This window comes from Eptatretus burgeri, chromosome 6 (assembly GCF_056783735.1).
Source record: "Eptatretus burgeri isolate ZD-2024b chromosome 6, Ebu_testis_v1, whole genome shotgun sequence".
Taxonomy (NCBI): domain Eukaryota; kingdom Metazoa; phylum Chordata; class Myxini; order Myxiniformes; family Myxinidae; genus Eptatretus; species Eptatretus burgeri.
The window spans coordinates 115,156,614-115,281,296 of NC_140966.1; the positions used below are offsets into that span (position 1 = coordinate 115,156,614).

Below are 124,683 nucleotides of genomic sequence, written 5' to 3' on the forward strand. Positions count from 1 at the left end.
GAACTCGGTAGAGCGTGTAGTTTACGTACCTCCACGAGGCTGTACATAACTCGGTAGAGTGTGAAGTTTACGTACCTCCACTAGGGTGTACATAACTCGGTAGAGCGTGTAGTATACGTACCTCCACCAGGCTGTACATAACTCGGTAGAGCGTGTAGTATACGTACCTCCCCTAGGCTGTACATATCTCGGTAGAGCGTGTAGTATACGTACCTCCACTAGGGTGTACATAACTCGGTAGAGCGTGTAGTTTACGTTCCTCCACGAGGCTGTACATGACTCGGTAGAGCGTGTAGTATACGTACCTCCACTAGGCTGTACATAACTCCGTAGAGCGTGTAGTTTACGTACCTCCACTAGGGTGTGCATAACTCGGTAGAGCGTGTAGTATACGTACCTCCACTAGGCTGTACATAACTCGGTAGAGCGTGTAGTTTACGTACCTCCACTAGGCTGTACATAACTTGGTAGAGTGTGTAGTTTACGTACCTCCACTAGGCTGCACATAACTCGGTGGAGCGTGTAGTTTACGTATCTCCACTAGGGTGTACATAACTCGGTAGAGCGTGTAGTATACGTACCTCCACTAGGCTGTACATAACTCGGTAGAGCGTGTAGTTTACGTATCTCCACTAGGGTGTACATAACTCGGTAGAGCGTGTAGTATACGTACCTCCACTAGGCTGTACATAACTCGGTAGAGCGTGTAGTTTACGTATCTCCACCTGTGTGAATAATTTACGTTTTGTCCCCACTGAATTCGGACCTGAACCCAAATCGAATCGCCTTGTCCTTGTCATGTTCCCAACACGTTCACCAATTTTGTCCGAGTCCGTCCATCACCTTTTGAGAAATCCTCCTCACAGACAAACACATTGACACAGACAAACAGGGTTGAAAACACAACCTGCGTTCACCTTCAGTGTCGTGGCTCGCAGGTAACATTGACAACACAGCAACACACCTGTAAGTTCGAAACAACGTCGGGGGAGGGGGGATGCGGAGAGACGAGGATTTTTTCTCGGGGGGGTGGGGGGGAATGCACATGTTGTTATTTAAGGGGCGACGAGGACGGGGTTGAGGACACGAGGTGGGTGTTTGACGGACGCGGATCACTCATGTGGGTTTCACAAAGTTCCAGCAATGACGTCAGGCCCCGCCCTCTTTGTTGGCGTGGTCACACGGTGCTGGTGGTCCACGACTCCCCAGAGGAGGTTTGAAGCGCGCGACACTTCATGGCTGCTCCTGAGTTCCCGCGCTCACGGATTCGGGTCCAGCGAGTGAGTCGTTGGGTCCACGTTCCATTGGGTCCACGTTCCATTGGGTCCACGTTCCATTGGGTCCACGTTCCACTGAGTCCACGTTCCACTGGGTCCACGTTCCACTGGGTCCACGTTCGATCATTATTTTATTGACTTCATGGTCGTGTTCACCTTGATCGGAGTTGATCGGAGTTGAAGGTGAGTTACATTTGGTGATGTGATTTACCTGTAATTCACCGATTTTATAAAACACCCATTTTATATCATCATCGATGTTTGAACCACAACGGGTCCTCGTTCTCCTCTCTGTCCCCAATGAATTCCTCCCTTCTTGGGTTCGACTGATGAAGGTTTGTTTCTTCTTTTTGGCCCAAGGCTTTCACAAACAGGCTGAACAGGCCTGATGTTTTTTTGAACTGTTCTCGTTTTGCCAGAAATTTGTGCTTTGTTCAGGGCGTGGAGTTTGTGCGTGACAATTCGCTTAATCTTCTGTGTGTGTGTATGTATATATATATATATATATATATATATATATATATATATATATATATATATATATATATATATATATATATATATATATATATATATATATATATATATATATATATGTATATATATATATAATCTCGTGGAATATTTATTAAACGTGCACCAACTTATGATAGCACATGGGACACCCGGCTTAACATCCATCCGAGGGACAACACCTGGTGGAACAACCAACGGAGGAAACACCAATAGCACAGTTTGTCGGTCCAATTCGTTGTTGTATTTCCCTGCTCTTTTGTCGTTCTCCAAGTTGTTGCTGTATATTTGTTGATATTTATTTTGTCTTTTTTTTGTAATCGTTGTGGCTGTATTTGTTTCCGTTTCATGTACCTGTGCGGTATCTTCTATTCACACCTGGTTTTGGAAATTCCTTACAAGGTGAGTAAGGGATACTTTTTCAGGTTTGTTGTGTTCATGTTTGTTTAGAAATTGAATCCCATAGTCTGTTGAGCATGCACAACTCGTCCTACACTCGTCATTCTCTGTACACCTGGTTGAGTTCCATCGGGCCGCTCACTCCATCTTGTCTCGGCAGGTACATTCTCAGGATTCACTGGTTTTTGGAGAACATTTTGTGAATGGTGAGGAGTTTTCTTGTTTTGATGTCTGACTCATTGATTTCTGATTGGGGCCTGTTCAGTATTTCACAGCTGTATTGGAACACTGGAACTGCGAGTTGTTTTTTATTTATTTATTTATTTGTACACATTGTCGAGGCTCATACAAGAGTGAAGTCTATGGCTAACAGCTCGGTTTCAGGGGGAGAGGTACGTTTTCATGGCTGGAGTGGTGGGCTTTGGATCCTAGGGTCCTGGGTTCAAATCCCGCTCACCTGTTGAATCAATACCAGTTGGGTTAACTCGACCTGTCATCCTTCCGAGGTCGGCAAAATGAGTACCAGCATTCTGGTATACTGTGTTGGAGTGGCAACCCGTCCAGGATTGCTCCCAATAGCCAAGGAGACTGCTTCAGCAGCACCAACGCTCTGCACAGAGTATGGTCCCTATGGATGGACTGGTGGAAGGTATTTGTAATTTCACACTTGACAATGATACCCAAGGTATTTATGATTACACTCTTGATCCACGAGGATGTAATTCAACCACAGTGGTTCACTTCCTGTTAAAGTACAGTGTGTTTCACTCCTCTGTTTACCTGAAGAGAGTGCGGGATTCGTACAATCACCCATCCCCTAAAGTGTGATGTGTTTTGTCTTTGACTCAAAACGACAAGGAACTATCATGGACTGAAATAGTCTTGATAACCCAACAGAGGTATTTATTATTGTGAGATTCTGAGGTCCATCTCTGCTCTCACTAAAACGGCCCAACCCTTCGTGAGTTGTTCCGAGAAACGGATCAGGGTAGAGAGTGGGAGTAGGAGTGGCCTGTAGCTGCAACTCCACCCCACCTGAGGTACGTAATCAGATGAAGGGTCATAGAAGTGGTTCACCCCACCCGTCAACCGGGCCATGGACCAATGGTTAGAGGGATTGGAGGGGTATCAATTTTCAGCAGAGACATTCGTGGGCAAGGTTATAAAAGGTGAGGACAGTCAGGAATCTGGGGTAGAACCTGTCTGACACAACGCCGGGAGGCTGCTCGAAATTGGAAGCTCGCAAGCAGATGCCAGAGACCAAGGTTGCTGAGCCTGATTACATCAGTCAAGTGGCCGCCTATCGGTGCAGGGCTTGGGTGGCTCCATGGTTCCATTGGAAACAGGAGCAGAGCTAAAAGGATGTGATCCAACTTGGAGCTGTGGACTCACCTGATCTCTGCGGTCATTTGACATGAATTGCTGGATTTGTACTGTGAAAATGGAATGGCCCAGCAACTGTAACAATATATTAATTATTCCTCAAATTATTTAAATCATTGTTTATGTATGAACAGTACATCTCTAATAATAAATGTCAGTGTCCGTCCGCCCATCTCCTCCATAACTCTAAAACCATGAAACCGAGCGGCCCCAAACCTCTCTCTCTCTTTCTTTTTTTCTCTCTTTTTTTTTCTCTCTCTCTCTCTCTCTCTCTATTCCTGTCAGCGAAGCAACGGGTTGTATTTACTCGTATACAAATAAAACACTCAATGATATTTTTATGATTAGATGAGCAAATACCACCAATCACTTCAGAGAGAGAGAGAGAGAGAGAGAGAGAGAGAGAGAGAGAGAGAGAGAGAGAGAGAGAGAGAGAGAGAGAGAGAGAGAGAGAGAGAGAGAGAGAGAGAGAGAGAGAGAGAGAGAGAGAGAGAGAGAGAGAGAGAGAGAGAGAGAGAGAGAGAGAGAGAGAGAGGAGACACACACAGTGAGAGGCAGGGATGGTCAACGTGCGGTGAAGCGTTAATTACGATGCATAGTGTCTCATCAAAATGATTCTGCAGAGAATAACAGTGAAAAGGGAAACAAAATAATGTCTGAAATCCATTTTCGACCGGTCATACTATAAACACGTCCGGAGACGAACACCCGCCCCGACACGTCCTGAGACGAACGCTTGAGCCCAAAGGTACTTTGCGCGAGTAAGCAGTTCAATACCGGCATTAAAACCCAAATTCCTCGCTGGATGCGCCTCCACTGCATGTTCCCAAACTCGGCAGTCGATGTTGGCACAGATCGCAACACATGTTTTTTCTGCTCTTGCCAGTGTTCTGGATGAGCGTTCTGCTTGTGCAACGGTGACCGGTAAGGTGCAGACAATCCAACACACGATGGGGGTATTTTGGAGACCTTCGTCGAAATCAAACAGTTTCTTTTCTGACACCCTCCTGGTTTTCTGGCTGGCATGTGTTAACTGACTGGCACCACTTTTACAGATGTCGATTATCAGGTACATATAGCACCTGGAGTAGATGTAGATTTACTATCTTTCCTGTTTTCCACATATAACTCTCTTTTTCTCTGGTACAGACAACAACAGTTTCAAGTTAGACGGCATTTTACAAGCAGCACGCAGTTCGAATCAAAACAACACCATCATCACAGGGTCACCGCAATGTTCATATCATGCAGTGACTTGCCTCACCCACCCACTACCCCACACTAGAAGTATCACCTGGGAGTAGCTGGCGGCACATGCTGCAATGCATGGAGTGTATCACGCAACGATGAAGAAGTGAGGACGAGGGTTTTGCTTTAATATTAAAAGCAAGAGTGGGATTTGAAAAAAAGAGGAGCTCGGGCCTGGGCCCCTCGACGGACCCCTGCGCAGTGACCCTCTCCCCTCTCATCGGTCATGGTCCACGTTCAAGGAACACCTTTAAATCTGCACTTCTGAGACATTGATAATTATTCTAATTACTTTCTGGTATTTTTCACCTTCATTGTTGATCCTCGGAGGCGGACTTCAAGGTGAGTTACCTTCTGTGCTGTGTACATACAGTGACATCATTACCTGTAATTTAAAATTCAATTTTCACCGATTTTTAGCAAACGTCGCTTTCATATAATCATCGATATTCAAACCAGAATATGTTCTCGTTATCCTCTCCGTTCTCGTCTTCAACCACCACAAATAATTCCTCCCTTTTTGTGTTCAACTGGTGAAGGGTTTTCTCTTTTTCACCCAAGGGTTTCACAAACCGATTGAACAGGTGTCCCCAAGGTGATTTGAACATGAATTTGTACTTTGTTCAAGGTGTTGAGTTTGTGGATGATAACTCGTTTAATATGAATGTGTGTATATATATATATATATATACTGTATATATATATATATATATATATATATATATATATATATATATATATATATATATATATATATATATATATATATATATATATATATATATATATATATATATATATATATATATATATATATATATATATATATATATATATATATATATATATATATATATATATATATATATATATATATATATATATATATATCGGGCGTAGTGGCGTGCGCCTGTAATCCGGCTACTCGGAGGCTTGGGTTGGAGGATCGCTTGAGGACGAGGGCTCTGCACTGGGCAGGGTGTAGAGCAGCCCGGAATCATGGCGAAACCCAAATCCTGATCCCTGTGTCGTAAGAGGCGACCAGGGTTGCGTCAGGAAGGGCATCCGGCGTAAAACCTGTGCCAAATCAGTATGCGGATCATAACGGATGATCCGCTGTGGCGACCCCGAACGGGAGCAGCCGAAAGACGAACAACACAACATATATATATATCTCTGGAAAAAATTAAGAGACCACTGCAAAATCATCAGTTTTTCTATTTATAGGTTTGTGTTTGAGTAAAATGAACATTTTTGTTTTATTCTATAAACTACTGACACCATTTCTCCCAAATTCCGAATAAACATATTGTCATTTAGATTTTATAGGATTTATTTGCAGAAAATGACAACTGGTCAAAATAACAACAAAGATTCAGTGTTTTCAGACCTCAAATAATACAAACAAAACAAGTTCATATTCATTTTTAAACAACACAATACTAATGTTTTAACTTAGGAAGAGTTCAGAAATCAATATTTTGTGGAATAACCCTGATTTTCAATCACAGCTTTCATGCGTCTTGGCATGCTCTCCACCAGTCTTTCACGTTGCTGTTGGGTGACTTTATGCCACTCCTGGCGCAAAAATTCAAACAGCTCGGCTTTGTTGAATGGCTTGTGACCATCCATCTTCCTCTTGATCACATTCCAGAGGTTTTCAATGGGGTTCAGGTCTGGAGATTGGGCTGGCCATGACAGGGTCTTGATCTGATGGTCCTCCATCCACACCTTGATTGACCTGGCTGTGTGACATGCAGCATTGTCCTGCTCGAAAAAAACCAATCCTCAGAGTTGGGGAACATTGTCAGAGCAGAAGGAAGCAAGTGTTCTTCCAGGACAACCTTGTACGTGGCTTGACTCATGAGTCCTTCACAAAGACAAATCTGCCCGATTCCAGCCTTGCTGAAGCACCTCCAGATCATCACCGATCCTCCACCAAATTTCACAGTGGGTGCGAGACACTGTGGCTTGTAGGCCTCTCCAGGTCTCCGTCTTACGATTAGACGACCAGGTGTTGGGCAAAGATGAAAATTTGACTCATCAGAGAAGATGACCTTACTCCAGTCCTCTACGGTCCAATCCTTATGGTCTTTTGCAAACCTCAGCCTGGCTCTTCTTTGCTTCTCACTGATGAAGGGCTTTTTTCAAGCTTTGCACGACTTCAGCCCTGCCCCTCGGAGCCTGTTTCGAACTGTCCTCGCCGTACACTTCACCCCAGCTGCCGTTTGCCATTCTTTTTGTTCGCCACTTGATGTCATCCTACGGTTGTTGAGTGACATTCGAATGAGTTGGTGGTCATCCCGGTCAGTGGAAAGTCCTTTTCGCCCTCTGCGAGTCTGTAGCTTTGTTGTCCCCAATGTCTGCTGCTTGACCTTGTTCTTATGAATCGCCATCTTTGAAATTTTAAGGATGGAAGCAACGTGACGCTCACTGTATCCCTCTGCCAGTAAAGCCAGAATTGAACCCTCCTTTTTTTCCTCACTCAAAACTTTTCCTTTCAACTCTTTTGGCATGGTCAATAGTTATTTTTTTGATTCCAATTACTTTTGAGGTTCTACTAGCACTGTTTTTGCCATCCAGCTGGTCCTATTGCAAGAGGATAGTGATGACCACAGCAGTGGTGTTCATACTTTTCCTTGTTAAATAAGATTCGGTTCAGGTGATCACCTAATCAGTACCTCACTAAGTATAATGAGGTGTACCTGTGTTGGAATTCAACAGACACTGGAATGGAATGGCTGCCAGACATGTAGAGATGCTGATTTAAATTTTTTTTGGAGTGGTCTCTTATTTTTTTCCAGAGCTGTATATGTATATGTATATGTATATATATATATATATATATATATATATATATATATATATATATATATATATATATATATATATATATATATATATATATATATATATATATATCACGGGATATTTAACGTGTGCAAACAAATGATGGCAGATGGGACACTTGGCTTAACATCCATCCGAGGAAACGCCAATCAGACAGTTTATAGTCGGGTTGGGAATCAAACCCCAAACGACACAGTTCAAGGCGAAGCATGCTCTGTTCTCTTATTTATCTTAATAGTATTTCTCTCTTTTTTTAAAACAGTGAAGATAAACCCATTATATCCTTTATATTAACATTTGAGGGGTGGGGTGGTGGGGGGGGGGATAGGTACCATGGGGTGGGTGGGGGGGGAGGGGAGTTTGGAGATATTTCAAGGGGGAGGGAATGTGTATTCACATATATGCATAATATACAGTATATACAGAAAAGGGTATTATAGATAGTGTGGGCAGGGGGATGGGGGATAAGAGATATGGGGAGGGGCTAATATGTAGTGTGAACATGGGGTGGGGTGGTGGTAATATATATGGTGAGGAAGGTAAAAAATATGGGTGGATCAGTGTGGGGGGGGGGGTAAGAGATAAGTGGGGAGGGCTTAATAGTGTGGGTGGGGGGGGGGAGTGTAAGAGATATGGGGAGAGGGGTAAAAAGTGAGAAAATATGAGAAAATAAAAGTGGGATTGTTTATAATTATGGGATTTCATGAATGAAGAATATTTGAGGTTGGTTTTGATGTTCCCAGATGAACTGTTGGCTCATGAAGTGAGGAACCAGGGTTGGAGTTTCATAAACCATGTGTGTTTGTCCATTGTGTGTCATTGTCATTATAATTCATGTATTGTTTGTATTGTGGTGTCTCATCATACGTTTGTATATATACAAGCTCCTCTATACATTGGTGGAATATTTAATGTACCATGCACGATGGAGAACATCAGTTTCTTTGCCTTGGGTTACAATCCTGGATGAGTCAGATATGAAACATCACCATGACGTCATATAAATATTTATGACGTCATTCCAATTTTTTGACATTTTTTGTTTCACAACCCAGAGTTTTCATCGGATCTTCATGAAACTTGCCATGTACAGTATATGCAGAAAGCCCACGCGCAGGCAGTACCCATCTCCGATTTTGGAAATTCTTCCTAGAAAAAACGTTGACGTCATAATATCACTGCTAATGGAAATCGCCTATACCATTATCTCCGAAACTCGGCAAGCTGTTTGAATTTTGTTTGCGGGAATCAAGCCGGGCATTAGAAAAGATAATTTATCGCAAACCTGATACATCACAATGACGTCATATTCGTTTTTATGACGTCATCATGAAGAAGACTAGGATCTTAGCTCATTTGAGCTTGTTTTTTTTACCCGAACGGGTGAAACTCTTCAAACGGATCCACATGGCAATGTCATCAGTGAACAGAAATATCTTGCTGTGGAGCTTGGAATGGGAAGCCACGTCATGAATCATCATAGTATGAAAGGGAGTTGGGTTGAGGTTGCTACCCTGGGGAATGCCCTTATCTGAATGAAAAATGGAGAAGAGGTTCTGACCGACCCTCAAGTGAAAAGATCGATCAGATAAAAAGTCCCTAATCCACTCAAACATTCTTCCATTAATCCCAAGGTTGATTATCCGAGATTGGAGGCCATCTTTCCAAACTGAATCATCGGCCTTATGGATATCAAGGAACACTCCCAGGAGATTTGTAATTTATTTATTTATTTATTTTCCCCTAAAACACTCCACGACACTCACTGATGAACCTCTGAAAGTTTGACAAAGATCCGTTCAGCCATCTCTGAGAAAAAATGGTGACATACACACAGACAGACAGACGGCACTCTTCGAGTATCGATAAACAAATGCTGCTGATTTGCGGTTTGTTTGAATGTGCAGATTTTCTTTGAGTGACTTCTGTTGTTTTTTGGTGCGGAGAGGGGGTGGAAGAGTTACCATTGTGGTTCCTCTCCCTCTTGGCATGTGCTGCGCCGTTGTGGTGCTCGTTTAGCTAACTGGGGTGGAGAGGCTCTTGCACTGTTGTTTTGTACGGCTCTGCACAGAGAAAGAATGACTGTCCTTGGAAGAAACCCATCTCCTGGTCCTCTGTTACCGCGGGCACGAAGCGGAAAGCGGAGTTGAGCAAGTGGTTCACTCGGTCGTCAGTTTATGTTTACAGTTCATGATCAAGGAACAACTTAATTATCCTCGCTGAAGAAGAAGGTATTGTGTTTTGTCCGTCTGTCTGTCTGTCTGTCTGTTTGTTTGTCCGTTACAGAACTTTCATGTTTTTCTCCGCAAACACTTATCGGATTGAGATGAAATTTTCACCATCGGTGATAATACTCATGTAGAATGTTTTACTGATAAGTGTGACGTCATAGGTCACGTGGTGTGGCATCAATGTTGGTAAAACGGGAAAACTTTGGACCTCTGTGTCTCTGAAACCGCACCAAGGGAAAAAATTAAACTTGGAACATGGCAAGGACTCCTCATGGGGAATAATTGTGGGTTTTTTTGATGACATCACAGGTGCCTTCGTTATGACAGCATAATTGTATCTGTAGAACACGACATCCAATCAGAATGAAAATTGAGGGTCAGCGAGGGATAAAATGCTCCACAGAAAAAAGTTTGATGACATCATCGGTCACGTGATTTGGCAGCCGTATTGTTTTTTTTATAAATTTAAAAACCTTCAAAAAGCTTCTTCTCTGAAGTGGCTGAACAGATCGAGGCGAAACTTTACAAGTATGACCGCATATCCACGAGGAACAAAAGATTCACATATATGATGTCGTAGGTCACATGGTTTGGCAGCCATATTGGATCTACCCTAAAACATCTGTACCATCTGTTATCCCTCAGACCAGCAAGCAGCAGCTTCTTCGCTCGCTGCAGGTCTGGATAAAATCACAAACTGGTCCAACACATGGAACATGTCTTTCAATCTTGACAAATCTCACACTCTCACTATGTCTCTCTGAAAGGACTGTCTGGAACCCCCCCACTCCCCCATATACTTGCTCAACAATCCTCTTGAAGAAGTCCTTTCATTCAAACTTTTGGGCCTCACTATCTGACATGATCTTTCCAGGGAAAGCCACATTTCCAAGCTGCCCTTCAAAGCCAGTTGCTGATTGGGCATCCTCCATCATGTAAAGTCCTTCCTTAGCACCCCTGAGCTCTTGACCACATACAAAGCTTTCATCTGCAGTCTGATGGAGTACGGCTGTCCACTCGAGGCTGGTGCTCCCACCTCTCACCTTTCTTGGCTCCACGCAGTGAAACCCAAGGTATTTAGGATCATTGGTATCTCCCACGAAGAGGCTGAGACTTTGGGTCTCTCACTCTCTCACTGCAGGCAAGTTGGTGGTCTTTGTTTCTTCTACCGTCTCCTCTCCAACCTTGCCCCCCCCCGCTCTGTCCCCCCCCCCATATTCCCGCAGAGTGCTCAAGGTCCGACAGCAACCCCCTTCTGGTAAAAATACCAAAATCAAGAATCACTACTCAGCTTCATTCTTTCATTCCTCTTTTTTTCCTGCCTTTGGAACAAACTCCCAGAAACTCTTCAATGTCACTCTTCCCTCCTGATCTTCAAAACAGCTGTTCACCACCACCTCTTATCTTCCCCCATCCAAAACCATGATCTTTTCTACCCCTGTAAATCCACCCCAAACCTTGTTTACCCCATGTACCTCGCCCCATCCCGCTCCCTTCCACATATCTCCTCATGTGTCCATTCCCCAGAGTTTTGTGCTTCCCTCTCCCATCCCTCTTGTCTCCTGCTCCACTTGTTATATGTTCTTTGTGTTAGCTCTTATATGAGCCTTGACATTGTGTATATATATTCAAAAAAAATCTTCAAAAATCCTTCTCCAGAGCAGCTACAGATTGAAGGGAAACTTCACACAAATGTTCCCCAAGCCTTGGGTGTACACTGTACAAGTTTGTAAAGGAATAATTGATAGGTCACATGGTGTGGCAGCCATATTGGATTAAAGAAAATTATTAAAGAATGTTTTCTCTGGAACTGCTTAATCAATTGATGTGAAACTTCACAATTATCATCCAATAGTGATGGGGAATACATGTTTTAAATTTCAACTTGATCGGACGCATGGTCTGGCAGCCAGAATTATTTAAGTTTTTTGATGTGGGTTCTTTTTATTTTATGTTTTTTTTAAAATATGGCTCACAGATGTGGGTTTGAGGGTAGAGGAGCAGCAGCTGAAATGTGAATCCTATCCAGGTTCCTCCTGATGAATTCATCTTTACTTTTTATTGTTCGGGTTGATTACTCCAATGCAGGACCGTACCAATTTGGTCTTCGATTTGATTTGAATTTCGTTAATTTTAATCCCATTCTAAATTCAGTTGAATGAATAATGATAAAACAAGCTGGTAGGCGACGAGGGATCTGCTAGGATCGAAGCGCTGGATACGATGCTTTTCATTCTGACCGATCCACCGACGAAGATTCATTGCCAAGACGTATTGGTTCACATACAATTGTTCCTCTGCCTGGCAAGATTTTTCCTATTGCGTATTTTGCCAACTGGCACTCCTCATGAAAAATGACGGTAAATAGACACCCTATTTTTGAAGGACTACCATTTGAAAAATAAAACCTAAATCAAAAATTGGCTCGAGTAAATTCGGGACGAATTAAGTAAAAAATAAAATGTGTCATTATTTTTGTTGACATTACTTCAGATGACGGCAAACAGAGTGGACGTCAGAAGAACATGAAACAAAACGTAACGTGAAGTGAGAGAGAGAGAAAGAAAAAATAACCTTAAACAGAACAACAGATGTTCAGGGAAATACGAACCAGACCATGGGTAGCGCGAGAAGACTTCCAGGTCGGTTGTTTTTGATGAACCTGGCGGTGTAGCGGACGATAACATAACGGGGCGTGTATAAATTTTTTTTAAAGATGTTTTTCAAATTCCACATAACTTGATTTATACCATATTATTAGAAATCCACAAAGACAGAAATGCCAGTGATTCCATTTATTTTGGATCCTGTTCACTTTTGTCAATAACGTTTGGATCGAGGAGAGATCTAAGGTGGAACGACGGTGTAGTTCCTTACAAACACTCCATACACACCTTAAATGACGTTAAATATACACCTGATTTTTAAAGGACGACCATTTGAAAAATAAAACCTAAATCAAAAATCGGCTTGAGTAAAATTTTCTCAATATCTCGAAGTGTTTAATTCCGAAGTCTCGTTTCTCCACATTCAAAACTGTAGGACAAGTATTGAAAATAGTGAACGTGCGGTTTTACGGCCGCTGCATAGCAACGGGTGGTTGCTAAGCAAACAAAACTCAAACGCGCACATTCCCAGCTCATATGGCACCTGTTCGCCAAGTTTAATCGAAATCGGTTTGCTGGTTTGTGCTGTGGAGCCTCGCGTCATCCACGTGTTTGCGGGGCTGTACTTCCGGTTACAGCGCACGCGCTCCGCTCGGCGTTTGAAGGTCGAGGCCGCCATGCCATCCGCATGCAGGCACCACAGATCGGACAATACATATCATGTAAGTTAATGAACCGCTCCGTGTCACATGAACGGCGAGCGACGCGAGTCGGTGTCCGCCATGTCCTGACATCTGACCTCTCACATGTGTTCTTGGTTGGGATTTGTTGCATGTTGTAAAAGGGCCTTGTGAGACCGAGGGGCCCGTTTGGGTGTATCGGGGTCTTTGTGACCCTTTTTCGATACCTGTGGCAACATCACCTGGACTTGGGGACTGTTCGACTCCGTCAGTGTCACTGCGCACAAACGAGTACGTAGTAAGTAAATGGTGTCGCACACAAAACCGATGAGGCAGGTAAATCCCAGGTAGTTCCTCGAACGACGCACTCACTCCCTGCATTCCTTGAGGGACGTCGATGGAAGAAATCTACTCCCCGGCTTGTTCTCGCAAATTGAGCACAGAATGGTTCAATAATAATAATGATAATAATAATAATATTGTTGCGGATTCGCGCCCGCCGGCGTGCTGGCGGCCACGTAACTCGAATCGCGGCACGTCGCCCACCGGACGGACAATCCAGTCGTGACCCTCTCGGACTAACGCCGGGAACTAGTCACGGGTGGGCCTTTCGGCCTCACCACGATCGTGCCAATCGGCCCCCCGCGTGGGATAGGGTTGTTCGCCAAATTCGACCTACCTAAGTACCCACACGGAGGGTAGACCGGGCGATCGCACCTCGCCGCAGGTCGACTTCGGACACAGGCCACTTTAAGCGACCCGTTCCGTACTATCGGGATGATCGAGCGGTGTTATCGTCAACCTCAACGGTTCCGATTAATTATCGGGCGTATTTAGCCCATGACCAACCCTTTACATGAAGTAAGATGGAGATTCAATTAGAGAAAAGACGAAGCGAAACGGGAGAAACAGTTCAACATAAAGCACATTTATTCCGCGGCAAACGGAAAGCACACATATACAATTACCACAATTATGCACCAAAAGCAAATGTAACAAAAGAAGAAACAACGATTACGCACCAAAAGCAATTGCAACAAAAGAAACACAATGCAGATCTACTACCGACTCGCGAGCACACGGCAACACTTACACAGTTTTACTTCACAGACGGCGCCGACAACACATATACTCAAAGCAAAAGAAAAAGGGGCCACCCTCAATGACAAGGGGGCAGACGGGCCTGGGGCCGAGACCGCGTCGAGCCTACCCGTCTGGTGATGAGCCGCAAAATGGCGGCGGCGCCCCGACTCCGCGGGCCTCGCTGGCACTGCCTGGAATGGGGTGGGAACGGGGCCTCCTTCTCACACTATCTCAGCGCGGGGGGGGGGGGAAATAGGGGGGGGGTTGTTGATGCTCGGGGGAAAGAGGATATCTGGCTGGCCTGGGTCCCGCGACGAGCGACTCCACCGCGACCTCGACCGCGTTCCCGGCCTCCCCTCTCCGCAGCTCCCCGACTCTGACACGAGCGCAGACCTCCACAAAACTCCTTGGCTTCTCCAGACTCTCCGGACCCCGACAGACACTCTCTCGACCGATTTCGCCACCGCCACAACTCTCCAACTCTTCCCTCGACTGATTTCGCCGCCGCCACAACTCTCCAACTCTTCTTCACTTCTCAACTCCTTCCTACTGCTCTGATTCGCTCCGCGCTCGGCGCTTTATAGTGCGACAGGAGAAATCATATGCAGATTTTTGGATCAGGAACGGCTCGGGTGCGGAGCCACGCTCCCCATTGGACAGAGGAAAAGTGGGCGCGAATCATTCTTGATCCGCGAATCTGCATATAGCGATTATACTCCGACGCGCCTGGAGGCGGGGCCAAATCGCCCCACGCTCGCTGATAGGACGGAACAGAAGTGGGCGTGAATCATTCTTGATCCGATTTCTCGGAAAGGCTGGTGTTTTTGCACCCGCTGCTCGGTGCGCCCCTGTACGAGTCCAGTATCGGTGCCCACAAGCGGCGCGGGAATGGCGGTGATGCGATGGTTGCGAGAGCGAGTTGTGACGGTAAAGGTCGTGGCTGTTGGCGTTGCTGTTGTTGTGAAGCGGCGTTACGGTTGGTGGTTGGTGGGTGAAAGCGGTTGTGGAGAAGGTGGATGTTGTGAAGGCGGTTCTGGAGAAGGTGGCTGTGGTTGTCGAGATGCGGTTGGTGGTGGTTGTGGTGATAGTAATGGCGGTTGGTCCAAAATAAAGATAGTAAAAGAAAAACGGCTATCTAAAAGGGTCGCAGCCCGAATGAATGACATTTATTCCCTCTAAACAACGGGTTTGGGCTAACTACACAAATACTTACAGAGATATCTCACCTACGGGACCTGAATGGTGGTTTGCGAATTTCGTCAACCACAACAATATGTTTAATTGTGGTCCTTGAGCAGGCAAGATGTTTCACTTCATTCACTCTGATCATGTTCTCACCAGGATTTAATATTTACAGCACTCTATTGGAGTATGATCGTCATGGGGAGACCAAGTTTGTCGCACAGGATGTAATTGCTCACCAATGATGGCTTCTCATCGTCAGCAGTTACTCCGCCGTGTGCTGTAGTAATGAGGTGTAAATATTCACATGGGATTGTTCCCAAATCATTACAGAGCCTAGATTGCATGCGTTACTGCTGCAAGAAGGTCGTCAGCGTCATGGGCGTCCTTCACCCGTTTCCAAGGTATACCCTACCATCCGTTGGAAGTCAGGTGAAGGACGATTCATCCGCCCATATTGCATGCCTGTGCGTTCCGTGTACCCCGTTTGTTGGGATAATGTTTGCGAGCGATGACTGTGTTTGTCTGCTACGGTGTTTTGCAGTTCCAGACTTTCTCCGAGCGCCTCGCTCTCATCAACATTGATGTCCTCCACAGGACAGACCGGGTTGGAATTCAGCCGGAGGTATGCCATGGCATTCCACAGACTCGCCGGCTCCTCGCCGTCCTCAATGGCGGAGACGTGAACTTAAGAGGGCTTTATCCTCACCACCGTACACACGAGTCAGATCAGGATCCCAGTGATGCATTTATCTTACCTCCGCCTTTCACATCATCCTCTGCTTCGTCTTCTACTTCTTCCTCTTCCTCTTTCTCCTCTCTTTCCTCTTCATGATGAAACGGAAATGGTTGCTACAAAAGCTAGTAAGCTTCTCAGAAATGAAGTCAAAGACATGCACATTGACAGAGATTATTATTACATTACTGTTAGTAAAGACCTTGTCAAAGAGTCTGTCAGCAATTTTTTGCTGCTGTTATTAGGCAAACTCTCCCCTAAACTAGACAGCACTCTGCCTGCATTGCTCATTGGGTCTATAGTCACAAGTGTTGGCAAAGGTCACCCTACAAGTTTACAGGTAGATCTCGCAGTGAAAATGGGTGAATCGAAAAAGCTAGTGAATAGCATGCATGCGTATGGTATCACATGTTCTTATACTGAACTCCGACATTTCAAAAGGTCGGCAGCACGAGCAGCTGTTTCAGATGCCAAACTGACTGGTATCTCAAGTTCTGAAAATGGTCTAGTCCAAGTCATTGTCAACAATTTTGATGCTGACGTAGCATCACAGAATGGAAAGCAATCTACCCATTATTTGGCTGTCCTTCTCACACAGTCTGAGGCTGCAGATGAGCCGCATACCACTGATAAAATCAAGAGAATCAGCAGGGAAGACATGTCAGAAGAAATTCCTAACGAAATCAACATACACCGGTACCATGGGCCCAAGAATCCGAATATGCCACCTGAGGGAGCTTGCAAGGCTGTGCTATCCCTGCGATCTCTGGCTCATCAAGCACTGGCGAAAAAGAGGGCATTGGAAACAGTCTTTGGGTTCTTGCAGAATGTTGTGATGCATAAGGACATCCCAGAATTCCATGGCTACAACACCAAACTGACTAGACAACAAGGCCATGCAGAACAACCAAAGACAAAGGCAGTGTACCAGCCACTTATTGACATGAAGCCCTCTGATCCAGACACAATGTAAACAGCCATGGTTCGGGCACAGGAACTTGCGCTTGAGACTGGTCAGAAGTTCACAGTGCTGACGTGCGATCAGCAGCTCTGTAGAGTTGCTGTGCAAGTGCTTTGGGCGCACCAAGAGAAATTCTCGGAGATGTACCGAAGACTTGGAGGGATGCATGCACTGATGAGCTTTGTGGGAGCAATAGGTTCACTGATGGCTGAAAGTGGACTATCAGATATCTTGGCAGATGTCTTCGGAGGTGTACCTAAGATGCTAAGTGGAAAAAAAGTTCCCGCAGAACGTACGCGCTCTACGGATGCTTGCCAAGGAGATTATCCGTGGTCTAGATGTCGGTCATTTTGATTCTTCTGATAGTCTAATGAAGACCTTGGAGGAGAGAGCAAACCAGAGCAAGACCGTGAGGTTATGGGTTGATGTCCTTGTTAAGCCAGTCCTGCTGATTATGGCGTACATCAGGGCTGAGCGTGAGGGTGATTGGCTCCTACACCTGGCGACATTCAGGAAGATGCTGCCATACTACTTTGCTGCCGGTCATGTCAATTACGTGAGATATGGCCTCAGAAGGGTGAATATACTGGTTCTGGCACACTTTTCCCCATGTAAATGAATGGGGGATTTTCAGCGATTCATATTTTTTTCCCTAAAAATAAACCCCCTTTTTACCCCAAGGTATATTTATTTGTCTCCCCTTTTAACCTGGGGACACTTTTTTTTTTCAAATAACCCATGTAATAAGATAAAGATTTGTTAAAGGTGATTCGAAAGAAATATCTGAAACGTCAAAGCCTCGGGACACTCTTTATCAAATAACCGATGCATATTGTTTAGCTCACTCATTGAACCTATAAAGATTTGTTCATTCTCAAATTCCTTCAATAGTTTAATTTTCTTTGCACAATAATCCCCATCTAAAATATTGAAAAACAAAACATTTGAATCTTTATATTTTTTAAGATACCCCTTTTGTGCCATTACGAAATGATAAACTTCTCTTAAGATCTCATCTGGCCACCGCCCGAGTTGCAAATCATTTTTGTGCATAAACCACGCCATAAAAAAAGTTTTGTTTCAAATGTTTTCAGTTCGTGCCATGAAAATGAGGAAGTGTTTTTTTTGACACGGTCGTGCTGTGAAAATGAGGAAGTGTTTTTAGACAGTCATGCTGTGAAAAAATAGGAACTATTCTGTGAGACAAGGCCTCGTGTTTCTATTTTATCTCAGAACACGAACAGGCTTTTAAACATGTTTAATCAAAACCATTTTAGGGTATTTTAAGTATGTTTTAAAAATGATTCATACAATTTGAGAATATATCGCCCAGTTATTTTCCAAGCTGTCTCGCCCGAAGCGTCATTTCCTGTGGCCACACCCAATGATTAAGCAATCTCCTCATCGTTGCCTTATAAGTGATTCGCCAGACAAAGTTTCTGCCAGACGGGATTTTCATTTTTACAACTGAGACATGAGCGATCTTTCTTCCGTGAACAAAACAGCTCAACACAAAGTTGGTAAGCCTGTGTATTGGTTCCTCTTTGAACGATGAAGCAATTGATTATAAATTAAATCGTGATAATTCTGATATATTTTTTTTTCTTGGCAGGTCCTTGGAAGAAGAGCAGTTTACATATCACGACGAGGTGCATGAAATTAATGCTCTTATTGAAGAGGTCAATCATCTTAGAAGAGAATTGAAAAACATTTTTAATGACTGACACGACGTCTTATCACGGCCTCTGATCTTTTTACCATCTTGTACCAATGGTAAAAAAAAAACTGAGACATGGACTCTCTTCCGATGAAGATAACAGCTCACTACAAAGTTGGTAAGTTTGTGTATGGTTTCCTCGTTGAACAATGAAGCAATTGATTATAAATTAAATCGTGATAATGCGAAAATATATATTTTTTCCTGGCAGGGCCTTGGAAGAAGTGGAGTTTACATATCACGATGAGGTGCATCAAATGAATGCTCTTATTGAAGAGGTCAATGATTTTAGAAGAGAATTGAAAAACATTTATAATGACTGGTACGAAGTCTTATCACGGCCTCTGATCTCGAATGAATCAAACCAATGGTGAGGCGTGTGTGTGTGTGTGTGTGTGTGTGTGTGTGTGTGTGTGTGTGTGTGTGTGTGTGTGTGTGTGTGTGTGTGTGTGTGTGTGTGTGTGTGTGTGTGTGTGTGTGTGTGTGTGTGTCTTTCTCTATCTCTCCCTGTCTGTCTCTTTGTATCCCTCTCTCTGTCTGTCTTTCTACCTACCTCTCTCTGTCTCTCTTTCCATCTATACCCTTGACTAATTTTTTTTTTTTTTCAGCTCGATCACACAACATCAGCTGTTGAAGCAATCTGGTACAACACATGATTTTCTGGAGGTAAATGTTTCTGAATTATTATTTAGTTATTTGTTTATTTATTCTTTTATTAATATCACTCTCTCTTTGGAATGTCGCCTTATGTTGGCTGCATCATTAGTTTGGACGCGGTTTTACCAGTACACTGGAATTCATTTTATTGGCCTTGGAAGGATGACAGGCTGAGTCGGCCTCCTGGTGTGTTAATTCAGTGGTCAACGAGGATTGAACTTAGAACCAACACCAGGCTTACTCATATGACCATGTAATTATCTTTATAAAACCTAATTATTATCCACTTTTTGTTTCAAAACAGAATATGGTGTCTGGGTTTCGAAATCACAAGACATCTGAAGAAGATTGCTGGGAAAGATTATACATTCTCGCAAATGAATATTTAATATTTTCAATTTTGATTAATTATATTTGTTTTGTTTACAAATACTTGATTTTGAATTTCAAAAAAAGGATCAAGACATGAAGGAGAGGGAGGGAGGGGGTGGGGGGGGGTAGGTGCGCTCCCCCAACGACCCATCACCCCCTCATCCCACCCCTCCCCTCCCCATGTGTGTGTGGGGAAGGGTGAGGGTGGGATGAGGGAGGTGGTGGGTCAAAGGTGGGGGCGCACAGGGGGGATGAGGGGGTGGGGCTTGTGTGGGCGGGGCTTGTGTGGGCGGGGCTTATGGGAGGGCGTTTATGTGGGTGGGGCTTCGGTGGGGTTTATGTGGGTGGGCTTCGGTGGGAGGGCGTTTATGTGGGTGGGGCTTGTGTGGGCGGGGCTTCGGTGGGGTTTATGTGGGTGAGCTTCGGTGGGGTTTGTGTGGGCAGGGTTTATGTGGGTGGAGCTTGTGTGGGAGGGGTTTATGTGTGCAGGGTTTATGTGGGCAGGGTTTATGTGGGCTGGACTTCGGTGGGGCTTATGTGGGAGGGGTGAATGTGGATGAGGCTTCTGTGGATGAGGTTTGTGTGGATAAATGGATGGGTGGATGGGTGGATGAGTGGAGCTTGTGTGGATGGGTGGATAATTTTTTAATTAAATAAACATGTTGTGTGTGGGGAACTAATTAACTAATCACTAATTATGTGAATATGATGAATATGGGTGGAGCTTGTGTGGGGGTTTGTGTGTGTGGAGCTTGTGGGGGGGTTTGTGTGTGGTGGGGTTTGTGTGGGGTGGGGTTTGTGTGGAGCTTGTGTGGGGTGGGGTTTATGTGGGTGGGTTTTGTGTGGGCGGAGTCAAAAAGGGGCGGAGTCAAAAATTTCAATTTATCTTTGTCTTTTGTAATTCCTGTGAATAAAATGAACCTAAAATCTCTTCCCCTTCCAAATCATATATCTTATAAGTCCAAGGAACCGTATCTATTACATCAACAATTTTAAAAAGTTCGTTCATCCATCGTTTAATATAACCCTTTTCAACATGAGATTTCCACCTATATATTCTTACGATATCACCAACTTTGAACTTAGGTTTTCTGACATTAATCTCTTTTTCATATTTTAATTTTGTAAATGTTTCTGATGGTTTCATATTTGTTGACGTGTGAACCGTGTCATTATACTTATCCACAATATCCTGAATAAAAGATGACCATTGTTGTGAACCGAGTTGTGTGAATTTTTTATATAGTCTCTCTTTTAAGGTACGATTAAAACGTTCAACAACAACTGCCTTCCCTTCATTAAAGGTACTGTATAATGTAATACTGTTATTTTTTAGAAAATTAATAAATGTCTTGTTATAAAACTCTCTACCCTCATCAGTCCACAATTTTTTAGGTTTTCTCTTACTTTTATTAAATATCTGTTGAAAGGCTAACATAAGAGTATTACCTGTTTTGTTTTTTAATGGCACAACCCATGCGTATCTACTCCTCAAATCAATAACGGTTAAAGCATACTTGTACCCCTTATCATTATTGAGTTCAATCAAATCAGCAGACCAGATATAATTTACTTCCTTGGAATAAACTTTCCTTCTCTGAAACTTTGTGAATATTGGTTTATGTAATTCATCAGCTAATTGCTCTTCAGTCTTAATGACATCATTAGAGCCAATAAGTTTTTTTAATTTCCAAGTCCAAGTTTCAATTTAGCACTGATCATCTTCTTCACAATGAACCGATCAACTTTTTCTCTCAAGGTTGGATTTTGTATCAGAGACAAATTATACAACATTTCTCTATCGGCTTCATGCTTTTCTTCCAACGTTGTGGTGTTCCCATAATCAATATCGTGTCTCATGCACACTTCATCAACTCTATTGATGGGTTTACTCCATGATTTAGGATTGTCTGCCTCATCTAATCTTTTATCCAAGTTTGTGCCTGGACCACAGAAAGAATACCCTGGAAGATGTAATTCCCCTGGTATTCCAGTAGTTGTAAATTTACTTCCTGATAAAAAACTTTTGTATATCTCCTCCTCGTTTGTGTTTGGAGATAAATTGATTTTTTTTTGAACCACATACCGAACATATACCTTTTTGTATAACCCTGTTATTTTTACTTTTAATATATGAAATATTTTTAGTATTAGTTTTCTTTTTACATTTGAGACAATAACTCATTTATTTATGTGAAAAATTCCTGCAGAGTGCAAAAACCTTTTTAGTTTCCAACATGCACATTTGAATCTTCATTTTTAAAACATAAAGAATCCTTAGAAATGCCTTCACTCTCTCCTCCATTTATTTAAGAAAAAAAAAAATGAAAAACTTGAATTAAAATGAATATCTTGTCGATGTCAATATTCTTGTCGAAAGTATTGCAAATAGACTTGTCAATTCTTTGTTTTCCTCCTTGGTGGGTTGAGTTATTTTCTGTAATACCACCAATCTTTTTTTAATCTCACTGGTTTCCATATTTTGATATTTATTTTGTCTCGCTCTTTCTTTCCTCTCCTTCTCTCTCTCCTCCCTCTCCTTCTCTCTCTTCTCCCTCTCCTCCTTCTCTCTTCTCTTTTTCCTCCTTCTCTTTTTTCTCCCTCTCCTCCTTCTCTCTCTTCTCCTTTTCCTCCTCTTTCTTCTCCCTCTGCTCCTTCTCTCTCTTCTCCTTTTCCTCCTCTTCCCTCTCTTCTTCAACTCCTTCCTCATCCCTTATTATCCTTGAATCGCTTACACCCCATAGAATATCATACATATATTCATCAGGATTTCTTGTTATTCCTGCATCCAAAATAATTTTTTTTACAACAGGAAACCAATAAAATTTCTTTTGAATTTCTAAAAGAGCCTTACCTTTTCTTAACTTTATAATTTTTTCATTATTTAACATTCTAATTAAATCTAAAGTTGTCGGTTTATCAACATCAGCATAATGCCAATCTTTTATTGAAAATACCTCATTCTTATGTTGTAGAACATATTTATTAAAATACCGAATACCCTTTTCTTGAAAGTATGCTTGGACACAGAAATGATAATTTTCTTGAAGCCTTCTTGCTGTCATTTATGTATTAGAAATATATTGTTGTGGTTACCAAATTCGCAAACCACCATTCAGGTCCCTTAGGTGAGATATCTCGGTAAGTACATGTGTAGTTAGGCCCAAACCCATTGTCTAGTGGGAATACATGTCATTTATGCGTGCTGCGACTCTTCAGGATAGCCGTTTTTCTTTTGCTATCTTTATTTTGGACCAACCGCCATGATTACCACCACAACCACAACATCAACCACCCACCGCGGCGCCGCTTCACGTCACACCTCGCAACCGTCGCATCGCCACCGTTCTTGCGCCGCTTGTGGGTACCGGTGTTGGACTCGTGCAGGGCGCGCGCCGAACAGCGTGTACAAAACCACGGATTTTCCACTTCAAAAACGGATCAAAAACGACACACGCCCACTTTTGTTCCGTCCAATCGGTGAGCGAGGGGCGATTTGGCACCGCCCCCAGGGCGTTGGAGGGCGATCGATATATGCAAATTTATGGATCAAAAAGCATTCACGCCCACTTTTTCTCGGGCCAATGGGGAGCGAGGTGAAAGGTCGAAGGGAGGGGGTCAAAGATGAGAGAGCGAAGCCACGGGGCTGATATAAGCGACCGCGTTCGTCGAGAGTAACAAGGAGTTAAGACTTCGCGGGCGGTGGAGTTGGGAAGAAGAAGCAAGAAGGAGTTGGTCGTCGTCGTGTGCGTTGGAGTCGGAGCGGAGGGGACGGAGCTGTGGAGAGGCGGCGAGGGCAGACGAGGGGGTGCTCGCGTCGTGCAGGGAGCTGCACACCAGGGAGGCCGACGGCGCGACCTGGCCGAGGTGGAGACGCTCGTCGCGGGACTCGAGGCAGAGTAGGAATCCTCTATACCCCGAGCATCAGCAACCCCCCTCCTGTTTCCCCCCGCGCTGAGATAGTGCGACCAAGGGGGCCCCTTTCCCACCCCCTACCAGACACTGCCCGCGAGGCCCGCGGAGTTGAGGCACCATCGCCGCTCCGCGTCTCATCACCAGACGGGTAGGCCCGACCCGGTCTCGGCCTCAGGCCCGCCTCATCCTTGAGGGTATTCTTTTCCTTGGTTTTGGGTATGTGTTGTCGGCGCCGTCTGTGAAGTAAAATTGTATAAGTGTTGCCGTGTGCTCGCGTAATCGGTATAAGATCTGCATTGTCGCATTTGCTTTTTGTCTTTTCCTTCTATGTGCTTTTGGTGGAATTGCATTGTGTTTCTCTTCTTTTCTATGTGCTTTTGGTGGAATTGAATATGTGTGCTTTCCGTTCATCGCGAATAAATGTGCTTTGTGTTGAACTGTTTCCCGCTTCGCTTCGTCATTTCTTTCATTGAATCCTCATCTTGCTTCACGTAAAGGGTTGGTAGTGGGCTGAATACGCCCGATAATTAATCGAACCGTCGAGGCCGACGATAACACCGCTCGGTTATCCCGATAGTACGGAACGGGTCGCTTAAGTGGCCCGTGTCCGAAGTCGACCTGCGGCGAGGTGCGATCGCCCGGTCTACCCTCCGCGTGGGTACTTAGGTAGGTCGAATTTGGCGAGCAACCCTATCCCACGCGGGGGCTGATTGGCTCGATCGCGGTGAGACCGAAAGGTCCACCCGTGACTGGTTCCCGGCGTTAGTCCGAGAGGGTCACGACTGGATTGTCCGTCCGGTGGGCGACGTGCCGCGATTCGAGTTACGTGGCCGTCAGCACGCCGGCGGGCGCGAATCCGTAACAATATGTTAGAATATTATGGCACGAAACACCTCCCCATCTTCCCATAGTTAAATTATTTTGTATTTCCTTACTTATTCTATATAATCCTGTTTTTTCTGTTTTCATGATATATAAACAAGGGCAAAACCATTATTATATTTACCCTTATTAAATTATTTTATTTGTTGTTTACTAATCGTGGCCCCACAAAACTCATTCTCGATACCAAGTGGATAATATTCTTCCTTACGAGACTGATTTAATTGTTCCAGGTCTTCGAGGTTAATTTTAAATGACTAATTATACCCTAAATCATTCATATCATACCCCCATTGTTCCATTCTCATACAAACGATACGCCCTTCTTCACAAAAATTTATTTTAATTCGAACTGTGAATTCTGTATGACCTGGAGATAATATCAACACTTCTGTATCTTTGGAATACACGGCTGTTTTATTTAAGGATATATATATTGTGATAAATCGCTTAATCTCACCAAGTCATTCGCGTCAGTCGGGCTTGGATAATTTTTTAATTTATAAGCATTTTTCATGTTAATATTTTTGGTTATATTATATTTATGTCGTTCAGCCTGTGCCTTTGTGTAATAATTTGATAAATCAATATCCAGTTCTTGGGATACACCAAAGATAGAACCATCTTTACCAACATAAGTCATTTATATGAGATTAAAAATAATATCATAAAATTTTTTATTTTTGTTGAGTTGAAATAACACATATAGACATAATTGACCACAACACTTGGAATTTAATTCTTGGACTTGAAATGTTTGATAAACACCATTCTGTAAGAATTTTATGACTTCAACAGGTGGTGGAAGACCAAAACTATCAAAATAATATTTGTCTTGACTATTAAAAATACAAACCCAATGAGAACCGTTCCCATTATTATCTTCTAAGTTCGTAATAATATTCTTTGTATGTTTCGGCACATTTGTTAATTCATCTCTCATACAAATAACCACATTATGAATTTTTAATTTCTTAAAATATTTGACAAGTTGTAAATTTGATGTTGTATTCTTTCCAAATTCTTTAAACCACTCATCAATGCTCATTTATTTATTAGAAAGATATAATCCATTACCTCTTTTCGTTAATTTTACACCTGCTTGTGCAATAGAAGAAAGCATATCTCCAACTAACAATCTTGCTTTATCAGGCAGACCTTCAAGTTTTGCAGCAAAATCTACAATTACACCACTTCCACTAATTTGTTTCTCCAACTCTTTGTTATGTCTTTCCAATTCTTTTTGAGCCTGGAGTTGAGCCTTCCTTTCGTTGGCAGTTTTCACCGCTGTTGAAATACCACCCGTCAATGCTCCAACCGCACTGAAACCAGCAAATAAAGGAATTAGAAATGGGAGAAATCCTCCACTCGTCTCTCTTATTGAATATTTTTTCAACATTGGTTTTGTCATTTTAATTTTAAGTGAGCCAGTGTCATTCAAGATTTTAACCTGTTCTCTTGTGAGCAAAGCTTCAATTCTTACTGCTCCTTTTCTCTGAATTGTATTTACGTTAATCGTACAAGGCTTTTGATTTTGAGCACAAGATGATAGTTTATGAAGATTGATTTGATTAACATATACCCCAGTTGGTACTTTGCCACTCATTTATTTAACAAAAAATTATGTGAGACTAATCATCACACCATTATCTGTATTAATCTGCAATTCTTTGTATATTTTTTATTATCATTAATTAGAAGATAATCACAGAATATACATTGTTTATAGGCTTTTGACTCTGTGTTTAATCCCCGTCTTTCACATGCAGGATAATTCTCAAATTTGTCATATGGAGAATCAGGAAAGTCTAGCATATTTATAAAGTAAAACTTTACTTAAACTGAAATTCATCTATACTTTCAGTTGTATATTGACTCATATTTAATAATATTACCATCGATATCGATATACTTTTTTTCATTACCAGATTCAACGACAACATTTTTTATATTAAAGGTAATTGTAAAATGATCGTGAAATACTATTGAACGAAATGTCATTTCACCTGATATATTAACATCCTTTATTTCATCAGGATTTACATCTTTAGGGTTGTTGAAAAAAATACAAATTTCTCCTTGCATATTACAGATGGTCTTATCTTTTCTTTCTCAAGCTTCATCCATAAGGTTTTTGTTTTTTGATACTTTTTCTTGTTTCATTGCTTTTTCTAGTTTTGAATATATTACCAGAAGGAGAGGAGAAACTTTTGTTAGAGATACTTTAATTGATGTTCCACCAGGTAAACTAAAAGCCCTTCCACTGAAGGAAATTGAAGAACTCATATTATTTACCATAATTGTTTTTATCCAATAGTTGTTATATTTATCTTTGTTCAATTTTACATCCTTGACATATTTCTCAGTATCTTTAACAAATGAAGTGATTGATTGAAACTTGTCTTTTGTGCCTTGAAACATTGTATTTATTAAGTGAAAAAGTTGGAGGATAAAATGGTTTTAAGCACAGATTCACCTGTAAAATAAACGAAATTTTCATCATGAAAATTTTAGTTTAAGCAAAGATTTATTATATAAATATGGTGAATACAACATACTGTGATGTTTGTACTCACAAATACAAACATTATAGAAAACACCTCCGAACCAACAAACACACATTTAATCTATTTCATAAAATATCTCCTCTTGAGTTGGAAAGAAAACATTGTGATATCTGTTCAAAGGATGTTTTGAAGAGAAGTTATAATAAACATCTTCAATCACAAAAACACAAGAAAAATGAGTTTAAAGTAAAGGGAGACTATTATATTGAAAACACTGATGGGGCATTTAAAGGGCATATAAAAATAAGGATTTTTCAATTTGGAGAACCCGGTCCATCATCAGAAGCTGAATCAATTGAAATAGTGAAACCTGATGTTGAAAAAGTTATTAAAAAGACATTAAAAGAAATGAAAACTTTAAAGTTTTATATGGGAGTGAAAATGAATTTGAAAAGACAAGATGAAGAACAAACTCCTTATATGAGAACAGATCTTCATTTTATAACATCATTTCAAGATTTTTTGAATAGTGGGGTTTATGAAGAACTATCAAAACAAGAGGAGGATGTTGATAATACAGTGGTAGGAAGTGGATTCAATATTAAAAAAAAATCATCTTTTTAGATATACACATTCTAAAATCAAACCCTCTTAAAGCTTCTTCTTATATTGAATTACCAAAAGAAATAAAACGAAAGAAGGCAGTTGTTAATATTAAGAACAATGATAATAAATGTTTTCTCTGGTCTGTTCTTGCTCACTTTCATCCACCAAAATGTAATTCAGAAAGAGTAAAACAATATATGAAATATGAGAATACCTTGGACATTAAAGATTTTAAATTCCCAATGCCACTCACAGATATTCCTAAATTTGAGAAAAAGAATAATCTTTCTATTAATGTATATGGATTAACGGATACAAACAAAGTTCAAATATTAAAAATTTCAAACAACTATAAAAATGAAGAAACACACATTGATCTTTTATATTTTAGTGTTGGAAATAATTCACATTACACATACATCAATAATTTATCAAGATTAATCTCTTCTCAGGTATTCAGAACAGCAAACAAAATATATCCTTGTAAGCGATGTCTTAATTCATTTCATACAAAAGAACGATGAGAACAACATTCAAAATATTGTCGTAATCATAAATCAGCTGTAATTACAATGCCTAAACCTGGTGAAAAGATTTCTTTTGAAGATTATAATAAATCTATCATGCACCCATTTGTGATGTACGCTGATTTTGAGTGTATCCTTAAAAATATAAATACTGCTTCTCCTAATCCAAAAGAATCATATACAAATAAATATCAAAAACATATTCCTTGTGGTTTCTATTATTATATCAAATCATCTGTTGGAGAAAAGTATAACAAACTTGAACATTATAATGGAAAAAAAGCTTCACAAGAGTTTGTAAAACGATTAGAAAAGGATTGTATAAGACTCACTAAATTAATGAAGGAAACAAATGAACCGATGAAATTAACCAAAGAAGAAAAATTAGAATTTAGAAAGAACAATATCTGTCATATTTGTGAGGGGGAAATTGAGGAGTCTAAAGTTAGGGATCATTGTCATCTTACTGGTAAATATAGAGGTCCGGCTCATTCCTGTTGTAATCTTAATTATAAATGACCTTCTTTTATTCCAGTCTTTCTTCACAACAGCGCCAACTATGATAAACATCTATTTATAAATGAACTTTCAAAAACACCAGGGAATATTTCTGCCATAACAAACACAAGTCAAAAGTATATTTCATTTACAAAAATGATATTCACAAAACCTTTAACTCGTATTAGGTTTCTGGATTCTTACAAGTTTATGGGAACACCACTAGCCTACCTCGCATCAAATCTAAGCTCCACGGACTCTTTTCCAAATCTTAATTCATTCTTTCCAAAAGAGGAAATTCTCACTAAAGAGGAAATTCAGATTAAAGAGAGAATTCAAAGTAAAGAGGAAATTCTAATTAATGAGGAAATTAATGAAGAAATTCTAACTGAAGATGAAATTCTAATTATAAAGAAAATTTGAACAATGAATGAAATTCTAACTAAAGAGGAAATTCAGATTAAAGTTGAAATTCTGATTAAAGAAGGAATTCTCACGAGAGAGGAAATTCAAACAAGGAATGAAATTCAAAGTAAAGAGAAAATTCTTACAAGTAAGGGAATTTATCCTTATGATTATATGGATTCATTTATGAGATTTAAAGAAACACAACTTCCTTCAAAAGAAAGTTTCTATAATAACCTTTATGAAGAAGAGATAAGTGATAAGGAATATAAACACGCACAAGAAATATGGAAAATATTTAAGATAAAGAGCCTTGGAGAATATCATGATTTATATCTAAAAACAGATGTTTTATTGTTAGCTGATGTGTTTGAAGCTTTTAGATCACTCTGTCATAATAAAAATTGTTATGGATTAGATCCTGCCCACTATTTCACAGCTCCTGGTTTCGCTTGGAGTGCAATGTTGAAAATGACAAAACAAGATATAGATTTAATCATCAATGTTGATATGCTTTTGATGATTGAGAAGTCCAAGAGAGGTGGAATATCACAAGTATGTTCAAAAAGATATGCCAAAGCAAATAATAAATATCTTCCAAATTATGATAGTGAAAAAGATAGTAATTATTTGATGTATTTTGATGCTAATAATTTGTATGGATGGGCAATGTCTCAATCTCTGCCTTATGGTAAATTAGAGTGGGTGGAAGAAAAGGATTATGAAAAGGCTTTGATGAATATTGTTGTTTCTTCTCAAGAGGAATTGAATGACGAAGAAGGTTATTATTTTGAAGTTGATTTGAGGTACCCGAGTGATCTTCATAATAAGCATAAAGACCTTCCTTTTGCATGTGAGAAAGAAACCCCAAAGAAAGAATGGTTCAGTGATTATCATAAAAGTTTTAATATTAAAGGCAAATCAACAGAAAAGTTATTAACAACATTCTATGATAAAGAGGGATATGTTTTGCATCAGAGAAGCTTAAAACAGTTTTTGAGAGAAGGATTGAGAGTCGCTAAAATTCATAGAGTTTCAAAATTTAAACAAAGTTCTTGGGTGAAAAAGTATATTCAATTCAATACAGATATGAGAGCAAATACAAAAGTAAAATTTGAAGGGGACTTTTATAAATAAATGAATAATGCTGTATTTGGAAAGACTATGGAAAATGTTGGAAACAGGCAAAACATTAGATTCGCAACATCTTGGAAAGAAGCTTCGAGATTGATAAATAAACCAAGTTTTGAGAGGGAGGAGGTTTTTTCAGAGAACTTTTCTGCAATTCATATGAAAAAGGAAAGTATTGTAATGGATAAAGCAATTTATATTGGAACAGCAGTTCTTGATTTATCAAAGATATTGATGTATGATTATTTGTATAATGACTTAAAGAAAGAGTATGGTGAAAATGTTTCATTGTTGTATATGGACACTGATAGTTTTATCCTAGATATAAAAACTGATGATGTTTATAAAGATATGAAGAAAAATATTGGAGTATATGATACAAGTAATTTCAGCAAGAAGAGTGAGTTATTTTCCAAAAAGAATGAAAAGGTTATTGGTAAGTTTAAGGATGAGTTGGGTGGAAAAGTAATGAGTGAGTTTATTGGATTGAGAGCAAAGGCATATGCTTATAAGTATGGTGATCAGATTGATAAGAGGTTAAAGGGAATAAAGAAATATGTAACAAAGAAATCAATAACTTTTGGAAATTATTATAATTGTTTGATGAATAAGAAAGAAGAATAAAGGAAAAAGAATACAAAAAGAAGTTATAAACTAACATATATAGTGAAGAAGTAAATAAAAAGGCATTAGGAGCCTTTGATGATAAGAGATTTATTTTAGATAATGGAATAGATTGTGTTCCATATGGATATTGTATGATAGAGTGTATAAAATAGATTGTGTTTTAATGATGTGAAGATGGGTTAGGGTTTTTTAATGGCTACCGCCATGTTTTTTCGCAATATATAAATGGTCAAACCAAGTATTAATCAAACTAAAGAGTGGAGAAAATCTCAGTCTTGGTATATAAATGGAAAACATAATGAATGTGAAAAATATCAAAGAAGTCTTATTGAAAAAATAACTAAAACAAATAAGCGAATCAATTTAAAAAGTAGTAAGTTAGAGGATGTAAAGAAAAAAATGAATATCCTTGAATGGACTGAAAACTTTGATGGTTATCAATTGAACAATGAAAAAACAATTTACTATAATCTCAAAATGATATGTGGCTTCGGAGGTGGTCAAACAAGAGCATTAAGAGAAGTTTATAATTTCGTAATGGCACAAAAGCGGTATCTTAAAAAATATAAAGATTCAAATGTTTTGTTTTTCAATATTTTAGATGGGGATTATTGTGCAAAGAAAATTAAACTATTGAAGGAATTTGAGAATGAACAAATGTTTATAGGTTCAATGAGTGAGCTAAACAATATGCATCCGTTATTTGATAAAGTGTCCCGAGGCTTAGACGTTTCAGATATTTCTTTCGAATTACCTTTAACAAATCACATTACCACTTTCGTACTTGAACAAATCTTTATCTTATTGCATGGGTTATTTGAAAAAAAGTATCCTCAGGTTAAAAGGGGAGACAAATAAATATACCTTGGGATAAAAAGGGGGTTTATTTTTAGGGAAAAAAATATGAATCGCTGAAAATCCCCCATTCATTTACATGGGGAAAAGTGAGCCAGAATCGGTATATTCACCCTCCTGGCCTCTACGACCTTCGCAGTATGGAGAAGCTCCCACCTCATGTTCAGACCCATTTCATGAAGGGTGAACACGTCACTCGATACATTCGTGGCATCTGAATGGGATTTGGAGCGACCAGTTCATTGAGTCCACATTCATGAGGTACGGGCACAGCAGTGGGGGCATCATTGGCATCACGCTCAAGGAGGAGACTCTTAAGGTTTGGGCACTTCGCCGCCACCTGTGTTGTAAGATTGAGACCGGTTTGGTCGAGATGGAGGAGGATGGTGCAGATGGTTGCAGCCAAACGTCACACAAGGAGGAATCCAAGGCGAGAATAGCTGCAGACGCCAAAGACAGAGATGGGATCCTTCAGAAGCTGGCGACCTGCATTGACCCATTGAATCCCAGTGACCATCCTGACGAAATCGTGAATATAAGCAGTGGCAAGATTGGAGATTCCAGTGTGAATGTGCACAAGTCGGTTAGGATCGGAGAAGACCTGCTAGCAGAGTTTGAAAAAGGTTGGCCCCAGGGTTTCTACGCCACCATAGCAAAAAAATGAAAACTATGGCAGCAACAGTCAGTACAAGTTGGCAGTTCAAGAGTGACTGATCTTGATGCCATCTATGTGAGAGTGATAGCTTTGTTGTCAAGTGATCGGGACATTGACATTGGAGATGTAATATCGCATGAACTTGCGCCCGTTCCAACGTCAATGTTCACTCAGGATGAATGCACACAGCAAAAGCGAAATCAATACTCAAACGTTCACTACAGGTGGAGGTATCCAGTCGTTTCTCAGGATGTGCAGATGTGACAGTCATTGATGGCTCGGCTTAACATCCATCCGAGGGACGATGCGTGATGGAAACAACCAACTGAGGAAACACCAATCAGACAGTTTATCGTCGGGTTGGGAATTAAACCGCAAACGACAGTTCAAGGTGAAGCATGCTCTGTTCTCTTATTTATCTTAATAATAGTATTTCTCTCTTTTTTTTTAAAAACAGTGAAGATAAACCGATTATATCCTTTATATTAACATTTGAGGGGTGGGGTGGTGGTGGGGGGGGATAGGTACCATGGGGTGGATGTGGGGGGAGGGGAGTTAGGAGATATTTGAAGGGGGAGGGAATGTGTATACACATATATGCATAATATACAGTATATACAGATAAGGGTATTATAGACAGTGTGGGCAGGGGGATGGGGGATAAGAGATATGGGGAGGGGCTAAAATGTAGTGTGGACATGGGGTGGGGTGATGGTAATATTTCTGTTGAGGGAGGTAAAAAATATGGGTGGATCAGTGTGGGGGGGAGTAAGAGATAAGTGGGGAGGGCTTAATAGTGTGGGTGGGGGGAGTGTAAGAGATATGGGGAGAGGGGTATAGATACGAGTTGGAGAAATTAGATATGGGGGTTATGAATTGTATTATTATTATTATTATTATTATTATTATTAACAGGAGTGAAGAGAAAATAAAAGTGGGATTGTTTATAATTATGGGATTTGATGAATGAAGAATATTTGAGGTTGGTTTTATGTTCCCAGATGAACTGTTGGCTCATGAAGTGAGGAACCAGGGTTGGAGTTTCATAAACCATGTGTGTTTGTCCATTGTGTGTCATTGTCATTGTAATTCATGTATTATTTGTATAGTGTTGTCTAATAATATGTTTGTATATGTACAAGCTCCTCTATACATTGGTAGAATATTTAATGTACCATGCTCGAGAGAACATCAGTTTCTTTGCCTTGGGTTACAACCCTGGATGAGTCACCACTCCGATACAGGAAGTCCGTGCAGAAATTTGGAATTTGTTCAGGATGCCTGAGATACAGTCCCTTCAGAAAGTATTCACCCCCCTTGACTTTTGTCACGTTATGTTGTTCCAGCCTGAAATTTAAAAAAAGGATTAAATTTAAATTTTGTCACCGATCTACATATAATACCCCATAACGACAAAGGAAAAACATGTTTCTACAAATTTCGTCAAATTAATTCAAAAATGAAAAGCTGAAATGTCTTACGTCAATAAGTATTCAACCCCACGAGTCAATACCTTGTTGAAGTGCCTTTGGCAGTGATTACAGCTCCGAGTGTTCTTGGGTATGTCTGTATCAGTTTTGTACATCTGGATTTGGGGATTTTCTCCCATTCTTCCTTGCGGATTTGCTCAAGCTCTGTCAGGTTGGATGGGGATTGTTGGTGAACGGCAATCTTCAAGTCTTTCCACAGATTCTCAATGGGATTCAAGTCTGGGCTTTGGTTGGGCCGCTCAAGGACTTTCACATTGTTGGTCTGAAGCCATTCCAGTGTTGCTTTGGCCGAATGCTTGGGGTCATTGTCCTGTTGGATCATAAATCTTCACCACAGTCTAAGGCCTTTTGCACTCTGAATCAGGTTCTTCTCAAGGATTTTCCTGTATTTGGATCCATTCATTGTTCCCTCTATCCTTAAAAGTCTTCCAGTCCCTGCTGCTGAAAAGCATCCCCATCGCATGATGCTGCCACCACCATGCTTCATGGTAGGGATGGTGTTAGATGGGTGATAGGCTGTGCTTGGTTTCCGCCAGATGTAGCACTTTGCATTCAGGCCAAATCGTTCAATTTTCATCTCATCAGACCACAGAATATTTTGCCTCATGATCTCAAGGTCTTTCACGTGCCTTTTTGCTAACTCCAGACGTGCTGTTGTGGCTTTTTCTCAGGAGTGGCTTCCGTCTGGACACTCTCCCATAAAGCCGAGATTTGTGAAGTGCTGCAGAGATTGCCGTCCTTCCAGCAGGTTCTCCCATCTCAGCCAAGGAACTTTGTAGTTCTGTCAGAGTGGTCATTTGGATCTTGGTCACCTCCCTGCCAAAGATCCTTCTTGCCCAGTTGCTCAGTTTGGTCAGACGGCCAGCTCGAGGAAGAGTCTGGGTGTTTCCATATTCTTTCCATTTCATAATGATGAAGCTCACTGTGTTCTTGGGAACTTTTAACACTCTAGAAATTGTTTTCTACCCTTCCACAGATCTATACCTCCTTACAATTCTATCTCAGAGTTCTACGGACAGTTCCTTAGACTTCATGGTGGAGTTTCTGCTCTGACACGCACTGTCAACAGTGGGACCTTATGTAGAAAGGTGTTTCTCTTTCTAAATCATGTCCAATAAATTGAATTGGACACAGGTGGACTCCAATCAAGTCATCGAGACATCTCAAGGATGATCAATGGAAATCGCCTGACCATGATGCCGATCACCTGAGCTCAATTTTGAGTGTCAAGTTTACCAAAGGGGTTGAACACATATTGATGCAAGACATTTCAGCTTTTCATTCTTAATTTGTAAAAGTTTCTAAAAACGTTTTTCCCTTTATCATTATTTGGTGTTTTGTGTGGATCGGTGACAAAAAAAATTGAAATTTAATCCGTTTTATATTCAGGCTGAAACAACCAAACGTGACAAAAATCAAGGGGTGTGTGAATACTTTCTGAAGGCACTGTAGCTCACCAAGTCTTCACAAAGGACACTGTGGAATCTCGACTGCTGTTGGCTTAGTGGTTAGGGTGGCTGGCTTAGGATCTCAGGTTCTTGAGTTTGAGCCCCCGTTTTCCAGTGAATTAACATCAGGTGGGGTTGACTCAGCCTGTCATCCTTCCAAGGTCGGCTAAATGAGTACCAGTGCACCGGTAGAGGGGCACAGCATCAGCGGCACAGCCACGCTTCCAAGAAATGATTGCTTCCCAGCAGCAAAGCTGCCATACGCAAGAACAGAACAGAACCATGGAATCCTTGATGTCGACCAACTGATGCCGGCAGATGGGACACTACTTCACTGTCCATCTGAGGAGCAGCACACACACTGATGAATCGCCCTGACTGTGAAACAGTTTATTGTTGGGTCAGGATTCAGATTCAGGTTCAACAGCTTCGAGGCCAGTGTGTGTTACTCGGTCTCGGCTATCCTGCCCAGTGCCAACCCATGTTAATATCATGTGGGACTATATTGTAAATATATTTACCAAACTTAACCCATGAGTTATTGTATAAAGTTATAAACGGACACTCTCTCTGTTTTACTAAATTTACTTTTCTCTCCAGAACCTAAACAAGTGAAGAACTGAACAAGAGACCATGATGCCTGGGTTCGTTTTATTCCTTATGGGTGAGATTTCTTTCCTCTTCATCTCGCTCCAAGTTACCTGATTAATATTCCGCGCTATTTGGGTGAAAATGTGTTTATAATAAAATAAACTGCATTGTTTATAAACCTGTAACATGGATGAGAGAGAACATGAGCACAGTTTGATCTCCATTTTGATCTTATTTAAAAAGGGTGTTGGATGGAGAGACAGGGTTATCATGGAACTGCAAATGGGAATCTTCATTTCGTTTTCCTCATTTCACATTCCCTGTACTCCTTACTCTCCAACGCATCAGGTAATATCATTTGTTCCAGTTGGAATGACGGGACTGTTTTTGATATTTTGTGAAGATTTATTTCCCACAACTCTTCATATACACTACATGGCCAAAAGTATGTGGACACCCCTTGTAATTAGTGGATTCGTCTATCTCAGCCACACCAATTGCTGACAGCTGTGTAAAATCAAGCAATCTCATTAGACAAACAATGGCAGTAGAATGGGCCGGACTGAAGAGCTCAGTGACTTTTATTGTGGCACGTTCATCGGATGCCACCTTTCCAACAAGTCAGTTCATCAAATTTCTGCCCTGCTCAAGCTACTCCAATCAACTGTAAGTGCTGACATTGTGAAGTGGAAACATCTAGGAGCAACAACAGCTCAGCCACAAAGTAGTAGGCCACACAAGCTCACAGAACGGGACAGCGGAGTGCTGAAGCACATAGCATGAAAAATCATCTGTCGTTGGTTGCAACACTCACCACTGAGTTCCAAACTGACTCTGGAAGCAATGTCAGCACAAACACTGTTTGTCGAGAGTTTCATGAAATGGGTTTCCACGGCCAAGCATCCGCACACAAGCCTAAGATCACCATGTGCAATACCAAGCGTCGGTTGGAGTGGTGTAAAGCTCACCACCCATTGGACTCTGGAGCAGTGGAAACGCGTTCTCTGGAGTGATGAATCACGCTTCACCATCTGTTGGTCTGACGGACGAATCTGGGTTTGGCGGATGCCAGGAGAATGCTACCTGCCCGAATGCATAGTGCCACATGTAAAGTTTGGTGGAGGAAGAATAATGGGCTGGGGCTGTTTTTCATGGTACGGGCTCGGCCCCTTAGTTCCAGTGAAGGGAAACCTTAATGCTACAGCACACAATGACATTCTAGATGTTTCTGTGCTTCCAACTTTGTGGCAACAGTTTTGGGAAGGCCCTTTTCTGTTTGAGCATGACAATACCCCCGTGCATAAAGCGAGGTCCATACAGAAATGGTTTGTCAAGATCAGTGTGGAAGAACTTGCGTTGAGTTTCTACATCAACATCAAAACCGAATGATAAAATCTTAACCCCATTACCACTCAGATGTTTAATAATTTGTGTCATTCCTTCTGGATTAGTTTCTAATATCCCAAGACCACCAGATTTAAGTTTCTTTAACTCACTCTTTCAATGTGAATATTTTGTTGTACCAAGAGAAACCTACTCTAATATTTCACCTTCTTTCCTCAATCGCATATGTTCCTCCACTGAAATATAGTAATAATCTTCACCTTCTACTTCTGGTCGCATTGCTCTGGTTGTTGTCGATACAATACAAATCACATGGTCTCTTTTTTTTAAAAAAAAAAACACAATATTTTCATTTTTGCTATTCAAGAACCTTGATTTATGAAAGTTTTTTTTCCAGAAGCAGATTTATCCACAAGATTTATATATGTAATTGTTTATAAAATAAAAAATATATCCCTTAATATCTTCATCGTGTTTCACAACAATATATTTATATTTTTCTGCCGTGTGCTTCATATAATCCCCAAATTCATCTTTACTCCATAATGTAGAACAAATGTCTCTCCAAAAATTGTTTATATCTATTGAATTTAACTTGAATAAAATAAAAGTATTAGCATTGTTTCTTGTTGAGAAATGAGGGAGTTGAAAGTATGATTGACTTAGATAAATTAAATTCCAAGAAGAATGTCTCCCTCTTGTGTAGGAGCTATCCATTACCGTTTGGTTTCTCTCATTAACACAATCAAAGATAATGAGGTTCTTTTTTGATTTATCCAAATATTGTGGTGAAGGTATATCATCCATATTATCACGAAGAATACAAGTTATCAGTTTTGTTTTCTTTTTACATTTCTGTGTATCACAAAATAGTTGCATTATATCTTCAATGTTGTAATCATTTAGTTTGTTTTGAAGTTTAAATAAACCGATTATATCTTCTTTTTGAAGACCCGCATTAAAACCTTGTGAGAATTATTGATACTCAGGTTGAAAACTTTACTTTGTAAAAATTATATTATCATAATTTAAAAAGTTGGGAGTAAGGAGCATCTTTAAAAGCAAGCAGGTTTTTCCACATTCACTTGAATCAACTATGAGACATTTTAATGAATTTGAAAGATTTTTATGGTTGTGAAATTTTATCTTATTTTCCCAAATGGGTAAAAAAAATCATTCGTTTAAATATTTGGAAAACGGTTTATTTAATTTTTTTTGGCTTTTTTTAGAAACTATGTTTTATCCTAAGTTTAGGTTAAATTTCAAGATAATCCATTATTTTATTTATACATTATCTTGTGTTGATATTTCCCTTAAAATGACAATCCTTAATAATCATCAATCCATGAAACATTATCGTCATTTGTTCAGTCACTTCCCTTGTAAGAAGAGGTGTTTTATCACCCTTGTACTTTACATTCATTTCTCTTGTTAATCTTGCAAAGTAATTCATTTTTTATGTAATTTTGAAACAGTTATGTTCTTTTTTATATTTTATATTTTCATTAATTCGAAGATAATCACAGAATATATTGTTTATGGGCTTCTGGCTCTGTTTAATTCCACTTTATCACATGCAGGACAATTCTCAAATTTGTCATATGGAGAATCAGGGAATTCAAGAGGCTCAAGATCTTGTGTTGTTGTTCGTCTTTCAGCTGTTCCCGTTAGGGGTTGCCACAACGGATCATCCGTCATGATCCGCATACTGATTTGGCATAGGTTTTACGCCGGATGCCCTTCCTGATGCAACCCTGGTCGCCTCTTACGACACAGGGATAAGGATTGTGTTTCGCCATGATTCCGGGCTGCCCTACACCCTCTCATAGCGCGGCCCAGTGCAGAGCACCCATCCTCAAGCGATCCTCCAAGTAGCCGGATTACAGGCGCACGCCACTACGCCCGGTAGGCTCAAGATCTTGTATACTATTCATATTTATAAAGTAAAACTTTACTTCAAACAAAATTCATCTTCGGTACTTTCATTGGTGCTTTCACAATCATTTATAAAACTACTTTCATTACTATCGTTTGAACACAAGCTCGTGGTATCATAACTATCTTCTGTTCCAACAGATATACTATCATCACTCTCATAATCTTCAAAATATTCAGTTGAATAATGACTCGTATTTAATTCGTAGAAAAAACATTACCATCTATCTATATACTTTTTTTCATTAACGGATTCTACTACATTTTTTAAATATTAAAGGTAATTTTAAAATGGACCTTAACTACGACTGAACGAAATGTCATTTCACCTGATATATTAACATCCTTTATTTCATCAAGATTTACATCTTTAGGGTTGTTGAAAAAAAATACAAATTTCTCCTTGCATATTACATATTACAGATGGTCTTTTCTTTTCTTTCTAAAGCTTCACCCATAAGGTCTTTCTTTTTTGATACTTTTTCTTGTTTCATTGCTTTTTCTAGTTTTGAGTATATTGCCAGAAGGAGAGAAGAAACTTTTGTGAGAGCTACTTGAACTGATGTTCTTCCAGATATACTAAAAGCCCTTCCACTGAAGGAAATTGAAGAACTCATATTATTCACCATAATTGTTTTTATCTAATAGTTGTTATATTTATCTTTATTCAATTTTACATCCTCGACATATTTCTCAGTATCTTTTGCAAATGTAGAGATTGATTGAAACTTGACTTTTGTGTCTTGATACATTGTATTTATTAAGTAAAAAAAGTTGGTGAATAAAATGGTTTTAAACAAAGAACCACCGATAAATTAAATGAAATTTTCATCAAGAAAATTTTAGTTTCAAAGTTTTGCTGTATAAATATGATGAATACAACATACTGCGACATTTGTAATCATGAATATAAATGTTATAAAAAAAACACCTTCAAACCAACAAACACACATTCAATCTTTTCAGACAAATATTACCATTTGAACAAGAAACAAAACATTTTGATAGATGTAATATTGATATTCTTAATATTTTTTTTAATAGTGGACACCTTCAATCACGCAAACACAAGAAGAATGAAGAAAGGGAAGGGACTCCTAAATTCTCTATTGAAAACATTGATGGGGCATTTAAAGGACATATAAAAATAAGATTGTTTCGCTTTGAAGACACTGGACCATTTTCAATCATTGAAGCTGTTGATATGGTTAAACAAAGTATTGAAACTGTAATTAAAAACACATTAAGTGAAATTAAAACTTTTAAGTTTCATAAAGGAGCAAAATTGAAAGTGGTAAGAGAAGGTGTTGAAATGACCCCCTATATGAGGACAAACCCTCACTTTATCACATCATGTCAAGATTTTGTAAGATGTGATGTTTACGACGAACTCCAGAGACATGAACAAGATATTGATAACACTGTAGTAGGTAGTGGATTTGCTTTTACAAAAATAATCTTTTAAGATATACACATCTTAAAATCAGATCCTCTTAAAGCTTCTTCTTATATTGATTTAACAAAAGAGATAAAACTTAAGAAAGCAGTTGTCAATATTCAAAACAAAGATAATAAATGGTTTATATGGTCTGTTCTTGCTCACTTACATCCTCCACAATGGAAACCTGTAAGGGTTGAACATGAAAAGAAATACGAGAATACACTAAATGTTAAAGATTTACAGTTTCCAATGTCATTGAGAGATATTCCTAAATTTGAGAAAATGAATAATCTATCTGTTAATGTCTATGGATTAACGGATACATGAAGCCTAGTGTTGGCTTCGTGGTTAGGGTGGCGGCTTGGGGTCCTCGGGTCCTGAGTTCAAGCCCCGTTGGCCACTGAATTAAAATACACCAGGAGGTTGGCTCAGCCTGTCATCCTTCCGAGGTCGGCAAAATGAGCACCAGTGTACTGTGAAGGGGGACACTGCATCAGCGGCATATCCGCGTCCCAACCAATGATGCAACCAGCAGTCACAGGCTGCACTCGATAGAGAGAGAACAGATACATACAAAGTTCAAATATCAAAAATTTCAAATAACAATAAAAATGGTGAAACACACATTGACCTTCTATGTTATAGTTCGGGGAAAAATCACATTATGCTTATATCAAAAATTTATCAAGACATCACTTCACAAGTTTTCAATTGAACAAATAAAACATATCCCTGTAAATGCCCTGTCACACCTTGATGTTTTAGCCAGCGTATGGCAAGGTATCAAAATGTATGTAAAAACGCTGGCGTACGCTGAATTATTGATGTTTTTTTTTTTTTACAGTTTTGGACGTATTCATAACGAGTTGGACGTATGCATAACGTATTAGTAACTTACACCGATCGTTTCAATAACATATAGATAACTTGTATCAACGAATGCTGAGCGTGTTGTCGGCATTCACAACCTATGCCCAACGATCGTCTAACTTATGCATAGCGCGGCTGCGTATCGCTGACGATCACGTGGCGGAGGCTATTAATAGGCTGCGGCTCGACGATTCAAATCATAACCGCACTAGACATCGAAATGTCAAGCCGCTGTCACACCTTGGCGTTTTAGCCAGCGTATGCCGACGTATGAAAAATTTGCCGAATACGCTGGCACACATCGAATACGTTATGGGTAAGTTTTGTATTACGTTAAGAGCGTTAAGAGCACGCTGAAGCAAGCTGACATATGTCGTAGTATGCCGAGCTCGTCGACAAATTTTCAGCATTTTGAAAATTTTTCGACGTCTGCCAGTGTATGACACACGTTCCGCATACGCTGGCAATAAGTTGTAGGCACGTGATGCGATCGTTGACACACGTCGACACACGTTACTTGTAAGTTACTCATCAGTCGAAACACGTCGAGGTAATGGTTAGCGTCAGTGTTCCAGACTCCCTGGTTTTTTTTTTTTCTTCGGTATTACGGTGATGTTGACACTTTGATTTCTAGTGCGGTTATGATTTAAATCGTTGAGCGGCAGCCTATTAATTATATTATATTATAACGGCACTAGAAATTGAAGTGTCAACATCACCGTCATCCCGAAGAAAAAAGAAAAAAAAGAAAAAACAGGGAGTCTGGAACACTGACGCTAACCATTACCTCGACGTGTTTCAACTTATGAGTAACTTACAACTAACGTGTGTCGACGTGTGTCAACGATCGCGTAACGTGCCTACAACACGTTACTCATTGGTTAGAAATAAGTTTCGGGAATGCTAAACATTACGTCGACGTGTTTCGACTTACAAGTAACGTGTTTCGACCTGTGTCAACGATCGCGTAATGTGCCTACAACTTATGGCCAGCGTATGCGGAATGTGTGAGTCATACGCTCGCATACGTCGAAAAATTTCAAGCATGGAAAATTTGTCTAACAGCTCGGCGTACTACGACGTATGCCAGCGTACTACGACGTATGCCGGCGTGCTCTTAACGTATACAAAACTTACCCATACGTATTCGATGTGTGCCAGCGTATTCGGCAAATTTTTCATACGTCGGCATACGCTGGCTAAATCGTCAAGGTGTGACAGTGCCTTAAGAGATGTCTCAACTTCTTTCACACGAAAGAACGATTAAATCAACATTCAAAATACTGTGGTAATCATAAATCAACCGTAATTAATATTCCAACAGGAGGAAAGAAGATATCATTCAAAGATTACAACAAATCTGGCAAACACCTTTGTGATATATGCTAATTTTGAAAGTGTCCTTGAAAAGGGAAATACTGTTTCTCCAAATCCAAATAAATAGTCCACAAATAAATATCAAAACGTACTCCTTGTAGTTTCTGTTATCATATCAAAATCATCTGTTGGTGATAAATACAAGTTAGAACTTTATAGAGGAGAAGATGCCTCCGAGGAGTTTGTGAGACGATTGGAAAAACACTGTACAAGACGAAGAGAAATAATGGTTAAAACCTATAAACCAATGTCATTAACAAAGGTAGAGAAGAAGGAATTTAGGAAGAACAGTATCTGTCATATTTGTGAGGAGAAAATTGAGGGAGAGGTCAAAGTTAGGGATCATTGTCATCTTACTGGTAAATATAGAGGTCCAGCTCATTCCCGTTGTAATCTTAATTACAAGCCCCCAAACTTTATTCCTGTCTTTCTTCACAACAACACTCACGATAACACACATCTATTTATAAATTAACTTTCAAAGACATCTGGAGATATTTCTGCCATTCCTGACACAGATCAAAAATACATCTCATTCACAAAACAATTCATACATCCCCCATAACCCATATTAGATTTTTTGACACATTCAAGTTTATGGCAAGTCCATTATCTAACTTAGCATCAAATATTAAAAACTTTCCGAATCTTAAATCACATTTCTAAAATCAAGAAATGATTGATCTCTTATCACAAAAGGGAATATATCCATGTGACTCTATGGATTCATTTGAGAAGTTTAAAGAAACACAAATTCCTTCAATGGAAAGATTCTCCAGCAAGTTGAATAAAACTCATATTTCCGATATAGATTATACACAAGCTAAAAAGGTTTGGGAGAAGTTTAATTTCAAGAATCTTGGAGAACATCACGATTTGTATCTTAAAACTGATGTATTATCATTGACTGATGTGTTTGAAACTTTTAGAACAGTCTGTCAAAATAAAAATTCTTCTGGATTCGACCCCGCTCACTATTACACAGCCTCAGGGTTGGCTTGGAGTGCCATATTGAAAATGACAAAACAGGATTTGGAATTAATCAATGATATAGATATGCTTTTAATGATAGAGAAGGCTAAAATAGGAGGTATATCTCAAGTATGTTCCAAGAGATGCTAAAGCAAATAACAAATATCTTGCTGATTATAATAAGAATGAGGACAACTCTTACCTGATGTATAATGATGCCAACAATTTGTAATGGTGGGCTATGTCTCAATCTTTACCTCATGGAAAACTTAAATGGGTTAAAGAAAAACATTATGAAAAAGTTTTACAAGACATTGTTATCTCCTCTCAAAAAGAATTGGATGAAGCTGAAGTTAGATATTATTTTGAGGTTGATTTAAAATATCCAGAAGAACTTCATCACAAACATAAAGACCTCCCCTATGCCACTGATAAAGAAAGTCCAAGAAAAGAATGGTTAAGTGATTACCAACAGTCATTTAATATAAAAGGTAAATCTCCAGAAAAACTACTTACTACATGAAATGATTAAGAAAGTTATGTTTTGCATCAAAGGAACTTGAGACAATATTTATCTGTTGGGTTGAGAGTTTGGAAAATTCATAGGATTTTGAAATTTATACAAAGTTAAATTGGTTGAAGAAGTATATTGATTTTAATACAAAAAGGAAAACAGAAACAAAAACAGGTTTTGAGAAGGACTTTTATAAATTAATGAATAATGCTGTATTTGGAAAGACAATGGAAAATGTTAGGAATCGACAAAACATTAGACTTTCTACATCTTGGAAGCAGGCTTCAAAGTTAATTAATAGACCAAGTTTAAAGCGAGCGGAGGTGTTTTCAGAAAACGTTTGTGCTATTCATTTGAAAAAAAGAGAGTATTGAAATGGATAAACCTATTTGTATAGGAACATCAATTCTTGACTTGTCAAAGTCGTTTATGCATGATTATTGCTATACTAATTTAAAACCAAAGTACAAGGATAAAGTGTCATTGTTATATATGGATACAGATAGTTTTATATTAGAAGTTAAGACAAGTGATGTATATTAGGATATGATTGATAATATTGTTACGTTTGAGGGGGGGGGGGTATGCATTCAAAGGGTAATTAGGATGTTTAATTAGGTATGCCATGCTGTTCGAGTTTACCAGGATCTCGATGTAATAAGTAGCAATTCAGTGGTGATAAGTTGTCTAGTAAATGTTCATTTCTTCAAGGGGGAAATGATAATTGTCACGTAATTAGATAGGGACACGGGATAGGGTAAGGGTGTCTGTGTAAACCCCTTTTAGTAGTCCCTGGAGGCTGGCCGTGACGTCACAGGACAGGGCTGCGGATGGCTCCGCCCCGTGATCACGATTGGCGGAAGGCGACGGCGGTGGGCCAATAAAACGGCTCGATTGGAAGTGACGAGGACGGGAGGATAAAAAGGTTCTGTTCGGGGTCGAAAAGGAAGAGGAAGAAGATCACAACAAAAAGATCGTGTTTTTTTGGTGTGGAGGCTGTTGCGCTGATTCGATCGTGTTCTTCATCGTGTCTTGGAGCCTTGCTGAGCCTCGTGCCTCACCTTGGTTGGCTCTGGGGTTCTGCTGACTCGGAGTACGGGGTCGAACGGCCGGCGGACCTGCCTCCCTCTCCTGCTCGCAATTTGGCACCAGAACTGGTTCCCTGGCGGCTGTGAGCGGACTTGGGCCAGGACCAGGAGGTCGACAGCACCACGGGTTCTCCTGCCCCCCCCGCCCCTGACGAGAGCAAGGCCAGCTCGTCCGACGCTGATCCAGGGACAGTTGCGTCCACACCACGGTCCAGCCTGACCACCAGAAGTAGCTACATTTTGTGTGTGTGTGTGTGTGTGTGTGTGTGTGTGTGTGTGTGTGTGTGTGTGTGTGTGTGTGTGTGTGTGTGTGTGTGTGTGTGTGTGTGTGTGTACTTGGCGCCTTAGAGGGTTTGAGATCTGTATATTCATTGGAATTGTCTGTGTTTTCCCCACGCCCGATCCCACACCATCCCGTCGAATCGCCCCGGATCCCTCTTCTTGCCGAGTCTTGTTATTTCTGGTTAATAATAAAAACAAATAAACATCATCAACTCAGTGAAAAGTGACTCGTGCTACCTTCCTCGTCTAGTTTGCGGTAGAGCGATTAGAACCGCCATGTTTGGGTTATAAATAAATAAACCGCCTCCATCGTTTCGGCTCATTCTACGTTGGCGGGACTGTTCAAGTCCCGTGGACGTCACATTGGTGTCAGGGTGTTGGATTTTCGAACCCCTCTAAATGATATTTGGTATCGGGAGAATATACCAAGATTAAAATCTCGCCACGAATTGGAATATAAAATTATTACAGAAAAGCGCACGAGCGCGGGAAAATTTTGGCGGGATTTTTCAAATTTAAATTAATTGGCGGCAAACGGGACTTCTGCACCATGGCGGATGTGCAGATGTTTGAGGAGGAAGGCCACGTGTCTGGCAGCGAGTCGGGGGAAGACGGGAGAGATGGGGGTAGGGTTGGAACCTCCCCCATTCCGAGCGTGGACCGTGCTTCATCGCCCGTAACGGAGCCGGCAGCGCCGGAAACCGGCGCGATGTCGATCCAGACAATGTTGGAACGTTTAATAGGGGACATGACGGTACAAATGGCAAATCAATTCGTGACACAGAGGGCAGAAATGACGGCACAGGGGGCAGAAATGACAGATCAATTGGGGGTAATGGGGGAACAGTTGGGTGCACGGATTGATTTAATGAGGGATGAATTGGGGGAAAAGATGGAGAAAATGAAAACTGAGATGCAGGAGTGTGTGGATGTTAAATTGGGAGAAATACAAAGCAAATTCGAGGATAGATTGGAGGAAACAAAGGTAGAAATTACATTGGAGGGGGAAAATATACGGAAAAAATTGGTCGATAAAATTGATGCAACGAACATTCGGGTTGATAAAGTGGATGAAAGCCTGGAACGTCATTGTGCCTGTGTGGATGCTCGTATGCAGCTGCAAGTTGAAGAGTGGGGAGAGCTGAGGAAGCAAGGGATGAATTTGGCGGAGGAGGTAAAAGGATTGGAGTCTTGTTATTTCTGGTTAATAATAAAAACAAATAAACATCATCAACTCAGTGAAAAGCGACTCGTGTCACCTTCCTCGTCCCGTTTGCGGTAGAGCGATTAGAACCGCCATGTTTGGGTTATAAATAAATAAACCGCTTCCATCGTTTCGGCTCATTCTACGTTGGCGGGATTGTTCAAGTCCCGTGGACGTCACAATATATATAATTATATATGATACAAGTAATTATAAGACAGGTAATGTGTTATTTTACACACACACACACACACACACACACACACACACACACACACACACACACACACACACACACACACACACACACACACACACACACACACACACACACACTTAAAGGCCATTTTCCCTGCTAAAGCGGGGGTTAGGAAGGTTCATCAAAGAATAAAAAGGTTATTGGTAAGTTTAATGATGAATTGGGTGGGAAGGTAATGAGTGAATTTTTGGATTGAGATAAAAGTCTTATACTCATAAGTATATTGATAATAATAATATTGAAGTCTGTGATAAGAAGTTCAAGGGAATAAAGAAAAATATAATTAAGGAAACAACAAACTTTAAACATTCTTACAACTGTTTAACTTTAAAGAAGGAAGAGTATTGAAAAATGAAAACAATAAGAAGTTGTAAACATCAATTATATACATAAGAGGTAACTAAGAAAGCATTAGGAACTTTTGATGATAAAAGATATATTTTGGAGAATGGAATCAATCGTCTCCCTTACAGTTATAAGTATAAGTGTTAAGATATTGAAGTGTTGAGATATTGGGTTGCGGATTTTAACAGGCTACCGCCGTCTTTTTTGCTGATTTATAAATGATCGAACCAAGTAATAACCAAACCAAAGAGTGGAGATGTAATCGGCCTTGGTATTTAAATGGGAAACATAAAGAATGTGAGAAATATCAAATAAGTCTTATTGAAGAAATAACCGGGGTAAAAGTAGATAAAACAAATAAGCGGATAAATTTAATTGCAAATAAGTTGGAGGATGCCAAGAAAAAAAATTAATATCCTTGAATGGACTGAAAACTTTGATGGTTCTTAATTGAATAATGGAAAAACAATTTACTGCAATCTCAAAATGATATGTGGCTCAGGAGGTGGTCAGACAAGAGCATTAAGAGAAGTTTATCATTTTATCTCAGCTCAACAAAGATACTTAAACCAAGAACCAAGTTCCAAGTTATTCTTTGTGAATATACTCAATAGAAATGAATGTTATAAGAAAATTAAGTTATTCCCTAAAGTAGAACATGAGCAAATATTCGTTGGTTCGCTCTGAGTATCATGAAAATATGAAAGGAGTGCAATTATGTTGGGGGGAAGAAGTGCTCCAATCAGTACGTCTCAATTTTTCATTTGCTTGTATGGGAGGGAAGGGGCTTTGTGGGGAGGAAGTGAGTCTCCAATTTTGAGCTTTTGGAGCCTGGGTCAGATAGTTTTTTTTTCCCTTTTTCCCATTCATTTGAATGAGCGTCCCAGAAGCAACATTTATCATCTACTGACAGGTCTACAAAGAGGTATGCACACTCTCCTCCAAGCCATCTAACCTGGATTTGAATCCCCACCACACATCCATTTATAAACTGTTATCCTGGTGTTTCACGTGCAGGGTGATTCATCAATGTGTGTACCATCCCTCGGATGGACGTAAAGCTGGGCGCCCCATCTGCCGGAATTATTTGGTTGGCATTAAAGATTCCACAATATCACAAGGAGTTGGCAAGTTATCGCCGGAATCCTGAACAAATCACAAATTCCTGATCTAACCGACAGGGTGCACAGCAGCGGCACAGCAGCACTCCCAGCAATGATGCAACCAGCAGCCACAGGCTGCCGATGAGATGATAATGATAATGAAGATCACATATAATGTTAAATACACCATCTCATAAAACGATATTTCACCTTATTACTAGCTTCCAACAACGTTTTATGTTTGCTGTGTTGTGCCTCTGTCTCAGCACAGCACCACGTACCGGACCAGAGAGGCCTCCATCCTCTCGACATCCACAAAGCTGGAATGGTCGTTCAGAATCAACTTCTTGGTGCGGCCCCTTCCTGCTTATCCGAGACATCGATCCTTTCAAGTAACTCAAACCAGCTCGCACACACCCATTTTCACATCATTCCATGTCGGAAAAAGGTTTTATAGAATTGATCAATTAAAAACAAGATAAATGTGAAAAAAATCTAATCTGACGGATGTGACGTGCTTGCTTGTCTCGGAAACCCCCCTCAGCCCTATCGGAAGTTCGCCGAGAAGATCCGCAACGCTCAAGGAAAATCCTTTAACTGCCTCTTCTTCTTCTTCTTCTTCTTTATATTTTAATATTTCTTTCCTTTCTCATGTTTTTCAATTTCATTGTTCATTCTCAGAGTGTACATTGCCTTTCTCTGTGATGTGATTTGCAACAATTCGCATTTTGTAAACTAGCGAATTAACATCACTAGTGTGAGCCCGAAGGTAAGGGCCCATCGGTGTGTAAACGATGACTGGATTGGGGCATTTTTTCACCCCCCCCACTCCTCCTTCTCTCGCCCCCTCCTCTCTCCCCCTCTCTCGTGCCAGTACCCTCTCTCATGGGTGACATGTGCCAGTATGTGCAGCTTCGGTCCTTCGCTCTCGTAAACGACGACTGGATTGGGGCATTTTTTTCAATTAGATCGGACCAACCGTATCATAAATGACCATAACTTAGGAAACACCTGGGAAACGTACTCAGGTCCCCAGCGTCAATTGTGACGTCATATCAAGCGAAGAAGAATTGTGACGCCCCCTCTTTCTCGCTCCCCCCTCGTCTCGCCCTCCTCTCTCGCCCCTCTCTCTTGCCCCCACTCTCACCCCCCTTTCTCGCTCCTCCTCTCTCCCCCTCTCTTGAATTGTGACGCCCCATCTCTCTCACCCCCCTTTCTCCCTCCCCTCTCTCGCCTCCTCTCTTGCCCCCCTCTCTCACCCTCCTCTCTTCCCCCCCCTCTTTCTCTCCGCTCTCCTCCCTCCTCTCTTGCCCCTCTCTCTGTAAATGTATTCACAAAAAACAAATAAATAAATAAACATTAATTGTGACGTCATTTGTGATGTAATAGCGCCGTGTCCTGCCATTGGTTTGGTAAATAAATGGCCATAACTTGGGCACCGCTTGTCCGATTTATATCAAACCTTGAAAAGGCACATACTCAGGTCCCCAGCGTCGATTGTGATGTCATACCAAACGAAGAAGAAGAATTGTGACGTCAATCGTGGGGAAAATAAATAAATAAACATTAATTGTGACGTCATAGCACCGTGTCTTGTCATTGGTCGACAGATAAATGGCCATAACGTGGGAACCGCTCGTCCGATTGATATCAAACCTCGACAAGGCACATCCGCGGGTCCCCAGCAATATTCCTGGCAAGTTTCAATCAGATCGGACCGGCGGTCGTTGAGAAACGACCGTCGCATACAGACAGACAGACAGACACACAGATATTGCTGGAATTATAGATAGATGATCGATATTCAATCCAAAATGTTTTCTCGTTTTCCTCTTTATTCTCCTGACAAGGCTTGAGGCATGTTGCCGGACGTTGATGTGAAGGGGAAGTTGGTCGAGCCCAGAGAGAGCCTGCTATTTTGTTCCTTTATGAACATTTTGCGTGAGTTTGTCAGAATGAGGGGGCGGTGACGAGTGCATCTTTCTCTGTTTGATCTGTAAATGATTCGACTGGTCTGACAAATGGAGCATGCCCTTCGATCTTGAAAAATCTCACTCTCCCCGTATCCCTCTGGAGGAATCGTCAAATTAACCCATGCATCTATTTCCTTTGTCATCAACTAGAAGAGGTTATCTCTTAAATGTCGAGGTCTCACGACCAGCCCAGAGATTTCCTGGACGAACCGCATCGGAAAGTTGGCCTCCAAAGACAGTCACAGGCTGGGTTATCCGTCCAAACTAAGTGTTCACTTGGAAAATCAAAGTTACAGTCGACAAGGCCTTTGGTTGTAGCTCAGTAGAGTACAGCTCTCTGCTATGGACTGGCACTACAGCATCACTTCTGTTTCTCCTGGATTCTGGGCACTCTAAATCTCTCAAAATGATTGGAATCTCCCTTGACAAGGCTGAATTTCAAGGAAGGTCTGTCACTCTCACTGCAGGCATGTCAGTGGTTTCTCTGTTATCTGTTATCTAATCTCTGATATTGCGCTCTCTTCTCTCTCACTCTCCGTCCCTCCCCAGCATCTCCACGCTTCATGGTGTTCTTCCAGTAACCCCCTCCTGGTTCAGCTTCCAAAATACTGTCTGTCTGCACACCTCACCTCTTTTATTCTTCACTTCTCCTGTCTATGGAAGAACCTTGCAGAGGCTATTCTGTGTTGCTCTTCCCTCCAGGACTTCAAGCAAGGATGATAGCACCATCTCATGTCATCCTCCATCCTGACCCATGATCTTTATTACCCCACATTCACCTTTCCTAACTCAGCATTTTACTTGCAAGTTTCAGTGTTTCTTCCCATCATCCCTCTCCTCTTTTCCTGTTTATTCATTCCCTTCCTTGATGTTTGTCCCACTGTCAGTCCTATTTTGCTCTTCCATGAGTATTACCCCAGTAAAGAGAAGAAGTTAAAGAAAAAAAATAGCTACGTTGGAAGTTATAGGACTAAATACAACTTATTTGACATTTTCTGCCTGTTTTATGGGGTTGAGTGAGGAAAGTTTTTTTCCCCAACTCTTTCACGAGCAGGTTGATCAAGTCTGATGTTCAATTGAGGTTGACGCGAGGAAGAATTCCAAATTTTACTCTGGATGCGGGACATAACTCAACCCTATCTATAGTTGCTATCCCAAGAGTGCACAGCAAAAGAGCGAGTGCACGAACAGCAAAAAGGTTGGACATGCTCCTTATGATAAATATGGGTGTTATTATAAACCAGCAGGGACCCACAGAACATCCACACAATGTAAAATGTGACTTCAAGCCCTCTTGAAGAAGTCCTTTTCATTCAAACTTTTGGGCCTCATTATCTGCCATAATCTTTCATGGGAAAGCCACATCTCCAAGCTGACCTCCAAAGGCAGTCCGAGATTGGGCATCCTCCATCCTGCAAAGTCCTTCCTTGGCACACCTGAGCTTCTGACCACATAGAAAGCTTTCAACTGCAGCCTGATGGAGTACTGCTCTCCCTTCCGGGCTGGTGCTCCGCCTCTTACTTTTCTCGGCTTCATGCTGTTGAAACCAAGGCATTGAGGATCATCAGTATCTCCTGTGATGAGGCTGAATGTTTGGGTCTCTTACTTTCTCGCAGGCAGGTCGGTGGTCGTTCTGTCTTTGACCATCTCCTCTCCGGCCTTGCCCCCCTCCCCCCCCCCCGCTCTGTCTATTATATTTCCGCATGGCGCTCTAGGTCCGCCAGCAACCCCCTTCTGGTAAAACTACCAAAATCAAGAATCACTGCTCACCTTCACTCTTTCATTCCTCTTTTTCCTGCCTTTGGAACAATCTCCCACACTTTCTTCCCTCCAGGTCTTCAAAACAGCTGTTCAAGGCCCTGTCACACCTTGACGTTTTAGCCAGCTTATGCCAACGTATGAAAAATTTATCTAAAACGCTGGCGTACGTCGAATACGTTATGGGTAAGTTTTGTATGCGTTAAGAGCACGCTGAAGCACACTGGCATACGTCGTAGTACGCCAAGCTCATCGACCGATTTTAAGCATGCTCAAAATTTGTCGACATATGCCAGCGTATGACTCACACATTCCGCATACGCTTGCCATAAGTTGTAGGCACGTTATGCTATCATTGACACACGTCGACACACGTTACTTGTAAGTTACTCATAAGTCGAAACACGTCGAGGTAATGTTTAGCATAACCGAAACTTATTTCGAACCTATGAGTAACGTGCTTTGAACCTATGCGTAACGTATCTCCAATGTATATATATATATATATATATATATATATATATATATATATATATATATATATATATATATATATATATATATATATATATATATATATATTGTTGTGGATTTTCGCCTGTTTGGCGTGCGGGCGACCGCCTTTAGTTAGATTGCGGCCGCGTGCAGCCACCGAACGAGCAATCTCGTCGCAGCTTTTCGGATCAACGCCGAAACCCAGCTTCGGGTGTTGTTAACCACACCATAAACCAGCCAACTCTTTTGTCCGCGTGCTACAGGGTCAATCGTCGAAATGTTGATGTACCTAATTATTCACGCAGACAGGAATGCCGGGGATTTACATCTCAACGGAGCCTGCACGAAAACGAGCCGCTTTAAGCAGCTCGTTCCGTTTGCGATTGCCGAGGGTTTTATATCGCCAGGCCCCGTCGGACCAGGTGTACGGTTTATCGGCTATTAATCAGCCAGCTATTTATTCCGAACGCAATTATGGCAGTCAATGGCAGGAAAGGACGCAACGAGCAGGTGACATTTCAACAATGGGGACATTTATTTTCACACGTATGCAATGAATGGGCGGGATGGGACATGACACGAGCAAAAACCTACAGCCAATATCTATTTATTATGTACATGCACTTACCGAAATAACTGACCTCTTGGGAACCTGAATGGTGTTCTGTGAATTTCCACAACCGTAACAATATATATATATATATATATATATATATATATATATATATATATATATATATATATATATATATATATATATATATATATATATATGCTGTCTATATATTGTTATGAATTTGGAATTTAATTGCACACAACATACAGGTTCCTTTAGCCAGCTATGTCGATAAGTGCTTGTTCCAAAGATAGCTCACCTTCCATTGTTTAAATGTTCAGAAATCGATTGGATGCGCTGCGGATCGATTTAATAGTTAGGGAACGAACAATGGAGACATCCCTCCCCCTCTTCGGCGAAGAGCAAGAAGAACCCTGCCGTCCCGTGACTCATGATGTCAACAACTCCCTCCCACCCGTGGCTGAGCGGGGGATGGAGCACGAGGGCATGAGTCATGAGTCACGCCGGGAGCGGGGGAAGGGCGGGAGAAGGATAAGAGGAGATCTTATCTTTTGTTCGTGGGCAGAGTTGGAAAACGGGAGTTGGAGTACTAAGTTTTTTGCTTCGGCAGAGAGTAGTCGTTCAGCAGACCATCGGGTCCTGCTTGGCCTGCGTTTGGGTTGAGGCCTTCGGAAGCTTTTTGCTTCGACTGGCTCAGTGAGCTTCGGCTGAGGCCTGGCTCGGGAGGAGGCTTTTTGGAGGCTTTTTGCTTTGGTGGTTCCGTGAGCTTCGGCTTCTGCTTGGCTCGGGAGTGCTTTTTGCTTCAAGCTGCCCTGTTTGGAAGAAAGTTAAGCCTGTCGCTTGGCTCGAGCTGCGAGTGGAGGCTTCTTCTTCTTGGTTCATGGAGCTCTTTGTTCTCCATTTTGGTTCCCGGCTTGGTGCGACTCATCGACCTCTTCTTGGAGGTGGTTTCTCGGGGAAGCGACGCATCGACGGGAAGGATCGGCGCCTCGTCTCACCAGCACGTGTTGAGAATCGCGGGAGGATTCGCGGGAGCTCGGGAAGGATCGCAGCTCACAGCGATTGGATCCAGCTCTCTCGCTGGAGCCCGGGTCCGAACAACTTGAAGACCACACGAGGTGGAGAGGTTCGAGATAGGCTCTGGGTTTCAGCTCACCTGTCCTCCGAGCTGGCGCTCGTTATTAAAGGCCTCTGCCACCATCTCTTGGGTGTGTGTGTGCGTACGTGTGTCCGTGGGCCCGTCTAATAAGTAGGAACTGCTGTTAAGTGCAAGTGACTGTACATAATAAGTAGACGGTTGTAGTTCTTTTGTCGTGCTTTTGTTGCTTGTATAATTGCATACGTGTTTTGCCTTGTTTAATTGCATACGTGCTTTATTATAATAAATGTCCTTGTGTGAATGTAAACCTGTTCGTTGCGTCCATTCCCTCATTGAACTGCCCCATCTTGTGCTCGGAATATAGTTGGTTTTTAAATAGCCGGTAAAGTGATCGGGTCCAACGGGACTGCGCGATAATACCCCGCTCGGTTATCCCAAAAGGAAGCGAGCTGCTTAAGCGGCTCATTTCCAAGCGGTCCCATTGAGATACAATCTCTTGGTAACCGACCTGTGCTAATAATTAGGTAAATCGAAGATTTGGCGATCGGACCCTGTAGCGCGGGTAGAGTGCGGATAAGGTTGTGGTGTGGTTGAAAACACACCCGTGGCTGGTTTCCGGCGTTGATTCTGAAAGCCGCGACTGGATTGTCCGTTCGGTGGGCGAAGCGACCGCTATTGGTTCGACGCGGTCGTTCGCACGCCAACGGGCAGGAAATCTACAACAGTGGTGTCAGGAGTGGGATACAGATTCATTCCCTCCACACTAAATTAACAGATCCGGATCAAGGGTGTGTGAGGCGACCACACACACACACACACAAGCATTTAAAGGCCATTTTCCCCGCTAAAGCGGGGGTTAGCCTTGCGGGCCCCATGACAATTTTCTCCACTTTACCCTGTTTTCTGCATCTCCCCTTCTTAATCCCCTTGCCCACATTTCCTCTTCCACCACATTTAGCCAAGTTTTTGTCGGTCTTCCCCGTCCTCTACTTCCGACTACACCCATTTCCAACACTCCTCTCACCCAGTCACTTTCATCCTTCCTCAACACATGACCCAACCATCTCAACCTGTTTCTCTTCACAACCTCCATCACAGACTCTATTCCCATCATCTTGCGCAAGTCATCATTTGTCTTCCTCTCTCTCAACGATACTCCACACATCCACCGAACCATTCGCATTTCCACCCTTTCCAGCCTTTGTTGCTGCTCCATGTTCAGTACCCATGTCTCACTCCCATAAATCATCGTACTCCTCACACATGTAGCATACACCTTTCCCTTCAGCTTCAACGACACTCCCCTCTTTGTCAGCACGCCACTCAGTTCCCGAAACTTCTTCCATGCACATCTCACTCCAGCAACCGTCGAAGAGTCTGATCCACCTTCTCCATTCAGCATGTCTCCGAGACAGCAAAATGTTTTCACCCCTTCCAGCTTCACACCATACCATCTCCAAGATCCAACTCAACAATTCCTTCATCTGCTGCTCCCTCGATGCACACCTTACACTTGAATGTAGCTGCCACACTGGTTAATGACCCTCTCACCCCACTACATTTTCGATGAACCCATTCAGCACACATTGTACACTGAATGGAGTTCACTCCGACACCCTTCCTGCACACAGCACACGGCCACTTCCCAGTCCCTTCCACCTCACCACATGCTTTACCACTTGCCATCACCTTCGTCTTTCCGATATTCACCTTCAAACCTTTTGCCTCCATACATTCCTTCCACTTGTTCATCTTCTCCTTCAGTCCATCCATACTCTCTGCAATCAACACCAGATCATCTGCATACAGCAGCTCCCACGGTAAACCCTCCTTTACCCTCCGAGCCAGCACCTCCATCACAACTACAAATAGAAGTGGACTTAGTAGCGACCCCTGGTGCACTCCTACCCTCACCTCAAACTCACCACTGTTCCCATCCTTCATCCTTACAGCTGTGCGTGCTCTCTCGTACATGGCCATCACTACTCTGATCAACCATTCCTCCACTCCTAACTTCCTCAATGCCCATGCCATTACTTCGCGTGGGACCCTATCAAATGCTTTCTCCAGATCAACAAACCCAAAAAACAACTTCTTCCTCTTCTCCATGTACTTCTCCTGCAACTGCCTTACAATAAAAATTGCATCTGTCGTTCCTCTTCCTGGCATAAATCCAAACTGCATTTCGTCAATCTTTACCTTATTCCTTATCCTCTTCTCCAACACCCTTTCCAATTCCTTCATCCCATGCTCCAATAACTTTATTGCTCTTTCGGAGCCACAGTCCAGAGGGTCACCTTTCCCCTTGTACAGAGGGACGAGGGTACTCGGTTCCCAATCCACTGGAATGCGGCCTTCTTTCACCACCAGATTACAGATCTCTGTCATTCTCTTCACACCCCAACTTCCCGCTGCCTTCAACATATCTCCCACAACTCCCGTCGGCCCTCCTGCTTTTCTACTCTTCATTGCTCTTATAGCTTCCTCAACTTCCTTCTCAGTTATCTTCTCTGCTGGTCCTAAAACTGGGTTACTCTCGATGTTTCTATCCCATTCATTTTCTACATTCAACAGCCTTTCCATATATCTCTTCCATCTTCCTTTAATTCCATCTGAATCCACAACAATTTGTCCCACTTCATCCTTCAAGCAACTCACCCCCGTCACATCAAATCTCTCTCTCGCTATCTGCTTTGCAATCCTGAATACCGCTCTCTTACCCTCCTCCGAATCCAAGCGTTCTCCAAACATTTTCCAATGGCCCTCCTGCGCCTTTGCAACCTCTTTCTTTCCAGCCTTCTTGGCTTCCTTATAACTTTCATGTGCAGCCTCTTCTTCTGCCGTACCCTTTGCCTTTTGCCATTCCTTGAACTTCTTCCTCTTCTCTTCAATCGTCTTTCCAACTTCATCATCCCACCACCATGTTTCCGAGTGCCTCGGTGGTCCTTTTGTCCATCCACATACCTCACCAACGGCTCCCAATACACTATCTTTCATTGACATCCAACCACTTTCAAGCTCAACCACATCATCTTCAACCATACTCAGCCTCTCTCTTAATGCTTCCTTCACTGTCGCCTCTTTCAACCTCCACACCTTCATCCTCGGTTGGTACTTCACCCGCCGAATTCTCCGCGCACCTTTCACCCTTATATCGCAGACAACCAGGTGGTGCAGCGAAACAGTCTCCTCTGGGATCACCTTTGTGTCCCGGAGGTTTCCCCTATCTCGCTGACGCACCATCAGGTAGTCAATGGTTGTCGTCAACCCACCTGACGTGTATGTAATAAGCTTATTATTCGCTTTCTGGAATTGAGTATTACAGAGCAACAAATCAGCTCCATCAGCAAACTCCAAGATCCTTTCACCTTCTCCATTTCTCACACCATATCCATAACCCCCATGGACTCCCTCAAAACCGTCTGTACTCCTTCCCACATGTCCATTCAAGTCTCCTCCAACCACAACAACTTCCTCATCTTTCACATTTTCCATCAACTTCTCCATCGCACAGCAGAACATGTTCTTCTCCATCGCTTCGACCGACCTGCGGGGCATATCCCGAGATGACGTTCACCAAGAGATTTCCGATCACGATTCTCACCATCATCAACCTTTCACTCACTCCAGTCACACTCACGACACTGTCTACAAACTCCTCAGAAAACATGACACCAACACCATGCACGCCTTCCGGGCACCCTTGCCACATTAACTTGTACTTCTGCCCCTGCCTTCCCTTCACCATTCTCACACCACTTCCCTTCCACCGTGTCTCCTGCACACAACATATGTCCACTCTTCTTCTGACCAATGTTTCAACCACTTCTCCAGATCGCCCTGTCATTGTCCCTACATTCCATGTACCAAACCTCAGAAACCGATCTCCACGTGGGGCATCAGACAATTGGTCATCATAAATGGAAAAATTTCCTCCCTTGCTTCGATCGGGTTCCCCACCTTGAGTTTTAACGAGAGGGGGTGAGGACCCCCACGGGGTACTTCGGGCTGTACCCTGCCCATCAGTTGTACTCATCATGGTTTCCTTTTGAGGCGATGTTTTTATGGCCGGATGCCCTTCCTGACGCCAACCCTTTTAGTCGCCTTTTACGACACGCAGGGATACGGTGTACCTATTCTGACCGAGGTACACACCGGGATGTGTGAGGCGACCCTCCGGTTCCATTAAATTCCGAGTTTAAATTATTTCCGATACGCAAGATGTCAGGTCAAGGCGAACGGGTGCAGGGTGGATTAGGAATGTGTTTAAATGTAGGATCCATGGCCCCGGGCGGTTCTTATTATTATCACCCCACCACTAATTGTAATCAGTGGGGCCGCTCACCCTATACTGAGCACGGACTTTGCCGGCAAAATAGCGGCGCTGCCCCATCTCAGCGCAGCACAGAGCGGGCTGCTATAATTAGCACAGCGAACGGCACGATATGAGGCGGGGCTCCCAACCAACGATTGAAACCACGTGATCATGGCAGGCGAGGCTGGCAGACATTGGCGGGCTTCAGGCACAAAACAGAGATATTTCTGGGAAAACTAAAAGAAAACGGTGAGAGAACGAATGAAAGGAGAGAACAAGCATGCAAAAGAAGTGCGGAGAGCGAACTGAAGAAAAGAAAAGAGGAGCAAATTAGTAACTCCCAGGATAGAAAGAACTTAGAAGAAGAATGGAAAATGAATCTGGAAAAGGAAAAACGGAAACACGATGTGGAATTGGAACTTCTGAAGGAAGAGGTAAGAATAGGCAATCGGAAAAGAGAAAGCCTGGAACAGGAGGTAAAAAGAGAAAAGTATTGGGTCAAAATTAGCAAGGAATTATGTGAGTGAATGGATGAAATGAGGAAGAAAGAATGTGAAAGAGGTGTGGAGATGAGGGAATTAGAAAAGAAAGCTTCTGAGTTACTGAAACACAAAAACAAAGAAACGGGATTACAAACGAACTGAGGATGTTAAAAGAGGAAAGAAAGAGAACCCAGAATGAAACTTTAAGGAACCACACTGAACAGATCAAACAGCTGGAAGCCAAGGCCAGATTGCAGAATAAGGAACAAGAGAGACAGTGGAATAAAAAGCAAAAAGAGTATGAATTTGAAACTGAACAACAAAAGGAAAAAACAAGGTTGGAGTACGAGGGGATGGTGAAAGAACAAGGAATGGAACAGGAAAGGGAGATCAACCAATTGAGGGAAACTATGAGGTTGGAGAAGGAGGAACAAGAGAGACAGTGGAATAAGAAACAGACAGAAGAACGAATGAAACAGGAAAGGGAGATCAACAAAATGAAAGAAACGATGAGATTGGAGAATGAAGAACATGAGAGACGGTGGGGTAGAAAGCAAAAACGATATGAATTTGAAATTAATCAACTCGAGGAGAGAGCAAAGATCGAGTCCACAGAGATGGAAAAGCTCCGAAAAGATAATGAACAACTAAAGGGACTCAGCGAGGAAGAACGACTCAAATGGGAAGGAAAATGGAGCCAGGAAGAAACGGAAATAATAAACGAGGTGACTGAGATAAAACAAATAGAGGAGAAACTACAGGTAATTGTCGAGCACACACAGGTAGAGGTAGTGGAAGACAATGGGGGTGAGCTGGTTGAATGTGTTGGGACCCGATGCAAGCAGCAGGATGGCCTCCTTCAGGAACGAGGGGAGGGACTGTGCCCCCTTGAGGCGGATCACGACCAGGTGAGTCCGGTCGAGCTTTGCGAGTTAGAGGGGGCGAGTGCTGTTAACGGGTGCACGTGGAGCTTGTGGGGTTTGGAGACCCCGGGAGCGCTTGAGGTAGCGCAAATCCCCGGCGTGGTCGTCCCGGTGTGTGTGGTTACGAGTGTGGCGAAATGCGTGCTGGAAAGCATGCATTGTTTGAGTGAAACCCCGTGTGTAAGTGTTTTGGCGTGTGTGAGTAATATGGTGTGTGTGGGTGAAAAGGAGTGCTTGAGTGAAAAACGAGGTGTGGATGAGACAGCGTGTGTGGTTTCGAAGTGTGTGAGAGAAACACCAAGGGTGGAAGGAACAACGTGTGTGAGAGAGACCGCGTGTGTGAGGGAAATGGCGGTTGGCATGCGCGAACATGCAACCACATGTCCGAGTGCCATGGTGAGGTGTGTGAGCGTCGTGGCACGCAGGAGTGTGCGCGTTGAATGGCGAGGATGACTGCGACAGATGAGGGACAAAGGCCGAGTAGCGGCCGTAGCTGTTTTGAGAACCGTGCCGGGTTTGCACAGCAGCGAGCGCGGGGTCCGTGCCGTGCAACGCACAAGGCCGCCACGTGCGCGCCTGCGGGAGTGAAGCCCGGTCCGTAAATGCACGCGGTGGAATTAGCCGATCCCGCGGACGGACAGAAGGTAGGCTGGATAATGTATTTGGACCAGACGGGTTCTTCACGTGAGCGTAATTGTAAAGCTCCGACAAGCAGAGCACATGTGTTCGCGTGGGGAACCCCTCAAACGCGGGTCTTGCTTTGGGGTGCGCAGTGACGTCGTGGCTGCATGGTTGAAATCCGGCAGAAGGGAATCCCTGCCGGATGTTACCATCCAAGAAGGGACGAGGTGCGCGAAGTGCGAGCAGCTGCCATGACGTCACGGAAAAGAGCGCAGGTTACGAGTTGCCGCGCTGGTGGGTGCATAGGAAAAAAAAAAGAGAAAAGCAAGCCTCGCCACTTCGAGTGGTCACGAGCCCCAGGCAGGGGGTGGAAGACCCCCTGTTAGAGGGGCACAGGAACTACTAGTTAGGGGGATGGGTTAGCGATAGACCGGCTTCATGGGGCAGGGACAAGTCCTCATGGAGCCCGTGGAATGGATTAGTTCGAGGGATTTTAGTTCAGGTTTAGGAAATGGGAATTTTTTGGATTTTCGGAGACATGGACAGACTGGAAATGTGTCGTCGAGACGTAGTTTAGCTACGTAGAGTAAATGGAACTTGCATTGATGTAAGGGATGACGAGGGAGCACGAGTTAGTCAGGGGATTTAGTTCGAGGATGGTGGTATAGAGTGTTGGTGTGAGTTGTGAAATGGAAAGTGTGTGAGGAATGAGTGTGGGACAGTGGGCCCAAGTGTGCGAGTGGAGCAAATGTGGTATGCATGGTGCGAATGACTGGTTGGGGGGGAGGAGTGATTCCCACCCAAGTGACCCCGGGGTCAGTTTAATGTTAGCTCGTGGGTTATTCAAATTTATTAAAAGGAGGTCGTTTTGTTGGTGTCGAGAGAAGGCACGAAACCCATTTGGAGGGGTGCAGGAGTTCATGGACCGGCTGGGAGTGTGGCTGTGGAAAGGTGAGTTTTGTTTAGTGGGCACCCCAGGCACCGGACTCGTCGGCCAGAGTAGGCCAAGGGCCCAAGAGGGGCCGGGATAGTGTAGTGGGCACGGGCGACCCGTCGGAAACGGGACCCGTAGCCAGAATGCCACGGGGGCAGTGCAGTGGGCACGGGCGACCCTCGGAGAGGGACCCGGGGTATCAACACGCCACGTGGGCATCGGAGGGGGGCAATGCCAGAGAGCGCAACCCTCCGCGTTTTTGGGAGCAGCTCGGCTCGGAGGCAGCCTGCGGGCCTGAGGGTGCCATGGTTAGAGTTCGACAGAGGGGGAGTTCTTGCCAGTTGAGCCACGCTGCCCAGCCAGGAAATTGTGCGAGGGCACGAATGAAAATTTGAGGGCAAGGCCCAAATTTATAATGGACACCAACACAGACGATGGGAATCATGGTTGTTAGAACCGATAGTTTAAAAGTGTGAGGTGTTTTTGCAAAGCCCCGGGGTAGTTTCAGGTTAATGAATGTTAGGGTAGATAGGAGATGTACCCCTTCGCTCGTTGTAGGCCGCTGGACCCACCTTGGTAGATCGCTGAACTCTGAGGAGGCCATTCTGAGGCTTTGTTGGGCCTCGAGACAGGACGCTAGTCTCTCCCTATTCCCCTCCAGAGAGGGAACATCGGGGTTGGGAGTAGGGTAGGTTGACAGGATAGGTTAGCCAGACAAAGACGATAAAGGGGGTTAGGGAGACGATTATAAAAGGGAAATAAAAATAAAGAGGGGCAAAATTTTGTTGTGTTTTGTGGCAAATTAAAGGAGTGAGTATGGACAGAGACAGGCAAAGGCGATAGAGTGGGGGGAAACAGTAGGCTAGGTCCGATCCCGCCTTCAGAGTGGCCGGCACCACCGCACTCCCTCCAGACCTGATGGAACCACACCAAAGGCTGGCCAGCTTCACCTGCCGGCCTGTTGTGCTGCAGCCGCCTGTTCTGCATGGACCTGTCTTGCCATGCCTAGTTTGCCTGCCTCTGCCATGACCCCATGCCTGCTAGCCCATGTTTGCGTTTGCCCCTGTGTCCATCCATCACCATGTGCGCCAAGACCATCCAGTTTTGCAAGGACTGCCCTGCAGGCAGCCCGTGCATCCATCATGTTCATTTGTGTTTTACGACCATCTCCATCCATTCCCCTGCATCAATGAACTTTGAAATGACTTTTACCTTCTCCCCTTTTACAGATCACAAGTCCTGGGCCATGGTTAAGGAATGGATAAGTTGAATGAAAATTGTAAATACGTGGAACCCCACCTGCATGTTTGTTTTAGCGCCGTCAATTTTTGATAAGTTGTCCGAATGAGTCTGAGAGTTTGTTGAGGTAGTTACGCAGCGCATTAGGTTATTTATTTTTGGGACACGTATGAAGAAATGTCACACTCAGGAATCCGAAGGTAGAACATACTAGGGGAAAAAAAAAGCATGCTGGTCACACGAAAATTTGACGACTCGGGACGAGTCTGTAAAAAGGGGAGGGGGTAGTGTTACGAATTTGGAATTCGATTGCACACAACATACAGGTTCCTTAAGTCAGCTATGTCGATAAGTGCTTTTTCCCTCACCTTCCATTGTTTAAATGTTCAGAAATCGATTAGATGCGCTGCGGATCGATTTATTACTTAGGGAACGAACAATGGAGACATCGCTCCCCCTCTTCTGCGAAGAGCAAGAAGAACCCTGCCGTCCCGTGACTCATGATGTCAACAACACTCTCCCTTCCGTGGCTGAGCGGGGGATGGAGCACGAGGGCATGAGTCATGAGTCACGCCGGGAGCGGGGGAGGGGCGGGATAAGGATAAGAGGAGATCTTTTCTTTTGTTCGTGGGCGGAGTTGGAAAACGGGAGTTGGAGTACTAAGTTTTTTTTTGCTTCGGCAGAGAGTAGTCGTTCAGCAGACCGTAGGGTCCTGCTTGGCTTGCGTTTGGGTTGAGGCCTTCGGAAGCTTTTTGCTTCGGCTGGCTCAGTGAGCTTCCGCTGAGGCCTGGCTCAGGAGGAGGCATTTTGGAGGCTTTTTGCTTTGTTGGTTCCATGAGCTTCGGCTTCTGCTTGGCTCGGGAGAGCTTTTTTCTTCAAGCTGCCCTGTTTGGAAGACAGTTAAGCCGGTCGCTCGGCTCGAGCTGCGAGTGGTGGCTTCTTCTTCTTGGTTCGTGGAGCTCTTTGTTCTCCATTCTGGTTCCCGGCTTGGTGCGACTCATCGACCTCTTCTTGGAGGTGGTTTCTCGGGGAAGCGACGCATCGACGGGAAGGATCGGCGCCTCATCTCACCAGCACGTGTTGAGAAGCGGGGGAGGATTCGCGGGAGCTCGGGAAGGATCGTAGCTCATGGCGATTGGATCCAGCTCGCTCTCGCTGGAGCCCGGGTCCGAACAACTTGAAGACCACACAAGGTGGAGAGGTTCGAGATGGGCTCTGGGTTTCAGCTCACCTGTCCTCCGAGCTGGAGCTCGTAATTCAAGGCCTCTGCCACCATCTCTTGGGTGTGTGTGTGTGCGTACGTGTGTCCGTGGGCCCGTCTAATAAGTAGGAGCTGCTGTTAAGTGCAAGTGACTGTACATAATAAGTAGACGGTTGTCGTTCTTTTGTCGTGCTTTTGTTGCTTGTATAATTGCATACGTGTTTTGCCTTGTTTAATTGCATACGTGCTTTATGATAATAAATGTCCTTGTGTGAATGTAAACCTGTTAGTTGCGTCCATTCCCTCATTGAACTGCCCCATCTTGCACTCGGAATATAGTGGGTTTTTAAATAGCCGGTAAAGTGATCGAGTCCAACGGGACTGCGCGATAATACCCCGCTCGGTTATCCCAAAAGGAAGCGAGCTGCTGAAGCGGCTCGTTTCCAAGCGGTCCCGTTGAGGTACAATCTCTCGGTAACCGACCTGCGCGAACAATAAGGTAAATCGAAGATTTGGCAATCGGACCCTGTAGCGCGCTGATCGAGTGCAGACAAGGTTGTGGTGTGGTTGAAAACACACCCGTGGCTGGTTTCCGGCTTTGATCCGGAAAGCTGCGACTGGATTGTCCGTTCGGTGGGCGAAGCGACCGCTATTGGCTCGACGCGGTCGTTCACACGCCGACTGGCGGGAAATCTACAACAATATATATGTATATATATGTATATATATATATATATATATATATATATATATATATATATATATATATATATATATATATATATATATATATATATATATATATATATATATATATATATATATATATATATATACACACACACAGGTCCTCAACCTCCATCCCCTCACAAATCCTAAGTCATCAACCTCCACCTCCCATTCCTCGGCTTAAAACCTTAAATCCCATCCCCACAACTCCTCAACCACCCCTCCCCTCCACCCAATCCCTCACTACCTCCCCAACGCAACTCCTCAAGCCCCTCCCCTCTCCACCGAAAGTCCTCAACCCTCGAATTAATGATATCAACAGAATTTTGATTGAGGAAAAAAATCAGTTAATAACATCCGTGAGATGTGATAATATTGTTACGGATTCGCGCCCGCCGGCGTGCTGACGGCCACGTAACTCGAATCGCGGCACGTCGCCCACCGGACGGACAATCCAGTCGTGACCCTCTCGGACTAACGCCGGGAACCAGTCACGGGTGGACCTTTCGGTCTCACCGCGATCGAGCCAATCAGCCCCCGCGTGGGATAGGGTTGCTCGCCAAATTCGACCTACCTAAGTACCCACACGGAGGGTAGACCGGGCGATCGCACCTCGCCGCAGGTCGACTTCGGACACGGGCCACTTAAGCGACCCGTTCCGTACTATCGGGATAACCGAGCGGTGTTATCGTCGGCCTCGACGGTTCGATTAATTATCGGGCGTATTCAGCCCACTACCAACCCTTTACGTGAAGCAAGATGAGAGAAATCACGAAGCGAAGCGGGAAAGCAGTTCAACATAAAGCACATTTATTCGCGATGAACGGAAAGCACACATATACAATTCCACCAAAAGCACATAGAAAAGAAGAAGACAAAAAGCAAATGCGACAATGCAGATCTAATACCGATTACGCGAGCACACGGCAACACTTATACAATTTTACTTCACAGACGGCGCCGACAACACATACCCAAAACCAAGAAAAAGAACACCCTCAAGGATGAGGCGGGCCTGAGGCCGAGACCGGGTCGGGCCTACCCGTCTGGGGATGAGACGCGGAGCGGCGATGGTGCCTCAACTCCGCGGGCCTCGCGGACAGTGTTTGGTAGGGGGTGGGAAGGGGGCCCCCTTGGTCGCACTATCTCAGCGCGGGGGGAAACAGGAGGGGGTTGCTGATGCTCGGGGAAAGGAGGATTTTTACTCTGTCTCGAGTCCCGTGACGAGCGTCTCCACCTCGACCAGGTCGCGCCGTCGGCCTCCCTGGTGTGCAGCTCCCGGCACGACGCGAGCACCCCTCGTCTGCCTTCGCCGCCGCCGCCTCTCCACAGCTCCGTCCTCTTCGCTCCGACTCCAACTTCGAACTCTTCCTGCGAACTTCCCAACTGCACTCAACTCCAACGCACACGACGACGACCAACTCTTAATTAATTTGACTGACGAACGCGGTCGCTTATATAAGCCCCGTGGCTTTGCTCTCTCATCTTTGACCCCCTGCCTTCGACCTTTCACCTCGCTCCCCATTGGCCCGAGAAAAAGTGGGCGTGAATGCTTTTTGATCCATGAATTTGCATATAGCGACCGCCCTCCAACGCCCTGGAGGCGGGGCCAAATCGCCCCTCGCTCACCGATTGGACGGAACAAAAGTGGGCGTGAGTCGTTTTTGATCCGTTTTTGGAGCGGAAAATCCATGGGTTTGTACACGCTGTTCGGCGCGCGCCCTGCACGAGTCCAATACCGGTACCCACAAGCGGCGCAAGAACGGTGGCGATGCGACGGTTGTGAGGTGTGACGGGAAAGGTCGTGGCTGTTGTGGTGAAGCGGCGTTGTGGTGGGTGGTTGATGTTGTGACGACTGTTGAGACGTGGTTGGTGGTGGTAATCATGGCGGTTGGTCCAAAATAAAGATAGTAAAAGAAAAACGGCTATCCTGAAGAGTCGCAGCACGCATAAATGACATGTATTCCCACTAGACAACGGGTTTGGGCCTAACTACACATATACTTACCGAGATATCTCACCTAAGGGACCTGAATGGTGGTTTGCGAATTTGGTAACCACAACAATATAATTTATAAAATGAACCAATGATTTGGAATATCAAGTTATAAATGGACACTCTCTCTGTTTTACTGAATTTACTTTTCTCTCCAGAACCTGAACAAGTGAAGAATCAAACAAGAGACCATGATGTCTTGGATCATTTTATTCCGTATGTGTGAGATTTCTTTCCTCTTTACTTTGTTTGTCTCCTTCTCAGTTATCTGATTAATGTGCTGAGTTATGTGGGTGGATATGGTGAATGTATTTATAATTAAACCAACCGAGTTGCGTGAATATAATTTTCACTTTACTTGCTGAAAAAAGTACAGAGCTGAACATTGCAAGAAGACTCTTGATGTTTGTGTGGTGTGTGTTTAAAGGGTCGAATGGGTATAAATGTCTACAAGGGGTCTGAAGGGGCTAAAAGGTTTAAACTATCAAGAGTCAAGGGGTCTTATGAGGTCTTAAGTGTCTTCAAAGATCTAAAGGGTATGTTCCAATACTAGTAGTGGGTCAAACGGGGACTAAAGCGGTATAAAGGTCGAAGGATTCTAAAGGTGTACAAGTATTCTGGGAGACAGTGATCTGAAAATTGAGTTACGCTGCATCCCCCTACCCCAACAATGTTTGACATCATTTGACACCATTTGAAATTAATCTCTGAAAAATTCAGAACGATCAGTTGAGCGGTTTATGCTGGAGGTGAGTGGACAGACAAACAAACAAACAAACAAGCAGTCATAGACTGGTACTGACGAAATCGTCAACTTGACCTCTGACCTTGTCTAATAAAAGCTGTCTCTCGTGAAGGTAGCGACGCAAACCTGAAGTTTCTACAATGTTTCTGTACCAAACCATCAAAAATCGAATGTTTTGGATGTTTGACCTCACTGTGACCTTGACCTTTGACCGATTTTGACCAAAATCTAATCAGCACAAGCCACCACCCTCCTGAATCACATGGTGTAATTTGACATTGGGAGCTTCTTCCGTTCTCGAGTTATCATTTTTTGGATGTTTGACCTCACTGTGACCTTGACCTTTGACCGATTTTGACCAAAATCTAATCAGCACTGGCAATCACCCTCCTGAATCATGTGGTGTAATTTGACATTGGTAGCTTCTTCCGTTCTCGAGTTATCTGTACCAAACTATCAAAAATCGAATATTTGACCTCACTGTGACCTTGACCTTTGACCGATTTCGACCAAAATCTAATCAGCACTAGCCATCACCCTACTGAATCACGTGGTGTAATTTGACATTGGTAGCTTCTTCCGTTCTCGAGTTATCGTGCCTACAAACAAACAAACATACAAACAAACAAACAAACAGAAACGGAAGTCATCAATATACTTACGAAATCTTTAGATTTCGTAAGTAACAAGCAGTCATAGACTGGTACTTACGAAATCGTCAACTTGACCTCTGACCTTGTCTAATAAAAGCTGTCTCGTGAAGGTAGCGACGCAAACCTGAAGTTTCTACAATGATTCTGTACCAAACCATCAAAAATCGAATATTTGACCTCACTGTGACCTTGACCTTTGACCGATTTCGACCACAATCAAATCAGCACTAGCCATCACCCTCCTGCATCACGTGGTGTAATTTGACATTGGTAGCTTCTTCCGTTCCCGAGTTATCGTGCCTACAAACAAACAAACAAACAAACAAACAGAAACGGAAGGCATCAATATACTTACGAAATCTTTAGATTTCGTAAGTAACAAACAAACGGAAGTAATCAATATACTTACGAAATCTTTAGATTTCCCAAGTAACAAACAAACAAATGAAAAATCACTCACAGAGTGACAACTTGGCAAAACAGCACAAAGTAGAACAGCAATCGGTTGAGCGCATTCCTCTGCCAGGTGGAACAGTTCACGTTTTGTATCCCACTGATGGGCTTGATCTGAAGCAAAATCCAATCTGCTTGTTCCTATCAACCATTGAACTCGTCCACAACTTTTTGAAATATTGGGATATATTTAGTTTTTGGCCCTGTCTATCAATTTTCGAAATTAGGTCTGTGTTGACCTTTTGACCTTAAAATTAATTGGTAGTTGAATTCAGTCACCTGACATGAAAATTCTCTTCAAATTTCAAGTCAATCGGATGAAAATTGAGAATTTTAGAATATTTGGCCCAAATTGGCTTTTTAGCCTATTTTGACCTTTTGGCCTATGTTTACCTCAAAATTAAAAGGTAGTTGAATTCAGTGACCTGATCTGCAAATGCTCTTCAAATTTCAAGTTAATTGGATTAAAATTGAGGATTTTAGAAATTCGGTCTATGCTGACATTTTGGTCTGTGTTGACCTTTTCGCCTATGGTGACTGCAAAAAAGAGAATTGGTAGTTGAATTAAGTGACCTGTTATGTAAATCCTGTTCAAATTTCAAGTCAATCACATGAACATTGAGGATTTTAGAAAATTTGGCCCAAATTGGCCGAAGTTGATCTCAAAATTAATAGGTGGTTGAATTCAACAACCTGTTATACAAATGGTCTTCAAATTTCAAGACAATCGGATGAAAATTGACAATTTTAGAAATAACTTGAAAAATTTGGATTGACCTTACGGCCGATGTTGACCTTTTGATAACCTCAAAAGTAATCAGTGGTTGAATTTACTGACCTCATGTGCAAATCTTGTTCAAATTTAAAGTGAATCGGATTAAATTTGAGGATTTTAGAAAATTTGGCTCAATTTGGGTGGACAGACAGAAGGACAGACAGACAGACACAGACAGACAGATACATACATGCACGCGCGCGTGCGCACAAACACACACACACACACACACACACACACACACACACACACACACACACACACACACACACACACACACACACAAACAAACAGAGGTGATTCAACATATTTGTCCAAAAAATTATTCTTTTTGCCAAGTCACAAACAAATGGACAGCTCGGTTTCTATTTCACAGCTCGGTTTCTATTTAACAGCTCGGTTTCGATTTAACAGCTCGGTTTCTATTTAACAGCTCGGTTTCTATTTCACAGCACGGTTCCTATTTAACAGCTCGGTTTCTATTTCACAGCATGGTTTCTATTTAACAGCACGGTTTCTATTGAACAGCTCGGTTTCGATTGAACAGCTTGGTTTCTATTTCACAGCTCGGTTTCTATATACAGCAAGGTTTCTATTTTACAGCGCGGTTTCTATTTCACAGCGCAATTTCTATTTAACAGCACGGTTTCTATTTAACGGCTCGGTTTCTAGTTAACAGTACGGTTTCTATTTAATAGCTCGTTTTCTTTTCAACAGCTGTTTCTTTTTGACAGCTCAATTTCTATTTAACAGCACGGTTTCTTTTTAAGAGCTCGGTTTCTATTTAACAGCACGGTTTCTATTTAACAACTCCGTTTCTATTTAACAGCGCGGTTTCTATTTAACAGCACGGTTTCTATTTAAGAGCTCGGTTTCTATTTAACAGCACGGTTTCTATTTAACAACTCCGTTTCTATTTAACAGCTCGGTTTCTATTTAACAGCGCGGTTTCTATTTAACAGCGCAATTTCTATTTAACAGCACAGTTTCTATTTAACGGCTCGGTTTCTAGTTAACAGTACGGTTTCTATTTAACAACTCCGTTTCTATTTTACAGCTCGGTTTCTATTTAACAGCACGGTTTCTATTTAACAACTCCGTTTCTATTTAACGGCTCGGTTTCTATTTAACAGCTCGGTTTCTCGTTAACAGTACGGTTTCTATTTAACAACTCCGTTTCTATTTGACAGCACGGTTTCTATTTCACAACTCGGTTTCTATTTAACAGCTTGGTTTCTATTTCACAGCTCGGTTTCTATTTAACAGCTCGGTTTCTATTTAACGGCTCGGTTTCTATTTAACAGCGCGGTTTCTATTTAACAGTTCGGTTTCTATTTCACAGCTCGCTTTCTATTTGACAGCACGGTTTCTATTTCACAACTCGGTTTCTATTTGACAGCTCGGTTTCTATTTAACAGCATGGTTTCTATTTAACAGCTCAGTTTCTATTTCACAACTCGGTTTCAGTTTCACAGCTCGGTTTCTATTTAACAGCGTGGTTTCTATTTTACAGCGCGATTTCTATTTAACAGCTCGGTTTCTATGTAACAGCGTGGTTTCTATTTAACAGCGTGGTTTCTATTTAACAGTTTGGTTTCTATTTAACAGTTTGGTTTCTATGTAACAGCGTGGTTTCTATTTAGCAGTTTGGTTTCTATTTCACAGTTTGGTTTCTATTTAACAGCTCGTTTTCTTTTTAACAGCTGTTTCTATTTAACAGCACGGTTTCTATTGAACAGCTCGGTTTCGATTGAACAGCTTGGTTTCTATTTCACAGCTCGGTTTCTATATACAGCAAGGTTTCTATTTTACAGCGCGGTTTCTATTTCACAGCGCAATTTCTATTTAACAGCACGGTTTCTATTTAACGGCTCGGTTTCTAGTTAACAGTACGGTTTCTATTTAATAGCTCGTTTTCTTTTCAACAGCTGTTTCTTTTTGACAGCTCAATTTCTATTTAACAGCACGGTTTCTTTTTAAGAGCTCGGTTTCTATTTAACAGCACGGTTTCTATTTAACAACTCCGTTTCTATTTAACAGCGCGGTTTCTATTTAACAGCACGGTTTCTATTTAAGAGCTCGGTTTCTATTTAACAGCACGGTTTCTATTTAACAACTCCGTTTCTATTTAACAGCTCGGTTTCTATTTAACAGCGCGGTTTCTATTTAACAGCGCAATTTCTATTTAACAGCACAGTTTCTATTTAACGGCTCGGTTTCTAGTTAACAGTACGGTTTCTATTTAACAACTCCGTTTCTATTTTACAGCTCGGTTTCTATTTAACAGCACGGTTTCTATTTAACAACTCCGTTTCTATTTAACGGCTCGGTTTCTATTTAACAGCTCGGTTTCTCGTTAACAGTACGGTTTCTATTTAACAACTCCGTTTCTATTTGACAGCACGGTTTCTATTTCACAACTCGGTTTCTATTTAACAGCTTGGTTTCTATTTCACAGCTCGGTTTCTATTTAACAGCTCGGTTTCTATTTAACGGCTCGGTTTCTATTTAACAGCGCGGTTTCTATTTAACAGTTCGGTTTCTATTTCACAGCTCGCTTTCTATTTGACAGCACGGTTTCTATTTCACAACTCGGTTTCTATTTGACAGCTCGGTTTCTATTTAACAGCATGGTTTCTATTTAACAGCTCAGTTTCTATTTCACAACTCGGTTTCAGTTTCACAGCTCGGTTTCTATTTAACAGCGTGGTTTCTATTTTACAGCGCGATTTCTATTTAACAGCTCGGTTTCTATTTAACAGTTTGGTTTCTATGTAACAGCGTGGTTTCTATTTAACAGTTTGGTTTCTATTTCACAGTTTGGTTTCTATTTAACAGTTTGGTTTCTATGTAACAGCGTGGTTTCTATTTAGCAGTTTGGTTTCTATTTCACAGTTTGGTTTCTATTTAACAGCTCGTTTTCTTTTTAACAGCTGTTTCTATTTAACAGCACGGTTTCGATTTAAGAGCTCGGTTTCTATTTAACAACTCCGTTTCTATTTAACAGCTCGGTTTCTATTTAACAGCGCGGTTTCTATTTAACAGCACAATTTCTATTTAACAGCACAGTTTCTATTTAATGGCTCAGTTTCTAGTTAACAGTACGGTTTCTATTTAACAGCTCGTTTTCTTTTTTAACAGCTCAGTTTCTATTTAAGAGCACCGTTTCTATTTTAGAGCACGGTTTCTATTTAACAGCACGGTTTCGATTTAACAACTCCGTTTCTATTTAACAGCTCGGTTTCTATTTAACAGCACGGTTTCTATTTTACAGCGTGGTTTTGATTGAACAGCTCGGTTTCTATTAACAGCTCGGTTTCTATTAACAGCTCGGTTTCTATTAACAGCTCGGTTTCTATTTAACAGCTCGGTTTCTATTTAACAGCTCGGTTTCTATTTAACAGCATGGTTTCTATTTAACAGCTCGGATTCTATTTCACAACGCGGTTTCAATTTAACAGCTCGGTTTCTATTTTACAGCGCGATTTCTATTTAACAACTCGGTTTCTATTTCACAGCTCGGTTTCTATTTCACAGCTCGGTTTCTATTTCACAGCTCGGTTTCTATTTCACAGCTCGGTTTCTATTTAACAGCGCGGTTTCTATTTAATGGCTCGGTTTCTAGTTAACAGTACGGTTTCTATTTAACAGCTCGTTTTCTTTTTTAACAGCTCAGTTTCTATTTAAGAGCACGGTTTCTATTTTAGAGCACGGTTTCTATTTAACAGCACGGTTTCGATTTAACAACTCCGTTTCTATTTAACAGCTCGGTTTCTATTTAACAGCTCGGTTTCTATTTAACAGCACGGTTTCTATTTTACAGCGTGGTTTTGATTGAACAGCTCGGTTTCTATTAACAGCTTGGTTTCTATTAACAGCTCGGTTTCTATTTAACAGCTCGGTTTCTATTTAACAGCTCGGTTTCTATTTAACAGCTCGGATTCTATTTCACAACGCGGTTTCAATTTAACAGCTCGGTTTCTATTTTACAGCGCGATTTCTATTTAACAACTCGGTTTCTATTTCACAGCTCGGTTTCTATTTCACAGCTCGGTTTCTATTTCACAGCTCGGTTTCTATTTCACAGCTCGGTTTCTATTTAACAGCGCGGTTTCTATTTAACAGCGCGGTTTCTATTTAACAGCACGGTTTCTATTTAACAGCGCGGTTTCTATTTAACAGCTCGGTTTCTATTTAACAGCGCGGTTTCTATTTAACAGCCCGGTTTCTATTTAACAGCACAGTTTCTATTGAACAGTGCGGTTTCTATTTAACAGCGCGGTTTCTATTTCACAGCGCGGTTTATATTTAAGAGTTTGGTTTCTATGTAACAGTGTGGTTTCTATTTTACAGTTCCATTTCTATTTGACAGTTTGGTTTCTATTTAACAGCTCCATTTCTATGTAACACTTTGGTTTCTATTTAACAGCTCCATTTCTATTTAACAGTTTGGTTTCTATGTAACAGCGTGGTTTCTATTAAACAGCGCGGTTTCTATTTAACAGTTTGGTTTCTATTTCACAGTTTGGTTTTGATGTAACAGCGTGGTTTCTAATTAACAGCTCCATTTCTATTTAAGAGTTTGGTTTCTATTTAACAGCTCCATTTCTATTTAACAGTTTGGTTTCTATTTAACAGTTTGGTTTCTATGCAACAGCATGGTTTCTATTTAACAGCTCCATTTCTATTTAACAGTTTGGTTTCTATTTAACAGCTCCATTTCTATGTAACAGTTTGGTTTCTATTTCACAGCTCAGTTTCTATTTCACAGCTTGGTTTCTATTTCACAGCAAGGTTTCTATTTTACAGCGCGGTTTCTATTTAACAGCGCGGTTTCTATTTAACAGCGCGGTTTCTATTTAACAGCGCGGTTTCTATTTAACAGCTCGGTTTCTATTTAACAGCGTGGTTTCTATTTTACAGCACAGTTTCTATTTAACAGCGCGGTGTCAATTTAACAGCACGGTTTCTAATTAGCAGCGCGGTTTCTATTTAACAGCGCAGTTTCTATTTAACAGCGCGGTTTCTATTTAACAGCCCGGTTTCTATTTAACAGCACAGTTTCTATTGAACAGTGCGGTTTCTATTTAACAGCGCGGTTTCTATTTCACAGCGCGGTTTATATTTAAGAGTTTGGTTTCTATGTAACAGTGTGGTTTCTATTTTACAGTTCCATTTCTATTTGACAGTTTGGTTTCTATTTAACAGCTCCATTTCTATGTAACACTTTGGTTTCTATTTAACAGCTCCATTTCTATTTAACAGTTTGGTTTCTATGTAACAGCGTGGTTTCTATTAAACAGCGCGGTTTCTATTTAACAGTTTGGTTTCTATTTCACAGTTTGGTTTCGATGTAACAGCGTGGTTTCTAATTAACAGCTCCATTTCTATTTAAGAGTTTGGTTTCTATTTAACAGCTCCATTTCTATGTAACAGTTTGGTTTCTATTTCACAGCTCAGTTTCTATTTCACAGCTTGGTTTCTATTTCACAGCAAGGTTTCTATTTTACAGCGCGGTTTCTATTTCACAGCACGGTTTCTATTTAACAGCACGGTTTCTATTTAACAGCGCAATTTCGATTTAACAGCACGGTTTCTATATAACGGCTCGGTTTCTAGTTCACAGTACGGTTTCTATTTTACAGCGTGGTTTCTATTTAACAGCTCAGTTTTTAATTAACAGCTCGGTGTCTATTTAACAGCACGGTTTCTATTTAACAGCTCGGTTTCCATTTAACAGCATGGTTTCTATTTCACAGCTCGGTTTCTATTTAACAGCTCGGTTTCTATTTAACAGCTCGGTTTCTATTTCACAGCATGGTTTCTATTTAACAGCACGGTTTCTATTAAACACCTCGGTTTCGATTGAACAGCTCGGTTTCTATTTCACAGCTCAGTTTCTATTTTACAGCACGGTTTCTATTTCACAGCGCAATTTCTATTTCACAGCACGGTTTCTATTTAACGGCTCGGTTTCTAGTTAACAGTACGGTTTCTATTTAACAGCTCGTTTTCTTTTCAACAGCTGTTTCTTTTTGACAGCTCAATTTCTATTTAACAGCACGGTTTCTATTTAAGAGCTCGGTTTCTATTTAACAGCACGGTTTCTATTTAACAACTCCGTTTCTATTTAACAGCGCGGTTTCTATTTAACAGCACGGTTTCTATTTAAGAGCTCGGTTTCTATTTAACAGCACGGTTTCTATTTAACAACTCCATTTCTATTTAACAGCTCGGTTTCTATTTAACAGCGCGGTTTCTATTTAACAGCGCAATTTCTATTTAACAGCACAGTTTCTATTTAACGGCTCGGTTTCTAGTTAACAGTACGGTTTCTATTTAACAACTCCGTTTCTATTTTACAGCTTGGTTTCTATTTAACAGCTCGGTTTCTATTTAACAGCACGGTTTCTATTTAACAACTCCGTTTCTATTTAACGGCTCGGTTTCTATTTAACGGCTCGGTTTCTATTTAACAGCTCGGTTTCTCGTTAACAATACGGTTTCTATTTAACAACTCCGTTTCTATTTGACAGCACGGTTTCTATTTCACAACTCGGTTTCTATTTAACAGCATGGTTTCTATTTAACAGCTTGGTTTCTATTTCACAGCTCGGTTTCTATTTAACAGCTCGGTTTCTATTTAACGGCTCGGTTTCTATTTAACAGCGCGGTTTCTATTTAACAGTTCGGTTTCTATTTCACAGCTCGGTTTCTATTTGACAGCACGGTTTCTATTTCACAACTCGGTTTCTATTTGACAGCTCGGTTTCTATTTAACAGCATGGTTTCTATTTAACAGCTCGGTTTCTATTTCACAACTCGGTTTCAGTTTCACAGCTCGGTTTCTATTTAACAGCATGGTTTCTATTTTACAGCGTGATTTCTATTTAACAGTTTGGTTTCTATGTAACAGCGTGGTTTCTATTTAACAGTTTGGTTTCTATTTCACAGTTTGGTTTCTATGTAACAGCGTGGTTTCTATTTAACAGTTTGGTTTCTATTTCACAGTTTTGTTTCTATTTGAGAGCTCGGTTTCTATTTAACAGCATGGTTTCTATTTAACAGCTCGGTTTCTATTTCACAACTCGGTTTCAGTTTCACAGCTCGGTTTCTATTTAACAGCGTGGTTTCTATTTTACAGCGCGATTTCTATTTAACAGTTTGGTTTCTATGTAACAGCGTGGTTTCTATTTAACAGTTTGGTTTCTATTTCACAGTTTGGTTTCTATGTAACAGCGTGGTTTCTATTTAACAGTTTGGTTTCTATTTCACAGTTTTGTTTCTATTTAACAGTTTGGTTTCTATTTAACAGCTGCATTTCTATGTAACACTTTGGTTTCTATTTAACAGCTCCATTTCTATTTAACAGTTTGGTTTCTATTTAACAGCTCCATTTCTATGTAACGGTGTGGTTTCTATTTAACAATTTGCTTTCTATTTAACAGTTTGGTTTCGATGTAACAGCGTGGTTTCTAATTAACAGCTCCATTTCTATTTAACAGTTTGGTTTCTATTTAACAGCTCCATTTCTATGTAACAGTTTGGTTTCTATTTAACAGCTCCATTTCTATTTAACAGTTTGGTTTCTATTTAACAGTTTGGTTTCGAAGTAACAGCGTGGTTTCTATTTAACAGCTCCATTTCTATTTAACAGTTTGGTTTCTATTTAACAGCTCTATTTCTATGTAACAGTTTGGTTTCTATTTCACAGCAAGGTTTCTATTTTACAGCGCGGTTTCTATTTAACAGCACGGTTTCTTTTTAACAGCACGGTTTCTATTTAACAGCGCAATTTCTATTTAACGGCTCGGTTTCTAGTTCACAGTACGGTTTCTATTTTACAGCATGGTTTCTATTTAACAGCTCGGTTTTTAATTAACAGCTCGGTTTTTAATTAACAGCTCGGTTTCTATTTAACAGCACGGTTTCTATTTAACAGCTCGGTTTCTATTTAACAGCACGGTTTCTATTTCACAACTCGGTTTCGATTTCACAGCTTGGTTTCGATTTCACAGCTTGGTTTCTATTTCACAGCGCGGTTTCTATTTAACAGCACGGTTTCTATTTAACAGCGCGGTTTCTATTTAACAGCACGGTTTCTATTTCACAGCTCGAATTCTATTTCACAGCTCAGTTTCTATTTAACAGCGTGGTGTCAATATAACAGCACGGTTTCTATTTAACAGCTCGAATTCTATTTCACAGCTCGGTTTCTATTTAACAGCGCGGTGTCAATTTAACAGCGCGGTTTCCATTTAGCAGCGCGGTTTCTATTTAACAGTGCGGTTTCTATTTAACAGCTCGGTTTCTATTTAACAGCACGGTTTCGATTTCACAGCTTGGTTTCTATTTCACAGCGCGGTTTCTATTTAACAGCACAGTTTCTATTTAACAGCTCGGTTTCTATTTAACAGCTCGGTTTCTATTTAACAGCATGGTTTCTATTTAACAGCATGGTTTCTATTTAATAGCTCGGTTTCTATTTCACAGCTCGGTTTCTATTAAACAGCGCGGTTTCTATTTAACAGTTTGGTTTATATTTAAGAGTTTGGTTTCTATGTAACAGTGTGGTTTCTATTTAACAGCTCCATTTCTATTTTACAGTTTGGTTTCTATTTAACAGCTGCATTTCTATGTAACACTTTGGTTTCTATTTTACAGCTCCATTTCTTTTTAACAGTTTGGTTTCTATGTAACAGCGTGGTTTCTATTAAACAGCGCGGTTTCTATTTAACAGTTTGGTTTCTATTTAACAGTTTGGTTTCGATGTAACAGCGTGATTTCTAATTTACAGCTCCATTTCTATTTGACAGTTTGGTTTATATTTAACAGCTCCATTTCTATGTAACAGTTTGGTTTATATTTAACAGCTCCATTTCTATGTAACAGTTTGGTTTCTATTTAACAGCTCCATTTCTATTTAACAGTTTGGTTTCTATGTAACAGCGTGGTTTCTATTTAACAGCTCCATTTCTATTTAACAGTTTGGTTTCTATTTAACAGCTCCATTTCTATTTCACAGCTCAGTTTCTATTTCACAGCAAGGTTTCTATTTTACAGCGCGGTTTCTATTTCTCAGCTCGGTTTCTATTTAACAGCGCAATTTCTATTTAACAGCACGGTTTCTATTTAAGGCTCGGTTTCTATTTAACAGCTCATTTTCTTTTTAACAGCACGGTTTCTATTTAACAGTTTGGTTTCGATGTAACAGCGTGGTTTCTAATTTACAGCTCCATTTCTATTTGACAGTTTGGTTTATATTTAACAGCTCCATTTCTATGTAACAGTTTGGTTTCTATTTAACAGCTCCATTTCTATTTAACAGTTTGGTTTCTATTTAACAGCTCCATTTCTATTTCACAGCTCAGTTTCTATTTCACAGCAAGGTTTCTATTTTACAGCGTGGTTTCTATTTAACAGCTCGGTTTCGATTTAACAGCTCGGTTTCGATTTAACAGCACGGTTTCTATTTAACGGCTCGGTTTCTAGTTCACAATACGGTTTCTATTTTACAGCATGGTTTCTATTTAACAGCTCGGTTTCTATTAACAGCTCGGTTTCTATCTAACAGCCCGGTTTCTATTTAACAGCTCCATTTCTATTTGACAGTTTGGTTTCTATTTAACAGCTCCATTTCGATGTAACAGTTTGGTTTCTATTTAACAGCTCCATTTCTATTTAACAGCTTGGTTTCGATGTAACAGCGTGGTTTCTATTAAACAGCGCGGATTATATTTCACAGTTTGGTTTCTATGTTACAGCATGGTTTCTATTTCACAGTTTGGTTTCTATTTTACAGCGTGGTTTATATTTAACAGTTTGGTTTTTATGTAACAGCGTGGTTTCTATTTAACAGCTCCATTTCTATTTAACAGTTTGGTTTCTATTTAACAGCTGCATTTCTATGTAACAGTTTGGTTTCTATTTAACAGCTCCATTTCTATTTAACATTTGGTTTCTATGTAACAGCATAGTTTATATTAAACAGCGCGGTTTCTATTTAACAGTTTGGTTTCGATGTAACAGCGTGGTTTCTAATTAACAGCTCCATTTCTATTTAACAGTTTGGTTTCTATTTAACAGCTCCATTTCTATGTAACAGTTTGGTTTCTATTTAACAGCTCCATTTCTATTTTACAGTTTGGTTTCTTTTTAACAGTTTGGTTTCTATGTAACAGCGTGGTTTCTATTTAACAGCTCCATTTCTGTTTAACAGTTTGGTTTCTATTTAACAGCTCCATTTCTATGTAACAGTTTGGTTTCTATTTCACAGCTCGGTTTATATTTAACAGTTTGGTTTCTATGTAACAGCGTGGTTTCTATTTAACAGCTCCATTTCTATTTAACAGTTTGGTTTCTATTTAACAGCTGCATTTCTATGTAACAGTTTGGTTTCTATTTAACAGCTCCATTTCTATTTAACATTTGGTTTCTATGTAACAGCATGGTTTATATTAAACAGCGCGGTTTCTATTTAACAGTTTGGTTTCGATGTAACAGCGTGGTTTCTAATTAACAGCTCCATTTCTATTGAACAGTTTGGTTTCTATTTAACAGCTCCATTTCTATTTTACAGTTTGGTTTCTTTTTAACAGTTTGGTTTCTATGTAACAGCGTGGTTTCTATTTAACAGCTCCATTTCTGTTTAACAGTTTGGTTTCTATTTAACAGCTCCATTTCTATGTAACAGTTTGGTTTCTATTTCACAGCTCAGTTTCTATTTCACAGCTTGGTTTCTATTTTACAGTGCGGTTTCTATTTAACAGCACGGTTTCTATTTAACAGCGCAATTTCTATTTTACAGCACGGTTTCTATTTAACGGCTCGGTTTCTAGTTCACCGTACGGTTTCTATTTAACAGCTCGTTTTCTTTTTACAGCTCAGTTTCTATTTAACAGCTCAATTTCTATTTAACAGCACGGTTTCTATTTAACAGCTCGGTTTTTATTTAACAGCTCGGTTTCTATTTAACAACACGGTTTCTATTTTACAGCGTGGTTTCTATTTAACAGCTCGGTTTTTATTTAACAGCTTGGTTTCTATTCACAGCACGGTTTCTATTTAACAGCGTGGTTTCTATTTTACAGCGTGGTTTCTATTTTACAGCGCGATTTCTATTTAACAGCTCGGTTTCTATTTCACAGCTCGGTTTCTATTTCACAGCTCGGTTTCTATTTCACAGCTCGGTTACTATTTGACAGCACAGTTTCTATTTAACAGCGCGGTTTCTATTTGACAGCTCGGTTTCTATTTAACAGCTCGGTTTCTATTTAACAGCTCGGTTTCTATTTAACAGTTCGGTTTCTATTTCACAGCGCGGTTTCTATTTTACAGCTTGGTTTCTATTTGACAGCGCGGTTTCTATTTCACAGCTCAGTTTCTATTTAACAGCGCGGTGTCACTTTAACAGCACGGTTTCCATTTAACAGCACGATTTCTATTTAACAACACGGTTTCTATTTTACAGCGTGGTTTCTATTTAACAGCTCGGTTTTTATTTAACAGCTTGGTTTCTATTCACAGCACGGTTTCTATTTAACAGCGTGGTTTCTATTTTACAGCGTGGTTTCTATTTTACAGCGCGATTTCTATTTAACAGCTCGGTTTCTATTTCACAGCTCGGTTTCTATTTCACAGCTCGGTTACTATTTGACAGCACAGTTTCTATTTAACAGCGCGGTTTCTATTTGACAGCTCGGTTTCTATTTAACAGCTCGGTTTCTATTGAACAGCTCGGTTTCTATTTAACAGTTCGGTTTCTATTTAACAGCGCGGTTTCTATTTTACAGCTCGGTTTCTATTTTACAGCTTGGTTTCTATTTGACAGCGAGGTTTCTATTTCACAGCTCAGTTTCTATTTAACAGCGCGGTGTCACTTTAACAGCACGGTTTCCATTTAACAGCGCGGTTTCTATTTAACAGCGCGGTTTCTATTTAACAGCGCAGTTTCTATTTAACAGCGCGGTTTCTATTTAACAGCGCGGTTTCTATTTCACAACTCGGTTTATATTTAACAGTTTGGTTTCTATGTAACAGCGTGGTTTCTATTTTACAGCTCCATTTCTATGTAACAGTTTGCTTTCTATTTAACAGCTCCATTTCTATTTAACAGCTTGGTTTCTATGTAACAGCGTGGTTTCTATTTAAGTTTGGTTTTTATTTAACAGCTCAGTTTCTATTTCACAGCAAGGTTTCTATTTTGCAGCTCGGTTTCTATGTCACAGTTTGGTTTCTATTTAACAGTTTGGTTTCTATTTAACAGCTCCATTTCTGTTTAACAGTTTGGTTTCTATTTAACAGCCGGTTTCTATAATTAATTCAATCACACACCAGTATACAAACACCAAACAAAACTACACAAAAACCAAATAACACACCACACAAAACAACTCCTCATGAGGGTATTCAATCTCTGATTGCTCTTTTCCTTGTTAATTTTAGTTAATGGTAGACATGAGCAATGATACACTTTCTTTAATTTGTGCATCATTTGTTACAATGGTGAAGTATATTGTAGTCGGGTTTTTCCAAAGCATTTTTCTCGATTGCCCTTGGAGGGTATGTATAATCATCTCCAAGGATATTGAAGAATGAGTCATTCATGTTTGTAAAAGGAATGAAGTTATGTCAGAAGAAGGAAGTCCTATAAAGTCTATAAAAAATTGTAAGAGATCATTGTATATTTACAAAGGTCGGGTAATCATTTTATACAGATCAACATCGTCATAGTTCTGTTTAAGAGGAAGATCATTGGATCATATTTTCCAAACTTTAGGATTCCTGCATTTAATCAACATTTTCAAGTCGAGCAGGTCAGGCAAATGTGCCTTTTAATGGTTTAATTTGAGGAAATAGGAATGCTCTTTTTTGTTTTGTGACATGAGTGTAACAAGAATGAGGTTTTTCAATAAAATATTTGATTTTATCACCATTTGAAAGTTTCTAAACTGAAAAGGCTTCATTAGTGTCTCATTTTCTCTGTTATTTTGGGGCTGCAGCAATATTTGATGCATTTGTGAAAAAAAAATTGCTTGTATCTTCCTTAAAAGCTCCGAAATAAGGTGACACCCAGTCTCATATGAAAGCTGAAAGATAGCCCTATCTAACAATACCAGAAAACTAATGTTGTGGGAGGGAGAGGGGGGGGTGTAACAAACTCCATTTTTCGGGCCCTTTCTGAGAGCTGACTCCCAGACTAAAGGGTTCAAAAAGGTCAAATGGGTATATTAGGTCACCAGGTCAAGGGGTATAGTAGCACAGGGCATTAGTTTAAACCTAAAAAAAAATGTTGAAAGCTGATTTTTTTTTCTTCAGGAAAGTTGCTTTCATGTCTATACAACACCAGGGAGTAAAGTTCCAGACAATCTCACTTGAGGAAATTCAGAATCCAAGATGGCCACTGTCACAATTCACGAATATCATAAAAACACAAAAAGAGCCGTAACTTTATTATTACTTGTCAAAGGAAGACGATTTGGGGGTCTTGACTCAGGGTTGAGGGTATGCGGAAATCAAAGGAACCCTCATCTTATAGGAATATTATTTCTGAGTTTGTGGTTTCGTGTCGCGCTATCTTCCACTTTGTTCTGCGCTCGAGTAACGTGATATTCGGCTTACATTATCTCAAAGACCATATGAGGTGCATGGTACAAAAAAAGGTAAATAAAATGGTTCTGAAACGGTGAAATCGTATTCCACTTACTGCATTAAAGTAAAATTACTACTGATACTCTGCATCAGTTCCTTTCTCAAACACACCCACCCCAACATGTCACACAGAGCGTGGGTTATGCTAGTCTATCTGTAATTCCAGCAATGTGTGTGTGTGTGTGTGTGTGTGTGTGTGTGTGTGTGTGTGTGTGTGTGTGTGTGTGTGTGTGTGTGTGTGTGTGTGTGTGTGTGTGTGTGTGTGTGTGTGTGTGTGTCTGCGACCACTGTTTCTCGACAACCACTGGTCCGATGTAATTGAAACTTGCCAGGAATATTGCTGTGGACCTGTGGATGTGCCTTTTTAAGGTTTGATGTTAATCGGAAAAGTGGTTCCCAAGTTACGGCCATTTATTTGCCAACCAATGACAGGACACAGTGCTATGACGTCAGGATTGACGTCACAAATCTTTAAAAAAAAATTTTTGCACGTACGGCCACGCACGTACGGGCCCGCATGTACAGGCCCGCACCTTCAGGCCCACATGTACGGGCATGCGAGAGCGAAGTAACGGCCTGTGTGGTTGTTGTTTCTGGCACGCGGTTTGAAAGTTTTTTTTTGTACGTCCGGGCAATTTCAATTTGAGGATGACATTTGTTGTTTAATTTTGAAATTTAAACAACATATCTTCAGTTATGCCAGATGCAGAAAATGGAAGGTTTAACATACTGTTACGGTTGTGGGGGTGAATGGAAGAATTTAATCGGGAATTTAGCATTGAATGGAGTAACTTGGTCCATGGACATGTCGGAGGCATCTTGATGTGATTAAATCGGGAACCTGTGAGTTTAAGTGTTACGTGTCACCACACGAGGAGGTGGTGTCGTGTTGATTAGCTGTAGTTTAAGAATAAGTTTCACCCCTCTGTGATTTTTAACCTCTGCCATCGAAGATCGGAGGTTACTGGTTTCACCCCTTTCTGTTTGTTTGTTTGTTTGTTTGTGAACAGAATTACGGAAAAACTCCTCGACGGATTTCGACGAAACTTGGTGGGGGGGGTTAGGTATGGTCCAAGGATCATGCCATTAGATTTTGGACTTGGTCCGCCCGCCCCCCCCCCCAAAAAAAAAATTGTAAGAGATTTTTTTTTTTTGCATTTCTACATGTTTTAAGTGATTTCCAACCCCCTCAAAAATTGTTAAAGAAAAAAAAAATTTTGCAACTTTTTTTTCAACAAAATTTCGATTTCTTTTTTTGCATTTCTTCATGTTTTAAGTGATTTCCAACCCCCCCCCCCCCAAAAAAAAATGTTGGAGAAAAGAACTATAACTGTCAGTACTGTTGACATCATATTGAATGAATAAGATATAAGGTTCACTTGAGTGACCCAGCAGTATTGGCGGCGGAGGTTTTGCACTCTCCCGAGTGCTCCCCCTCAAGTTTCCCTCTGCTTTTATATTTGAAGATCGGCACTAAAGGTTGGGAACACGTCCCTAAAGCCAGGCATGCCGAGCGGGCAGAGGCCCCACCTTCCCGGGGATAAACTGAATTTTTTTTGTAGATATACTGATTTTATTTCACGACTATTATTTTTATCATTATATATTTTTAAATACCAAATTTTTTCGGTATACCGGTATATTCAAATTTCCAATAGGGTATGTAGATGCGAAAAATTATACTGATATAACCGGTATGTCGATATATCACCGGACCCTGCTGCTGAAGCAGCATCTGACTGTGATTGGCCTTCATGGCGATTATTTGGCATCATGTCACTGCATTTTGCACCAATAAAATCGTTTTTCTTGAATAAGTGTCCACCTTGGAACAGCTTTGGCTTTGATTTGTTTGAGCTTGGAGGTTGTTGTATTCATATCGAATGAAATTTCTATTTTGTTGTAGAATGATAATACAACTCTTCCAAAAGGTGAATTACGTTGTGATCTCTCCATCAAGTACCCATCAGCCAAGCTGTCGTCACGAACATCGAAGTCTCTCCTGGAGAAAACGCTATCATCAACTGCACCTTATCTGTTCATCCAGATGAAAGCAGCTTGATCTTCATTTCGTGGATGTGGAAACCAGCAGATGAAGTTGCTGATATTGAGGTTTGTTTCATTTTGATATCTTTTTGTACTCTTCAGAGAAGTTTTATCAGGGTTTCCATGCAGTAACTCCTGGACCCTAAGAGCTCTATGTTTGGCTTTGCCATGAAAATGCTTCCTTTTCCAATCTTAAAAACCACTCGGTATCAGTTCCACGTTTTATTTATCGTTTTGCATTGAACTCTGAAGTTACTGAAACTATTGCAACATGTCTGGGCCATCTCAGGTGATAGTCATGACAGCCAATCTCACACTAGGATGCAAACGAGCGATCTGCTCGTTTGGTTTTAATTAAGCATGTGAATGGTCATGTGGCCTCTTGTTTAAACTGGTGTTTGTTTTGTGTTTGTGTTTGTTTAAACTGGCTTTCCCACCAAGATGTTAAGAGAAAAGGCAGGCTCATGAGCTGACAATTTATTAACGATAATTTTTAATCATAATGAAAATACACACACACACACACACACACACACACACACACACACACACACACACACACACACACACACACACACACACACACACACACACACACACACACACACACACCATATTCGTGAGTTTCGCCTATTTGAGAATTGGTAAAGGTATTCCCCATTTGCTACCCATGTGGTCGCTAGTTTGTGAGCGTGCAATACACCCTCTCGTTGCATCCCACCCACCACCCACCAACACCAGGGACATACATAATGGGGAGATGTGTAGATGGAATCAGATGGTCCTGGGAAAGGGGCTTTCGCTATGGGTTTGTATGTTCATGGGATAACCATCCCAATCATATTACCACTTTCACTGTACACACTGATGAGGCAAAGCAGAAGCCACCTACTCTACACTCCCTGTCCCCTTATTACCTCTCCCCCAGTGATGGCTTGCTTGACCTGTGGCCTTGCCACCTGTCTTCCCTGGAAATTCTGGCCTGATGGCCACAGCTGTCCTCACTCTTCCCCTGCTGCTGGTACCCTGTCTTTTTCTGCTCTTTTCACTGTCCATACTCCTAGACTGACCATCACTACTGTCCATCCCTAAGGCCTATTCAGTTTGTCTGTCTGGTGTCCTCATAGCTTTCTTTAGCCTAGCTCTACCACGGCAGCCACATTTGCTCTGTGTTCCGACCACTGCCATTGCTGTCATCTTTATCCTCACCATTGCGCCACTCTTTTTCAGCTCAAGCTCCACTTCTTTCCTCCACATCTCTACTGCTTTCTCCATCTCTACTTTTTTATCTCCACTTTTCCAGTGACTGCTGTCAGTTTCATTTCCTTCTCAATCTCATTGTCATCTCCTACCCCTCCTTTTGCTATCCCCGCTGTCTGTGAATCCACCTCCAGTGACACTCTTCCAAATGCTGACACTCCCCCTGTAACTGTTCTAGAGTCTGATGCTACATTACCATTTGAGTCTGTCTAACTCAAGTTACATCTCCAACTCCACTGGAGTGACCTCCAACTTTCCTGATCCCAGTCACACCACAGGTAGCTGCATCTCAGACAGCTATGCTGCCCCTGGTTGCACTCTTCTCGGTTGCAGCATTTCTGGTGACGCCATTTTCTGGGAGCTATTCTGGGCCGCACCAGAACTCCCTCCATTACCCCTTCCACCAACATCGATGCTGATCCTACCGTTGTCAAATCTACTGCTGCCTTTTCTCCTGATCCTCTCGCTGTGCCTGCTGTAGTTTTCTCTGACACCATTGTCCTCTCGGCTTGTCCCCAAACGATGCATGTAATGACCAATTCACAGGTCATGCCAGATTTTCCCTCCACACGGAGACACCCCCTCCTTCCACACAGATAAGATGTTGCTGTCAGAACCAGAGTTGTTTGTCTGTCTGTGCCGTCTTGCCTCCTGCAAGATACTGCATGCAATCTTAGCTGCAGGTTCAGCTTGGGGTTAAATCTCAAATCATTTTGTGGTCAGCCCAGCTTGCAGCACCATCCACCGAGGCTGCAATAATTTCATCTATCAGGTGGGTTGCCTTATGGCATTGCAATTGCCAGCTCAATGTTGTTAGCTGCGAGCTTGGCCTGTTGACATTGCTACCTCGCTTGTTTTAAGACAGTCCAAGCAAGCTGTTACTTCATCCAGATCCATCGTCACTCCATTTTGGCTGGCCGCCATTTTATCCTGCAGCCGAATGCTGGCCTCCATGAAGGGATACCCATTTTAAGTAATAATATAAGTGGATATGGGAAAGAAGGGTGTTAAGGGCACATGACTTCTGCTGTATACCTGTTTTGAACTGACTCACGTGCGCACATCCACAAAGTATGTATGCAGACGTGACAGTATTTGCACAAGCACAAATACAAAAGTGGATCGCCATGTCTTCCCATGCACTCTTCACTGCAATACAAACATGTGGTTGTGCACAATGATATGTTTAAACATCTCCTGTTTTTTGTTTCATCATCGAGTGATGAAAACACCCAAAGCTGCTCTGAAAATTTCTGGGAAGGGTGTCTTTCAGGATGAAATGCCCCAGTCCACAGGGCATGTGTTGTCTCACTGAGTGGTTTGAGGAGCATGAGGCCAAAGTTATCCATTTTCATGGCCTTCCCTACTGCCAGATGCAATCCCATAAAAAATATGTGAGACTGTGTGAAGAGGCGACGAACACCGCTTCCATCAAACCAACGTGAATTGGAGGACTGGTGAGAGAATGGTGTAACATTCCAGAAGAATACTTCCAGACTCGTGTTGATTCCATGCCATCCTGTATGCACATGGTGGCCCAACAACCGATTAAGTGACATTCTGTTAGTGTTTCCATTTTTTTCCACTACCCATAATTACTCTCAGAAATTCCTTTTACTTGAACTGAAACAAATATGGAAACAGAAATACCATATGAAACATACAATTTCATCAATATCTTTACAAGTTGTGTTCAGGATGATAAAGAAGAGTGCTTCACAAAATCTGACAGCTTGGACATCCTTGGAACGTATTTTTTTTTGTTTGTTTGTTTGTTTGTTTTTTGCAAATTCAACAAACAATAATGATGATTGTAATGAATTGTTCAAATAACTTCTTTGCGTTCGAAATGTGAACACAACAAACCAACTTGGGAAGGTACAACAATTTCATTCAAATATTCAGATGATGAGGATGCTTCAAATTTATCCTGGAATTTTAACTTGGTAACTGTACTGTCCATACATTACCAGAACAATACGCCTACAGCCGCGGGCCTGTTCCGGTTGCCTAGTTCGGGTGCTGCGGGTCATGTCAAAATGACTGCAACTGCCAACTAAGTCCACTGTCCCGAGGAAGTTCCCGACCCTGTTGGCCACGTTACAATACTCATGGGACTGTGGTATTAGCAGAGTGAAGCACCAATAGACGCCCGTGACCTAATCTAATGTGGCCGAGAAAACTGTTGGTCACGAGCGCAGTTTCAATCGCACTCAAACCACACCACACCCACCTGAAATCACTAAACGTAGCAGGCAGAAATAGCAGAATCCACCCTCAAAACAAGTGTATTTAAGAAAAGAAAATGGCACAGGGGAAGGATACAAGAATCAAGCAATCAGAATGAAACCATTTTGATAACAATCACAAACGAGAACACTCGGTAGAGGACATACCTCCTTCAGGCTGAACAGTTTACTTTTTGTATCAGGGATGTGCAGGTGGAGATGTGCAGAATTCTGGGCAGTTCAAACTAGAGGCAGGGAAATCGTTCCGTGGCCAGAGAGGGAAGTGTAACTCCAGGTGTCTGTTTGCAAAGCGAAACCGAGCCTTCTCTCATCAATGCACAACCTGCTCTCCCTAGAGATCTCACATCTCACACTCTCATTGTTTTTGGCTTGTGCGTCCCTCCACTGTCTTTGCCATTGGTGGCGATCCGACTGATGGGTGGTGTGACTCTGCTATACCCGCAACATCACGAGCCATCATGGTTTCTCCTTGAGTTTCAACGGAATCACCACGTGCGTAACGGCTGCGATACGAGCCATCTCAGGTAATTTCAGCGCCTTTTGGCTGATCTGGATGGTTTTCCAGGCTCCCCGTGAAAGGAAAAGGCTATTTATTTATTTATTTATTTGGCATTTCCAAAAGTTAACCATGAAACAGGAAATTAATTTTGTCTCATTTTGTTTCCAAGGTGATTGTGAACAATGATTTGTTTTATTTTTTAATTAAGGCCAAAACCAAATCTAAAAGGATAATCTTTCCACGAAGCGCACACTGTAAAAGCAGATTGTGTTGGCCATAGGGGAACCGAGGTGATTGGATCGATGCACAGCTGGAGGTTTATCCTCCTTTTTGTTGTCATTTTCCCGGCTACCTCTCCGGATCTTCTTGTGCACCATTGACAGGACGGTGTATCGGAGACATCCTCGTGTTCAAGATCCAGACCTCGATCATCGATGTGTTTTGTGGTACCGTAACAGTGTAGCGGTTTGGATTTGATGCAAAACAAAGAAACGTGTATTTATCGTGTAGTTAATTAATTTCTTTATCTATATATTACTAAAACTCTTGTCTTGTATGTATGTATGCTCCCGAAATACAGCCAAAACAGTACACGATAGCGCAAAAATTTTAGGGACACATTACTCACCATTCGCCTGCGGTGTGCAATATCAGGTTTCGTTCAAATTGGGCAACAAAAAATTATTTAAAAAATCAATTACCGATTCAGTCAAGTACTGTTCGGGATTATTTGATCAATGCAAACAACCTCAGCGGTGTAGTTCGCTGGAGCTATCTTTTCTTTTTTTCTTTTTTTGAAAGGATTTTTTTTATCAACCGCTGTCACAATGGGAACCCAACGGGTTCACGGGTCATCTAGTGTACTTTAGTTTTCACCAATTGGGTAGTCGATCTCGTCGAAAAAAAAAAAATTCAAAAAAATTTTTTTGGGAAATTTGTTCGACCCTTATTATCAGTATTTCCGTCGATATGTTTGTCTGTCTGTCTGTCTGTCTGTCTGTCTGTCTGTCTGTCTGTCTGTCCCTCTGTTCGGTCCAGTGCTCAGTTTTTTTTTTGTTTGTTTTTTTGTATACCTTGGTCGAGGCTCTTATGAGAGCTAACACACAACTCACAGCAAGGAGGCATGAGACAAGAGGGGCGGGAGTGGAAGGGACAAAACAGTGGGGAACAGACACATTAGGTGAACTGTGGAAGGGAGAGGGATGGGGATGGGACGGGGAACATGGCGAAGAGAAGATGGACATTACAGGGACTTTCAGGAAGGAAAGTAGGAGAAATGAAGGAAGTGGGCTTGGGTGGATTATCGAGGGTAGAAAAGATCGAGGATTTGGATGGGGGAAGATAAGAGGTGGTGGTGAACAGCTGTTTTGAAAGCCTGGAGGGAAGAATGGGAAAGAATAGAGTGAGGAAGTTTATTCCAAAGGCGGGAAAAAAGAGGAATGAAAGAGTGAAGATGAGCAGTGATTCGTGATTTTGGTAGTTTTACCAGAAGGGGGTTGTTGGCGGACTTTGAGCGCCCTGTGGAAATGTGGTGGGGACAAATCGTAGAGAGAACAGGGGGGGCAAGGCTGGAGAGGAGACGGTAGAAGACAGAAAGACCACCGACCAACCTGCGGTGATTGAGTGAGAGGCCCAAAGACTCAGCTTCATTGCGGGAGATGCCGATGATCTTAAATGCCCTGGTTTCGACAGCGTGAAGCCGAGAAAGGTGGGAGGCAGGAGCACCAGCCCAGAGGGGAGAGCAGTACTCCATCAGGCTACAGACAAAAGCTTTGTAAGTGGTCAGGAGCTCAAGAGGGCCGAGGAAGGACTTTGCATGAAGAGGATTCCCAGTCGGCGACTGGCTTTTGAGGCGAGGTTGGAAATGTGACTTTCCCAGGAAAGGTCATGGCAGATAGTGAGACCCAGAAGCTTGAAAGAAAAGACTTCTTCCAGAGGATTGTTGAGAAAGTGGATGGGGGGTTTTCTAAATGGTCCTTTCGAAGAGACATAGTGAGAGTGTGAGATTTGTCTGGATTGAAAGATATGTTCCACGTGTTGGACCAGTTTGTGATTTTACCCAGATCTGCAGTGAGCGAAGAAGCTGCTGCTTGCCGGTCTGAGGGATGACAGATGGTACGGCAGAGGGTGGAGTCGTCGGCAAAGAGAAATAGAGGATTTTTCAGAGAGTCCGAGAGATCATTGATGAAAACCAGAAAAAGAACAGGGCCCAGAACACTACCTTGAGGAACTCCAGCCTGCACAGGAAGAGGGGATGAAAGAACTCCATTTAAGGCCACACGTTGACTGCGACAGGAGAGGAAGTCTGCGAGCCATGAGTGGAGATGGCCTTGAATACCATGGGAAGAGAGTTTGGTGAGTAGTGCAGGGTGCCAGACTGTGTCAAAAGCACGTGATATGTCCAGGGATACGGCTCGGATTTCCTGTCTGGAATTGAGGACCTCCATCCATTGATGGGAGAGCAGAAGCAGCATATCCAGGGTAGAGTGACCTTGTCTGAAACCAAATTGATGATTGGAAATCAAGCCATTGGAGAAGAGGAAGGATTTCATGTCTGAAGCGATGATGGATTCCATAACCTTGCTGATGATTGGGAGAAGGCTGATTGGTCTGTAGTTACAGGGATCTGTTTTTGCACCTTTTTTATGCAGGGCAGTGATGTAAGCAGATTTCCAAGCAGATGGCAGATGACCTTGGGCAAATGAGAGGGTGAATAGAACAGAGAGAGGGTGAGCAAGAGCAGAAGAGCAGGCTTTGAGGACACGTGAGCTGATGCCGTCTGGACCGGTTGCAGAATCTGACTCGAGGTTTGAAAGCAAGCTCTCCACCTTGTCAGGAGAAAAGGATACAGAGTCCAGGGACAGTTGGGTGCGACTGGTTAAAGTGGGTAGAGATAGTGATGCTGTTTAGGACACAAGATTTAGCTGCAAACACCGAGTTTAGACATTCAGCTTTATCACGTGTGATAAAGTTAATACAATGGCGATTTCAATGAAACTTGGTTGGTTGGTTCATACCATGACCAAGTTGTGTGCAAATGAGAACCGTTGCTATGGACACCACCGTTGCCTAGCAACGGGACTTTGAATTTTTTGAAAATTCATAAAAAATTTATTTTTCAAAAATCGGCCACGAGCAACTGTGGGCAGTACATTCAGCCATATTGTCAAAAATTTCCAGCCGGATCCTATGAAAACTGTTGGAGAAGATAGACTTTGAATGAACCCTGGTCAAAAACAATTAAAAAACGAAGTTCGTTATATCTCAGAGACTCAGATCTCAGATATACATACACGTTATATCTCAGATATACATGAAACTAGTATGGTTGGTTCAGTGTATATCCGAGTTATGTATGAGAAAGAACCGTTGCTATGGACCCCTCCGTTGCCGAGCAACGGCTGAAAAACCTCTAAATGTGAGGGTATTTTGACGAAAAAACAATCTGCAGCATTAACCCTTGAAGCTAGAATCATGAATTTTCTTGTGCTTAATCCTCAGGTCATTCCCCATCGAACGGGCCCATCGCGCCAGGTTCTATTGGGTAGGCGACTACCCATGCCCGCCTACCGGCTTGTCTGTCTGTCTGTTTGTTTGTGTGTTTGTTTACCCTGCAGCAGCCACACCGTTTCAGTGATCATGACCAAACTGGGTACAGACGTCGGCCATGGTCCAACTTAGACACTCATCGTTTTTGGTTAATCTTGGGCAAAGGTCAAGGTTACCGAAAAAACGAAATTCTTATTTTCATAATAACATCCGCTAAAATGGTCGTATCGACCTCAAACCAAATCCAAAATGTGCAGCTTCCAATTCTACATCCAAGCATATGTCTCATTGGGGTGTCACACCAACGTCCTTCTTAGCGGTTGGGGGTCGAATGTCAGGGAGGTCGGGTCAGACGTTTCAAATTGCGATAAAAACGCCATTTCAAGTCCGATTGACTTCCAAGTTATGATCATGACCAAACTAAGTGCTATAACGCATTAAACAGTAGCATTATAACTATCGACTTATAAGAACCAAATTGATTTCCCGGTTTTTGTTTTTTCAGAGATCATGGAGATATGACAAAGTTATTCCGGCAATTCCTTGCTCAACGAGCAATTTCATTTTCTTGTTTGTTTGTCCGGGCAATATTTCAGTCATCCTTTGAGCGAGGAAGCTGAAATTTGGGGACGAAAGTGAAGATGTGCTTTCGCAAAAACGGTACTTTTTAGTTTTTGATTAATCGATTAATTGATTAATTACGATTATTATCGATTTATTAATTATGTATTTTATTTCTGATCCTGGCAATATCTCAGGCACATTTTGAGCTCAGAAGCTGATATTTGGACATGACAGTGACCAAGCAATTTGGCTATAAAGGGTATTTTTTATTTATTTATTAATCAATTAATTATTCAGTTTTCGATTAATTACTTCATTTTCAAAAAGTTACAGATTCGGATGAAACGGTGGTGGTTTTGGGATGCTATTCGGCAATTGATTGAGAAATTAAATTATTTTTCGATTATTATTTATTTACTTTAAATCTGGAATTAATCAATTATTCAATAATTTAAATATGCATTTCAATAAAATAGACATTATCAAAGCTTTTCGACTTTCACTCCTCAGGATAAAACCGCAAGTCGACGAGGAAGAAGCACCAAAGTCTCACTTATAAATTTACAATGTAATGTGCTCAACATTGATTGGTTGAGAGAAAGAAAGGACGGGATTACCTGATTAGTGGGACCATAAAGCATCATGAATAATGACTAGCTGGAAATGAACCATCATGAATAATGATTCGGTGGAGATGAATCACCAAAGTACTGGCGGAAACATAATACGAATTAGCTGAAGGCTCGTAGGGAGGGGGGGGGGAGACAGTGGCGCACCTAAGGTATGGCATATGCCCTGGGTGCCACTTGAAGGGGGGGGGGGAACTGAGCAGGACTCGGTCTCTATCAAGAATGGAATATTGAAGTTGAAACACGAAATAAATGAATGGCTGATGAGAACTCGAGAGACGCTGGGTTAACAGCCAAGGAGGAAATGGAAAGAGTCATGAAGGGAACACTCAACCGTCTTCACAGAGAAATGGACGAAAGGTTCGCTCGTTTGCACGACACTGACGCCAAGTTTGGGTTCCTTCTCGATGTTGAGGGACTGTGTTACGGCGCCGACAGTGACAACCTATAGAAGAAGTGTGAAATTTAGGCAAATTGTACAGCTCTGATGTTGATAGACAGCAGCTATATGAATAAATTTTGGATTGCAGAATGTTGCTATCAAGTCGGGCCGACATGAAAATAGTGTTACGAATTTGGAATTCGATTGCACACAACATACAGCTTCCTTTAGTCAGCTATGTCGATAAGTGCTTGTTCCCAAGATAGCTCACCTTCCATTGTTTAAATGTTTAGAAATTGATTAGATGCGCTGTGGATCGATTTAATAGTTGGAGCGAACAATGGAGACGTCCCTCCCCCCTCTTCTGCGAAGAGGAAGAAGAGCCCTGCCGTCCCGTGATTCATGACGTCAACAACTCCCTCCCACCCGTGGTTGATGGGGGATGGATCACGAGGGAATGAGTCATGCCGGGCGCGGGGGAGGGGGCGGAGAAGGATAAAGAGGAGATCCTTTCTTGGTTTGTGTTGGGAGTTGAGGGCTGCGTCGTTCAGCAGACCTTCGGGTCCTGTTTGGCTTGGGTTAGGGTTGAGGCCTTCGAAAGCTTTTTGCTTCTGCAGAGGAGTTGTTCAGCAGAGCTTCGGGTCCTGCTTGGCTCGGTAGGCTTTTTGGAGAGCTGCTTTGTTTGGGAGAGAGTTAAGCCTGTCGCTCGGCTCGAGCTGCGAGTGGTGGCTTCTTCTTCTTCCTGGTTCGTGGAGTTCTTTGTTCTCCGTTTGGTTCCCGGCTTGGTGCGACTCATCGACCCCTTCTTGGAGGTGGTTCCTCGGGGAAGCTACGCATCGACGGGAAGGATCGGCGCCTCGTCTCACCAGCACATGTTGAGAAGCGCGGGAGGATTCGCGGGAGCTCGGGAAGGATCGCGGCTCACGGCGATTGGATCCAGCTCGCTGTCGCTGGAGCCCGGGTCCGAACAACTTGAAGACCACACGAGGTGGAGAGGTTCGAGATAGGTTCTGGGTTTAAGCTCACCTGTCCTCCGAGCTGGAGCCCGTTAGTAAAGGCCTCAGCCACCATTACTTGGGTGTGTGTATGTGTACGTACGTGTGTCCGTGGGCCCGTCTAATAAGTAGGAAATTGTTAAGTGCTTTGTGTGCTGTAAATCTTTGCATTGCATTTCGTATAGTCGGAATAGTTCTGCTCTTACGTGCTTCCCTAGTTTCCCATTATTATTAATAAATACCCCAATTGTTAAATGTTTTCAGCTCGTCGCGTCTTCCTTCATTGACTGAGCATTCCGTGTGTTGGCAGTGAGAAAGCCATTGGTTTGTTGTAAAATGGGGACATTTGGATCGACGGTTCTCGGTGATTAAGCCGCTCGGAATCGCGCACGGGACAGGCTCGCCTCAGCGGTTTGTTCCGTACGAGTTCCGTCGAGGGTGGAATACCCCAGTAGTTGGATCACGTGGGTATTTAGGTACATTGAAGATTGGCAATCGACCCTACCCCACGTGATCTGCCCATTGGCGTATTTCGGTTCTTGTACAAGGACCCGTCAACTCGGAGTTATCCGGGGGGCGATCGGTCGGGCCGACTCGACTTGCGGCTCCGTCAGAGCGGTCGGTTGGCGGCCAACCCCAGCACCGTAACAATATGAAGAGCTGAAGAGCTTCTCAAATTTATTATTCAGCATGAAGATGAGAACATCTTCCCCAATCTTCGCATTACTATTCAGATAATGCTAACCATCGCAGTTTCCATCGCCAGCTGTGAGAGATCATTCAGCAAGTTAAAACTAATACTTTTGTATTTGAGAGCCTCCATGGGTAAAGGCAGACTGTGATCTTGCTCTGCTGAGTGAAGAAAGAGAAGAAACTGAAAAAGTGGACTTTGAGCACATCATAGACCAGTTTGCATCAGTGAAAGCAAAGGAAGGTGTAGTTGTAATTTTCATGTCATGCCATAATTTGTTAATTAAAAGATTAACAAGCTTGGGTTGTATTTTTGAGCTGATATTATGGGAAAGTTATCTAAAAGATGGGTGCCAGATGTTTGGACAGGGGCGCAATTTCAGTGCTTGCCATAAGCGCTATTTTCCGTAGATACGCCCTTGGGGGGGAGGGGGGAGGGGTGGTTTTCATGACGACTCAACGGTGACTGTGATACAGTTGTCACACAGTCAAGGCATCATTGTCATCAAAATAGATAAAAAGTTCAGACAAATTCTTTCTGTCAACAAAGAATAGGATTGGTTGACCTGATGAATGTGGTCTCCATTGCTTGAAGGTGAGCGAAACTGCATCCTCCATTCGGGATTTTAAACCAGCCGATACAATATTGCTCTGCACACTGAGGATTATTCAGTAAATGGTAACCAATTGCAGAGGCACAGGGAACAGTTGTACTGTGTACATTCTTACAAGCCCAAGTTGGTTGTCTCTGTTCCTATCCGTTGACTGACCCCGTCTGATCCCCAAAGGGACGTGTTGTGCAATACGATCCTTAAATCTCAAAGATGCGTGGCCCACATACCTCGCATCACAGTGGTACTGAAATTGGTAAACAATCTTACTTAAATGAGAGGTGGACAGAATATCTTTTTGGACTGACAGAAGCTACCGGCTGGTAGTAAAAATCACTCGTGGTTGAACAGCATAGTAAGAATGGGACACTGTCTGTTTGATCTGGTTTTCAAACCGTTGAGACACTTTGCCTTTCCAAAGTAGACTTGGGTATACGGGACATTTACCAGGTCCGATTATAGGATTCTTTGATGGGATCAGGAATTTGTATGCGATACATACACACACACACACACACACATATATATATATATATATATATATATATATATATATATATATATATATATATATATATATATATATATATATATATATATATATATATATATATATATATATATTGTTGCGGATTCGCGCCCGCCGGCGTGCGAGCGGCCACGTAACTCGAATCGCGGCACGTCGCCCACCGGACGGACAATCCCGTCGTGACCCTCTCGGACTAACGCCGGGAACTAGTCACGGGTGGGCCTTTCGGCCTCACCACGATCGTGCCAATCGGCCCCCCGCGTGGGATAGGGTTGTTCGCCAAATTCGACCTACCTAAGTACCCACACGGAGGGTAGACCGGGCGATCGCACCTCGCCGCAGGTCCACTTCGGACACGGGCCACTTTAAGCGACCCGTTCCGCACTATCGGGATAACCGAGCGGTGTTATCGTCAACCTCGACGGTTCCGATTAATTATCGGGCGTATTTAGCCCACGACCAACCCTTTACGTGAAGTAAGATGGAGATTCAATTAGAGAAAAGACGAAGCGAAACGGGAGAAACAGTTCAACATGAAGCACATTTATTCCGCGGCAAACGGAAAGCACACATATACAATTACCACAATTATGCACCAAAAGCAAATGTAACAAAAGAAGAAACAACAATTACGCACCAAAAGCAATTGCAACAAAAGAAACACAATGCAGATCTACTACCGACTACGCGAGCACACGGCAACACTTACACAGTTTTACTTCACAGACGGCGCCGACAACACATATACTCCAAAGCAAAAGAAAAAAAGGGGCCACCCTCAACGAAAAGGGGGCAGACGGGCCTGGGGCCGAGACCGCGTCGAGCCTACCCGTCTGGTGATGAGCCGCAAAATGGCGGCGGCGCCCCGACTCCGCGGGCCTCGCTGGCACTGCCTGGAATGGGGTGGGAACGGGGCCCCCTTCTCACACTATCTCAGCGCGGGGGGAAACAGGGGAGGGGGTTGTTGATGCTCGGGGGAAAGAGGATATCTGGCTGGCTTGGGTCCCGCAACGAGCGACTCCACTGCGACCTCGACCGCGTTCCCGGCCTCCCCTCTCCGCAGCTCCCCGACTCTGACACGAGCGCAGACCTCCACAAAGCTCCTTGGCTTCTCCAGACTCTCCGGACCCCGACAGACACTCTCTCGATTGATTTCGCCGCCGCCACAACTCTCCAACTCTCCCCCGATTCGCCCCGCGCTCGGCGCTTTATAGTGCGACAGGAGAAACCAAATGCAGATTTTTGGATCAGGATCGGCTCGGGGCGGAGCCACGCTCGCTCATTGGACAGAGGAAAAGTGGGCGTGGATCATTCCTGATCCTCGAATCTGTATATATCGATTATACTCAGACGCGCCTGGAGGCGGGGCCAAATCGCCCCACGCTCGCTGATAGGACGGAATAGAAGTGGGCGTGAATCATTCTTGATCCGATTTCTCGGAAAGGCCGCTTTTTGCACCCGCTGCTCGGTGCGCGCCCTGTACGAGTCCAGGATCGGTGCCCACAAGCGGCGCGGGAATGGCGGTGATGCGATGGTTGCGAGAGCGAGATGTGACGGTAAAGGTCGTGGCTGTTGGCGTTGTTGTTGTTGTTGTGAAGCGGCGTTGCGGTTGGTGGTTGTTGTGTGATGGCTGTTGAGACGTGGTTGGCTCAAAATAAAGATAGAACAGAAAAACGGCTATCTTGAAGGGTCGCAGCCCGAATGAATGACATTTATTCCCTCTAAACAACGGGTTTGGGGCTAACTACACATATACTTACAGAGATATCTCACCTACGGGACCTGAATGGTGGTTTGCGAATTTCCTCAACCACAACTCTACCCCTCCCCTTTTTACAGACTCGTCCTGAGTCGTCAAATTTTCGTGTGCCATCATGTGTAGTTCTCCCCTAGTACATTTTACCTACGGATCCCAGAGTGCGACATTCATGGTATTCGTGTCCCCAAAATAAATAACCTGAGGGCTGAGTAACTACCTAAACAAACCCACTCACACGGACGACTTAAATAAAATTGCCGGCGCTAAGACAGACATGCCGGGGGCGCACTCATATGTACAGTACATCTTAACCTTAACTTACAAATTTTACACTAAACCATGGCCCAGGATCAATGAACTCTGCAAAAAGAAAGCAGTCAGCAGGGAGCCAGGCTGCTCGCATGCAGTCTCTGGCTCAAACAATGCAGGTGACAGGGAACGTGGCCGGCTGCTCACACGCAGTCCAAGGCCTTCCCTTTTGAACTGAACGCAGTGAACCACAACGGTGCATGGGCTGCACAACCGCAGTCTCCGTGCCAGCTCAAATGGCACACGCAATGAACACAACGAATGGATGGATGAATGGATGGACGCAAACACGGTGCACGGGCCGCCACTGCAGGCCCGTGTTGTAGCTGCCAACAGGGCAGTTCTCGCAGCTTGCAAACTGTTGCTTTCTGATCCTGGCGCACATGGCTAGGAACAGGGGGGGGGGGCAAAGCAAAAATTGAACGGGCCTGGTGAACAAGGGCAGTGGGCATGGCATGGCAAAGGTGAGCAGGCAACCACAGCCTGCAGAACAAGGCCATTGCAGGCAAACACAGCCGGCAGACGATCTGGCCGGCACAGGCAAACACAGCCGGCAGACGATCTGGCCGGCACAGGCCTTGAAGGGACACAGCCAGCAGATGACGTGGCCGGCACAGGCCTTGAAGCAAAACACGGCCAGCCGATGAAGTTGGCCAGCCTTTGCCGTTCAGTGGAGGTTGGTGGAGGGAGTGCGGTGGTGCTGGCCACTCGGAAGGCGGGCTCGGACCTACCCTACGGTCTCCCTCCCAACCTATCGCCTTTGCCTGTCACCGTCCATACCCACCCCCTTAATTTGTGAAAAACCAATTTAGCCCCCACTTATTTTTTTTTGTTGTTTTATTTCCTTTTTTACTTCCCCACTATAAATCGTCCCCTAACCCCCTTTATCGTCTTTGTTCGGCTAACCTATCCTGTCACCTAGCCTACACTCAACATCTACGTTCCCTTCCCGGAGGGGAATAAGGGAGAGCTAGGGTCCTGTGTCGAGGCCCAATTCAAGCCTAGGATGGCCTCCTCAGACTTCAGCGATCTATAACCAAAGTGGGTCCAGCGGCCCACAACGAGAGCGAGGGGATGGATGGTGCGGAGGGGTACACTTCCTAATCTACCCTATCCATTTAACTGTTAAACTACCCCGGGGCTTTCAACAAGCGCCTCGCGCTTAAGCTATTGGTTCTAACAACCCAGATTCCCGTCGCCTGTGTTGGTGTCCTCACAATTTCGGGCCTTGCCCCCCAATTTTCTCTCCGTGCCCTCACACGGTCTCATGGCTGGGACACGTGGCTCCCTTTGGCAGGCACGACCCTCTGCCGAATCTCCAGCTATGGCACCCCCGGGCACTACACTGCCTCCGAGCCTACCAGCTCCCTAAACACCGGGGAGTGCCCCCCATGGCACCTCCCCTGAAACGCACATGTGGCAGGCTGGCCTCCCAGGCCCCTTTCCGAGGGTCACCCGTGCCCACAACACTGCCCACGCGGCTAACGGCGCCCCGGGCCCCCGCACCAAGCGGGCGCACCCGTGCCCACTACGCTATCCCGGCCCCCCCATGGGCCCTTGGCCGACCACGGCCGACTAGCCTGGTGCCCGGGGTACCCACTCAGCGATACTCACCTTTCGCAGCCACGCTCCCAGCCCGTCAACAGGGCTCCTGCACCCCTCCAAATGGGTTTCGAGCCTACATTCACACCAACAACAAAACGACCTCCATTTTTCAATTTAACTAACCCCCTAACTCACTCTACACTGACCCCGGGGCGGGAGTCACTCCTCCTCCACTCACTCATTGCACCATGCATTCCCCATTGGCTCCACTCACACAGACCCGCTGGCCTCACTCACTCATCATGTACTCACCTCACAACTCTTCAACACACACACCGCTGAACTCCGCCATCCTTCCAACTACCTCCCCTAACTAACTCGTGCTCCCACGTCGTCCCTTGAACTATAGCACGTTCCATTTAACCTACGTAGCTAAGCTACGTCCCCACTACACATCCAAAGTCTGTCTCTGTCTCCAAAATAATCCCATACTCCATTTTCCCAACCTAAATCTGACTAACAATCCCTCTAACTAATCCATTCCACTGGCCCCATGAGGACTTACCCCTGCCCCATGGAGCCGGTCTAGCTAAGCTAACCCTTCCCCCTAACTAGTTTCATCCTGTGCCCAGGCAAGGGGGTCTTCCACCCCTTGCCCGGGAATCCTGTTCACCCGAAAGTGAGGCTTGCTTTTTTTTTTTCCACATGCGCAGCACCAGCGCGGCAACTCACAGCTCGCGCACTTTGCACCTGCCCGTGAAGTCATGCAGCTGCACGTGTACCTCGTCCCTCCTTGGACGGTACCATCCGGCAGGGATACCCCTCCTGCCGGATTCCAACCCCACGTGCAGCCATGACGCCACCGTGCGCATAAAAAAAACACAAGCCCCACGTCTCGAGGGGTTCCCCACCCGAACACGTGCTTTGCCCGTTGGAGCTAAGCACACACGATCGCGTGGAGAACCCGTCCGGTCCAAATCCATAATCCTGCCTAAACTTTGTCCGTCCGTGGGATGGGCAAATCCACCGCGTGCGTTTCCGGACCGGGACTTCACTCCCGCAAGCGAGCACGTGGGGGCCTCGTGCGTTGCACAGCACGGACCTCGCGCTCGCTGCTGGGCGAACCCGGCACGGTCCCCGAAACAGCTACAGCCGCTACCCGGCTTTTGTCCCTCACATGTCGCCGTCGTCGTCTCCATTCCACCCACGCACACCTGCGTGTTACGACGCTCACACTCCACTCCATTACATTCGCCCCGGGAGACGCGGCTGCATGTTCACACATGCCCACCGACATCTCCCTCACACACAGCGACCTTGCACACGCTGTCTCTCTCACACTCGGCCGCTCACTCACGCATGCCATTACCCTTGCACACGTGGCTCCACTCACTCGCGGCCTTTCCCTCACACAAACCATACTACTCACACACGCGGGGGCACTTGCTCGCGGTGTCTCATCCACACACGGCGTGCTGGGAAGCACGCCCTTCTGCACACTTACCACCACACCACTCGCACACGGGGTCGCTTCCACACACGGGGTCTTTGTCACCCACCCAGTCGCTCTCACACACGCCCTTGCACCCGCGCTATGCGTGTGTTGCAGCACGCATTTCGCCACACTCGTGAACACACACCTCGACACCACACACACCGGGACAACCACACTGGGGATTCGTGTCCCCACAAGGGTTTCCGGGGCCTCTATACCCCCCAAGCTCTCCGTGCACCCGTTCGCAGCACTCCTCCCCCCGAACTCGCTCGACGCGACCGAACCCACCTGGTCGTGACTCGCTTCAAGGGGGCATACTCCCTCCCCTTGTTCCTGGAGGAGGCCATCCCGCTGCTCGCACCGGGTCCCTACACGTTCCGCGAGCTCACCCCCATTATCCTCCACTACCTCCGTGTGTGTGTGTTCGTTTTTAGTTTCTTCCACCCCGTCTTCATCGAGTAGTCTTCCCTCTATCGTTCCCATCTCCCGTGTCTCTGCCAACTCGGTCACCTCTTCACCCTTTACCTCCCTTGTCTCAACTATTATTTCCGTCTCTTCCCTTGTTATCTCCCTCGTGCACGTCTCCGTCACCCCAATTAGTTTTTTTCCCTCTCGGTCACCGTCACTCTTCTCGCCCAACACGTCCCCCAAATTATTTTCTCCTTACCAGCCTCCACCGCGGGCCCGACAGCCGTTGCACTCCCTCCCAGCTCGTTCGCTCACACACGTGGAGTCGCCATTTTAAACTCCCTGGTAACGGCCTTCATGCCCGCCTGCAGGCTTCGGCCCATGTTCTGCGTCTCACCCCGCAGCTCTTTCATTTCTTCCTTCATTTGGAGTGCGTTTGTTTCCATTTTCGTTTTCATTTCGTGCATTTGCTTGTTCATGTTCGCATTCATCTTTGCCAGCATGGTGAATAGCTGGGTCATGTCGGGTGCGTTTGGGTGAGCCGTTTCGGCAGGGATCGGGGAAGGGTTTTGGTGGAGAGGGGGAGGGGAGGTGTCATACCCCGCGGCCGCCGCCGCACCTATTTCGGGCTCTGGGTTCAGTTGGGGGAGTTCGTGTTCCTGCACAACCAACATTTCCTGCATGGGGTTTTCATCCTGGACCATGGATTCTACACATTCTAAATCCATTTCTAATACCCCCGGCTCCCGCTCGCCTTGAGACGCCATCTTATTTCTCGCAAAGGGTTAATTTAAATCGCTCGTAATTTGGAGGGAATCGGGGGTCGCCCCTCTCACCCCTGGACCGATTCCCGTGAATTTAGCTGGAGACAGGAGAGCCCGTTTTCCCGCTCTCCGACACCAGTGTCACGAGGAGGGGGATGGGTTTGTATCCCACTCCTGACACCAGTGTTACGGATTCGTGCCCGCCGGCGTGCGAGCGGCCACGTAACTCGAATCGCGGCACGTCGCCCACCGGACGGACAATCCCGTCGTGACCCTCTCGGACTAACGCCGGGAACTAGTCACGGGTGGGCCTTTCGGCCTCACCACGATCGTGCCAATCGGCCCCCCGCGTGGGATAGGGTTGTTCGCCAAATTCGACCTACCTAAGTACCCACACGGAGGGTAGACCGGGCGAGCGCACCTCACCGCAGGTCGACTTCGGACACGGGCCACTTTAAGCGACCCGTTCCGTACTATCGGGATAACCGGGCGGTGTTATCGTCAACCTCGACGGTTCCGATTAATTATCGGGCGTATTTAGCCCACGACCAACCCTTTACGTGAAGCAAGATGGAGATTCAATTAGAGAAAAGACGAAGCGAAACGGGAGAAACAGTTCAACATAAAGCACATTTATTCCGCGGCAAACGGAAAGCACACATATACAATTACCACAATTATGCACCAAAAGCAAATGTAACAAAAGAAGAAACAACAATTACGCACCAAAAGCAATTGCAACAAAAGAAACACAATGCAGATCTACTACCGACTACGCGAGCACACGGCAACACTTACACAGTTTTACTTCACAGACGGCGCTGACAACACATATACTCAAAGCAAAAGAAAAAGGGGCCACCCTCAATGACAAGGGGGCAGACGGGCCTGGGGCCGAGACCGCGTCGAGCCTACCCGTCTGGTGATGAGCCGCAAAATGGCGGCGGCGCCCCGACTCCGCGGGCCTCGCTGGCACTGCCTGGAATGGGGTGGGAACGGGGCCCCCTTCTCACACTATCTCAGCGCGGGGGGAAACAGGGGGGGTTGTTGATGCTCGGGGGAAAGAGGATATCTGGCTGGCCTGGGTCCCGCGACCCCGACAGACACTCTCTCGACTGATTTCGTGGATTTCTCGACTGGAAAAGTGGGCGTGAATCATTCCTGATCCTCGAATCTGCATATATTGATTATACTCCGACGCGCCTGGAGGCGGGGCCAAATCGCCCCACGCTCGCTGATAGGACGGAACAGAAGTGGGCGTGTATCATTCTTGATCCGATTTCTCGGAAAGGCCGCTTTTTGCACCCGCTGCTCGGTGCGCGCCCTGTACGAGTCCAGGATCGGTGCCCACAAGCGGCGCGGGAATGGCGGTGATGCGATGGTTGCGAGAGCGAGATGTGACGGTAAAGGTCGTGGCTGTTGGCGTTGTTGTTGTTGTTGTGAAGCGGCGTTGCGGTTGGTGGTTGTTGTGTGATGGCTGTTGAGACGTGGTTGGCTCAAAATAAAGATAGAACAGAAAAACGGCTATCTTGAAGGGTCGCAGCCCGAATGAATGACATTTATTCCCTCTAAACAACGGTTTTGGGGCTAACTACACATATACTTACAGAGATATCTCACCTTCGGGACCTGAATGGTGGTTTGCGAATTTCCTCAACCACAACAATATATAGATGTCAGGTCAGGTTCAATCTGTGACCTGCTACAGGTACCATGTAAACCTGTACTAATCTGTTCCATGGTCGGGTTGTCGGCGACTAAACCATCTCCCCCACCAGGTTTTCTGGTGAGGAGGGTGTTTGGATATGGACACCCAGCAGGATTAAAAACAAAACCTGTCAAAGGGTGGAGGAGCTCCTTGTCAGCCAACGGCCATCCATATCTAGTGCCCAACTGTGTCTGCAGACGTCCTCCTGCAGTTGGGTTACTTCTTATTAGGAGGTTGGTGGCAGGATTTGCACTCCGGCCACCGTAAAACCATTCATTCCGCAAAACGCAAAAAAATCTGAAAACCCACTCCGTGGGAGTACCTCCTGTGCAGCTTCCCTTCGCAGGGCAGCTCACCGGATGACGGGATTGGGACAAAGCCTTCGGGACCCCCAATCTTTGATGATAGGAGGGAAACCACGAGGTAACATCCCTGGGTCAGATTGCGGGAGAGTGTGTCGGAGTGGTGCTGAGGTGTCGTCCACCAGACGGCGGTCTCCTTGGGTTAACCTGAGGCGGTCCCTTCGGGTGGGTGCCTGGAATGTCCTATCCCTAAGAGAGGATGATCACCTGTCTCTGTTATCATCTGAGCTCAAGCGTTTGGACATCGGGATTGCAGCTCTCTCTGAGGTTCGGAGACCGGATTGCGGCGAGATAATGGTGGGTGGTTACACCTACTATTGGTCTGGTCGCTCTGATGGTTACCATACACAAGGAGTTGCTGTAGCTGTGTCCAATAAGCTGACCCCAATGATAATTGAGGTAACACCGGTCAATGAGCGTATAATGAGATTAAGGATTCGTCACTTCTTAGGTGTAATTTCCCTGGTCTCTGTTTATGCTCCGACTGAGGCGAGTGATCTCACCGTGAAGGATGCATTCTACGCCACACTCGAGTCTGTGGTTGATCAGTGCCCCAGACGAGATACACTTCTAGTCTTGGGGGATTTCAATGCATCGATTGGAATGGATAGGGATGGTTATGAGGTGTGTATTGGTCCCCATGGGTCAGGAACTATGAACCAGAATAGCACTAAGTTCCTTGACTTTGCAAGAAGTCATGGACTTAGGGTGGCTGGTTCATGGTTTCAGCGCCCACAAGCTCATCGCTGGACTTGGTATTCCAACGCTGGCGGTGTGGCAAAGGAGATTGACCATGTCCTCATTGACGGTCGTTGGAGGATGATCCAGAACTGCAGGGTCTACCGGAGTGCTCAGTTCCTCAATACTGACCACAGGCTTGTTGTCGCAACTCTAAAGCTGCACCTTAAATCCTGGAGAATGGTACCATCCCAGCCTAGGCTGGATGTTGCCAAGCTCAGGGATGAGAGAGTAGCTGACGAGTTTGCGAACAGGCTGAGTGGACACTTGGGGGGTCTGGGTGCTTTGGGGGGTCCTGAAGAGTTGTGGAGCGCCTTCAAGACCACCGTCCTTGATGTTGCCGGTGGATGTCTTGGAGCTCACCGCAGGGCAAAGAAGAATTTTTTTCTCTCAAGGGACACTGGATACCATTGACCAGAGTCGCAGGGCCAGGCTGAATGGCAGAGCTGAGCTGTTCAGGGAGCTGAGGCGTAAAACTGCACGTGCACTGAGGGTGGACAAGGAGGCCAATGTGCGAGGAATCTGTGAAGGGGTAGAGCATCACCTGTGGACAGGTGATTCTCGTCCCGCTTACAGGGGAATTCGCGCATTACGTTCATCCAAGCCCATCCCTCGGAGCACTGCAGTTCGAGCAGTGAGTGGTAGGCTCTTGACAGAGGAGTCTGAAGTGAAGGCCCGCTGGGCTGGTTACTTTGAGCGGTTGTACCAGGCTGATCCCCCAGCTGTCGAGTTGGACGTCAAGGGTGTTACAATCCCTGTTGCCGACCCTCGCATCAACTGTGGTCCACCTTCACTTGTGGAAACACGGGCTGCGGTAAACCAGTTGAAACGGGGCAAAGCTCCAGGGATCTGTGGCATCCATGCCGAACTTCTCAAGGCTGGTGGAAATGCTGCACTCGTGTCGTTGCATGCAGTTTTGTGCTCTGCCTGGAACACAGGCATCATCCCAACTGACTGGAAGAGGGGCCTTGTTGTCCCTTACTGGAAAGGGAAGGGTGATCGCCAAGACTGCAACAACTACCGAGGGGTGACGCTGCTCTCAGTGCCGGGCAAGGTCTTTGCTCGGATAATTCTTGATACGGTTCGCCACCATCTGCTTGAGCACCAGCGTCCAGAGCAGTCAGGCTTTACACCAGAGGTCAACGATTGACCGTATCCTTGCCCTTCGTGTCCTCACCGAACGCAGACGAGAGTTTCGGCAGGGGCTGCTTGCAGCCTATGTTGATCTCTGTAAAGCGTTCGATTCAGTGAATCGGGATGTCCTCTGGAGGATTCTTGGTCTTCGTGGGGTGCCACCAAAACTGATCGATCTGATGTCTGAACTCTACTCTGGTTCTGAGAGTGCTGTGAAGTGTGGTGATACCATCTCTGACTTATTTCCAGTTGTTACTGGAGTTCGTCAGGGATGTGTACTTGCCCCCACACTTTTCAGCACTTGTATGGACTGGATTTTAGGGAGGATGTCGGAGAGATCAAGTTGCGGTGCATCATTTGGGAATGTCAAGATCTCGGACCTTGATTTTGCAGATGATGCAGTCATCTTTGCGGAGACTTTAGACATCCTTTTGGGGGCCCTCGAGGTGCTGAATGAGGAATCGGAGCCGCTGAGATTACGGGTTTCTTGGGTCAAAACTAAGATCCAGGCTTTCGGTGACATCTTGGATGCTGCTGTCCTGTCTGTGTCTGTTTGTGGTGAGGATGCTGAGGTCGTGGACAGATTCACTTACCTTGGCAGTGATATTCATGTCTCTGCTGGCTGCGAGTCAGAGGTCAATAGACGTCTGGGTCGGGCCTGGGCCGGACGAAAGTCCGAGTCTTCAGGTCCTTGGTACTTCCATTCTTGCTCTATGGGTGCGAGACTTGGACTCTGACCAAGGATCTGAGACGGAGACTTAATTCCTTTGGTACCAGGTCTCTTCAGAGAATCCTTGGCTATTGCTGGTCGGATTTTGTGTCCAACGAGCGGTTGCTGAGAGAGACTCGGATGAGATTTGTTACCTGCATAGTCCATGAGCGTCAGTTGCGGCTGTATGGACATGTGGCTCGTTTTCCTGATGCTGATCCTGCTTACCAGATTCTCTCAGCGAGGGAGTCTCATGAGTGGAGGAGGCCAGTGGGCCGACCACGTGCCTCATGGTTGCAGCAGGTTGACCATCATCTCAAGGAGATGGGGATGGGCCTGGCATCTGCCTGGGGGAAGGCCAGACGGAGGCCCCTGGAGTACCGGCGGAAAGTGGACGCAGCGACGCGCTGTTCTGGCACATGCTCCCATACCTGACCTATATATATATATATAGGTCCTGAACTCAGGACCTTTTGGATCCCAAGCCGCTGCCCTAACCACTGCGCCAACACCAGGCTAATATATATATATATATATATATATATATATATATATATATATATATATATATATATATATATATATATATATATATATATATATATATATATATATATATATATACACATATATACATATATATATATGTATATACATATACATATACATATATATACATATACATATATATATATATATATATATATATATATATATATATATATATCACTGATGAGCCAAAACATAATGACCACCTGCCAAATATGCTGTTGGTCTTCCGTGTGTTGCTAAAGCAGCACTGACCCGTCGAGGCATGGACTCCACAAGACCCCTGAAGGTGTCCTGTGGTATCTGGCACCAAAACATTAGCAGCAGATCCTTCAAGTGCTGTATGTTGACAGGTGGATCTGCTGTGGATCGGACTTGTCGGTCCAGCACATCCCACAGATTCTCAATCGGATTGAGATCTGGAGAATTTGGAGGCCAGGGCAATACCGTGAACACTTCATCATGTTCCTCAAACTATTCCCAAACAATGTGTGCAGTGTGGCAGGGTGCATTATCCTGCTGAAAGAGGCCACTGATATCAGGGAATACCATTGCCATGAAGGGGTGTACCTGGTCTGCAACGATGTTTAGGAAGGTGACACGTGTCAAATTGACATCCACATGAATGGCTGGACTCAGGGTTTCCCAGCAGAACATTGCCCAGAGCATCACACTCCCTCCACCGGCTTGTAGTCTTCCCACAGTGCATCCTGGTGCCGTCACTTCCCCAGGTAAACGGCGCACACGTACACGGCCATCCACATGATTGAAAAAGAAAACGGGACTCATCGGACCAGGCGTCTTTCTTCCACTGCTCCAAGGTCCAGTTCCGACACTAGTGTGCCCATTGTAGGCGCTTTCGATGGTGGACGGGTCATCATGGGCACTCTGACCGGTTTGCGGCTGCGCAGCCCCAAACGCAGCAGGGTGCAATGCACTGTGGATTGTGACACATTCCTCCCGTGACCACCATTAAATTTTTCTGTGACTTTTGCCACAGTTGACCTTCTGTCAGTTCGGACCAGATGGGATAGCCTTTGTTGTTCTCGCGCATCGATGTGCCTTGGGCGCCCAACACCCTGTCGCCGGTTTGTGGTTTGTCCCTCCTCGAACCACTGTCAGTAGCTACTCACCACTGCTGACCGGGAGCTCCCCACAAGCCTTGCCGTTTCAGAGATGCTCTGACCCAGTTGTCTGGCCATAACAATTTGACCCTTGTCAAAGTTGCTCAGGTCTTTACTCCTGCCCATTTCTCCTGCATCCAACACATCAATTCAAGAACTGACTGTTCACTTGCTGTGTAATATATCCCACCCCTTGACAGGTACCATTGTAACAAGATAATCAATTTTATTCACTTCACCTGTCAGTGGTCATCATGTTTTGGCTCATCAGTGTATGTATGTATATATATATATATATATATATATATATATATATATATATATATATATATATATATATATATATATGTATATATATATATATGATCTGTGAAGGATACCCATTATCAAGAAGAATTGTCTTGATGGTCTCAATTTCAGCATGGACTGTATCTGTGGAGCAGATCTTTGTTGCTCTATTAATCAAGATACCAATCAATCCAATCTTGTTTCTATAGGAACTGTAAGAGTCCCACCAAGTATACTGTTTGGTAAAAGTAGACTTACGGCAGACTGTGGTTTTATAAGCGTCGGCTGATTGCTTAACTAAGATGTCCATGAAGGGAAGTATGCCAGAGCGTTCCATCTCTAAGTTGAGGACATTACATTGTAACTTTATAAATGGCAGTTTCGTGCTTCTTCTTCATCTGATTGCAGGTTTATCCTGAGGAGTGTAAGTCGAAAAGCTTTGATAATGTCTATTTTATTGAAATGCATATTTAAATTTGTTGTACGAATCAATTAAATTATTGCACATCACTCCCTCCCAATTCTGACTCCATGTGCTGCAACATCACCAGGCACCGAAGGCACGCTGTAGGATTGTTATTTATTTATTTGGCATGGCGGCAGTGTACATTGAATGTACTGCTACTTGTTTCATTTGTTTTTGTTCCAGATATTTTTACATCATGGGGAATCCTTCACCCAAGACAACACTCGTTTTTCTAATCGTTTGATTGGCGCTGAAAACGCAAAAGATGGCGATGTATCGATACTCCTCAAGAACATCACTTTATTGGACTCTGGGATCTTTACCTGTGTGGATCGTAGTGGTTTGCAAGATCGTGTCATTTCCCAACCTCAGCTGAGGGTTCGACCTCCTGAAGGACATGACACAAAGATGTGTCCCACAGGTAATCACCTTCACTGTATCATCACTCTTACAGGATTCAATACATTTTCATACACACTCCTCACATAAAAATAAACTACAAAATTTGAGCTTGTATTGGTTTTTTGTTCAGACGGTTTATATAATGGGGGAAGTGGAGCAGCACGTTGATCTGTACCCTCCATAAACAAACATTATGTCAGTGGAAACCAAAGTTTGGTTATTTCATCATAAACAACATGGCCGTCTAACATCAACGTACAAATTTACAAACACACCAGTCTTCACATAAACATAGACGAGCTTATATTGGCAGAAATGGCTTTTGTAGGACCATCATCGAAACCAATACAAACTTGGACGTGTGGAAGGAAAAAATAATTTTATTCATGTACTCTCAATTATAATTGTTGCTGGTGCTTTATAAATTGAATACTTATGCTGTAGTCGAATTGGCTGTCAATTGCGTTTCCCTTTTGTCTGGGTGTTGATTGGGGGGGGGGGGGGATGTCTTACGATGAAACAAAGTGGCCTGGTTGATAACACTACAACTTTTGCCATGATTATGTCATTCTCTTTCACCCAGTGGACACGTATTGCAGTTCGAGTTATTTTGCCTTATGCTTATCAGACCCATGTACTCACTGCCTTTTATATACACAATTCCTTATATTCATTTCTTTGAAAGACCTAAAACCTATGGTCTTATCCTATACTCCTTTTGGTTGTCTGCTTTTTAGTACTTTGTCTGATTCTCACCAAGGCCAGCTGAAAGTCGCCATGTACTCTCTCCCTTTGAATCTCTCAGCCCTCTCCACTCACACGAAAGCATATAAATGTCAGAAAATGTAAACTTAGCTTAGTGCAAATCATTGGGATGTTTACATCTCAGTGCTTTGGACTCCGTGGTACCACAAAATAAATGTTCTCGAACATTATTGGCTGTCATATAATCTATCATCTTGTCCTTTACTATACTTTTCCACTTGTTTCCCAACAATCAAAGTCAAGATGATTGGTTTGTTGTTTTTTAGGGACCTTCTGCTACCCTTTTTGAAGAGAGATGTGACATTACCCCTTTTCCATTCTGGAGGCAGTTTCCCTTCTTCAATGGATTTGTTAGGCCTGGTGTTGGCTCAACGATTTAGGTGGCTGACTTTAGGTCAAGCCCCTCTCCCATCCATTGAATTAACACCAGGTGGGTTGACTCAGCCTGTCGTCCTTCTGAGGTTGGCAAAATGAGTGCCAGCATGTTGGTATCCTGTGTCGGAGTGGCGACCCAACCAGGATTGTGCCCAACAGCCAAGGAGACTGCCTAGGCAGCACCAACGCTCTGCACAGAGTATGGTCCCAATGGAATAAAGAAATGGGAAAAAAAAACAACGCTTTGGTGTTTTGCCCCTGAAGATTGTACCAGTGAGTGACCTAGCTCGTGGACGACAGAAGTGCTTGTCTGTCAGGTCAGGTCAGGTATGGGAGCTTGCGTCAGAGCAGCACATTGCTGCGTCCACTTTCCGCTGGTACTCCAGGGGCCTCCGTCTGGCAATCCCCCAGGCAGATGCCTGGCCCAGCCCATCTCCTTGAGATGCAGATCAACCTGCTACAACCAGGAGGCAAGTGGTCGGCACATTGACCTCTTCTACTCACGAGACTCCCTCGCTGAGAGAATCTGATGAGCAGGATCAGCAGCAGGAAAATGAGCCACATGTCCACACAGCCGCAGCTGACACTCACGGACGATGCAGGTAACAAATCTCATTTGAGTCGCTCTCAGCAACCGCTCGTTGGACACAATGTCCGACCTGTGATAGCCAAGGATTCTCCGAAGAGATCTGGTACCAAAGGAATGAAGTCTGTCTCACATCCCTGGTAAGAGTCCAAGTCTCACATCTCACAAAGAGTAAGACTGGAAGCACCAAGGACCTGAAGACTTGGACTTTCGCCGTCCGCACAGGTACTGGCAGCGCCACACCCCATGATCCAGTGAATCCATGACTCCCCAGGCCCGACCCAGACGTCTGTTGACCTCTGACTCACAGCCAGCAGAGACATGAATATCACTGCAAAGGTAAGTGAATCTCTCCACGACCTCAACATCCTCACCACAAGCAGACACAGACAGGACAGCAGCATCCAAGATGTCACCGAAAGCCTGGATCTTAGTTTTGACCCAAGAAACCCGTAATCCCAGCGGCTCAGACTCCTCATTCAGCACCTCGAGGGCCCCCAAGAGGATGTCTAAAGTCTCCGCAAAGATGACTGCATCATCGGCAAAATCAAGGTCCGAGATCTTGACATTCCCAAATGATGCACCGCAGCTTGATCTCTCCGACATACAGTCCATACATAATTCCTAAAATCCAGTCCATACAAGTGCTGAAAAGTGTGCGGGCCAGTACACACCCCTGACGAACTCCAGTAACTAGACCAATAGTAGGTGTAACCACCCACCATGATCTCGCCGCAATCCGGTCTCCGAACCTCAGGGAGTGCTGCAATACCGATGTCTCAACGCTTGAGCTCAGATGATAACAGAGACAGCTGATCATCCTCTCTTTGGGATAGGACATTCCAGGCACCCACCCGAAGGGACCGCCTCAGGTTAACCCAAGGAGACCGCCGTCTGGTGGACGACACCTCAGCACCACTCCGACACACTCTCCCGCAATCTGACCCGGGAATGTTACCCCGTGGTTTCCCTCCTATCATCAAAGATTGGGGGTCCAGAAGGCTTTGCCCCAATCCCCTCATCCGGTGAGCTGCCCTGCGAAGGAAAGCTGCACAGGAGTAACTCCCACGGAGTGGGGTTTCAGTTTTTTTTGTTTTTGCCGCATTTGCGTTTTTGCCGCAGATGCCGCATTGCAGCATCATTTTCAAAAAGTTCTGGACGGATCCGGATGAAATTTTGTGGACAGGTTGTGTGTGTGACAAGGATGAACTGATTAGATTTTGGTGAAGGTCTGGATCCGGATCCGGATTCGAGATTTTTTTAAGCGATTCTTCACCATTGAGAGATCGGGCCAAAAATGATATATCGCATGATATATCAAAAAGTTGTGGACAGATTTGGACGAAACTTGGTGGACATGTCGGTGTGTGAAAATGAAGGATTGATTCAATTTTGGTGAAGATCTGAATCCGGATACGGATTCGAGAATTTTTAAACTGGTTCTTCACCATTGAGAGATCGGGCCAAAAATGATATATAGCACGATATCTCAAAAAGTTTGAACAGATTCCGATAAAACTTGGTGGACAGGTTGGGTGTGTGGTACAGGCGAATTGATTTGATTTTGGTGAATATCCGAATCTGGATCCGGATATGAGAAATATTTCATTGTTCAAGTGATTCCTCACCATTGAGATATCGGGCAAATATAGTACAATATAGTGCTGCAGAGCATGATATTTCAAAAATGTAATGGGCCTGATATGTTCTTGTGGATCAGGCATTGCATGACGGAGGTATGCGCTACTGAGTGCCTTTCTAGTTTCAGAATAAAATCATCTGTACCTGAAGGGTTCCTTTGCTGGGTCGTGCATTTAACAGCGAAGACTCAACCATGAGAATCGAGGAGCTTTCAAAAGAAATCCAGGATAAAGTTGTGGAAAGGCACAGATCAGGGGATGGGTATAAAATATTGTTGTGGAGCAGAGTTTCGGCAGCGAGCACAACCGCTCGGTGGAGCAGTTGAGTCGGCTCCACCGAACACCCGGAATCTAGATCGTGCTTCCCGGAGAACTCCGAAAGGCACGGGTCCCTTACAGGACCGTGGTCGCCAATATTGAATTTTGACGGCGTGACGTAGGGTCCACTTGTCTCACTCCAATTTACCTAAGTACTCATGCCGTCCAACTACCGGGGAAACCACACCCTTGGCCAACTCTGTCCAATCCGAGTCACGGGTAAGAGCTCGGATCCAGCGTGACCGAGCGGGCTTACCAGAGCCGCCGGACCGAATGCACAATTTGCCGCTTCCCAATTTCCCAACACGCACCGTGCTAAGCCAATGAAAGATACACAGAAACGAGGTGATACATTCAACAAAATGGATATTTATTTACAATCGGCAGGGAGGGGAACACAGAAGAGCAGAGTTATCTGACTATAAGAAATGCAGTCATGTACAAGCGAAAGCACTTAAAGGCCCGGTCACACCTTGACGTTTTAGCCAGCGATGGCAACGTATTAAAATGTATGTAAAACGCTGGCTTACGTTGAACTTTTGATGTTTTTTTTTAAAGATTCAGACGTATTCACAGCGACTTGGTCTTATGTAGAACGCATTGGTAACGGACACAGAACGTTTCGTTGTGTTATAGATAACTTATACCAACGAATGCTGAACCTGTTGTCGGCCTACAGAACCGATGCCCAACGATAGTCTAACTTAGGCAAAGCGTGTTGCACGCATCGCCGACGATGTCGTGACGTAGCCTATTAAAAGGCTGACGCACAACGATTCGAATCATAACTGCCATAGAAATGGAAGTGACAACATCGCGGTCACACCTTGGCGATCTTGCCAGCGTATGCCGACCTAAGAAAAATGTGTCTAAACGTTGGGGCACGTCAAATGCGGTATGAGTAAGTTTGGTATACGTGAGTACAACGCTAAAGTACGCTATCATACGTCGTAGTAAGTAGAGTACGTCAAGAAATTTTAAACATGTTCAAAATTTTTGGACGTATTCGGCGTATGACACACGTTCCGCATGCGATGGGGATAAGTTTTACACACGATATGTGGACGCTTACACACGTCCACAAACGCTACTTATAAGCTACTCATAAGTCGAAACACGTCGCGGTAATGTCTTTTTTACGCGAAACTTATTTCTAACTTATGTTTGACGTGCTTTGAACCAATTCTTTACGTAGTCCCAACACACATCGACGTATGTAGACGTATTCCAATGACATCTTCCGGTCAACAAAAAAAAAAAAAAAATGAATGTGTTTCTAGCTTACAAATGCCATATAAAGACGTGTTCCCAGCGGTTTTGGGAATTGGTATATAAAAATGCTGCTCATAAAAGGGGAACCCAACAGTGTTTTCGAGTCCTTTTTGAGTCGATGTCCATGTCAGCAGTAACAGTATCAGTATCAGTATCAGTATTAGTATTAGTATTAGTAGTAGTTTGTTCATGTTGGCAGTAGTAGGTGAGTGTGAGTGTGAGGGGGAGGGTGTGGGTTATGATGGATTGTCCTTGCGTCCGCGTGTCCACGGGTAGGAGACATCTTTTCACCATTGTTCGAAGTTCTTCGCGGCTAATTTTTTATGGGGCTTTTTCAACAATGAGCTATAGCTTGTTTTTACGATTTCGGTCTATTCATAATGGGTTTGACAAATGCACAATGAACTAATATTGTGCATAGAGCGCTTTGATTACTTATAGATACGATATACCAACGAATAATTATTGTGAAGCCGGCGTTCACAAACTATGCCCAACGATAGCCTAACTTATCCATATCGTGCGGCAGTTTATCTTTGCCGGTGACGTAGGGTTTGCTATTCATAGGCTGCCACTCAACGATTTAAATGGCTGCATCTCCACTATTGAAAGTAGACGCTTGCGCTCAACAATTGGATTTTTTTTACACTCAACGACTTTTAAACGGTACCACTCAGCTATTTTCATTGTTTACAATGAACGATTTAAATTGCTGTCACTCGCCTTTGTTTTTTGACGCTGGGGTTTTGAAATTTGAAGCGTTTCTTCTGAACGTGTTAAAACGCTCAAACTCGACTATTTTAAATCGACGCTGCCGATGGACAATTGGAATCGTAGCCAAGCTAGACATCGAAGTGTGAACATCCTCGTCATGCCCAAGAAAAGTTTGAAGAATGCTGCAAATAAGTGTCCTGGCCGTGGCTGTGGATGCTGACGCAAGGACGATCCATTATACCGACGTCTTTCAGCCTATGAGTAACTTAAAAGGAACGTCTGTCGATGTGTGGCAACGATCGCGTAACGTGCCAACAACACGTTAATCATAGGTTAGAAATAAGTTTCGGGTACGCTAAGCATTACCTCGGCGTGTCTCAACTAATGATTAACTTACAAGTAGCATGTGTTGACGTCTGTCAACGATCGCAGACCGTGCATACAACTTGTGGCCAGCGTAGCGGAACGTGTGAGTCATACGCCGGCATGCGTCGTGAAATTGCAAGCATGAAAAAATAGAGGACAACCAAAAAGTACAACGTTTAAAGCCAGCGTACAACGACGTATGGCAGTGTTTTTCAGCGTGCTCTCAGTGTTATCAGAACTTACCCATAACGTATTCAACGTGTGCCAGCGTTTTAGAAAAAAAATTCAAAAATCGGCATACGTTGGCTAAAACGTCAAGGTGTGACCGGGCCTTAACAATTCTACTTGACAAGACAGGCCCGCACACAGACATGCACACCCAAAAAGAAAAGAGATGGACCCTCCAGGTCTTAATTCGGCTCTCCAGCCAAGGAGGATAGTTTGGCTGGGAGTCAGGACGGCTGGCTACCTGGCTGCGAGCGCGCGGCTGGTCGTCCACCCCTTCCTGGAGCTCCGGTCGCCAAAGGACGGACCAGGGTAGCCGAATCCAGAAGAGGCGAGACGAGGTGACCTCCTGTATTGAGTTGGTCGATCGCTTGTCGTACTGCACCAGACGAGACGCCTCGGATCCACGGGGTGCAGCCAGACGCAGACCAGACCAAAGACGCGCTCGAGCACACGGGACCAATCTCTTCTCTCTCAACCTGACCACCACACTTTTTCTTCGGGAGGGAGGTGCCTCTTTTCCTGGCCACTCGCCTCATTGGTTGGACCCATCGCGCGATTACCTGGCTGTCCTCTATTGGACAGGCACACGGAAGGCGGGGCAACTCCCACCCTTCTGGGCGGAGTCCCGAATGGAGGAATTTGTAGTTCCGCCCACCTCCTCACCTTCGGCCACGTGCATAATGGCCATCGTGTTGAGTCGAAAACGGGGCAGGTGAGACGCCCGCTCCTTGCCGATTGGCTAAAGAGGGACACCATGCCTTTGTTCGACTCCGCCCACACGCCCGCTTGCTGGCGAGCGCATGAAGAATGTCGCGAGCGGAGTGTTGTCGTGTGAAAGTGAAGATGTAAAAAAATCCTGTCTATAAAATAACCCACAGCACACGTACACTTAATTCCCATTAGACAGGGGATGGATTCTAACGAGAAACACATACTCACCGATATAACTGATCTATAGGGACTCTGACTGTTGTGTGCAGTGAGCTTACAAATTCGTAACAATATTTCAAAGGCCTTGAATATCCCTTGGAGCCACTGTGAAGCATGGTGGTGGCAGGATCATGTTATGGGGATGTTTCTCATTAGCAGGAATTGGGGCACTTGTCAAGATAAAAGCGAAAATCGATCGAGCAAAATACTGAAAAAAACTAGAGGAAAACATGCTGCCCTCTGCAAGAAAGCTGAAATTGGGATGGAAGTTGACCTTTCAGCATGACAATGACCTGAAGCACACAGCCAACGCTACACTGGAATGGCTAAGGAACAAAAAAAAATGTCCTTGAGTGGCACAGTCAGAGCCCAGACCTAAATCCAATCAGAATTTTGTGGCATGACTTGAAGATTTGTGGCATAACTTGAAGATTGCTGTTCCTCAACGCTGCCCATGCAACTTGACTGAGATTGAACAGTTTTGTCCAGAAGAATGGGAAAATATTGCCCAATCAAGGTGTGCAAAGTTGGTAAAGACCTATCCCAACAGACACACAACTGTAATCGCCATTAAAGGTGCTTCCATCAAGTATTAACTCAGGGGGGTGAACACTTATCAAACCAAGATATTCTAGCTTTGTATTTTTAATTAATTTTCTGAAATTTGTGGAATTTGTTTTTCAATTTGAAGCTGCAGGTTACGATGTGGAAATATAGGTGGGAAAAGTCTGATTTAATGTAATTTTATTCCAGGCTATAAGGCAACAAAAGGTGAAAATTTTGAAAGGGGGTGTAGACTTTCTATCGGCGCTGTATGTGATGTCGTGGGGGTGCATGGATGATATGGGTATACAGGCCATCATAGCTGCGTGTTCAGTTAATAATGATTTGTTTTTTGTTCAGAATGAACGTGCGAGGTGAGACGATGCACTCTGCTCGTGCCGTTCTATCTTATCATTGTTCTTATTTTGTTTTACAGGAAATGCGGTTCCGTGGATCATCACAGTATTCCTTATCGTGATCATCATGGTGCTCGTCGTGGTGGTCATCGTGATGTACAAAAAAAGTACATCACATGTTCCACAAAATTTGAATGTAGAAGGATAGTGACAAATTGTCTAATCCCTCACAATTAGATTTGTTCTGTTACAAAGATACATATCTTCTTCTTTTTCTTCTTCTTCTTCTTTCGGCTGCTCCAGTTAGGGGTCGCCACAGCGGATCATCCGTATGATCCGCATCGTGATTTGGCACATGTTTTATGCCAGATGCCCTTCCTCACGCAACCCTGGTCGCCTCTTACGACACAGGGATATGGTACACCTATTTTAACCTGGGCATACACTGGCCCAGTACACTGGTACTCATTTCGCCGACCTCGGAAGGATGACAGGCTGAGTCAACCCCCTGGTGTATAAATTCAGTGGCCCAACGGGGCTTGAACTCAGGACCTTTTGGATCCCAAGCCGCTGCCCTAACCACTGCGCCAACACCAGGCCATTAAAGATATATATATATATATATATATATATATATATATATATATATATATATATATATATATATATATATATATATACACATACATACATACATACATACATACACATACACACTTGCAGGGTATGCTTACACACACACTTACACATTGTAAGCTTACACATTGTAAGCAATAACGAACCGTGCTTCCCATTAACTTAGGCCGCTCACCTGCATTTTTTCCATTCATATTTTAATTTATTTATTTTAATTTATTTATATTTTCATTCACGGATACTTTCTGACAGTTCTGTGATTTTTCTCGGTGTATCGGCTCAATGTCTGTTGGCATGCACAATTTCAGCTTTCAACATAACCTGGAAGGTCCCGAACTTTGTAACTTTAGCTATTGCCCTCCATTGCTTTTCTCTCTGTGCAATAAGCCAAATGTTTAAATTTCATGTATTTGTTCATATAATGTTAAAATTAAAATGTATGTTTGTTAACTTGCAGGTATCTTTAATTCCCTCCAGTCAGATACCCACCGAGTGTGATACCCACCAGCTTACAATAAATACTTTTCTCTGAAAAATTATCTTGTTACACAAGAGGTGTTAAATTTCCACAGTTTATTTTGAAAGCCACGGCCACATAGCCTATGTTACCCCCCCCCCCCACACAAAGTTGTATTTGTACCCCAAGTCTGGAGTTTGCAAATGAAAAGATGTGGCCGTGCATCAGTGACAGGGAGAGACAGACAGACAGACAGACAGACAGACAGATGGAGAGAATGATGTACATAGAAATGCAGTATTAGCCTCACCGTATTGTTACCTTCTTCACTTGTCAGTTTTATTTACCCTATCAATACATACACATTGCATGCCGAGTTCAAGTTTAACCAGAGCAAAATTGATGACACACCATCGCAAATCCCCACTCTTCCCACCCACAGGAAACTTTGAAGAAATGGTAAAACGTTCCACCAGGAAGGACCCAATATCAAATTTTGAGTGAAAAAAACTTCTGATTTGACACCAAGTCACCACCCCTTGGGGCATGAACCCGGGGTCATATCGCAAAAAAATAAAATCGTTAAATTTTTCATACATCCTCCAATGTTGATTGTATAGTCAAAGTTTCGTTAAGAAATGTGCCCATAATTGCATTTTTTTGGAATTTGACCTTTTGACTCTACCCCAGGGGGTAGGGCCAAAACGATACTGCTCTTGCACCTTCTTGCCATGTGTTGGATCATAACTACCAAGTTTGGGGAATTTCTGCACAACCGTTTAGCAGGACATTACGTGATGGACGGACAAAGCGGTGGAGTAACAATAAGGGTTCTACACATGAAAGATGGACTGTAATTGATAATAAGTGTTAATACAATGTACACAATACATGAGTACATTAAAGAAAAGAATCATTAAATGGATGTATGTGTTTTTTACAATGTAAGATATAAACTACCATGCTGCCTGTATACCATGTGGTGAAGTCATGTCCCACCTTCTGCATCCACATCTGCACCTGAATGTCTCTCAACAGACATGAACGCTTGTCAGTGTGAACCTTGTGTGTGATACATGTCGTGGTGAATGTTGATAATCTACAATTGGTCCAGTAAAACTGGAGTTTGACCGGAAAGAAATGCCAAAATAATTTTCTTCACCTGTTTGTGTTCCATGAAAAAGGTGTCAACGTTCATGTTTTGAGGGTCACGGAATCCAATGAACATATTTTAGATCTCATCAAAGCATTGCATCATGTCGGGTATGCAAATTAGCTTCCTCCATTTCCATTTCCAGATCCAGATTCGGATGTTTACCAAAATCGAATCGAGTCTTCGTTTTCCCACACACAACCTATCCACTCGATTCCATTTGAATCCGTCCACAACTTTTTCAGATACCCCACTCACAAACAAACAAACAAGCAGTCATAGACTGGTACTTACGAAATCGTTAACTTGACCTCTGACCTTGTCCAATAAAAGCTGTCTCTGGAGAAGGTAGCGACGCAAACCAGAAGTTTCTACAATGATTCTGTACCAAACCATCAAAAATCGAATGTTTGACCTCACTGTGACCTTGACCTTTGACCGATTTTGACCAAAATCTAATCAGCACTAGCCATCACCCTCCTGAATCACGTGGTGTAATTTGACATTGGTAGCTTCTTCCGTTCTCGAGTTATCGTGCCGACAAACAAACACACACACACACACACACACACACACACACACACACACACACAAACAAACACAAACAGATGACTGAAGTCATCAATATACTTACGAAATAAATAATTGTCGTATCGGGATCTGAAGTCGAATCTTCACCAAAACGAAGCGTTCATGTTTTTCACCAGGTTACAGACAGACGGGGTCGAGCAGCCGAGCAGGTGGAGCTCACGCAGCACTCGGAGTGAGCTCGACGTCGGGACGAACGACGTGCTCCGGGTATTGGAGTGGGACACGCTCTGTCTCGTGTTGATGTGTGGGAACGCATGGTCCCGGGTCCTGAGCCGGCAGATCCTGCTGATATCCGTCTCCAGGTCCGTTCTTGCGGCCCTTTGCAAGGCCTGGGCATACCCACCACAGCGGTACTCGTCCTGCACATTCACAGGGACCGCTCGACATTTGCAGACACGGTGCAGGCGATCCGATCGCTGGTGCTCCATGGGCCCTGCTAAAGGGGCTGTCACACCTTGACGATTTAGCCAGCGTATGCCGATTTATGAAAAATTTGTCTAAAACGCTGGCACACGTCGAATACGTTATGGGTACGTTTTGTGTACGTAAGGTGCACGCTGAAAAACACTACAATAGGTCGTATTACGCTGGTTTAAAACGTTGTACTTTTTGGTTGTCCAAAAAATTTTGCATGCTTGAAATTTTACGACGTACTCGGCGTTTGGCTCACACGTTCTGCTATGCTGGCCATAAGTTGTCAGCACGTTATGCGATCGTTGACACACGTTAATTGTATGTTACTCATAAGTCGAGACACGTAGAGGTAACATTCGCTTACCCGAAACTTATTTCTAACCTATGAGTAGCGTTTTGTAAGCACGCTACACGAACGTTGTTCACACTTCGCAACACGCGACTTGAAAGTTCCTCATACGTCGAAACACATCAAAGTAATGTTTTGGGTACCCGTGACTTATTTATAACCTATGAATAACGTGCTTGGGAATTATTACGCTATGCATACGCTCGACTATCGTTGGGCATAGGTTGTGGACGACTAAAACACGATAAACAATCGTTGGTATAACTTATCTATAAGTTATCGAAGCGTTCTGTGTTCATTACTAGTACATTATGCATTTGTCAAAGTCGTTTTTAATACTTTAAAAAGTAAAACAAAGAAATATTTCATCGTGGGAATGAGGAAAAAAAATGAGCCGAAAAGAACATCAAACAATGGTGCAAAGTAGTCTCCTATTTGTGGATGATAAGAGGATCCATCATCACCCACACCCTCTCCATCACGCTCACAGACTACTACTATTACGACTGTCACGCACACCAACTACTGCTAATAGTATTACTACTACTGATACTACTGGCACTGACATCTACTCAACATGGAGTCTGCAACAATGATGGGTTCCTCTTGTGAAGCCCATTTGTTTATACCAATTCCCCTTAACGCTGCCAATACTCCATTACACGGTAGATGTAAGTTAGAAACACGTTCAGTAAGTGCTGTGGTCGTCCGGAAGACGTCAATCTAATTCGTCTACATACGACAATGTGCGTTTGAGATACGTTACACATAGGTTCATAGCATGTTACTCAAAGGTTAGAAGCACGTTATACTTAGGTTCAAAGCATGCTACACATAGGTTAAACACACGTTACTCATAGGTTCATAGCATGCTAGTCATTGGTTCAAGGCAAGTTACAAATAGGTTCAATGCACGTTACTCATAGGTTTCAAGCACGTTAAACATAGGTTAAAAGGATGTTACCCATTGGTTGAAAATTAGGTTGCGGGTATGTTAAATATTACCTTGACGTGTTTCGACTTATGAGTAACCTACAAGTAACGTGTGTCCGTCGTGTGTAAACGATCGCGGAGCGTGCCAGGAACATATGACAACGCATGCGGAACGTGTTAGCCATACGCCGAGTACGTCGTAAAATTTTCAGCATGCTTGAAATTTCACGACGTATTACACGTACCACGTAATATGACAGCGTACTTCATTGTTTTCCAGCCTACTCTTAACGTATACACAACTTACCTATACCGTATTTGATGTGCGCCTAGCGTTTTAGACACATTTTTCATAGGCTGGCATACGCTGGCAAAATCGTTTTGGTGTGACTGCGATGTTGACACTTCAAATTCTCAGGCGGTTATGATTTAAATTGGCGTCCGGCAGGTTCTTAACAGGCTACGCCACGAGTTCGCCGGCGATACGTTTAGCGCGCTATGCAGAAGTTAAACTATCGTTGGGCATAGGTTGTGAACGCTGACAACAGACTAAGCATTCGTTGGTAAAAGTTTTCAAAAACACAACGAAACGTTCTGTGCCCGTGACTAATATGTTATGCATACGACCAACACGTTATGAATACGCCCAAAACTTAAAAAAAAAACATCAAAATTTCAGCGTACGCCAACGTTTTACATACATTTTTATACGTTGCCATTGCTGGTTAAAACGTCAAGGTGTGACAGGGCCCTTATGGCGCAACGTTACAACATACCGACTGCACGACAACATAGGAGCACAGCTTAAAAACAACCCCACCGCTGCTAATTACGCCGACCTCCTCATGAACATTGGAGACGGTAACTACCCTGTCGAAAATAAACCGGATACCATCACTTTACCAGAAGG

The 124,683-nt window shown here is 43.3% G+C and overlaps 2 protein-coding genes and 1 long non-coding RNA gene across 14 annotated transcripts; 2 read left to right on the forward strand and 1 right to left on the reverse strand.

The window, feature by feature from the left end:
- The first annotated feature begins 1,126 nt into the window (after window positions 1-1,126).
- On the forward strand, window positions 1,127-19,993 carry LOC147025671 (uncharacterized). Of its 4 annotated transcripts, none has more exons than XM_085886900.1 (6): window positions 1,127-1,460; window positions 2,350-2,395; window positions 15,997-18,984; window positions 19,078-19,236; window positions 19,475-19,532; window positions 19,828-19,993. In XM_085886900.1, the coding sequence occupies exon 3, from the start codon at window positions 16,196-16,198 to the stop codon at window positions 17,159-17,161; it is 966 nt and encodes a 321-aa protein (XP_085743026.1). In that variant the 5' UTR covers window positions 1,127-1,460; window positions 2,350-2,395; window positions 15,997-16,195; the 3' UTR covers window positions 17,162-18,984; window positions 19,078-19,236; window positions 19,475-19,532; window positions 19,828-19,993. The 4 variants fall into 4 exon arrangements, with proteins under 4 accessions (XP_085743026.1, XP_085743029.1, XP_085743025.1 ...); XM_085886903.1 differs by having other exon boundaries at window positions 15,997-18,669; window positions 18,762-19,236; XM_085886899.1 differs by having other exon boundaries at window positions 15,997-19,236.
- A 15,367-nt stretch (window positions 19,994-35,360) lies between these two features.
- Window positions 35,361-49,144, reverse strand: LOC147025672 (uncharacterized). Its single transcript, XR_015059630.1, has 2 exons — window positions 49,048-49,144; window positions 35,361-41,294 (listed from the first exon to the last, which is right to left on the reverse strand). It is a non-coding gene; the product is annotated as an uncharacterized LOC147025672 (long non-coding RNA).
- Window positions 49,033-121,254, forward strand: LOC147025673 (myelin protein zero-like protein 2). Of its 9 annotated transcripts, none has more exons than XM_085886911.1 (6): window positions 49,033-49,158; window positions 49,311-49,348; window positions 67,265-67,324; window positions 85,345-85,496; window positions 110,929-111,166; window positions 119,321-121,254. In XM_085886911.1, exons 3-6 carry the CDS (start codon window positions 67,300-67,302, stop codon window positions 119,446-119,448), a joined length of 543 nt encoding a protein of 180 aa, XP_085743037.1. In that variant the 5' UTR covers window positions 49,033-49,158; window positions 49,311-49,348; window positions 67,265-67,299; the 3' UTR covers window positions 119,449-121,254. The 9 variants fall into 9 exon arrangements, with proteins under 9 accessions (XP_085743037.1, XP_085743032.1, XP_085743031.1 ...); XM_085886905.1 differs by having other exon boundaries at window positions 49,038-49,158; window positions 49,311-49,549; window positions 67,267-67,330; XM_085886910.1 differs by having other exon boundaries at window positions 49,038-49,158; window positions 49,311-49,549; window positions 67,267-67,324.
- The last annotated feature ends 3,429 nt before the right edge of the window (window positions 121,255-124,683 follow it).

Coding starts and splice junctions, on each gene's coding strand:
- LOC147025671 (XM_085886899.1), top strand. CDS start 16,196: ATGCATTTATCTTACCTCCGCCTTTCACATCATCCTCTGCTTCGTCTT.
- LOC147025673 (XM_085886906.1), top strand. CDS start 67,300: ATGATGTCTTGGATCATTTTATTCCGTATGT. Junction 85,497..110,928: donor ATGAAGTTGCTGATATTGAG/GTTTGTTTCATT, acceptor TTTTTGTTCCAG/ATATTTTTACATCATGGGGA. Junction 111,167..119,320: donor CACAAAGATGTGTCCCACAG/GTAATCACCTTC, acceptor TTTGTTTTACAG/GAAATGCGGTTCCGTGGATC.